This window comes from Melampsora larici-populina (genome assembly GCF_000204055.1).
Source record: "Melampsora larici-populina 98AG31 unplaced genomic scaffold MELLAscaffold_3, whole genome shotgun sequence".
Taxonomy (NCBI): Eukaryota; Fungi; Basidiomycota; class Pucciniomycetes; order Pucciniales; family Melampsoraceae; genus Melampsora; species Melampsora laricis-populina.
In genome coordinates this window covers 1,846,552-1,989,595 of record NW_006768767.1, presented here as the reverse complement: position 1 = coordinate 1,989,595, position 143,044 = coordinate 1,846,552, and the positions used below count along the sequence as shown (strand labels likewise).

General features: G+C 40.7%; 21 protein-coding genes across 21 annotated transcripts; 9 read left to right on the top strand and 12 right to left on the bottom strand.

Annotated features, from left to right (window-relative positions):
• Nucleotides 1-3,789: 3,789 nt before the first annotated feature.
• MELLADRAFT_102410 (uncharacterized protein) lies at nt 3,790-5,661 on the top strand (the record flags this gene model as incomplete). The annotated part of the gene is made up of 6 exons (XM_007405237.1): nt 3,790-3,982; nt 4,098-4,154; nt 4,418-4,528; nt 4,613-4,717; nt 4,804-4,836; nt 4,907-5,661. The coding sequence occupies 6 exons, from the start codon at nt 3,790-3,792 to the stop codon at nt 5,659-5,661; spliced, it is 1,254 nt and encodes a 417-aa protein (XP_007405299.1).
• Nucleotides 5,662-18,761: 13,100 nt separating this feature from the next.
• MELLADRAFT_90967 (uncharacterized protein) lies at nt 18,762-20,204 on the bottom strand (the record flags this gene model as incomplete). Its single annotated transcript, XM_007405017.1, has 1 exon — nt 18,762-20,204. The coding sequence occupies one exon, from the start codon at nt 20,202-20,204 to the stop codon at nt 18,762-18,764; it is 1,443 nt and encodes a 480-aa protein (XP_007405079.1).
• Nucleotides 20,205-20,228: 24 nt separating this feature from the next.
• Nucleotides 20,229-20,968, bottom strand: MELLADRAFT_59623 (uncharacterized protein; the record flags this gene model as incomplete). The annotated part of the gene is made up of 2 exons (XM_007405016.1): nt 20,229-20,350; nt 20,533-20,968. The coding sequence occupies 2 exons, from the start codon at nt 20,966-20,968 to the stop codon at nt 20,229-20,231; spliced, it is 558 nt and encodes a 185-aa protein (XP_007405078.1).
• Nucleotides 20,969-23,598: 2,630 nt separating this feature from the next.
• MELLADRAFT_90966 (uncharacterized protein) lies at nt 23,599-24,867 on the bottom strand (the record flags this gene model as incomplete). Its single annotated transcript, XM_007405015.1, has 2 exons — nt 23,599-24,013; nt 24,086-24,867. The coding sequence occupies 2 exons, from the start codon at nt 24,865-24,867 to the stop codon at nt 23,599-23,601; spliced, it is 1,197 nt and encodes a 398-aa protein (XP_007405077.1).
• Nucleotides 24,868-25,095: 228 nt separating this feature from the next.
• On the top strand, nt 25,096-26,964 carry MELLADRAFT_46825 (uncharacterized protein; the record flags this gene model as incomplete). Its single annotated transcript, XM_007405238.1, has 8 exons — nt 25,096-25,235; nt 25,316-25,332; nt 25,427-25,463; nt 25,564-25,663; nt 25,752-25,917; nt 26,032-26,129; nt 26,240-26,332; nt 26,433-26,964. The coding sequence occupies 8 exons, from the start codon at nt 25,194-25,196 to the stop codon at nt 26,570-26,572; spliced, it is 693 nt and encodes a 230-aa protein (XP_007405300.1).
• Nucleotides 26,965-28,279: 1,315 nt separating this feature from the next.
• On the top strand, nt 28,280-29,885 carry MlpSTE3.1 (STE3-like pheromone receptor; the record flags this gene model as incomplete). Its single annotated transcript, XM_007405239.1, has 6 exons — nt 28,280-28,444; nt 28,517-28,585; nt 28,670-28,979; nt 29,077-29,282; nt 29,375-29,640; nt 29,741-29,885. The coding sequence occupies 6 exons, from the start codon at nt 28,280-28,282 to the stop codon at nt 29,883-29,885; spliced, it is 1,161 nt and encodes a 386-aa protein (XP_007405301.1).
• A 599-nt stretch (nt 29,886-30,484) lies between these two features.
• MELLADRAFT_70812 (uncharacterized protein) lies at nt 30,485-33,451 on the top strand (the record flags this gene model as incomplete). The annotated part of the gene is made up of 12 exons (XM_007405240.1): nt 30,485-30,790; nt 30,879-31,056; nt 31,151-31,254; nt 31,342-31,394; nt 31,467-31,478; nt 31,597-31,605; nt 31,674-31,721; nt 31,826-32,177; nt 32,273-32,396; nt 32,506-32,602; nt 32,686-32,764; nt 32,846-33,451. 12 exons carry the CDS (start codon nt 30,707-30,709, stop codon nt 33,161-33,163), a joined length of 1,458 nt encoding a protein of 485 aa, XP_007405302.1.
• A 363-nt stretch (nt 33,452-33,814) lies between these two features.
• Nucleotides 33,815-35,488, bottom strand: MELLADRAFT_41920 (uncharacterized protein; the record flags this gene model as incomplete). The annotated part of the gene is made up of 7 exons (XM_007405014.1): nt 33,815-34,218; nt 34,289-34,345; nt 34,498-34,559; nt 34,646-34,897; nt 34,966-35,076; nt 35,138-35,196; nt 35,299-35,488. The coding sequence occupies 7 exons, from the start codon at nt 35,408-35,410 to the stop codon at nt 34,188-34,190; spliced, it is 684 nt and encodes a 227-aa protein (XP_007405076.1).
• Nucleotides 35,489-35,964: 476 nt separating this feature from the next.
• On the bottom strand, nt 35,965-37,234 carry MELLADRAFT_70810 (uncharacterized protein; the record flags this gene model as incomplete). Its single annotated transcript, XM_007405013.1, has 5 exons — nt 35,965-36,335; nt 36,410-36,522; nt 36,587-36,682; nt 36,744-36,824; nt 36,906-37,234. The coding sequence occupies 5 exons, from the start codon at nt 36,951-36,953 to the stop codon at nt 36,134-36,136; spliced, it is 540 nt and encodes a 179-aa protein (XP_007405075.1).
• A 212-nt stretch (nt 37,235-37,446) lies between these two features.
• On the bottom strand, nt 37,447-38,286 carry MELLADRAFT_54869 (uncharacterized protein; the record flags this gene model as incomplete). The annotated part of the gene is given in 4 exon segments (XM_007405012.1): nt 37,447-37,580; nt 37,642-37,816; nt 37,829-38,211; nt 38,233-38,286. Coding segments are annotated over 2 exon segments (270 nt in total), but the record flags the coding sequence as incomplete, so codon positions are not given.
• Nucleotides 38,287-40,780: 2,494 nt separating this feature from the next.
• On the bottom strand, nt 40,781-44,254 carry MELLADRAFT_102402 (uncharacterized protein; the record flags this gene model as incomplete). Its single annotated transcript, XM_007405011.1, has 5 exons — nt 40,781-40,816; nt 40,857-40,966; nt 41,037-41,159; nt 43,700-44,161; nt 44,224-44,254. The coding sequence occupies 5 exons, from the start codon at nt 44,252-44,254 to the stop codon at nt 40,781-40,783; spliced, it is 762 nt and encodes a 253-aa protein (XP_007405073.1).
• A 13,747-nt stretch (nt 44,255-58,001) lies between these two features.
• MELLADRAFT_59617 (uncharacterized protein) lies at nt 58,002-58,420 on the bottom strand (the record flags this gene model as incomplete). The annotated part of the gene is made up of 2 exons (XM_007405010.1): nt 58,002-58,054; nt 58,084-58,420. The coding sequence occupies 2 exons, from the start codon at nt 58,418-58,420 to the stop codon at nt 58,002-58,004; spliced, it is 390 nt and encodes a 129-aa protein (XP_007405072.1).
• Nucleotides 58,421-64,721: 6,301 nt separating this feature from the next.
• On the top strand, nt 64,722-66,790 carry MELLADRAFT_90958 (uncharacterized protein; the record flags this gene model as incomplete). Its single annotated transcript, XM_007405241.1, has 5 exons — nt 64,722-65,295; nt 65,368-65,472; nt 65,552-65,928; nt 66,001-66,316; nt 66,393-66,790. The coding sequence occupies 5 exons, from the start codon at nt 64,722-64,724 to the stop codon at nt 66,788-66,790; spliced, it is 1,770 nt and encodes a 589-aa protein (XP_007405303.1).
• A 14,047-nt stretch (nt 66,791-80,837) lies between these two features.
• Nucleotides 80,838-82,923, bottom strand: MELLADRAFT_102400 (uncharacterized protein; the record flags this gene model as incomplete). Its single annotated transcript, XM_007405009.1, has 3 exons — nt 80,838-81,246; nt 81,442-82,090; nt 82,548-82,923. The coding sequence occupies 3 exons, from the start codon at nt 82,921-82,923 to the stop codon at nt 80,838-80,840; spliced, it is 1,434 nt and encodes a 477-aa protein (XP_007405071.1).
• Nucleotides 82,924-88,292: 5,369 nt separating this feature from the next.
• MELLADRAFT_90956 (multi-copper-oxidase laccase-like protein) lies at nt 88,293-91,755 on the top strand (the record flags this gene model as incomplete). The annotated part of the gene is made up of 19 exons (XM_007405242.1): nt 88,293-88,308; nt 88,384-88,577; nt 88,646-88,729; nt 88,879-88,889; nt 88,975-88,994; nt 89,071-89,134; nt 89,209-89,222; nt 89,306-89,312; nt 89,380-89,511; nt 89,590-89,885; nt 89,962-90,088; nt 90,153-90,715; nt 90,796-90,878; nt 90,953-91,024; nt 91,093-91,190; nt 91,259-91,334; nt 91,417-91,439; nt 91,538-91,545; nt 91,610-91,755. 19 exons carry the CDS (start codon nt 88,293-88,295, stop codon nt 91,753-91,755), a joined length of 2,034 nt encoding a protein of 677 aa, XP_007405304.1.
• A 1,869-nt stretch (nt 91,756-93,624) lies between these two features.
• On the top strand, nt 93,625-97,603 carry MELLADRAFT_124650 (multicopper-oxidase laccase-like protein; the record flags this gene model as incomplete). The annotated part of the gene is made up of 18 exons (XM_007405243.1): nt 93,625-94,108; nt 94,181-94,264; nt 94,414-94,424; nt 94,556-94,575; nt 94,644-94,707; nt 94,775-94,788; nt 94,890-94,896; nt 94,981-95,112; nt 95,178-95,473; nt 95,539-95,665; nt 95,746-96,257; nt 96,356-96,438; nt 96,537-96,608; nt 96,679-96,776; nt 96,847-96,922; nt 97,000-97,022; nt 97,129-97,136; nt 97,234-97,603. 18 exons carry the CDS (start codon nt 93,872-93,874, stop codon nt 97,359-97,361), a joined length of 1,992 nt encoding a protein of 663 aa, XP_007405305.1.
• Nucleotides 97,604-100,600: 2,997 nt separating this feature from the next.
• Nucleotides 100,601-101,184, bottom strand: MELLADRAFT_59613 (uncharacterized protein; the record flags this gene model as incomplete). Its single annotated transcript, XM_007405008.1, has 3 exons — nt 100,601-100,899; nt 100,968-101,033; nt 101,100-101,184. The coding sequence occupies 3 exons, from the start codon at nt 101,182-101,184 to the stop codon at nt 100,601-100,603; spliced, it is 450 nt and encodes a 149-aa protein (XP_007405070.1).
• Nucleotides 101,185-103,773: 2,589 nt separating this feature from the next.
• Nucleotides 103,774-105,843, bottom strand: MELLADRAFT_90953 (uncharacterized protein; the record flags this gene model as incomplete). The annotated part of the gene is made up of 5 exons (XM_007405007.1): nt 103,774-104,052; nt 104,139-104,649; nt 104,736-104,833; nt 105,009-105,268; nt 105,486-105,843. The coding sequence occupies 5 exons, from the start codon at nt 105,841-105,843 to the stop codon at nt 103,774-103,776; spliced, it is 1,506 nt and encodes a 501-aa protein (XP_007405069.1).
• Nucleotides 105,844-116,361: 10,518 nt separating this feature from the next.
• MELLADRAFT_124656 (multi-copper oxidase laccase-like protein) lies at nt 116,362-119,765 on the top strand (the record flags this gene model as incomplete). Its single annotated transcript, XM_007405244.1, has 18 exons — nt 116,362-116,625; nt 116,697-116,780; nt 116,934-116,944; nt 117,029-117,048; nt 117,119-117,185; nt 117,253-117,266; nt 117,373-117,379; nt 117,449-117,580; nt 117,640-117,929; nt 118,007-118,133; nt 118,234-118,688; nt 118,766-118,848; nt 118,921-118,992; nt 119,075-119,172; nt 119,241-119,316; nt 119,410-119,432; nt 119,554-119,561; nt 119,659-119,765. The coding sequence occupies 18 exons, from the start codon at nt 116,362-116,364 to the stop codon at nt 119,763-119,765; spliced, it is 1,938 nt and encodes a 645-aa protein (XP_007405306.1).
• A 7,730-nt stretch (nt 119,766-127,495) lies between these two features.
• Nucleotides 127,496-129,516, top strand: MELLADRAFT_41913 (uncharacterized protein; the record flags this gene model as incomplete). Its single annotated transcript, XM_007405245.1, has 7 exons — nt 127,496-127,737; nt 127,875-128,012; nt 128,109-128,189; nt 128,285-128,407; nt 128,502-128,590; nt 128,667-129,003; nt 129,094-129,516. The coding sequence occupies 7 exons, from the start codon at nt 127,612-127,614 to the stop codon at nt 129,310-129,312; spliced, it is 1,113 nt and encodes a 370-aa protein (XP_007405307.1).
• Nucleotides 129,517-137,026: 7,510 nt separating this feature from the next.
• Nucleotides 137,027-138,817, bottom strand: MELLADRAFT_102394 (uncharacterized protein; the record flags this gene model as incomplete). Its single annotated transcript, XM_007405006.1, has 3 exons — nt 137,027-138,019; nt 138,086-138,571; nt 138,665-138,817. The coding sequence occupies 3 exons, from the start codon at nt 138,815-138,817 to the stop codon at nt 137,027-137,029; spliced, it is 1,632 nt and encodes a 543-aa protein (XP_007405068.1).
• Nucleotides 138,818-143,044: the final 4,227 nt, after the last annotated feature.

Genomic DNA, 143,044 nt, shown 5'->3' with positions numbered 1-143,044 from the left:
GGCAATGAGATTTTTGAGGAACCTTGAAATATGAATGTCGAGTTCGGCTAAGTATGTCTTCATGTCGGGGATTTCAGTCTGAAAAATATAAGAGCTCAGAAGGCAGAGAGATGTCCACATTTCACGCTTTTGGTCGTCAAGATGTTCAAACAACACAAAAGGAACAGTCTGTAACACAGTCCGGAATTCTTTACCCACTAAGCTCTGATAGTAGGTGATCATTGTGTTTGGTTGAATAGGTGGCATATTTAACCCTCTGGTGTTGAAAGCTCTCCATTGGCCAGAGAGATTGTTGTACATTTTGGAACCGAGTTTGATATTTCCAAGTTTGTTCATTTCGTGTTTGAATAAATACTTTGTAATACCCAGCAATTGAACATGGAGCACCTCCACTGGAGTATCCTTGTGACCATCAAAGCCTACACAAACAATATTCCTCAGTCTAATATCAATATCAAAGACAAAGGTGAAGATTTCAGACCTTGTAGTCTCAACATGGGATTGAAGATGTGTTCACCGTATTGAGCATTTACTTCTGTACATAGTTTCTCGACCTCTGCAGGAGGCAGAGTCTCGTGAGCAAGTTGAACATTTTTCTGAAAAGCATCATTCATAGGATCTCGAACTCCAAAGGTTCGGGCCATTGCTTCAACTCGGGTTTTGCTGTTGCGTTTTTGAGATGTGGACCACATCTCCTTGGTCCACCGTCTAGTTTGGTCCCAATCGCGGGCAGGTAGTAGGGACTATATAAATCAATCCAGCTTGTAAGTTCCTATATTCCAAAGCAAAAAGAAAGAAAGTGGCAATTTGAACACTACCTTCTCTCCATCCTCGTCTATGCCAAGAAAATCTCTGACAAAGTTCTCTGATTGTTTGTCGGCCTGCTTTTTCACATGTAAATCACACATACGACAAGGAGTAAGCGTGTTTGCTGGGTTGAGGGTATTTGATATCTCCGCGTGCATCGGTGAATCACCCAGATGAAAAAGAGACACCGCCATGACCATTGCTTCCTCGCCAAGGTTCTCATCGTAAGCAAAGAAGCCATTGGTTCCATAATCACTACGGATAGACACCCCGAGTCAATACAAAATTTAGCAAACAGATAAATTATAATATTACTGCACTTTAGATCATCAACAACCTGATCAAATAGCTCTAGAGCTGTAGCACAATTTGAAGTTGCCAGGAAGTGGATGTTGAATTCTTGGTTGGATAGATTGGGGGGTAAGCCAGCCAGAGTGAAGTAGATACTCATGTGTTTGTTCCACTTTTTGGACACGTTTCCGGAAGTGTCGTCGGAATATAGAGCTAGAGGAATATGTCGGATTACTTTTCCTTGTGCCTTCGCTCGCCATGGGTTCGAAATTGGATGACAAGGTTCAGTGGCATTGACCAAATCTTCAATTCATTTGTCAGCACGGCAAACGGACCACAAGGATGCAAAATGAGACTTACTATACATATAATCGCCACACCAGTTTTTCAGAAGTACTTCATGCTCCAACTCCACATGATCAAAAGTTCGCCAGAAGTCATTGCAAGGAATGTTTAAAAGTATCTCTGAATCAAAATCTTGATTTTCAGGTATTATTACTCGAAAATTTGACTGGTGATGAGGGTCGGGTTTGACCACTGCTGGCAGACACCTAGCCATAAGCGCACGGTCTTGTTGGAAGAAGAAAACAGGTACTACCAGCTGCTCAGTGTGCAGTTGGACTGGTTCGTAGATGTAGTAGTGGGTATTGTTAGATGATATCATTTGAACTCGTAAATGTGGCGGATAATCTTCACGCCACTTTGCGCATTGTGACAGATGGTTGATTGGCCCATCAATGGTGAGCTCAGGCACGTAAACCAAATAGGGGCTGACTAAGGGGTTCGCCAACTCCTAAAGACAAATTTAATTAGCTTTATACCTGAGAAGGACACGACTTGTGAAACAAGAGGGCTAACATTAATTATGATTGTCTTGATATCTAATCCAAATAGTGGATTACCACATGGACTAATCCTCTCACGTATCTTGAGACCCAACTGGAGTTTCAACCTTTTGACCAGTCTCCTCAAAGTACCCCATTCCGGGAGAGTGACACCAAGCAGTCAAAGGAGCGACCGAATGCGGTGGTATTGAGGCCGTGAGAGGAGGTTTCGGTTTGACCCAATCATAAGCAAAGCCACCACATGCTAATACCATTTGAACGATTGCTATTAGTAGCCAGTCAGTGAAACAATATGTGAACAAAGCTTACCTCTTTCTTTTTGAATGGGTACCAATCACCAGTGTCTTCAATACCTCCAACGTCAGAATCCAGCTCTTCGTTGAACACAGCTTCATCTTTGTCTTCAGGATCATCATCACCAGATTCAAGTGCCAGAAACGCTTCACGAAGCGTGTCGTAATCGAGCTCACTGGCCAAGTCATCATCTGTGTATTCGTGATCTTCGGTGAATGACCGGAGCAAAGTGAGGGGTGAAGGTGGAATGGAAGGTGGCTGCGAAGATTGTTCGTCGGAATCAAAGAAGTGGTTCAGATTCAGGTTAAGGATATCAACAGGTGGAGATGGGGTTCTGTCCAGCTGAATTTCTTGTTGGGATGCTAGGTCTGATACTTGTCTTGTCAAGAATTTTTCCACCGCAGCTCTGTGTGTGGTTGTTTGCACGTGAGGACCATAGTTTAGCATAGTCCGGCTGTGTGGGCAGACATGACATTGATATCTGATGGGGACCCCAGTGAGTTCGACGATGTCTGGTTATTGACAGATTGGAAATCAGTGGCTGACCATGACCATAACCACCATGTGACTTACGTGGTGGCAGTGAGCTATGAAGGGTTGCATTACTCATGATGATGAATTGGATGTGGAGATGATGGGTGGACGGTGCGGTGGAATGGGCGGCGGAGAGGCTCTGACAATGGTGTGTTGGCGGATGATTGTGGTGGTCGAGTGGAGAACAGCAGGTGGCCAGTTCAACGCGATAAGCCGAACGGATTTGGCAGGTTAGCCGAAAGGTGGACTGCTGCCGGGCTGTTGATGGCCAGAGGGCGATCTGCCGATCGGATTTGGCAGGCTCGCCAAGAGCCAGGCATCAGGCCGCCTGAGGGCGGCCAGGAGGGCGATCTACACGCCGCCTTGAGGCCTACTGGCAGGCCGCATTCGGCCACCTATGCGGGCGATCTGCGGCCCGACAGCTGCCGGTCTGCTGGCCTATTGCAGACAGGTTTTAGATCGAACTGATCAAATATGGGTGATTGGCTGAAATGCCGCCTCCCGCCGTCATTCAGAGTGCCTCCGTGGTGTATATAATTACCAAGAAATTGTTACAAGTTAGTCGCAATCATATCAAACATTTGTTCAGGAATTCTAAACCAATCTTCTACATAAGATTGTGTCAGATCTCCATTCAATCGATAGCTTCCTAAACCCAAAAAGTGAATGCCCCTCTTTAGAGGGTCACTGAAATCACTTATAGGCCGATTTTTCCTTTGCTTGCTATACAAAGAGTGATAACATAGCCTATTTGTATTGTGCTAAGATGCGATACAAGTACCAACTCGCAATCACGGACCATTAAGACCGTTCGGAGTTCGAAGCTAATCCTACAGGCTACAAGTAAAGAAAAAGATGGATTCTTCTTCTCCACCATTTCCTGGCGCGCCAAGCACTTCAGAATCGGCAGCTTATAATCCATAGATGTCTACAGATCTGACCCCCAACGATTTCCCCTTGAGGTTTGATCCTTTAAAATTTCACATATACTCAAACGAAGAAAATCATCTACTCGAGAATGGTCCAAGGAAATCTCAGGCAAAAGAGTTTACCTCAATCGTTACGGATCAAGACATGGCTCTTATCCGTGGGGATGTCATTCTCTTCATTCCTTTTCGTTGGTGGTGCGATGGAACAGGCAGATGGCGCTCTTCATGCGGCTTTGAGCTTTAGAAGCTTTTCTACTTCAGGATATGAACGGGGCGGAATGTGTATGTATTCGAATCATATCAAAAGCAATTAGCTTGATCTTACGTATCATTCAAAAGATTTAGGTGACAAGTAAACTGAGAGGGTTTCTTTGCAATATCATGTATCTCCTCACAGATACCCGCCTTGAGCCGTCTGCTTCTACAACGGACCGCGTGCTCAGAGAAAAATCGCGTAAGTTTTTGCATCAAGTTCGCAATGTTGTTGTATAATTCAAGGTTTCATCAGACTTCATCAAAGCTGAATCCTGTTGGGCCGATTTGTTTTTGATAGGCTTGGGTTGGAAGACACGGAGACCTCCCGCCATATTTACAAAAGGTGGGATTTCCTACTCGCTGAGTGACATCCAAGGCCACAAAAATGCTCAATCGATGGCAATACTCTGTTTCAGTCGCTTGACTTTTGCTGACTGGATTCCACGTTCCGCTAATTAACAGAAACATCCGGCGATTTTCAATTTGGACCGGTCTCGGACCCTCTGGAAAAGAAACCAGCAAGGGTTTGGACCCCGAAGCACTCTCCTAGGAGGTTAGGCCAAAGAATGAAAAGTACGAGTTTACCTTTTGGAAAAGTGAGAATCTTGAAACATGATCATTAAACAGAACATTGAACATAACTCCGTCAATCTCTAGTTGCCTTTCAAGATGCGGTTTCCCTAATCGCAAAGCCACGGTCTTGGGGGGGTAAAAGCCCAGTCAGTCCACACCCAAGCTGGGTGCCAGTCATGGTGATTGACAGTGAGTAGTTTTATAATATTTTGGTCATGAACAAAGTGACGGTGTTTGAATCATGAATGTTTTTGCACCTTCTCTGGTAATTCAAGGTCCCGAAACCGCCCAGAGATATGTCAAAAACTGTAAGCTCTCAATCATTCACCCTGATGAGACTAGATCTGATATCAGCACTTTTTCTTACGTGATTAACAGTCGATCCGGAAATGTTCACAGAGTATATAAAGCAACAAACATTAAACAGTCCAAGCTTTGATCCTATGTATCAGTTGGCCAAAGCTAATGAGAAGAGTTATACCATAGGAGAGATCCATACAAGAATTCTTTTACTACAGCCTTTCGAGGCTGGTGATCATGCATTCTCCCTTGCAAGTAGCCGAGCTCGACAAGCCGCTCACCCAGGATTCGAATACTTTGACAATACTCTGGAGGGGAAAAGAATTCAAAAAATCCTGATCGATCTAATCCCATCTTATCTTAGAACACGTCCCGATGAATCTAAATCTCACGAAAAGGAATGGAAATTTTATCAAGACCTGGAGAAGCGCCTAGAGGACTCTGAAATGATTAAATATGATCACATGGCCATTTACTCATTTGTTCACGAACTATATCAAAGAGTCAGACCTGAGACAGTATGGCTGGACCGCTTAACAAATGATCATGTCGAACAGTCGATTCCCGTGATACTAGCGGCCCGTCTACACCGACCTTATCAAAAAAGCGATTTATTAATAGACGACAATCTGTACATCAGACAAGTTCTCGGATCACTGCATACCTTCATCCTAAAGCATCCAGGATCTAAGCGGCCCGAAATTTCTCGAGCGATCAAAGAGTTTTATCACATCACATCCCTTAGACATTCTAATTCACCTGATATAGTATGGTTGGTGAAGAACCTGAAAGACCATTATGCTTCGCTGTCCTCCCCAAATGTGCTGGCTTGAGCTCGATACAATATCCTGTCTGAGGTTGATTTGTAAAGTATCTTAGTTGACTCATCTTTTCATTGATTTAATTCTCTCTCGCGGTGACTGGTTCCGATGTTGTTTGTGACTTGCAATTGGTTATCTTCTTGTGGATCTATTTATTATTTCTTGAAATTTATCATGGATGCATTTTTACTATAGATATAGCATTTACTACACCTTCTCATCATAAGATTGTGTCTTTTTATATTTTGTCCCTAGTGTTGCACACTGTGTGGATGTTATGTGTGACTTTTGTATTTCTAAACCTCCGTCTCTGTCAGCCGGTACCTTCCAGAACAATGCCAAAGCATGAAACAAGAAGGAGAACACGGACGCGTGATAGAAATTAAATTGAACACTTCGACAATCCAAAATGAGAACATTGGGTAAACACGCGCATAAGTTCTTTTTTCCACACTGCCATCAAGTAGTGGGAACCAGTGTAACCTGCACTCACATTCTGACTGATGATATTTACTTCAAAAAGTCTTTCTTCTTTGTCATTTCTTGATCATATGATACGTACATGATGAAAGACAAATTCAAACTTGATTGAAACCTGATATGATGAATCACAACCCAACTTGTTAAGAAAACATATTTATTTCTGTGAAAGTTGGTATGTACAGCTATTTTGTTATATCCTGGACATTGAGAAAGAATGAAAGTGTTCAAATTTCAGTTTTGAACACAGCGAAGACTGTATTTTTGGGTTCTCAGTTCCAGTGATAAACTTTGAAGTTTAATCTTCAGGTAGTAAAAACCTTCATTATTTTTTTCTGAGGCCCAACAGATAATAAATTAGTAGTAATAGTTACACCATAAGATATTTACTGAAAACTCAAGTTATCTGTGTGACCAAAATAGGGACTATGACTGTAGATTTTTCTAAAAATCTCACCTGAACAAGGGGATTGTCCACAGACTATATGGTATACCTCCACAGGTAAATTTATGGCTCCTGCTTTTGTTTTGATGTTTTCTGGCACAGTTTTCTAAATTTATAGAAGATGTGATGATGAAAAAATACTGTAACCTAAGCTTTGAAATTCAATGATGAAAAGGAAGCTATGATGTTATTAGTGGATGATGTGACATTATGATGTGTGTCAGTGAGGAATGAGTTGTATATATGAACTCAGTACTTTTCTTTCACTTTATTGCCCATCAAAGTTTGGTCTTCATTGAAGAAACAGCTCACAAAGCATATTGGATCTGTGAATATAGCCCAGATTGGACTGGTTTTTTGAGGCCGGGTCCAAGCCTTGGCTGTGATGAATTGTCTCCAGAAATAGCTATAAGTCAAGTATTTCTGAGAGCATACTGTTATGAACAGGACCTGGGCATGCCCTGCATGAACATACACTGTAAAAATCATAAAATTTCTCCCAGTGGGAAGGGGAAATGAAACAATCCATCATTGTACACCTTAGCCAGAACACCCACACTACATATGTGCAGCAGGCTAAGTAGATAGTTCCCTATCATGTACATATAGGGCTGCACATTTGGGTGCTCATCTGGAACAATAAATCACATGTGATACATCATGTCACTTTCTTGACTTTGACATCTCAACCTAGGGCTATGACCTGGCCCCGGCCCTGCCCAGCCAAGTCTGCCCAAGAGTTTTTTGGGCTAGGTTGAGGCCAAGCCCGGGGCCTTGAGTCCAGCCTGGAAACAATGCCTGAAGCGTCCCGCCGCAAAAAGCGAGAGGGGAGCGGCAGGGGAGCGGGACGCTCCGCCTGCGCTTCCCCGGGTCCGTTGTAGCGGGGTTTTTCGCCCCGTCCGCGCTTCCCGGGGTTTTTCTTTGTTGTAGTGGAGCACGGCATTAGTGGGGCGGTTAGAAACTCTCGCCCCGCTCCATTATGCAGGCTGTCAGATCTAACATGTAGCGGTTTTGAGGTATACTTCAAGATATCAGCCAACCGATTCCTTTCCGACTGATCCTTTGCCGCCATACGTTGATTCCTTTAAGATATCGTATGATATCGTATATCCGCAGATATACGATATCTGATCTGACCTTCAAAAAGAGTCTAATCCCAGCCACAATCAAATGTTCATCTCATAAAAGATACCGCCAACCACCAAAAATCGTACGTTCTTCTCTTCACTCGACCATTTTTGACTCTTTTCTTGCCTCCACTGACATCTTGATTATCTCACATCAATACCTGAATCGACACTTAGGTCCTTCAAGAATCAACGTGACACCAGCACTGTTTACGGTGGGGCTGGCTGTCTCAAAATGGGGGCCATGGGTCACTCGATGACGCTGAAAGAAATCTTCATCCTGGATCCGACTTATAAGGTATGTCGACTCTTGTTCAGTTCATATTCAGTCTCGCCAATCTTCCCATTTCAAGAATTCTGCTAAGATTGTACCCAAAAAATTCTAATATTTTATATATTTAATTTTCCTGTTTTAGACTTTCCAACCGTTCGAATTTTTTGTTCAATCACTAAACAACTCGATCATGCGCCCTCCATCCTCCTCGCTTGCTCCTCCTGCTGCTACTAGTATGGCTCCCACTAGTACGGGCCCCACCCTTCGTCCAAGAACCCCTACTCAACCTAGACCTGGATTTGTTCCCCAATCACCTGATCTACGAGTCTCTTCTGTTTGCCCGTCTCCAGTACCTGAAACGGCCGAGTCCGACAATCAAGATATCTATGAAGTTTCTAGTGGCCAATCTGACACCAGCGATGGGATTGGTAGTCAAGAAGTCATTGAGATTGAATCTGACGAGTCTGACACAAGGTCCTTACCGGATCCTTCCTCACGAAAGAAGACCACCCGTAAGTTTCGACCAAAGGTTCATGTGGTCAAAAGTCGAGGCCGTCCACGTGGTTCTGGTGCCTCAATCACCTTAACTCGCCCCCCTTCCAAGAAGTCCAGGAAAGGACGACTTCAGGTAAGCTTAATCACATTTTCCTCGCAGCTCCAATCACTGACGCTAATCTTTGATTGAATGTAGGCCACAGTTCCTGATGTGATCGATGTGGATCAAGACTCAGACGTTGAGATCGTCCAGTCGCCCGGTGTTTGACGTGCTCAGCTCAAACGTGTCAGCAACTTGTTGGGGTATTACCATCCCCCAACTCATGTCAAAGGCGAGGTAAGCCGTCCTTTTCACTCATCCATTCCCTTTCCTCACTTTTCTCTTGTGTTTATTCTTTTCTATTACTTCTTCATTGTAGAAAGGAGACGACCCTCGAAGCTACAAATGCCAAATGTGTGCCGGAGTCTACATCCGTGGAGCTCGTAGTCACTACAATTTGTACGCACATCGTGACGGAGCCAAAGGTCGAGCGGCGTGTCCCCGAAGAGCTCGTGCCATTCAAGCTGGCTTCGAGTTGCCAAAGACTTGGGCTGAAGAACAAGCTGATAACGCTCAAGACCTGAACGAAGCCAACGGACAATCGACTCTAGATGTTTTTCTGTCTCAACCCACCTTCAATGTTGACATGTGCAACATTGTACTTGTTATCTGGATTTTATGGCATGCACTGCCATTCAATCGGTTCTATGATGGTCCTTTAAGAGCCGCATTCAAGCTAGCTAATCGACGAGCGGATTTGAGGACCCCAACCTGGGCTGCAGGTATTGCAAAGGATCTGTATCTCAACCTGAGCTCGGCTGCTATAGATTTAGTATTGGTAAGCTTCACCTTCATTTCGCTTTACTTATTCCAATTGTTCCATTTCTTTATACTCTTTCATACAACTGATTTACTGACATGTGCATTTACATCTGTTCATAGGTTAATGCAGGAAAGTTCTCTCTCGTCCATGATGTCTGGACTACGAAAGGTAATAGATATGCATTTATTGGAGTATCAGCCAATTTCATCGATGAGAATTGGAAATACCGATCGGTTCACCTCACTCTCAAAATGGCTGCTTGGAACAAGATGGGATTCTTGCTTGCTCGACCAGTTGGTCGATTCTTGATCAACAACGGCCTTCACGCTAAGATAAGTACTGTTTTTGTACCTCTTACATCATACAAGTAACTAATTCAAAGATTGAACCCTTACATGCTAGCTCAAACAACCGACTCGGGATCCAACAATAACACGATGGCTAAAGAGATGGAGCATATGTTTGCTGAATCCAATGAGAAAGTCGAATGGGATTCTTCTAAGAATCACGTCCGATGCTATGCTCATAAGCTCGGACTTGTGGTTAAGCATGGTTTGAATTCAATCGGTTTAGCTGCAGATCACATCAAACCAACTACTCCTCCCAACACCACCATCCCAATCCCCTCGATCGTCCTCAACAAAGACATGACCGAATTGGTTGGGTCTGATGATTCAGACAATGATTTTTATGTTTCACCCTCATCGAATCCTCATGTTGACTCCACTTCAGATGTCGAAGATGGTCCCGACTATGATTACGTCTCTTCTAGCCCGTGTGTTGTGGTTCAGGGAGCCACCAAGGTATGTGGTTTTTCAATCGATTTTCTTCACCTTGATCTCATTCAAAGCTGACTGATTGATTGACCTAAACACCAGCTCAAAGATATCAATGCCCTTTTAACTCGAAGCAATGCCCGGCGTGGAGAATTCGCAGCTCGGGCGGCACAGATGGGATATGAAGGTCCTGCTCCGATTGCAGGATGGGGTGTAAGGTGGAACATTGACCTAGCAATGTTCTCAAACTTGGTCGCTGGTCGTGATGTGAGTCTCTCTGCTCAATCTTTTTTTGATCATTTCATTAATTTTTTGTTTAAATTTTTCGCCTTATAGGTGATTGATTCGATCCTCATCGCCGATCGAAAGACCAGGTACTATCAAGGTGCCATGATTTCTATGGAGGAATGGGATGCCGTCGATGAGTTGTGCAAAATTTTAAAAGTAAGTGTTCCATCTCTGGTATTAAGAACAAGAAACCAATTGCTAAACTAACCCATCTCCTATATGGCTATGTGTAGATATTCCACTTCTCCACCAAACGGATGGAGGGTGACTTTTCATCTGGATCAGTCCTTCTGGCTGAGTACCTGCGTGTTACCGAAGTCCTTCACGAATTACGTGATGCCTCCAACTTCCCGAGCTTGATCAACATGATTGATACCATGCTGGTCAAGCTGGCTGTTTATCAAGAGGAGGCTGCCTCGTCGGACGTAATTGTACTGGCTACCGTTATGAACCCAAAGTATCGACTTAAATTCTTTGATCTCCACTATCCCGAACACTCCGAGACCGCAAGAGAACTCATAGAAAGTAAATTTCAAGACTCATTGGCCGGTTGGCCTGTCACCCCTCCTTCAACGCCTCCTCCCGTTCCCGCCACCGGCAATCCCTTTGATCACTTTGACATCTTCACCTCCTCTGCTACCCATCAATCTTCTGAATCAATCCGATCGGCTGAGCTCAAGGTTTATCTACAAGGGACTGTTCCGATCACTCCAGGCCAATCCGAGCTCACTTGGTGGAAGGTGAGATTGGTATTACTTCTCGTTTCCTTAATTTTCTATATTAATTCTTTGTTTCCCTCTCTCAGGACAATGCCGAACGATTCCCTGTTTTAGCAAGCCTGGCCCAGGATTATCTTTCGATATCAGCTACCTCGTGCTGTGTGGAACGTACATTCTCTTCAGCAGCCGACATCGCCGTACCTGCACGTGGATCTTTAAAACCTAAGACCATATCTCGTGCTGTAGGGTGCAGACAATGGCTGCAAGCTCACATCCCCGTGATCGGCCGATTTGCCGATGCAATTGCTTATGTTACTTCCTTTGCAGCTAACATGAAGAAGAAAAAGAAGGACTTATAGATTTATTCTTGTATATTATACAATTTAAACCACTCATTGGTAATTCTTGATATCACTTTCTATTGTTTCTCTTCTCATCTTATTTTAGTTTTATGTTAGGTTCTATTCCTCTTCTGTTCAGCCAGCTGTGGCTTATGCTCGAGTGCCCTCAAGTTTATGTTTGCTTTTTCCCTTCCTATTTTGTTTGTCTGGTTATGTGTCTGTACTTACACACGTTTAATTAAAGTCCTATTTTTGATTTGTGTCTGGCAAGATAAAAGGTTGTCTGTTTTGTTTTCTGCTTCTATCGCTGTTTGTGTATTTATTTCTTCTGTGTGCATATTAATATAAAAAAAAATTGTGAGTACATCCTGCCCGCTGTGAGGACCAGAAAAACAAAGTAGCGGGGCGCGAGCGGGTCTGGGAGTCGCGGCGCTGCATAGGTTATGAAGCGGGTCTTTTTTTAGAGCGGATCGAAAGCGATTGAGACTGTAGCGGGTCTTCGAACCGTTACAAAAAAAAAAGGAATTAGCGGATCGCAGCGGAGCGCTTCAGCTATTGCTGGAAATAGTGATAAAGGCCCCATTCCAGGGCTACTTGGAGCCGGGGCTGTCAAAAAAAATTGTGGAGGCATTGCTGAAGGCTTGTTGAGGCAATTTTCTGGAAAAATTGATGTCATCAAGCATCCATCCTAAGCTCTTGAACAGGATTGAAAAGGGCTGGCCCAATCCGGGGCCTGCCCGGTGTGTCCCGCAGCATAATTGAGGGTGTTGTGGCCAAGGCCGGGTCTGACCCGGACCCGTGGCCGGACCTGAAGCCTCAGGCCCGCGTCATACCTCATCTCAACCTGGCCCAAAAAATCACTACCTATACCTCCAGGACCATAGCTACTCAGGCAATATACTTGAAGCCATCTGTCAGCAACAGAAAGGGTGTTACATGAAGTTAAGTTGATGAACTTACACCAAAACCTTTCAGTCAATGTACATAGTCAATTTTTGGAATGCTTTTGTCAAGCTGAAAAAAGTTACAGCATTTATTACACATGATTCACTTATCCAGACAAACAAATACAGCTGTTCCAACAATTAACGGCAGAATTCTTTGATTGTGTGTTGCTCTCAAGGTTAAATCAAGAGAGGTCAAAACTGGATTAAACCCAGTTTTGCAAGCAAATGAACAAGGAGGCCTGGGAGACCTGTCACTTTGAGCCGGCTTTAACTAGTTTTTGACTTTTAGATTAAATTTGGATGCAACACACCAATGAAGATTTCTGCCCTTAATTGTTGGAACGGCTGTAACTGAGCAGACCAGGAACCCGGAATGCCCCTACAAAGGGTACTCACAAGAAAAAGTTCTTCTTGAGCTATATTCACAGGGGCCAAAATAGATACTCACATACATGTGAGCGTTGTAGACTTTTTGGAATTCTCCAAAAAAGATTCATTTTCTTTCAGATTGATTCAATTCACAATCTTGTTTGTGTTCAGGTGATCATCCTGTGGTTGTCATATTTTACTTGACATTTATTGAGAAGGCTCATTTCCATCTTGGATGAGCAATAACTGATTCCCGATGAGTACTCAGGATCAGCTCATGAGGCACTGAATACTCAGCAATTTGTTCAAAATGAAGATGAGCACATGAACTATACCTTCCTGAGGCTTCATTTTTCAGTGAAGAAGCCTGCCCAGGGGCGTCCCATTTGAGCTGCTCAGCAAATACTCAGTAGCATCCCCTGACTGGATCACTGATGGGCCGGACATTTCTCAGACTTCCTTGCTAAGGAATGAAGCCTGATAAAAGCGTCATCCCATCTGCTTATTGCTCAGCTAATCCTCAGTGATATCCCCGGATAAAGTTTTTCACACTGAGGGGCTGAGATCAACTGAGCAGCCCCTCAGCCAATACTCAGTGACATCCTTTGGATCCTTCTGATCCGGCCAGGAATGCCCCTGAGGACTAGCTGAGCAGGCCCTCATCCAATGAGCAGTGAAATCCTCCGGATCCTCCTGATCTCAGGGATGCCCCTGAGGAATAACTGAGCAGCTCAGTTGAACAAGCAGACGGGCCTCAGGCTTCATTCCGGAGCCATCAAGCTTGAGGCAAGCTTGGCGCTCTGTGATCCATCTGGGGGATACTTCAGAGACTTAGCTAAGGGAATACTCAGTTCAGCTCAGCCCCTAAGCAAGGCCGCCACAGATACGATACTAGTATCGGTATCGTGTGGCACCGTATCCGGTCACTTGGGTATTGTACCCTGAGTATCGTAGCCGGGCTACGGCTACGATACCCAAGATGATTTCTGGCGGTATTGCCGATCAGAGTACGGTATTTAGTATCGTACTCGGCCTCCGATACGATACCGGATACCCCGTTGTTGCAGTATCCGGACTGATTGGTAAGTCATCTATCCCCTTTCCAATCCAAATCTCCCTGCTTTGGATCATTCAAAGCCGATTTGGGCTTTTAATTCACCGGATTTTGGCTTCAATACGATGCCGTACCGTATTGTCAGCAAATTTGATGATACGGTATCGTACCGTATCGCTCTGTTTTGTGCGATACGGTACCCCACATACCTTGGAATGGTATCGTTAGAGACAATACGGTTCTGGGTATCGTATCCGGAGCCGTATACAATACCCAAAAGTCAAATATGTGGTATCGTGCAGCCGGCTACGGTACTGGTATCGCCGATACGATACCGGTACCGTATCTGTGGCGGCCTTGCCCTAAGCTATACATTGGTGGCATCCCTTGGAGCTTACTGAACCAGGGAATGCCGCTCAGGATCAGCTGAGCAGATGGATCAGCCCTTCCTCAGACTTCTTTGCTCAGGAATAAATGCTGAGGAAGGCTTAGTTTGTCTGCTCAGTTCCTGATGATCACGTAATCAGCTGACAAACAGAAAGAAAAGGGAAACAAATGGGAAACAAATGGGAAACAAATTGGAAACAAATGGGAACAAAACAGGAAAATTTCAACGCTCACATAGTTGTGAGCATCAATTTTTGCCCCTGTGATTGGGGCCCGGATTTCCTATCATAACCCATAATTCCAGTTAACTATCAAATAACATCTACAATCTCAAGACGTCTTGATTCAAAGCAAGAATCAATTAGGAAAACACTCAAGGGGTGCTTTGGCGAGCCACTAGCTGTTCCTCAGCATTGATGAGCTAGTTTCAAGTAGCCAAAGTGTCTTCAAAACTGGTGTTTGGCAATGGTCAAACAGATGAGAGGAGGACATTGAGCGGGCTAAAAACCAAATGAGGCATGTGTAAACCCATGCTGGAAAGCCCCGATAGAGCTCCAAAAGAACTTATTTTTGTGACTACACTTTGTAGGGGCATTCCAGGGTCCTAGCAGACCTGTATGTACAGCCGTTTCAAGAAAGGTTGACAACTTTTTTTGGAGAAAGTTGTCTCTGCAGCGGGTAAAACCACAGACAAAACTTGATTTACAGGTTTATTCTTTTCTGTATTCTTCCAATTAGCGGAGAGACAAAATTGGGTGAGGGACAAAACAGGACAAAACCCGGGTTTTGCACAGTTTTGCACATTGGCAAGATTTTCAAAAAAAAACAATCTTTGTTGAAACAGCTGTACATGATAAACACATATTCACTTATCCTACTGCACATATGTAGTGCGAGAATTATGGCTCAGGTATGCAATGATAGACCCTTTTATGACAAATTATACTTCTAATCATTTTCCCCTTCCCATTTGGGGAAGTTAAAATTTGATTGACTTGATGAGATTCTTAAATAAAAACTTTGTGGCCCATAAAATCATACAAAAAAAAGGTACAATCTCAAATCTGATTCTACATTTGTCCTACACAAAGTTCTCCTGGAACTTTTCCACAAAGGTTCCAGAATGATTTTCCACGAAGCCAGAAAAGAAAATTTTGGCTGTGTTCTGGCTTCGTGGACTTGTGAAAAAAAAACTACAGCTACTAAATATATAAAAGGCATAATCGGCGCCTGGCCTCCTAGGGCTCACCCCCAACGCAGAGCACGCCTTTCCCACCGCCTTGAACTGAATAATTAGAGTTTCACGGCTGACTTCGCTGTATCACTGTTGTACTTATTTCAATAAGGTTTCACTGTATTTGTACATCCAGTGTCGATCGTGTCTTTACAGCTACCACGCCTTCAAGCTGTGGTTCTTTCATCCAAAGCCTCTAACATCTTTATTGCACTTTCTAGTTCTTCCTCCGTATATGCTTTAAAGTATCTCAAATACGTCAATGACTTCCATCGCCCTTGCCTCGCTATCACTGCGACTGGTGTTCCTAAGTTATACCGTAGGGACGCCCCCCCTACCCTGAACGAATGCCCTGACCAAGTGCTGACGCCTGATTTCCCCCACACCGTTTCTGCTACCTTTACGAATCTGCTTTTGCTCAACGGGGTAACTCCACCTGGACCGGAAAACGAGAACAGGAATTCGTCTTTATCCGCCGCTGCGTTGTTCAACAGTATCCGCTCGATTGCCGCCACGGGGTCCAGCACGTTGAACTGTTGCTGTAAATGGATGGTTTGAACTTCCCCTGCTTTGGCTGTCTTTGCTTTCCGTAAGTGTAGCTTGACGAATCTGACTCCTTTCTTTTCACCGAATTCCACTTGATTTCGTAAGATAGCACCGTCCTGTTTTCTCGTACGCAACAGCTCTCCTAACCTTGTCATCCCCCAGAAAGCGACCAATGCCACTGAGCCTACCAGTATTTCTTCGTTTGACTTTCCGTATGTCTCCTTGAATAGTTTGAATAGCTGATGAATCAGTACTGGTTTCTTCTGCGTCACTAAGTCTTTTTCTTCCTCGTTTCTCTTGGTTGCATTCAGCAGCAAGGATATCACCTCTTTATCAGCAGTCGGTCTTGAGGTGTGCCGCACTATGTGCCACGCTCTTATTCCGTCCAAGTACTTTTTAATTGTCACCGCTGCGATCACTTTCTTAGGTCCGTCAACTTTCTCTACTTTTGATTCGCCCGCCCAAGCTATGAATTCATATATGTCTTCGTTGGTTATAGGCTGATCCTCCACAAATACGCCACTTGTCTTTTCTTTGAACTCGATGAACTTCGACATGCCGCTTGAGTATCCTCCCAGGGTTCCTGTTGCCCAACCGCTTGATGTGGCGTGTTTTCCTGCGCCTGTCGCCTTCTCTTTTGCTGTCTCGAAATGTTTCGGGAGCTGTGTTTTCACCGCAAGTCTATTCCTTTGTTCCTTAAGCGGCATCTTACTGACAGTGTTTGTGTTAGACAGAGTGGTGAACGAATTATTGAAGTTTTATTGTGGTTTGCGATGTGTGGATCAATATGAGTGGGAATGGTTCTCGGTGGTATGGAAGGGATGGTTCTCAGTGATATGGGAGGACTGGTTCTCAGGTTATGCATTTGACTCATTCTTGAATTACGAATGGAATCAGATCGGACGGAACTCTAACTAATACAACTTTTGATTCGTGTTTCGATGAAACAAACCCTCTCGACAACAAATCCGCCGCATTGTCTTCCGATCTCACTCGCTTTTGTCTTATACAACAATTTCTGCGGATCATCTCGTCCTGGATTTTCATCCACTCCCTGTTGACCCACCTATTCTTCGATTTGCCATTTCTAATAGCTCCTTCCGTGACTGTGTTGTCAGTCAGGCACAAGATCTCTCTACCTTCGACCGACATTAACGAAGTGACCATTAACAAGCCGAGGCGGACCGCCACCGTCTCGGCCCACGCAATGTCTCGCACTGAGCCGTCTTTCTCTAGTGAGTCGCGGTCCCACCCGTCTCTCAGCCTAAATCTTGCCCAATGCTTACCTACAATTATGCCTATCCCGTAGCTTGTCGATGCGTCACCCACCCAACCAATGTTTGCCACCTCCGGCCATGGTATCATTCGTCTAGGGTCTGCCGTCCTCAGGACTCGTCGCCAAATCGCCATGTCTTCGAAAACCTCCTCTGGTATCTCACGTGTTGCAAACCGGTGAACCCACTCAGACATCCACCGATAGAGGGCCATGCAGTGGCATTGGAGTTGAGGATAGACCAGCGACGCATGCATGAGCCGGCCGACCATCTTCTCAGTCTCCTTGTAAGTTGCCTTTCCCTCTTTCACGAACTCCTCAATTTGGTCTAGCCTGGTCTTCAACTTTTCTTTGGGGATTCTAACTGTCTTCTCTTTACCGTCCCAAATCAGGCCTAAATACCTTTGCTCGTGTTTGAATTCACTCCACTTTTTCTCATTTGTGACCACCCCCATCTGTTCACTCGCGTCGGCAACGTCTTTCATCGTGGCTGAGTTTGAGCCGTCGTCGCTCTTGATGAAAAGGGTGTCATCTACCCACCTGAAGCCGGCATCGAAACCGAATTTGGACAGCATTATCAACTTCCATGCGTCGGCTGCTTGCCCGAAAGTGCCGCACCCGGCTACCCCCCCAAACGTCACCCTCGTGTCCAGTAGGACATTCCCGTCGAGGTCGAGGACCATTAGGTATGGCCATTGGGACTGTTTTGTGGGGATTTGACGGTAGGCTTTCGCCCAGTCGAAAATGCCTAGCAACAGCGTTCCTTTACTGTTTATCATGAATCTCGCCACCCTCGCAAAGTCGTCCCACGACGTTTTGAAGTCGTCTTTGTCCACTAAGGCGTTTACCGAGTTGATGTAAGTGTCTCGTCTCGGAAATGAAAGGTCGTTAATAGGCCTCACGGAACCATCTCCATTGACTACCGCTCCCAATGGATTAGTTCGAAAGAACCCGAGCTTTCGGAACACCTCTTCCTTTGAGAAGGGGCCAAACATCCTCCCGCTTTCCAGTTCTCGTGCTAAGTTCTCTCTGACTTCTGTCTCTGCCTCCTTTACTGACTCGTGGTTCTTTGGGCAGAAATACCGTCTACCATGGATCGGCTCTTCGGGTATTCCCTGGTCGAAGCCATGTTTGAAGCCTTCCAGGACGAACGCGTGCGTCTCTAGCAAATCTGCGTGTTTCAACTCTCTCCTCCACAAGTCAAGTCGCATCTCGCATGTTACTCCTGTAGGCCATCTCTTTCGATTTATTTTTATCTCGAGACTTTTTACTCGCTGTTCCTTGGGTCTCTGGGGCAAGAGCGACTCATGGGTTGGTAGGGAATGGTAGGAGGGAATTGGGGAGTGGCTACAGGAGGGTCAGAATCATCATGTCAGGAACCGGCAAGGAACTCTCAAGGTTAACTCATAGTCGTCTAATTCGTGTGTTTCATTTCAAATTTGCTTCACACCTCAGACAGGACTGCCACACTTGTGGGCTTGGACAGTATACTCACTAGTGTCTTGGACGACCACCTCTACCGTTAGATCGCCTGTTATCGTAGCGATTTGGACTTCTACTACGGCTTCTGCCTCGCTTCGAGTCTCTTCTATCACTACCTCTACCGCGGTCGTAGTCTCCTGATCTTCTACTGCTTGACTGTTCCTTCTTGTCTATCCACTTCCCCTCGGCCCTCAACTTGGCTTCCCACTGGTCGTTTGGTAGCCACGACTTCTTCTTACCCAGCGAAGATCCCTCTTCCACCCTCATCCCAGTTTTCTTCGATTGACCCGCGAATGGCCTCACTTTTGGTAAACCGGACTCCGGATCGAGGTGCTCTTTCGTGCCTCCCGGCGCATATGGGTTTGAGCGGATAGCTCTTTCACCGAAATTACTACACACTAATTTTACTTCGTCCAGGATCGTTCGCTGGATCTCTGATACGTTCACTATCTCGCCTCCAACCGTCGTTCTCATGACTCCTTCTCGCACTCGCTTACAGTAGCGGAGTGCCACCATCCAGCCCATCGTGTCTCTCAACTCCACCACTATTTCCTTATGGACCTTCAGGTTTTCAGCTAACGTTATCCAGCCTGCATCATGAATGTATCTCGAGAACAGGGTAAAGCAGTCTAGCCACTGCTCATACTGCATTGTGAGTTCATCCATAGGCGGATCACCACCATACATCCTTAAATTTGAGCCGCCTTTGTTCAACTTTGACTCAGAAGGTGGTTCCGTTCCTTCTCTTGCTTGTTGATCACGGATTAACCAGAGCTTGTCGAAGACGGGTAAAGGGATGTATGCCTTGAAGGTTCGGAGGTAGTGTGCTAACACTGGGCTGAGGGAAGGTAAGGATTTCTCTAACTGTTTGGTCTTGTCTTTTAACATCAATCTTCCATTCTCGATTACATCTCCGTTTGCTAACACCATCCGGCCTCTCCCTGATTCTAGCATAGCTTTCGCTCTGACGGCTTCATCTCCAACGGCTGGTTCAACTGCCGGCGATTGTCTTGCCGTTGCGACCTCTGCTATGGTTGAAGGAGATCGACCCTGTGTGTTGCCGTTATAGTTCCAACCTGAGGCGGGTTCGGCTCTAGACAGCAAGGTTTGTCGATTCCCGTCGACCGGCCGTGGGACTTCTCTGGGTTCCTGTCTGGTGCTCGAGGAGAAGTCAGAAAGGTTCTCTTGAATCAGTCGGTGTGGAGTGATTCGTCTCCCATGCGGTTGGTGAGGCCTGTCCGGAATTGGGGCCTGGTCTCGTACGCTAGGGGCGTAGTTGCTAGCCGGTTCGCTGGCAATCATCTCCGTAAGTTTTGCCAGAAGTGATGCTCCTAGTGTGATGTTCCCCTTCACGTAGGCGTCATCCACCTGAGCTTGTAATAAAAGAATCCGGTCTCCTTGTGCTGTTACAGTCGAACAATCAACACAGCATCGTAAGCAACTGCTAACTCGCATTCTCGAACTTGGACACGCTCTTGGCTATAACCGCCTCGTAGCAACACCGATTAGCAGCTGGTACAGCTTGCCCATGTCACTCGACAGGGTCTCACGTGGACTTAATGTACTGCCACACACATCCTTCTGATGCCACGTCTCTCGTGCTAGTATCTTGACACACCAGGACGTTTGTCGATATGTAGACCGCCTTTCGCTCTAGAACGAGGGTTGTGTGCTCGTGTGTGCAATAACGAGAAGCAGGGGGGGTAGTGCAGCCAAGAAATTGTGTGTGGGACGGTATGTGGGGAAAAAAGAATTCAAACATGGGACTAGGTGAGTGACTTACACAGATTCATATCATCATCTTTCATGCTCTCCTCCTCCTCGGAGGGAGAATCCTCTCGTTTCTCTTTCCCCTTGTTGACCTGGTCGTTTGGTTGCCAGGTACTGTCCTCCGTTTCCGATCTTAGGTCTAGTTCGAGTATTGCAACTCCGTCGAGGTTCTCCTCATCTTCTTCTGCGCTCCCTCTGGGCCGATCCGTTGTTAGTGCTAGGGAGGCTCCTCCTGTCGTCTGCGCTCCTGCCTTCGTCCTCTTAGGGTTCAGAGGCTCCTCTTCTATCGAATCTAGCAGTCCGGTTTGATTGGACCCCGTTGGTGCGTTGGATGGTCCTGCTAGTCCGGATGCCGTGGCGGCCGCGTTCGCTGCTGTTGACATAGCCCGCGTCACTCTCGCCAGATTCTCCTCCGCCCGTGCCAATCTTTCTTCCATTGACTTGTCCATCGTATTCCTCTCGTGTTCCGAAATTTGAATTTACTTGTGGTTTAGAGATTTGTGAAAAAACTTGGAGATTTATTGTAAAAACTTGATGGAATCAATGAGTTGATTTTAGTGATTTAGACAAGATTTGACAAGAAGTCAATTGGACTTAGTTTGATTGATGAGTGATCAATCGAGCGTGAGGGGTTGAGTGAGTTCGTTGGCGGTGAAAATTTCTGCGTAGGAAATTTCACATTCCTTCAGTGTGTGGCCGCCTACCCGAACCACTCAGGGCTACCCTCAGCTCCACTAAGTCCCCCTGGGCTTGCGAACCAAGTCGTGCCTCCAGGGTTCTTCCAAAGATGATTGTTAAAAAGTTGAATTAGTTGATTAATAGTGATTCGGATTTCTTCAGATGAATCTTGGGGTTGAATGAAGTAATTTGAGAAAAGTTGTTGGATTGTTTTGTGGTTGATAAATTTACTTGAAGGGGTACTTGAGGTGAAGCTTGTCAGGCATGCTGTGATGGTGGATGTCCCAAAGTCCAGAAAGCCAGAACGTATTCTGGATTTCTGGCTTCGTGGAAAAGTTGTTCTGGAACCTTCGTGGAAAAGTTCCAGAAGAACTTTGTGTAGTATACAGTAGTTAACGTCTACTTTGTACTACCTTCCGACCAGCCAAATGAAATCTTGTTTTTGAGATCGAAAATGACTACCTCAATGACTACCTTTTAAGTTGATAACTAGACAAGTACATTCAGGAGAGTAAGTGTAATCTATCTATATCTCCTTGGGACCATCTGAGGCATTGATAGATTTTTTTTTCACTAGATGGTCAACATTTGGGCCCAAGCATAAGCTGGGCACTTAAGCCCCTTAGGGCAGGTACATAAGGTCTTAAGCCAAGTACTTAAGGTCTTGAGCCAAGTACTTACGGTCTTAAGCCAAGTACTTACGGTCTTAAGTCAAGTACTTAAGGTCTTAAGTCAAGTACTTAAGGTCTTAAGCTAGGTACTTATAGTCTTAAGTGTCCGTGACAATGTGGACTTACACAGACCGGGGCCAGCTATGTGTCAGTGGTCCTGTGGTAGACCCAACGGGCTTACCAGCAGGGTAGATTGTAGGGAGAAGTGTTTGACCCAGGTGTGATGCAAGCTTTGCATATCTATCACAAGTTGCCTTGGGAAGCTTTTTAATACTCTGATGGTAGTGTATAACATCATTTCTTTGTTAATCTTCAATAACCCAACCATGTTCTCAAACCATATTGGTTTGCCCTCACTTTTAATCTCTCAACCTCCAATGATGTATATTTGGGCTATTGTTCACTTTCAAGAATTCCTACACAATCATGAACCTCATTTTGCAAGTTCACACTCATTCACAAGGTCATTCTAACAAAAGCCAAGACAAAAACAAGTAGAGAAAAAAAATAAAGTAAACAAAAGGAGCAAGAAGAATTTTTAAGGAAATGACAAGAAAAAGAGGAGGAAACAATGTAACAAAGTTACATCACGTATAGCGGGTGTGGAAAGTTTCCAACCACTACTTGACCCTTGTACATGGTTTTTTTTCAAATCCATGCCAAAAAAAATAAAAATCAGAAATGCCTGACAATTGGGCCCGGGGCCAGCCCCGGGGCCGCCCGTAGTCAGGTGTAGCACAGAGTAGACTTTAACTACTGTAATTGTTTTAAATAACAAATTTTGGTCAAGAACGTGATCAGTTCATAAGGAAGTTTCTATGAACTCTTCATCCTTTTACTTTTTTTGCCCTACCTATATCATATACATACATGATTCAAAAAGACAAGCAAAGTGATCAATATAGAGTACAACATACATGTATCCTTGGAACTTGTAGAATCTTCAAATTCTTATGTTGTTTTATATTTCTCATCATTTAACTTGTTTTACTCTCTGCCCCCAAAAAATGGTTCTAATCCTTGATGAGATCTGATTAAATGATCCATCATTGGTAGAAAAGAATAAAAATGTCAATACAAAACCATCAGACATTATGAAGATTTGTGTTGTAATAGATTTGACCACTTATAACATTTGAAACCTAAAAGGACCAAACCATTTATATCTAAATCAAAAGACTCTCCATGTTTTTTCTTTCTTTCTCAATCAACTTATATACTTCAACCTTTAATTATTCATTTACTTTTTTGAATTCAAATAATCCTCACTCTATCAATTCAAACATCAACCAAAAATTTCAAAATTCTTTTCCTTATCTTTACAAACCAAATTCAAAAAATAAATTGATAATTTCCTAACCAAATCAAACCAAATCAAAAAAATATACTATATACTACCAAATGAAAGAAAAGTTTGAATATTTGAGGTTTATGAAATCTAAGATATACGATGATTTTTTGAAAATTGATGATGAATGTTTTTTTTTCTAAAGGTGTATTGTATAGATTATATGATCAAAGTAATCAAATCAAATCTAAGAAATCTCAAACCTAATCTAACTAAAGAAAAGATATCCATTTATTTAATTTCTGCTTTTTCCTCCAAAGGATCGAAAAAGAACCATTCTTTAGGTTTACAAATATCAATCTTCTTAAAAAGGATGACCAAAACCCTAATCAAAGCCTTCATAAGATCCTTGACTTTTCTTCTTCGGTACTCAAACCTAATTTTAAGCTTTTTTCTTCTTCTTTTTCTTTGGACTTTGATTTGATGAATCATCAATCCCTGACCTTTTAAGTTGATTAGATCTAGAATCAACCAGCATAGTTTTTCTACCTAAACTACCATTCACAGAAGAACTTCCATCATCTTTAGATTTCGATTTTTTCTTTCGATGACTAGAAGAAGTCACCGAAGGAGGATTCCTTCTAGTTTGGTGATCATCTTGGTTTTCAATGTTCATGGTGGTTATCGAATCTACTGTTGGTAAATCATCTTCGTCTGATGAGTTTGATGAATTAGATGCTTGGCTTGGGGAAATCGGTCGGCTTGGTCTGGTGGATTGGTATCCATTTGCAGGTACTGAGAACGGGTCTGAGAGTAATGAACCAGTAACTGAAATCATATCGTTTGTAATCGTAAGACTAAATTCAAGAAACATAATCATATTGGTGAACGGTTTGGTTTTGGAATTGGATGAAATTTCAAAAACATACCTAATAGCAGTAAAGCTCATGACTCCAGCTTCACCACCCACCACGACTCCATTCGAATCAACCCAACAACCACGTTCATGAATCTCAAGATCATCACCATCATTCTCATACCCCGATTGATTAGCTTGATGAAGATTTGTGGTTTGATCTTTTCCATTAAATTTCCAACTAGAAGGAATCTCCACATTAGGATCATATCTGTACCCAGCACCTAACATATGGTTTGCAGGAATGAATGCATTAAAGGTTTGGTATAAGATTAAAGAAAGATGTGAAGGAGATGACATCGTGGGTTTTCCGATCAATCGATCACCAATCTTGGGTCTCCAACCTAACAAATTCAATTTAACTTTAATGATCGACCAACCTGATCCGACGATTGTTTGAAATGGTAAGTTTTGATTAAGATTATTTGAGGTTTGAGTGTATTCTTTTCCATTTTGATCTTTAAAGATAAACATAGGTGGTGAAAGATAAGATAATAAAACACAACCTAAGTTTGGAATATATTTCATTAAGAGAGTAGATAAGATTTGATTGACTGCTTCGACGGCTCCACCTGAATTATCTATTCGATTTGAAAAATCTTTTGTAGGTTCTAATTGGATTGAGATTTCTTCTTCTTCTTCTTCTTTTTCAGTCTTTGTTTCTTCATGTTTTGGTTTGTAATTTCTAATTCTAGTTGGTCTTGGTAAGAAAACAGGTGCTAATGGTAAACTGAATTTAGCTTTGAGATGATGAAAGTCAGATGGAATGACTGATGATAAATCTTGATTTGACATGTTCTTGAATCGAATTCCAGTCTTCGTGGTTGGTTGGTTGGTTGGTTGATGGCTAAACAGCACCGGGTCAAAATTTTCAGAAAACTTAAATTACACAACTCAGTCTGATATGTAACTGATTACATGTGCGGTATATGTAACCAGACCTAACAATAACATCATTCTGACGTCGGACTGGATCTGCTTCCAACTATTATCCAGCAAGATATCTCGATTCCCAATACAAACCAATCCGAAGAACATTCCCTCAAAGATTGTCACCATCAGCTCAGCTTGGAAATCTCCGAAAAGTTAATCAAACTTGATCAAAGACAAAGATAAACAAAATGATCACCAATTCAATCAACTTTATCAAAACTGGTAAGAAAGTAAATCGGTTCCAACCATCAATCAATCCATCATCCAACCATAAACCAAAAGCTAATCTGTTTTATTCGATTGAAATTAGATCATCGGAATCGGAAGGTATGACCATTTCCTCGCCAATCCAGTAAAATCAGCATCCATGCATTCAAATTGATTCGACCGTACAACCATCAATCCGAAAAACGCACAAAAGAAATTATCTGGATCATGTTAAAGAACTAAACAACAAAGTAAATCATCCCAAGCTCTACTTCTCAAACCAAATCCTACAAACACATGTGATACGAAATCCAAAAAGATTGACATCATTTCCATACTTTTTTAAATTAGGTACCAAGCCATCCCTTCTATTTCTTAAAACCTACCACAAGTTATCTTCAAAACGGCCAACCTATCCAAATTCCTAAAGGCATCTTATGTCATCACGAAGGTAGGTCATCATTACCCAATCTGAAACCTAAACAAGAATAATTAAACTTCATGTAAAACCAAAACCAAAATTTGTTATGTTTTGATAGTTGAATTAGGAGTCATTATCGGTTCGAGAACTCGTTCGATTCAAGCAAAAGATGTTATGAAATCCATTTCAGGGTATACCTTAGGAATCGATTTGACGGCAAGAAATTTACAAGAAGAAGTTAAAAAGAAATCGTTACCTTGGAGTGTAGTTAAAGGATTTGATACGTTTGTTAATTTCTTATATATCTTCTTCTTTAGGTTTCGATCTTGATCTGCAATGTTTTAAATTGTTTTTGGTTTTGGTTTTGGTTTTGGTTTTGGTTTTGGTGGGATGAATAGGTTTTGTCCGGTTGGAAAGTTTATTCCTTCGAATGAAATTAAAGATCCACATGATTTGAACTTATGGTTAAAAGTTAATGGTCAAGTAAAACAATCAGGTAAAGAAAACTTTATATTCCAACCTATCCAAAAAAACGGATCACCATCTAAATTAGATTTAAGTTGATTTATAAAGTTTGGAAATCGGTTTTGGGGATCTGTCTTGTAGGTTCAACCAACCAAATGATTTTCAAAATCCCAGAATTGATTGAGTACTGTAGTAGTATCATGACATTAGAAGAAGGAGATTTGATCTTAACAGGTATTTCTTCCCATCCATCCGATTTTTTTTTTACCTTCATTAAACCGCTTGAGCAAAATTTCAGACATTCTTTTTTGTTTCGGTCATGCTTTTTCTTTAGGTACACCAGCAGGAGTTGGACCGATTCAACCTGGTGATCTTTTAGAAGCAGGATTAGTTCAATCTGATCAATTAATTGATGAATTGAAACATCAAGTCACTCAAAGAGCTGATGGATTTATCTATGAACCGAAAGACTGAATCAAATTCATTCAAAAACGATGGGATCACAATATAGACACCTCCCCCATTTTGGTCCACACACGGTCGCCCACTTACAGGCCTAAGTGGTTTTAACAGACTTTGGCCTTGTTTTTATAAAACCTGCCATGTGTGGGATACATCCATTTTGGTTAATCCTTAGAAGATTCAAATCTCTCATGATGATTGTTCATATTCTTGCAATCAAAAAAATTAAAACTTGGAATGATTTACATGAAAGATGTAGCAAGAGAAAATTTGTAATGATAAGATTTTGGTTTTCAATTGATTGATTGTATCGATTGTAAATAACTTTGAGATCATGATCATTGAGCTAGAATATGTAGCTTAGTCATCATGTTTTCTAAGCAAAATTAATTCCATTCGAAACCAACTTCAAGACTTTATTTAAAACTAAGATTTCTAGACAATTTTTTCTCTAGGCAAATGATCAGATCAAGATCCAAGTTTTCAATCTTTTTACGAGTCAAATAAAAATAAATCACCCACCGTGAAACTGATCCTTTGTTAAATCAGTTTATTTTTTTGGTGGATCTGATGGCCGCCTTCAACGTTAGAGGCTTGATGTCATATTAAAGCTTGTATTTTACAAAAGCTCTTATATACCTTTTTGCTATGTCTTCTTGCTGTCCTTTACGATGATGGTCTTTCCCGCTCAGCATTCTTCGTCAGTGCCTAATGGACCTTCACTCTACAAATTTGATGCATTGCACACATCGCAACTTCAAGGGCGCGAACGCGGCCGCGCAAGGGGCCTCGTTGAAGCACATCGCGCGTTCCATAAAAAGCTTACAGTAGACTTGAATCTTTTTGAAGCCACTTAGGGTCTGTAATGGGATAGACTGGGATCCAAAAGATAATTCGAGGTTCTGAAAATTATCTTTTGGATTCAGTCATCATGAGTAAATTTAAGTAGTAGATCATTTTTTTGTTTTAAATTTACCTGATTTATAGATATCAAATTAGATTTCTTATTCATTAAATCAAATCATTCGAATCTTCTTGAAATCTTTTCAGTAAGTCTTGCTTTTTTTATTGGAGCTTAGATATCATGTTTTGATAATTTGACTATTGTAACCCACACAACCATTCCATTCAAAGAAATTTTTACCAATTTTTGTCCGCACAAAGAAAGGAAGAGGTAATTAGGGAGAAATTTGTGATGAGGTTTTTTGAATTGGTTCATCGAAGAAATGTAAAGTGTTGATCAGTTCTTTCACAATTTTATGTGACTTTGACGCGTAAAGTTGAACAAAGTTTTGAAAGTTTTGTTCAAGTTTTTTTCGATTCAATCATTAAGGTTTGTAAGATTATCTGATGCATTGGAAAGATGTTGAGTTCTGAGCCAGAGTTGGAAAAAACGGCTTCAGGATGAATAACCGGTATGAGTTCATGAAGCTTAGGATGAAGAAAATCCTGAAGAAGTGATGAATTTGATGAGGTTTTCTTATAACTAAGCATCTTTGGGCGTGTTTGCTGATGAACATCTAAAATGAACTCTTCAACTTTGCTTAGTTTGGGATGAATCTTAGCTGAGTCAAGAAATAAGTTTGTAACCTCATCGAATCGATTCGAAAAAGAAAGAAATTCTATAAATTCCTCATATTGATCCTTCATCCAAGTTTTTCCTCAATTTGGATCAACTCTTTCGAAAAGTTCAAGATTTCTAGTGATATTTTTGAAAACATGAATTCTTGTCAACTTTCACACTTGATCACTTCTCTTTATATCACATCTTCTTTCATGATTGCTTTCCTTTCTGCTCTACCTACGATTTGGTTTATTTTTCACCATCAATCTTCAATTGGTTCATTAGGTATCTGGGTCACTTTATCTAATTTGATTCATGCTGTAAGTTTTCTTAAAAATATTTTTTCTAGATTCACTTTTTAAACTTATGACTTCTTTTTTTTACTTTGATAGATCAATTCAACTGTTTGGAGGAAAGATGTGATTAATCGTGCTCCAATCTGGTGTGATTTAAGTTCTAAAGTAAGTCTTTCATCATTTATCACTTCACACCATGTTCCCTTCAAGTTCTAATCAAAATGAATTGTACGTTTCGAAAAAAAAAAGATCATCTTAATCTATTCAACAGGTTCGATTTGTTCATGTTTATGTATGGCAAGATTCTTAGCATACGCAATGTCACCAAACCCAATCAACTTAAATCATCAAACTAAAAAACTTATCAATTTAAGAAATTGGTTCTTCTCTTTAGGTTTTCCAATCTTTTTAATCCCTTTTAGTTATCTTTATTCTCCTTTTAGATTTAGTTTAGTTAGTTCGATTGGTTGTGAAACTTCTTATCAAATCACTTGGCCTACTTTCTTTTTCTTTATTATTTGGAGTCCTATCTTTTCTACTATTGCCTCTATCTATACTTGTAAGTTTGATGTCTTCTTTAACCTTTTCCTTTTTTTTCCTTTTTCTTCAGAAACATAAACTTACTCTTAACTTATCTTGTTTGATTATTTTTTTAGCTTATGTTGCTGTAAGGCTTTGGAAAACAAGAAAAGTCTCCAATGATAATCCCAAGAATCATGGCTCAAAAGTTCCATTAAGAAGATTAGCATGGCTCTGTTTGATGTATACTATTGTTGCATTTCCTTTATCAATTTATTACGCTTATCTTTTAGTCTTCAGAGGAACTTATGTTCCGTATCAAATTCACGCCTTTGAAAGTACAGTTAAGTTTCAAGTTCTTCTTTCGTGATATAATCCCATTGATTTTTTGACTCGAGCAATTCAACTGACTACCTTTTTTTTCGAATCCTTTAGTCTGGTGAAATTCAGTATATCAGTAATAAACGATACCCTGATTTTAATGACTCATTATCTATCATTGGTGGTTTAGTCTTTGTTGGATTCTTTACATTTTCAAAAGAAATGAAAGTAGTTTATAAAAGAATGTTTGACATTATGATTGAACATTTTCTATTTATCTCAGAAAGATTTCAAGATTGGATGAAAGATTTAAGAAATAGAATTATATTCAAATCTGGTTCGATTTCAGATGATTTAGAATTATCTATACTTTCAAAAAGGTATGTATGCATCTAAACCTCTTTCACTCTTTTAATGTCTTTTCTATTCTATTAGACAAAATGCTTATCTTTGTATTCTTTTGTTTTTGGGAACCTTTAGACATGGATCAATTCAAATTTCTTCAATTACTTCAATTAGAACAGATTCAATTGAAGAAAGTATACTAGTTTCAAATGATGAAGAAGATCATAATAAACCTACTTTTTTTAAAGCTTTTCGTGAACTTCATCATCAAATCAATTAAGAAATATATTGAGTTTTGAAAATTGGTTTTTTTTTGTTTTCGGTTTTGTCTTTCTTTTTTTTTTCGGACGAAAATTTGTTTTACGCGTTTACGAAGCTTTGTCATGTTTTGTTTATAATCTTTGGATTGAGAAAAATTGACTGAAAAGTTGCTGTGAGAATTATTTAATGAAAGAAATCAAGGTTCATATTTCGAGAGGTATTTGAAAGAAATTCATCAATGTGAGGCTAACTTAAGACAAGTCCATTCTCACAGGGCTCTTCGAGCCTTCGCGAGCTCGCAGACACCCAAGCTCGCGCGGATCGAGTGTTTGACTGAGGGATTTGGTTAAGTTAGAACGTGAGGCCATCGTCATTGTAAGTTAACCTCGTATGATCTTCATGCTGAGCTTCAAATCAATCCGGGACTGTTGGATATGAATTCATCCAGTTACTAATCGATTTCAAATAAATCCTTAAATCGTCGTTAATTTCCAAGGTGAAGGTTTTGACCAATTAAGAGAACATTACAAATACAAAGATAACCCAGTGATTTGATTTTTCAAACTTTTCTTGAGAAAACGGTCATCAAACTTGGGCGAAATCAAACCACCTTCAACTGTCTTTCATATGATATATAAAGGATATATATATATCTTTCTATCTCATCCTGCAAACACCTATTCAGAATCACATGCATTGAATTTTGATCTTCTTCCTTTCATTTCTTTTATTAAAACCTTTATATGTGATTTACTTCTGCTTCTTCCTCTTCTTCACTTTCTTTCCGGACTATCCCTCAATTTTTTGCTTCTTTGAACTCTCACACAAAGTATCCTATCAATGTCTTCATCAGTTTCAGATATCAATCGTTTGATAAACCCATCACCAGAGAATGATCCGTTTTTAGCTTTAATGATTGATACTGTAAGTTCATTCGATTTGGCTTTCTCATAAACAACTCATATCTAATCTTGATTTTAATTAATTAATTCCTTCTTCTTTGATAATTTAGAGAAAAATAATAAATCCATCATTTCCACAATGGGCTTTGAATTGTTTAATAACTTTTACAATCATGAGAATTTTATTAATCTTAAGTTGTTTGATTATAATCATTACTCCATTTTTTAGAGGTCCGATTAGTAGAAAGAAAAATTTATTTTTGTTCAACAAAATTTATTCACAATCAGGTTTGAATTTTCGAAACATTTCTTTCATTTTATCAATTCTTGTTTTTTGTTTCCTGACTTTTTTTTGGTTTGGGTTCGTTTGGTTTTTTGGCAGGAAATGGAATTCCTTACTTCGTTCCGAATAGATGTTTGATCATTTCAGTTTGTGAATTATTTTCAAGTGTGTTATACGTATTTTCAGCTGTAGGAAACTATAGAGTGCGCCATGTTTTCTCTACATTACAAATTCTCATCAAATCAGATTAGATTACTGTATTGATTCTCACTTACTGTTGGGTATCTTAGCTTTATTCAGGAAGTGAACCTGTTCATGGTCCTATTGGGTATATTTGCACTTGGTAAATTGAGAACGCTAATCCAACTTACACTCTTGAACTTTTACTTATCCTTGATGTTTTTTACTTTGTTAGGTTTGGTCTAGAGTGAGATAGAACTTTGTCTCTTCATCTCTTCAGAATCATACCATCATACTCACCATTATTTCAATCATCTTCCTTTTCCTCATTTCTAAATGTTGAATTCAATCAATTTATCACAAAGATGGCTCCCGTTGGTTTCTTTCTATATCTATTACTTCCTAGACAAATGAATATTAACCTTTTACATCAATTTTTTAGTGCTTTTCTTGGAATATGGCTCTCATCTTGGAGTTTAGTCCATGCATGGTATGTTTCTATGCCACGATCAGTCTTTCGATTAAACCATTCACTGATCAATTAAAAATTCCTTCTTTTTCCTTCAATCAATTTCATTTCAATTAACCTTTCAGCCTTTGTGATGTAAAAGGTGATAATCAAAATCAAAGGTTTTCTAAACTTTTAACTCCATTACTTTACAATTCGATTTGGTTAACCGTCTCATTAGTAGTGATTATGTTAACTACTTACTGGGCACTGCGTACCACTCAAATCTTGATCATCATTTCACCTGTTAAAGAACATTTATTTGATTTATTACAAACTTCAATTAAATCTTGGAGTATCAATCATGATTTAAAACAAATACCAACTGTTGAATTATTTAGTGAAGGAGATTTTTTACATCAATATCTTGAGAAATTATCTCCAATCATTGTTGCTTGGGCTCAAACTTGGTTAGCATTTGCCATCGTCTTAACAGCTGTGAGTCAAATTTCCTCATCATCAAGAATGCTTTTACTTCAGAATATCATTATCTCACACTTAATTAATTGAATGCATTTTTTTTCTTTTGATAGTTTTACCTTTTCATCGTTTCTGTTTTATTACGTATGTTAAGACAAGTTCTACATATACGTGATTCAGAAGCTATGAGTATACAAGCACAGTCTTCAATTTGGAAAGAATTAGAAGACGAGTTTTGTAAGTCTATTTATCACTCAATCAATCTCCAAGGCAGCTTATTTTTCAAGCTCTCTGATAATATATCATTGGGATTTTGATTTCAATTGTTTGTTTTTCTTTCATAAAGGGTTTCTTTCAAGATCTTCTGTGATTGTTGCTTTATCATTAGGAACTCAAATCTTAGTCATGGTATTTCAATCAATAAGTTCTACACATCCACAAGAGTGAGTTTAGATTTGTTCAGTTATCCAAGCCCAACAATATTCAAGTTAATATCCTCTCTGATCTTTGTATTTTTTCATCTTAGTATTGACTGGAGAATGGGATCAGCTATAGTTTGTCAAATACCAGGAGTGTTTATGGTCCCAGCACAACTTTTACAATCAGTAAGAGTCAATTTTCATCTTACTCTCTATAAAGAATTCTTTCAAACTTACATATAATTATTATTTTTTGGTTGAAATTAGCGTCGAATCCTTTTTGAAAAGATTGCAATAGATGATTCAAAATTTAATACGGTCCCATTAGATTTCCAAACCAATCCGATTCCAAAATTAACTTCACAATTATTAGGTTGGGATACAACAATTTGTAGGGCTAAAGAACCTAGTATGGATTCACTTAATTTTCCTGGTTTACTTGAAATCAAATCAGATCCAATTAATGATGATAAGGAGATCTCAAATCTTGAAAGTGTGGAATCAACTTGTACTTCAGATTTCAAAGATCCAGTAGAAATTGAGATTAAAGTGGTTAGATCAACTACTACGGTCACTCAAGAATGATGTACATAAAATGTGATACTTTTCCCTTTCTTGTATTTAGTTACATTTTGTGGTAAATACTTTTTTTCCATTTATCTGAATAAACTTGTAGTTTATTCCTTCTGTTCATATCTGAGTCTTAGATAGACGTTTTTCTTCCATCTCTTTTCGTATATCTTGTATCTATCTTGTATGATGTTTTATATTTTGAACTGTAGAATCTTATAAACAAACGTTGTACACTCATTCAAAACACCCAGTCATTTTTATTCAGCAAAATGCAAAAAAGCCTTTTATAAAATGATCTGTTAGAATCAAGTGGTTGATATCTAGGCATAAAAAGATATTTTGGAAAGAACCATCAGAGAAGAATTTTCATCAAGAATGAGTTTGGAGGATTGATCTTGGTTGTTTTTCTTGCTCACATTGCTTTGAGCTCATGCCCAGGTCCATCAAGGGAAAAGACTGATCCCAGATGACCTGTTGATTTGATTCTTGTGTCCACATTTTGAGTTGAGTGATCAGTACGATAAAACAGAACTGAAAGACTAGGTGACCCATATCAAGTTAGCCATTCCCAAAAACAAAAGATGCATACGTCAAAATCAAGCTTCTTGATCAAATCTTGATAAATGAGCTTCAACCATTTGGAACTTCATCATATCTCATTTTGAAAGCTTCATGTGACCGTTTCTAATCTTTCAATCCTTTGTTACAAAGACTCATGACCATGTATGTACTGTACAAGGGTTTCATCAGAGTGATCATCAAAGCAGTTGTTGTTCTCGACAGCCCTAACTTCTTCATATTTGACAGAAATCCAAATGAATCGTGTTACATGATGCACTGCATTCAAAATTTAAACAAATGCTATGTTCTTGTAACTACGAAAACCTCAACAAACTTATACATCAGATCAGAGAAAAAACCAAAAACTGAACAAAAAATCATAGAAAGATGTATCATGAAGTTATAAAACAAAAGTCCTTAGGAACTCAAAACAAAGCAGTAAAAAGAGATATCAAAAATGGCTTAAAAAGTGGTATCAACGAAATTTGGAATACAAGATGAATAAACTACAAAAGGAAGAAGAAAGATCCAGTTCAGTGACTCGATAGATCAAATTCAGTATAGAAAAAGACTGACATAAGCAGGACGAGCACGGTGATAATGACTCCGGTGATGATACGTTGACGATACATACTGTAAAAAGGATATCAGATCGAAAGGAGACAAGGTCAGCCAAACCATTTGAATCTGAAATTTCGACATAGATCGTGAGCAAGAAGTGCTAAGAGCTCGGGAAGAGACTCGGGATGAATGATGTAGAGAAGATTGAAAAAAGATTGACTGACGTCCTGATCATCTGGTTAAGAGTGTTACTGGCTTTATCGATATGACCATCGGCTTCTCTCAACTAAAACGAAGATGGAAAAGATGAAATTGTAAACGTCAAGATAACTCCGAGATCTCAGTGGATATAAATCCTAAGAATCTACTCACAGTATCTCGAGTCCCTTCAATTTGTTCACGTTGACTTCTTAAATCTCTCAAGATTCCAGTTCCAAGATCTTCAGTTTCTAAAGCGATTCGATGACTTGAATCTAATCGATTCGAACTAGATTCTAAAAGATAATTTGATTTTAATAATCTTTCACGTTGTGCTTGAGATTGTGAGAAATCGGTTTGATCATCATCAAAATTTGAAGTGCCAGGACCAGATCCAACTAAGTTTGAACTTGCTTGTGCTTGTTTCTTCGAACCAAATAATCATCAGCCTCTTGAAAGATGAAAAAGTCATGAGATGGGAATGAAGCACATACGGTTTGAGATTTGAAGGCTGTGAGCTCATTCCGGAATGACTTTAGTTTAGCATTGATGCTCGGTTTTAGTGCTCGGTCGAGTGTTTGGACTTCCACTTCCATTTGAGATACCTAATTTCGTTTCAAAATCAGATATGCACCTTTGTAAATCATCGCGGTTTTGGTCACTAACGATTTCTTCTGCCTCTTCTGTATCTCGTTCGACTCGTCTTAAAACCGCTTTTCGTTGTTCTGATAAGAAACCCAAACCACAAAAACAATCAAACACATTTCAGGAAGAAGAACGTCTGAAGGGTTTGATGTATCTTGAGGGACTTTGGAATGGAAGCGTACCACCAACAAGGTTCTTAGCTTCAACATTGAGAGCATTTCGAATGCTGATGACTAAATCGTTAAATTCTTGTTCGTATGAGTTGAATAATTCAAGACCTGGTATGGTGTCCATGTTGAATGAGTTTTCTTAGTTCTTGATAAGAGTATTTCTGATTGGTTTGTGAGGGTAGAGTTGAAGTGTAGTTGAGAGTTGAAGTGGTTCGACTGAAACTGAACTTGAAAGTGAACTTGAGGGGATTGAAACTCAGTAAAAGGCTATTCACTTCATGTAAAAGCATATTACACTTCATCAAGCGGCGCCGACTGCTGCGGTCAATCTGCTGCACAGTCGACCTTATTTATGATTACACCACGGAGTGGTCCGGCCCATCTGCAGACGGGGACGGAGGCCGTCTGCAGACGGGCCTTTTTTTATATAGTCACGGACCGTCTGCAGGTAGGCGCTGGTCCCACCGTATGCAGACGGCCTTTCAAATACCACCTGCAGCCTGCCTGCGAGTCGACTGCAGACGAGATGCAACGGGCAGACTACAGGCAGTATTTGAAAGGCCGTCTGCATACGGTCTCAAAATGGAGTGAGGAGGGTCAAAAAACCGTCTGAGACGTTTTCATGACCACTCGTAGACAGGGTGACGACTCAGAAAAGGGCCAATGAGGTGGCTCACGGGCGTGAAACTCTTGTTTTAATTTGTATCATGCCATTCAAATGATCCAAATACATTGACATCAACGAAATCTTGATCAAAAGATACAAAAAAGAGATGAAATGATACAAAATTGAAATATAGTGTAATGATAAAACTTATGTATAATGAAAGATTGGAAGATAAAGTCATTATTTTTTGTTCATTGGCTTCTTGCTTGGATTTTTGTTTGCCTTTTTATTTGGTCTGTGTGATTGTAAATTAGGTATCTCAGCCTGGACTTCGTCGTCTGAGGGCAGCTTGAATGATCGTTCAGCTATTGGGATGTCATCATACATCACTGATCCACTGTCGAATTTCTTGCGGTCTTGTTGATAGATCAGATTATAAAAGCTAATGTAATTTCGTAAATTAATAATCTTCATTAAATCTGATTTACTACTAAGACAATATAAAAAAAAACTCACCAAGTTGTATATGGGCGCCCTTTTGAAAGTAAGTAGCTCAATTGATTGTCTACTACTATCCATATCGTGGAAGTAGCTTTATCTGGAAAGTATAGTCGCAGGCATTCACGCCGCTGTAAGTTAAAGATGAAAGATGTGAGTGTCATAACAACTTAAGCCTACAAATAAAAAACTTACAAGATAGGCGAAACGGGTGCGCGATAGCATGTCAGTGTCTTTCCAGATGTCACCTTCTAATTTTGACTTGATTTCCTCCTTACCGAGTTGAATGATCTGAAATTGAATGAAGTCAGTGTTTTCTTTCTTGTGTTTATAATGATACAAATATCCTGACCAAGCCAACAAGAGTTTGAAGGTCTGGTATTGATCTGGTACATTCCTGACAGCCACGATCAGGTTTAATACCTGTCAATAGCTGTCCAAGGTCATTGATTTCAAAACAAATGAGCAACATTCAATTCGATGAAAGATGGAAAGGATGAGGAAAATCACTCACTACAGTGTGTAAGTTTTCTCGGGCATGCTTTGCCTTTTCCTTGATCATAGTTACCAAAGTCTGAGTGGTGGCTGTGAGAGTAAGTCCATTAGGCTTCGGTGGAAGTTGTTTGTTACACCACGGAAGCCCTTGTTGAAAGAGTGACTTCTGTATTGGGAAAAAAGATATAATCAGTAAAATTTTGCAAAGAAAGCTTCAGAACTCACCTTGATCTTTCTAAAAAGAGAGTTCTCAATGGTTGTCTTGTTCGGCTTCCTGACAAGAGCGGTGTAAGCTTCGATATTTGATTTGATTACATGTTGACAGGCAAATTGATAGGTTAATTTCTGTTTGATGGAAATAAAACGAAAAAGTCAGTGGATAAGATTGCAACAGTTTAAGAGTGTGTAATAAATGAGAAAAACTTTCCTTGAGTGGCTCGTTGGGTTTCCAAGGCAAACTCAAGTTTGAGCCAGACACACGATGAGAATGAGAAGTTGCTGAGTCAGTTGGTACCTCACCAGAGGTCAACTGTTCTTGAACCTTTTCAATAACCTCGTTTGAAATCTCATCTTTGATTGAGTCGATTCGATCCAAGAGTTCGTTACGGATACTGATTTGACCATCAAGGATATCTTGATGTAATTTGGAGAGAAACAAGCCATTATGGATCGCATGTTGATTTGTATCACCAATCTGTATATTGGAAGAAATCAATCATCAAAACCTATAATCAAATCGATAAAAAAGAACTCACATATGACAAAGCTCTTGCCATGTCAATGTGGCTTTGATCGATTCCAGGCATGCTATCAGCTGCCTGGGTGAATGCGCTGGCTGATTGATCACGTTGATGTGATCTCGAAATGTCATTCTCATCATCATTATCTTCAAAAGTCTTTTCAATGTATTCTAAGTCTTCATTATTTTCAATGTATTCTAAGTCTTCTTCGTTTTCATCTTCTTCGTTTTCATCTTCTTCGTTTACATCTTCTTCATTTTCATCTTCTTCGTTTTCATTCTTGTTTTTGACTTCATTGTTTTCATCATCACAATACAAAAGCGATTGAGATCTAGATCGAGATTCTGTTTGAGATCGAGATCGTTTTTGAGGTTTGCTGATAGGATTTGATTTGAATTTGATAGTGTCTTTTGAATGGATGTTGTCGAGGGCTGCTGTGTGAGAAATCAAAGGCTTGTTGATGGTTTCAAGGGACCTTTGGGTCAGGCTAGGATCAGATTGCAAAGCGGTTTTGGTTGATTTCGAAGCGGTTTTGGTTGATTTCGAAGGGTTTTCAGTTAATTGGGAAGGGTTTTCAGTTAATTGGGAAGGTTTTTGGGTTAATTGGGAAGATGTTCTTGTGTTTGGCGTTTTGTGATGAGGAGGCATGTTGAATCAAAGTGGAAGAGTTTGGGAAAACAGCTCCAGAAATCGTGAATTCTGAGAGCATCCACTATCGTCTCTGTAAATGGCCTTGGTACGGTAAATTTTGCTGAAATTTACCATACCGAGCCTCAAAATCCCCAATCGTGTCCAACATACAGATCTGTACCTACAGAATCACTCGAAAATCGGTAGAGGTCAAGCAAATTTGCTGGACCTCTACCGAATCGGTATCTGCAAAAGCACTGGACTTTTACCGAGCCGCACACCACACCATCACTCCCAAAATTCAAAGTCCGACTACACTTCACTTTTTATGCTCTCGATCCGCATACACACACCAAACTTCTCATTCTGACTCTCAACATGAGCATTGGAGAACCTCTTTCCTTGCATACCTATCATATCTTGTTACTGCTCATCATCAGTTCTATGAAGTCCCCCTGTTTTCAAATCATGTGTTTTCAAGTCTTTCTGTCAAATCGTTTGTTTTCAAATCGATTGCTTTCCAATCGATCATTTTCCAATCTTGAGGTTTTTTCAATCAATTGTTCTCAAATTGACAATTCTCCAATCGATTATTTTGGAGCAATCACTATGAAAACGATGCTTTTGAAACTCAACCCATACTGAGCAACAACTATGTAAATGTCAAAACTCGATGTTTTGAGTTGAGATTTGCAGACTGTTCACAGAGCACACGATAGTGGAACAGAGTCCATTCTGTACAGTACGTACTGTACAGAATATATATACTGCAACGATAGTGGAATTGTGCGTTTCTGTACGTACGGACTAGGGGTATGACCCGGCCCTGAAGTGTCAGGGCCGGCCCCGGGGCCGATTCAGGCCCGGCCTCGGCCACGCAATACTCAAGGATGCTGCCGGGCAGCACCGGGCAGGCCCTGGCTCGGACCATCCCCTTGAAAGCGTGTTTGAGAGCTCGGGAAGGATGCTTGATGACGTCAATTTTTCCAAAAGATTGCCTCCATAAAGATTTTTTGCGACGGCCCCGGCCCCGAGTAGCCCTGTACCGGGGCCTTTTTTGCTATTCCCAGGCTGGACTTGAGGCCCCGGGCTCGGCCTCGACCTCACCTAGAAAACGCTCGGGCACACTCGGCCGGTCAGGGCCAGGGCCGGGTCATAGCCCTAGTACGGACACTGTACTTTACAGACACGTACAGTAAATTTACTGAAAATTTACTGCAACGATAGTGGATGCTCTGAAGCTGTTTTATTTGCCCCGGTCGAGGCCATTTGGAAGCCCTCCTCATGGCCTTGACTTGACCCGGCCATACTCAACTTATGATATGATCACTTGAGTTTGAAAGGCACTCCACTTGAGATCAAACATCAGATCACATGTGATGTTCTTCATTCACAATGATATGATGATAAAAAAAAGACTTCAGGAAATAACATTGCAAAAGAAGACAAATAAGCCAGTCAATTGAGATCAAAACTGCCTTGCTTTGATCAATACATTTTTGTGAAAATTGGTAAAAAGCACCCAACCAAGACTGCTTTTGCGCCTATGTGGTTTTTGGTGCTATCCTAAAGGCACATGTTTGAAGTTTCAGCTTTGCCAACATCCTATCACAACTAAAAAGTCATCAAGGCACGACGAAGCAACCCTGATAGCCAAGACTACGGTGATGTAATGTCCCACATTTGGAAGCCATCTCCAGTTATCTCTGCCCACAACAGGGTTTGAACCTACAACCAGTACCAGTAGTGGGCAGACGAGCTGACCAGCTAACCACTAGGTTATAAACTGTTGAAGTGCAGAAGCATTGCAAAAAGTCTTGTTCAGAAGTAAAGTTACAACAGCCAGCATCTTTGGCTTGGGGCAAAAATCCGAGGCGTCCTCAGATTTTGGTAAATAACAAATGATTCTACACCGCCAACTCATGCATGATCAATTTTTTTAAGATTGTCAGTTGGTTTAAGTTGTGGTTTTTTTCTTCCTGCTTTTGGCGGGTGGAGCGGGAGCAGATTTCCAAACTTCCAAGCCCTTCTGAATGGCCTCTTTCCACTGTTCCGGAGTCACCTGTGAGATGGTAAGTGCGGACGCCTTTCGATGGGCTTTGGCTGAGTATAACGCACCTGCATTGATGATATAAGAATTGAGTTGATTATGATTGATATAGTAGTTTGATTGTGAAACCAGGATTCTCTCGACTCTTTTCTGGTGGCTATCAGTCACCGAACATGAAGCCTCGTGGCAGTTGTGTTGTACGTTGAGAATACAATCAATATCCTGGATAGTGTATAAAGACGGAGAAATATCAGCTGCGTGTATTGAAGACTAAATGAAAAAGAGCTTACCGCTGCTTTGATCCATACCAGATCTTCTTTAATGACAATTTCTCTCATTCCGTAGAATGGGATAACTCGATTTCGGCTGCACTTTTTGACCAAGAATAAACTTTTCGAAGCCGCTTGGTTTTCCGGTTTCCAAATCGATTGAACTCGGCCAATATTTAGACTATTCTTGATCTATATTTTAATCTCAGTTCAGATCATAAAGCTGTACATCTTCAATAGTCTATGGAAGAACGTACCAGGACAAAGTCACTCTGTTCAACTTTTTGTTTGTTGAGTAAAGTCAGACTTTCAATTTCTTGCCACAAGTGTTTGGTTTGTAAGTTTGATAAATAAGATGGAATAGAAGCGGTGGAGTTGTGTTGCACTTTATCTGATTACAGATTGTTATGTCAGTCCGGGTAAAGAAATCCATTGATTTAGAATATGAGATATAGACTCACTACCAGCAATGAAATCTAAACGGTGATTCAAGGTTACATCCCGCCCCAGTGCGTGTTGAACCTCAGAGTGATCGGGAAATATTGAATTCAACGCCGTTCCCGCAGTGACCAACTCATCAAGATCTCGATCATAAAACGGGCTTCTTGATGTCAAAGTTTTCAATAGTTCCCAGTTGTTGAAAGTATTGGCTATATCATTTCCAGGACTTTGATGATTAGAATGAATTGAAGCATATTGTAGAACTCCATTGAAAGATTCGAATTTTTGGGTTGCAAATAAAGGTGCGGCTCCAAGACGTTGAATTGATCCAGGTAAGTGCGTCAGCATGTGAAATTTTGGTTTGTTCACCCATTGTGCGGTAATTCTGATCAATTTATGTAGAAAAATATCGATATGAGATTGTAATTCGTCAAGATACGAGGCCATATTGGTGATTTTTGCTTGAAATACGTAAGACGAAAGAAGGCAAAGTGATGTCCAAAGATGTTGTTTTTGCGGAGAAAGATGGCCGAACAAGACAAAAGGAACAGTCTGTAAAACAGTCTGAAATTCTTTACCCACAAGACTTTGAGAATACTGGATCAATGTGTTAGGTTGGATCGGAGGGATATTGAGACCTTTAGTGTTGAAAGCATTCCAGCGTGCTGAGAATTCGTTATATTTTGCGGAACCAGGCTTCATCGCACCTAACTCTTTCATTGTATCACCAAACAGGTATTTTGCAATTCCAAGTAAAACCACATGAAGGATCTCAACTGGGGTATCAGCATGACCGTCAAAACCTGTCCGTCCAATTGAATTTTAGTGTGGTTATCAAAAATATTGAAGAATGAATGAAAATTGTACTTACCTTTGAGACGAAGCATCGGATTAAAAAGGTGATCTCCAAGTTCTTCATCGAGTTTCCGGCATATTTCCTCAACCTCATGACAAGGTTTTGATTGATAAGCTACTTGAACTTGTTTTATGAAATGATCACATGTTGAATCACGAATACCAAACTTCCGACCCATCTGTTCCACAGTCGTCTTTGAGTTTGGCTTTTGCGCAGCTTTCCAGATCTGAACAGTTCTTGACCGTGTCTCATCCCAGTCACGCTTGGGAGAAACACTCTGCAAACATCAAATCAAAGACACAAAAATCAGATTCAATTATTCACAAATAAGATCTGAGCCCACTCACATGTTCAAAATTTGAATCCAGTCCAACAAATTGACATATAAATTCTACTGTCTTCTTTTCTACCATGGTATCAACTTGAAGCGGACAAATTCGACATGGTGTGAGAGTGATTGCTGGGTTCGTAGTATTACAGATTTCCGCATGCATAGGCGAGTCTCCTAGATGACAAAGAACTACAACCATAGCTATCACCTCCTTCCCGGATGCGTAGTCAAAGGCGTCAAATCCGACTTCACTAAGATGGCTATAAATCACAAAGTCAGCTTTTGAATTTTACAAATCACTTAGAGAACTTACTTCAATTCATCCACCACATTATCAAAAAGTTCGAGTGCACTTGCCCTATTTGAAGCCGCTAAAAAATGAATATTATATTCTTGATTTGTCATTTCCGGCGGTAAACCCGACAAAGTGAAAAATAAGCTCATATGTTTATTCCATTTCTTTGATACATTTCCGGACGTATCATCGGAGTATAAAGTAAGTGGAATATGTTTGATTATCTTCCCATTGGCTTTAGATCGCCAAGGGTTGATTAAGGGCAGGGTAATAAAGTTTTCGCCTTTGGACTCTGTCAATGTGAAAAGACTGTGTTAGCAAAAAGGATCTAAATCAATGATAAACGTATTATACTGACGTATGAATTTATCTTTAAGAAAATCTTTTAGTAAACCTAATCCTTCTATCACGATCTTATCAGAGCGTTTTGATAATAAACTTATGTCAATGGTGTGTAATAAAGGTGAATCAAAATCAGGCTCCTCGGGAATATGAACTGCAACCTCATTGAAATTATTGTCTCGAGGAATTATCTTGGCTTGAAGACATTTAGCAAAGAGTTTTCCGTCTTGTTGAAAGAAGTGAGTTGGAACCACCAAATGCGCAGATTCTAGCTGATAAATTTCATAGATGTAAATATGACCAATCGGAGATTCAACCATTTGAGCTCGAATTTCCCGGTTGAATTCTTTAAGCCACTTGGATGATTGGGAGAGACGTGTGATTGGAATACTAGTGCCAGTGGTCTGTTCGGGTATGGTGACAATATGCGGGCTGATAAACGGGTTTGCCAAATCCTGAAAAGAATGATATTCTTGAATTAGTTTGTAATGAATTTACAAATGATTATAAAAGAAACTCACTCGTCTGATTATATCTTCAATTTTAAGTCCAAAGAGCGGAGTACCCAACGGACTTCGGCGCTGAACAACTGATAAACCAAATCTTTCTTTCAAACATTTTTTCAAGGCTCGAAGCACCCCCCATTCGGGGAGGTAGACAGAGCAAATTTTCAAAATTGAACAAATGCGGTGATACTGTGACCGGGGGACAATAGGTTTCGTGTTGTTCCAATGATAAGAATTGCAATGAAATGCTGGAATGAAAAGCGGAAAAAAATTAGATAGAAAAACTAATAGTTTTTGGAGAAAGAAATTAAGTTCACTTACCTCTTTCTTTTTGAAAGGAAACCAACCTTTACCCTCTTCTTTCTTTGCATTGGCTAGCTCAGCATCAAGCATTGCTTCATAATCAGTGTCATCATCATCTCCGTCCAAGTCTTCTTTATCCAACATCTCAAGCGCTTGAAATAATAACTGTCTTTGTTCAGTTTCGGACCCAGAGTTTGAGGAATCGTCATCATCGGACAGGATCGGTCCTAAAAGGTCTAAAACGTCTAAAATTGAATCACCAAGCTGATCTGATTTGTCATCCGTGTCCATAGCATCTTCAGGCCATTGGTTGTTTGAAGAAGACAGAGCTGGTGCACGTGAAAGTGGAGCAAGTAGTTCTTCATTATCATCCTCTTCGGCTACTAATCTCTCAACATTTCTTTTATGTGGTAAAGAATTGGAATGCCGTTCATAATTGACTATATTTCGGCTGCGACATGCATTACACTTGTAGAGTGGTACAGCTGGATTTGTGGATATTGATTCAAAAACTACAATATGGATTCATAATCAGTGATGGGTTGATGGAAATGAGAAAGTTCAAATAACTTACAACGTGGTAGCTGCTGATTATTTCCAGCCATTGCTTTACAACAAATAACCAGCTTTATCAACAAATTCCAAATTCTATGAATAAATTACTCTCTTCTTGGATGATGTATTTTATTCTATCTTATCTTGAATCTCACATTAACTTATTGAGTCTTTGATTTTCAGTTTTTCAAATGTAACAATCTTTGATTCTGATTTATCTTTTTCCAATTTTGAAAATACACTTTTTCTTTTATTCAGGAAATATAATTTGATATAGAATATTAATACTATTGTAATATAAGTCTTTATTAAATTTGACACTACAATCTATCTAACCCTTCTTCAGATTATATAATTTGATTTGAAAGATTGTAATATAAGATTAATATTTATCAAAAGAAACAGCCCATTAAAGTTAGCAAAGCTTTTGATGCTTTAACAAACAAAGAAGGAAGAAAGAACTGACAAGATTCCTCTATTTGTTAGCCAAAAACAAACTGATGTTTGATTTGGAACTATTGATGAATCCAATTGTTAGATAATAAACAATTGATTAATGCAATTGTATTGATTTGACGTCGAAATCGATGTTGATTGTTGAATTCCGCGGCCGTGCGATCGAAAACAGAAGTGGTAATATCGATTTGTGGTGGCGGATTTGGTTAAAGCCGGACCGGCGATCAAATCGCCAGCTCGACTGATGCTCGCCTGCGGGCGGAATCAAGGCGGTTTCAAGGCGGACGGCAGCCACCTAACAGACGCTCGCCTTTTGCAAATTAACTACGCAGACCGGCTGCAGTCCGACTACCAGCGGTACTCAATCGGACTGTAGCCGGTATGTAGCCCGCTCTCACCGACCATTTTCAGGCCTTTTACCGGCCATTTTCAGGCGATTCTCCGGCCATTTCACGACCCCGACGACGCTCAGACTCCACCGACGATATTTCTGCTCAGAAACCACTCCGTGGTGTAGATGGAGGTTCTGATGAATTTGATCAAATCAAGTGAGGAACAAATATTTACAACTTGAAGCTTTCCTTCTCAGATACTATGGAGATTGCCACAAGGTCAATATCCAGTTTATCTGAAGTTTGACTTGACCTTCTTTGGTACACCACGGAGTGGTCCGGCCCATCTGCAGACTGGGACGGAGGCCGTCTGCAGACGGGCCTTTTTTTATATAGTCACAGACCGTCTGCAGGTAGGCGCTGGTCCCACCGTATGCAGACGGCCTTTCAAATACCACCTGCAGCCTGCCTGCGAGTCGACTGCAGACGAGATGCAGAGGGTCAATCACTGGTCTGGGTCCTGGGTTCTGCTCCACACCAATTCTCAATAATAGACCAGTGAGACAACTGCTAGCCTTGAAATTTGGCTAGCAGGCAGCTAATTCAAAGAATCAAAATAATATCTATTTATCAATGCATTAAAGATTTTCTCAGACATAGGAAGTTGATAACAATGAGTATATCATAAGAAGATACAAGTTTTTTTCTATTGAAACTAAATAAATGTGTTGAATCATAACTTGAACATCAATCTTTGGTTGAAAAAAGAGAACAATCAGGGTTTTGATTCTGCTTCAAAAATTTCCAGTTAAAATATAATTTTCTAATCGATTCTTTGTGGGTTTGATTTGTAGTCGATTTAATATCAATAGATTGGAGAAATGAATCTATCATTGTAGAAATGGTATCAATTTCTGTTACTGATTGAGTTCCACCAGCTCTGGTTATAATTGTTCAAAAAAATAACAAAGTCAGTGATTTGAACCAGTTTTCCTCGATTTAATGAAAAGCAATTGACCACTTTTTAAAATCACCCGATTCTTAATTTATGATTTTTGGTCGAATAGATTGAATTTGAGGTTATCGTTACCCATGAAGGTCAATGAGACAGATACAAAATCTGATTTAATCGGCACACTTACCTCATTAAGCTCAAAGATTACTAATCGATCACCTTTATCACCTGTAGCAAGATAATTCCTTGTGTGATCGACATCAACAGTTGAGATGATATCCACGATCAATATCAACAGCTGAGATGATATCTGATTTGATGATATCTTCGACTTCCGTTTTCTCGGCTTTATGATTGAATAGATTGGTAATTAGCAAGATCGATCAAGAGTAGATGATCAAAAAGCATTCAGGATAAGATTGAAAGACAAACCAAAAAAATGAGCAAATCTCCAACCAGATGAGTAACTATCTAAATCTGTTCCCGGAGCTGTAGCTATTGATGAAAAAGAAGATATCAAAGTAGTGATGATAAGAAAAAAGATGATGAATATCAGTCAAAAGCATGTTTTGTCAAAAGTCTGAATGATTGTGAGATCTCAAAGGGATGTTTTCAGATGATAAGTTTTCTTGAATGATTTGAATGAAGTTGGGATTTGATTTGTTTGATGAGATTGTTTTGATTTGATTTGATGATGATGATATAGTTATATGAAGTTGATGATGATGAGTTGAGATGGATTCGATGAAGTTGAAGTTATTGAGAATGGTTTTGAGGAATTGATCGGTGGTTGTTTGGTTTGTTGAGTGATGTCATGATTTCAAGTTGAGGTTAAGTTCGGTTAAAGCTTTCTTAAATTTGACCTTATGAAAAAATTTATTAAAAGGAAGAATAGTCTGGCAGACGTCTGACAGGCGCCTGCCAGCCTTTTTTCAGACTTGATCACGCACACCGGCTGCAGTCCGACTATGTACGGTACTCAATCGGATTGCAGCCGGTATGTAGCCTGCTCTCACCAACCATTTTCAGGCCTGTGAAAGGCCACTTTCAGGCCATTTCCCGGCCATTTCACGACCCCGACGACGCTCAGACCTCACCGACGCTTTTTCTGCTCAAGAACCACTCCGTGGTGTAGTTGACAAGGATTTGATCTCAAAGATCCTCTTCAACTCGAGCATCCGTCATCGTAAGAATGGTCGAATTTTTAAATAAAACAATCACAATTCTAACAAATCACCTGGTAGTTTTCTACAATCTGAACAGATGGTCCTGCGACATGCTCTTCCGATTGATCTCTCTTTAGGTCACTTTACCATCCACACATCTTGCAGCGTACGCTCATGATTTTTTGTGAGCATATCAAACAAACCAATTGAGGTAAGGCGGATCATCAGATTTCCATGATTTGTGACTGTGATGCTATGCATGCTTGAAAATCTTTGTCGAGGTCACGAGGCTACCCGGTCAACTTTTATTTGGTTCGGCGACGTTGGACACAGCCAGTTTCACAATATGCCCATGTGTATGTACAGCCGCTTCAAGATACCCGTTTGCTCAGACACAGTGTATTGTACGATTTTTTGAATTCATCCCATCGGCCACAGTCTTGACGTTAAAGGATCTATTGGCGTGGACAAAAGTGAAAGGAATTTCTGATCCACTTGCTCTCGAAGCTTCCTTCTGAGAGGAAGGGAAGGGAAGCTCGTGAATTGAATTCACGGGGTGTGTTTTACGCTTAGGTAGCAAAACACCTCTCCATCACACTAGGATGGTAGTGCCCATGCAAGACTTGCCTTAAGGAAATCCTTAAGGTGAGGCTTGCTGGCTGCGGGTGAAAACCCTAGCGCCTCGGCAACCTCCGCAGGTAAAACTCTTTGCTTTGATTTCATCAAACGCAAATTGGTTTCCCTGGTAAGAAGGAGGATGCCCAGTCAGACGTCTGACTGTAGGAGGCGGGACAGAGAGAGGGGAGAGAGCTCATCAGACCCGAGGGTGGGAGGGAGAGCTTTCAGCGAATAGAGGGGTCTGAAAAAGCAAACGGAGCGCTGAGAGAGAGAAAAAGAGGCGAGAAAGCAAAGGATGAGAATCTCCACTAGAAGAGACAAGAAGCGCTTACGGTCTTCTTTCCAAGATGGGAAGAGGAACGGAAGACGAGAGATCTTACCTAGATATCTCTTCCAAAGCGTGGTCTCTAGTGAGATTATCTCATCCTTAGGTGGTGCCTGGAATGACGTCAGTGCCTGAAGCTGGTCTTAGCAGGTCAGAGCACAGGAAGTCGTCCTGTGTCCGTCATCAGGGCTGCTAGAGGCTCTTCTAAATCTAGCTAGGTTTCTCTCTCAAGCTCCTGGCTCGTGGACGGATGTTATTCCTCGTTCCTCCTCAAAACAGAGCATCCACTTGCTCTTGAAGCTTCCTTTTGAGAGGAAGGGAAGGGAAGCTCGTGAATTGAATTCACGGGGTGTGTTTTACGCTTAGGTAGCAAAACACCTCTCCATCACACTAGGATGGTAGTGCCCATGCAAGACTTGCCTTAAGGAAATCCTTAAGGTGAGGCTTGCTGGCTGCGGGTGAAAACCCTAGCGCCTCGGCAACCTCCGCAGGTAAAACTCTTTGCTTTGATTTCATCAAACGCAAATTGGTTTCCCTGGTAAGAAGGAGGATGCCCAGTCAGACGTCTGACTGTAGGAGGCGGGACAGAGAGAGGGGAGAGAGCTCATCAGACCCATCTTCAGGGGATAAGTTCTCGAGCTGAGATCCTGAACAGGAGCTCTCACCCCACTCTCGGGCACGTTCCACTGGCGCTACATCTTCCAAGAAGGCCAGCATTCGATTAAGAGATCAATAAGATGCCTAGTACACTTGGAAAAATCGTTAAAGGCTAATACAACTCAGTGCGCAACTTCCTAGCAAACGCTTTCGTTTCTCTCGCTAAGGAAGGTGAATAACCATGAACATAAAGCTTATAAGCAGAAGACTTCCATCTTACCGTAGCCTTCAATCTTCTCGTACTATCACCCCAATGCGCTCGCAAAGACGCACCGCCGATTTGCAAGCTATGGCCGGTCCACACTTCGTCACATTTCCTACCCTCCGCTCTCAATACAACCGAGACTGCCGATCGACTGATAGGTATATGATACTGCTTGCTTGGAAACAGGGGATCGTTAGGACCTCCTGGAAAGACAGCCAGGAGGAAAGCGAGTGCTTTGATAGGATCTAAGATGTTGGGTTGTGATCGTAGAGTAAGGTATTGAACTTCCCCTACGCCAGCAGTTTTACACAACCTCATCGCTATCGTCGCCTTACTACCATCACTGTTTATGACCAGGTCCCTTCTCCTAATGAAAATGGACGGGTGATTGTTGTTCAAGACTAGTTCTCCCAAACGGGCCAATCCCCAAAAGCCTACTAGTAACACTGCTCGTACGACTGTATCCGCTTTCGATCTAGAAGCAAGAGAATTGCATATGGTATGGAGGTTTTTTCAAGAGAGTCCAGATCATTTTGGTTTCGCTGGGCACCGGTGAACTTGTACTTTCTTTGCTGCCAACAGTAGTAGGCGGATTCGGTTTAGATCGACTTTTGGGAATTTTACGTCGTGGAGCAGATGCCACATTTGTAAACCAGTGAGGTATCGCTTTGTTGTGGTGCTTACCACCATGTGGTTTCCTTGAACGTCGCCACACCAGAATATGAATTTATACAGAATGTCCGACGTGGTTGGGAAGAAATAGATTACTCCTTCGACGGCGGTGAAATGGAAGAATTTATTTACAGCTGCTGCGTATTGTTTGATTGTAGCCGGCTGCCAAGCGTTGTTTAGAATAAAATCACTCGGTTCATCAAGAACTCGAGTGGTAACAGGAGAAGATTTACATAATGTTGCTTTTGCTGAATCTAACGTCATAACTAGATATTGGTTTTTGGGGTATTTGGTTTCGTTTGGAATAAAAGGGGGATAAGGTCTTCAGGTAAGTCGATGTCCACTCTTTTATTCTGAGGTTTCTTGGTGTCCAACCCCCTTGATAATTTATCAGCATCGTTGTCAGCTGATACGACCCTGACTAGATTCACATCGCAGTCTAAACGTAACAACAACTTTTGAATGTACTTCCATTCATCATTAACCCAGAAATCGTTAGATTTGTCGTTTCTTGCCACGGCTTCTGTGGTAGTGTTGTCGGTCAAACACGATAGGGTCCATCCTGCAACGGGCATGATCTTTTCTGCCATCAAAAGGCCCGGTCGAACGGCAACTGTCTCCGCCCAGGCGATAGATCATGTAATCTTGCCTTCTGCAACTCTCCAACCTTCTTTCCACTTGAATTGTGCCCAATGGCGACCTATTATTATCCCAATACCGTAGTCCGTTGAGGCATTGCCTACCCAGGCGATATTTTTGACGACGTAACTTGGAATCAAACGTGTCGGGTTCAGATCGTTCAAACAGAGCTTCCACATTTCCATGTCATTCAAAACATCCTCCGGAAGTCTTCTATTCCTAAAGGTTTTCCATGAAGCCAACAACTTGTAGCTTGACGGCATATAACATCTCATCTGCGGTAATATTAAAGTCAAATGTCCGATTTTTCCACTAAACTTTTCCCATTCTTTCTTTGACCAAGATGTTTTGACCCATACTTGCTGTAGTTCGATCCTTCTTTGCTCAAGTTTCTTGACTGGAAGACGTACAGTTTTTTCATTCATATTCCATATGAAACCAATGAATTTCTGTTCTACTGCAAATTCAGCATATTTCGTACTATTTGTTTTTACACCTAATTGTTCGCTTTCCTTTACAACCTCAATCATAGAAAGTTGATGTTCTTTGTACTTTATAAGCAAATTATCATCAACCCAACGGAATATTTTTACCAGCTCAAACTTTTTCTCCATGATTTCCTTCCACCCATCAGCTGGGCCACCGAAGGATCCACACCCAGCGACTCCTCCAAATGAGATAAACAAGTCGATAAAAATATAACCATAAAAATCCATTATCGCCAAGAATGGCCATTGAGTAGGATGTGTCGGAATTTGTCGATAGGCGCTTTCCCAATCGTAAAGACCACATTGTAACTTTCTTTTAGCGTCTCTAATAAAAGTTGCTACTAGCTTAAAATCATCCCATGTTGTTTCAAAATCCGTTTTATCTACAAAGGAATTCACCGATGGGACGTCCTCTCCGAATTTTGGGTATGATAGATCATTAATTGGTCTAAAAGAACCGTCGCCGTTTATCACAGCTCCTAAAGGGCTCGTTCTAAAGAAACCTAATCTTTCATAAACCTGTTCATGCGTGAAAGGACCATACATTCGACCCTTGGTGACTTCTTTCTTTATGTTATCTTCAATCTTTTGACGTGCTTCTAAAGCCAAAGAGTGATTTGGTGGCGTCAAGGCTGCCACTATACTATACTATACTATACTGTGACTATACTTGGTATAGTATAGTTCAACTATACAGTACTTAAACTATACTCGGTATAGTATAGTGCAACTATACTCATCTATACTATACTATACTGTGCAGTATAGTTGAACATGCTGATGGAAAACTTGTGTAACCCTTGTCCATGTGTAGTTGATCAATTGATACTATACTGAGTATAGTTAAGAAAAGTATAGTTTCAACTATACTATACTGAGTATAGTATAGTACAATTTAAACTATACTATACCCAACTATACTCATACCAGTATAGTATAGTGGCACCCTTGGTGGCGTGTACCATTGATCATTTCTTACCACATGTGGCGGTATACCTTGATGAAAACCAAGTCTGAACCCGTCTAATAAGAACCCGTACTTTTTCAATAAACCAAAATCTTCTAATTCTAGTTTCCATTGAGGGATATTCATATCACATTTTACCGGTGCAGGCCAAGGATTCTTCTTCCATGATTCAAAATCAAATGATTTCACCATTTGTTCACTATGTGTCTCATTAATAACTTCCGGGTTCAAAGGTTCACAAGATTCATTATTGTACGAAATATTTTTCAACTTCATTTCGTTCAAATTTCTATTACTAATTTACACAAACAATTGACAAAATCACACAAATTAGATCATCTCCAAAAAACAAAACCATTACAACGATTTATTAAAATCATAGAGGTTACAAAGATCTAGGAAATATAGTTTGAAACTTGGTAGCACCCTCTAATCTAGATTAGTGACTAAGCTTACTCTTTATCTTTACTCGCATTAGTCTTTCCTTTCTCTACCCAGTTTGAAGTTGAAGCAATCCCTGACGCGCAGCGCAGTACCCTGCGCTAAAACTGCGCTGCGATGTGCGCCACCGCACCGGGATTGTCCGAAAACCCCACTGCGCCCTTTAGCACCGCCGGGGCATGGGCGTTTTAGAACCACTGCGCATATCCCCACCGCAGCAAAGCACAGTGTGCGCAAACTGCGCGGCCCTGCGCTGACCCGCGAGGATACCGTAAATTCGATTTTCCATCAGGGTTACTCTGCCTCCACTCAACCAAAGCAAGGGTCAGGGTGGCCTTCCTTCCCCTTGCACACACGCCTAACCGATATGGCGTTCACACCACCAGTGGCACCACGATCGGCTGCCGTCATTCGCGCTCCTCGACTCGATTGCAAGTTCATCATTAACACCATGGACTTGCCATTAGTTTATGATCGTGATCGTCTTCGCCTATCCCTTGTGTCAAAAACCTTCGCCATAGTCTTTCAAGTTCCAAATTATCCGATTTCCTTATTACTCAGTCACCACCGGGACCTATCTGGCACTTCTGAATCTCACTATATTCAACTTTATTACTTTTTACCATTCGACCTGTCTGATTTTCAATTTTACAACAATCGTGCTTATCAAAAATTTTATTACATTTACTTATCAATCAAACTTTCTCCGCTTTCTTATTCATACAAGATGCCAAAAAACACAGCCAAAAGTAGCTCTTCTAAGTCCCAGTCTAAAGTTTCAAAACCATCTAAAACCACGTCTTCAGTCGTGGCGTCCTCCACCCGTAATGCTGCTACTAAGGCGAAGCCAAAGACGGTTATAGCAATCGACACTGATCCAGATGATCAAGATCAAGATTCTAACTTTGTCCCGGAAGATGAAGACGCAGAAGACGATGAGAATGATGCTCACGGACCAGACGACGATAACTCATTTGAAAGTACGGTTACTCCTGCCGATGTGAAGCGTACTCGCAAAGTGCCAGTCAAATCGTTGGATCCTAAGAAATCCGGTGGATCTAAGTGTAAGAAGCAGGTAAATGCAACTCTTCAATCGATTTGCTTTGGTTTTTTTGCCATTCTGATTGTTTCTTTTTCCAATTCTCCCATTCTCCTAAGTCAAAGAACTACAAATTGCCTGATAACATCAACCCTGATCAAGACTCGGATATTGAAGAAATCCAACCTCCTTCGGAAAAACCCAAAGCGGTCTACGACGCCTTTAATCTATACTATTCTCCTGCACATCACGGAAAGGATGCAGACGGGAATCTGAAATCTCCGGTAAAGTCAATTCCTTATGTTTAGAATGACATTTACAGTCAATTAAAACAACTATTGATTCAAATCATTTGTAGAAACCCGGCGAAAAACTATTGTATCACACATGCCTATGGTGTGACCAGGAGTACAAGGTCAATGCACGAAGCAAGTTCAACTTGAGGGGACACCGTGACGGCGACGTTGGGCGGAAACCTTGCGACGGGCGAGACGAAGCAATTGCAGCCGGTGCTAATCTTCCTCCAACTTATCAAGAAGAAGAGGCTCAAAGAATGGCTGCAGCAAATGCTCAGAAGCATCATCAAGAAAAGACATCACTCGCCAACTTCTTAAATTTACCTAAGTTTTCTGTTTCCTTATTGAATATGATTCTTGTTCTTTGGCTGTTAAGAAACTGTATTCCATGGATTCGTATGGAAGACCCTTACCTTCAAGCTGCGTTTTCATTATGCAATCCAAATGCAACTCTTTGGTCGGCATCATGGTCAGCTCGGCGCGCAATGGAGTACTTTGAGGATTTTCGTACCAACTTGGTAAAAACGCTTCAGGTTAGTTCATTCCTTCTCTTTCTTTTGATCTTTTGCTTTGATGACTTGATAACTTACTGCCTAACTTCGCCATCACATTCATAGGCTCTCGACTCAAAAATCTGTGTCATACACGACGTATGGACCACGAAAGGTGGTAAACGCGCCTTCATTGGTGTTGCGGTTTCCTACATAGATGATGACTGGGAGTTTCATGTCACTCACTTGACATTGAAACTAATAGCATGGAATCATTACAGTGCTTTATTAGCTCGTCCAGTAGGCAAATTCTTGATCCGCCATGGGCTTCACAAAAAGATAGGTCCCTTTTCTATTTGGTTTTCAATCTTTTACCTTATTTTCATTCATCTTTTGCTAATTATCTTCCAATGATACATGATAGCGCAGACAACGGACTCTGGCTCAAGCAATCCGATATTGGCAACTGAACTTGAAAAGATGTTCATGGACTGTAACGACCCAATCTTTTGGAACTCTTCTCGGAATCAGATACGATGCTACTGTCATAAGCTAGCTTTGACGGTTAAATCTGGACTCGAGGTGATTGGATTAGGCAATCACGGCCGCATCAAGCCTACTGTCCCTTCTGGAAAACGCCTACGACTCCTCCTACCCGACAATCATCTTCCTCCACCCAAGATTGTGATGGCTGACGGGCAAGTTGTTGATGAAGATGGATTAGCGGACGGCCACTGTGATTCAGATAGCGAAGAGGTCACGCAAGACGGTCTAGCAGGAAATGATGTGGAGGCCAGCGACGACTCAGAGGATGAGGAGAAAGCATCCGACTACAGAACTCAGAAGCCAGATGCTTTGCTGTTACCTCGAGCGGTAACCAAGGTAATTTGTAAATGGGAGAAGTTAAATATGTAATTATACTGATGCTGAGTTTGTATGTTTTCAAAGGTACGAAGAATCAATAAACTGATTACTTCAAGCGCACCACGACTTAATCATTTCAAGGAATGTGCGACTCAACTTGGTTTTGTGGGTGGCGGACTGATTGCTGCTCATGGTCAGCGATGGAATATATGGCTAGATGCTCAAACCCGATTGTGCAAAGCTAAGTCCGTGAGTAAATGTTTTTCTTCTGTCAAATGTGAAACATTTTCAAAATTCTCACTCGTGTTCATACTTAGGTCATTAACTTCATGATCAACGAAGATCAAGAGGGTTTTTATGAAGGTATAACAATAGCTCCAGACAAATGGAAGGCAATTGGGGCCTTGAATGATGTCCTTGGGGTACGTTTATATCAATCATTAATATAAATGTTTCAATATTGATGTTCTAATCATCAACTTTTCTTCAGCACTTTCTACGATCCACAAAGAAGATGGAAGGGGACGGGCCTACTGGTGCCTCTGTCCTCTTTCAATATTCTGGATTGATTTCGGTATTGGCCGATATTAAACAGACCACACAACATCAAGGCCTATCAGAAATGCTCACTCGGATGATCACCCAACTCCGAGATTATCAGACCGAGGCTCTCCACTGCGATCCACTCGTCATGGCAGCGGTTCTTAATCCAAGGCTCCGACTCGAGTACTTCAAGACCAAATATCCTGACTATGCAATCCGAGCTGAGGAACTATTTCGCCTTGCGTTTTCTGAGTATAAAAATAAATGTCCTGATGACGCTTTGAAGCAAACTTCTTTGGCTGATACTGAAGCAGAAAAATTTGACCCACTAGATGAGTCTAATGTATTTGGTGGCTCTGCTGCCAAAAGTCTTACAAGTGATGAAGAGCTCGATCAATATCTTTCAGGAATGCGTCCATGCGAGCGTGACATGGACATCCTTCAATGGTGGCGTGTAAGTAGCCTTTGTTTCTCTTCTCTTTGAACACAATCTTATTTACTGACATATATCAATCAGATTAATCAGAAGCAATTCCCCAAACTCGCCAAGATGGCTCGTGATTTCCTTTGTTGTGTTGGGTCATCCTGCGCCGTCGAGAGGACTTTCTCAACGGCGGCAATTGTGTGTTCTAACCGGAGAGGGGGCCTCACTTCAAGATCAATTGAAAGAGCTGTTGGCATCTGCCAATGGCTCAAGCAAAAGTTTGTACCAGGCGGAGAGCTAGGACGGGCGGTGGCAGCTGTGGAACAGCTTGTGGCGGGTTTGGCCAAGAAGAAAAAGGTGGCTAAGGATTAACCTTTCTTTCTCTTTCTCGAAATCATTTTTATTCGCTTCTTTTCTCTGAAACCTTTAGCTTTATAGCTTTTGAACTGTTATCTATGACTGTATCATCTCTGTTTGTCTCAATGTACATAGCAATGGTCATTTTCTTTCTTTTTTTTTCACAATCCATTTACTATTATACGCGCTACCACTGCGGCCCTGCGGTGCAACACACTGCGCTATGCATCATCGCAGGGCCAATCGCCTTGAGGTTACACTGCGCGACCTACGCACCGCACCGACGCGCAAGGGTCTAATTTCGCAGTGCACCGCAGTATTCGGCCAAACTGCGGTGCACTGCGGTGACGTCGGGGGTTGGTTGAAGCAATCGGTTCGCCTTTATCTTCACTTCTTTGGTAAGGTGACTTAGATCTTCTGCCTCTGAAAGAGCTGCCTCTAGCACCTCTAAACGATCCTCTAGCATTTCTTTCATCCTTGAAGAAATTCGCCCTCTTGTGACTATTCTTTTCATGTTTTTCTTCTTCATCGGTATCATTTGAATCTAATTCACCGTTATCGTGATTTTTCTTCATGCTAGTATACATCTTTCCAGTCCAAGGGCTATATCTTTCACGGATTCCACCTTTGGCATATGCTGAAATTATATGAACAAATTTACGGAATGATTTGGTTAGTTTTACATTATCAACCAATTATTACGACCTTATTAATTGAGTCTTACGATTTCCATGTTGTTCATAATAAACGTCTTTCATCGTCTCAGTTTTGTTCTTTGCTAACTCCAAGAGTTTTGGTCTTTTTACCGATGGGTCTCCAGGACTACCATTAATATGTTGACCAAAACATACCTTCCTTACTAATAAGTCATATCTAAAGGCAGTTACCCAACAAAACTGGTCGTCTATCTCTTTTACATAGTCGAAATGTCTTCTTAAACTAAAGTGAAGATTTATCATATCAGACTATGTTCTTCGTGTGTAAGTAGTTTACTTGGAAGGGACTTACGCCTTTGCAAATTCTCCTTGATCGTACAACTCGGATAAGTATCTTATGAAAAGATCACCACACTTGATCCATTCGTAACATCCTAACCACCATTCGTCCTTCGGTTTTAAACCGGGTGGACCTATAGTTTTCTTTGATGTTGAATTATTTCCTAAATATGAGTGATCTCTATTAATCCAATTTTCAGTAAATATGGTTAAAGGGAAATGAACATCTAAAGCATATATGTGTTTAACCCAATATTCGGTCAAAGGCATCAATTCTGAGTCACTGTTCGATCCTTCTTTGAATACCGCTTTCTTGTAATTGTTCACCACTATTTGAGGGATTACTGGCTTTAACATATTTTCGCTTAGTTCAAATTTATTAAAAATATCTTTTGCTACATCTGCTTTTCCAGCGAACACTGCCGCCTTCATTTCTTCATACCAGGCCGGTTTCGAAGCTATCCAATTGGTAGCATAATGAAAAATCATCAGTCATTTTAACTTTCAAGAAAAGAGGTTAAAAAAGGATGATAGGAGGAGTGGACATTTTATAAAAGAATACAGCATTCTAGTTTCTCGCTATTTATTATGAAATTGATTAAATATAGCACTGAATGTCTCGCTATATTTAGCGGAAATATATTACTCATATTGTTATGTAGGATGCGTAGCCTAATCCGAAAATGAGTTATATAGATATTAATTTTAGCATGTAGGTGCCTCGTTTTAAAGTACGGAAACTGTTTGATCTAATATGAGATCGAGTATTGATTGATACCTCGTCTTATAGTGACGGAACCTCATCATATATGATGGAGTGTTTCATGGAAAGTAGATAAAACAAAACACCACCAAATAGTTGATATATTAACTATCAATGAGCTTGATATTCGGATGATCGAATGAAACAGGTAGAAGTACTAAGGTATAGACTTTAAGCAAAACAAACCTTCATTCTTTAATAACAAAACATCGTTCGTGAAGTCCGAAGATGCAGATGAGTCTGCTTTGTCGACTGAAAGTTGGTCGTCTGATCCTAAATTTACATCTTTTTCTTTTCCCTTTGGGTCTCCAGTTTCAGTTTCTTCCTCAATAATTTTGTCTTCTTCAACAATTTCTATTTGTTTGGTCGATGATTGTTCAGATTTCTTGTCGTTTTTCTTAAAAGTAGGTAATTTGGATTTATTCGTTCTCAATCTAGTTTTTGGAGCTGATACATCTTCTTCTAAGTTTTGGGAAGTCGGATTGATTAGGTTATTGACAGCGATATCCTCCGTGTTTGACATTCTAGTAAAAAAGGGGTCTGAAAAAGCAAACGGAGCGCTGAGAGAGAGAAAAAGAGGTGAGAAAGCAAAGGATGAGAATCTCCACTAGAAGAGACAAGAAGCGCTTACGGTCTTCTTTCCAAGATGGGAAGAGGAACGGAAGACAAGAGATCTTACCTAGATATCTCTTCCAAAGCGTGGTCTCTAGTGAGATTATCTCATCCTTAGGTGGTGCCTGGAATGACGTCTGTGCCTGAAGCTGGTCTTAGCAGGTCAGAGCACAGGAAGTCGTCCTGTGTCCATCATCAGGGCTGCTAGAGGCTCTTCTAAACCTAGCTAGGTTTCTCTCTCAAGCTCCTGGCTCGTGGACGGATGTTATTCCTCGTTCCTCCTCAAAACAGAGCATTAGAATCAACAGAAGACGCTCAGAGCTCTCCAGTTTTTAACGTCATGAATTGGTTTGCAGAGCTATCCATCTTCTGACTTCTCCTTGTTCAGCTTTTAGTTTACTCATCTTTAATTGATGCTCTCACTCTCGCTTAAGTGTTGTTCTCATCAATTTGTTTGTTTGTTTACTTTATTAACACTCATGGTTCTCATTTTTATGTATCTCTCTTTTTGTATTTTGTTGGGTAATCTTTTTTGTCAACCTACCTTCCTAAGACGAACAGTCTTTATTTAGGTCTTTGCCTTGATCAGGCTCTGACCTGGTGTGGGGGGGGGCGTGAGCCCGGGGACTGCCTGTCCGAGAAGGGGTTTTCTACCTCCCGATCTCTGGACAATTGGCGTCCTGAGCCCGTCAAAAACCCATCTACGACAACAGTCCAGATAAAGTTTCCGCTTGCTTGGCGATCGTACTGTATGTTATCACATGGATCTGCAATTGAAATCTCCACTAAACTTAATATTTACTGTACGCCCCAAACACTTGTATAAACCCCCAACACCCTTTCCAAGACTCTCTCGTTTTACCCTTTTGCCCTCTCTCCCATCGCTTTCTCCCATTCGCTCTTTTAAACTTGACCTGGAGAGGGATCCGTTAGCTCCGTCTCATTCTCTTCTCTTGGTCCAACTACTCACTTTCGTTTCACTTCTTCTGTTCTTCATCAAATGCCAACACATCCCACAGTTCTTTTGCTTCTTTCTTCTCCTCCTTGCTGTACTTCCTCAGATAAAGCTGATACGCTTTTGACTGCCACCTTCCTATCGTTACAATTTCTTCTAAAGGCCTCTTTTCGTTCCATCTGAAGGTCGCCCCTCCAACTCGAAAAGAGTGGCCTGATAGCACCTGTGCCTACCCGACGGGTCGGGTCTAAGTCGATAGGAAACGTGTCTTTCCTATCGACTATTAGCCGAAACGCCCCTTTCCGACGCGCCGACTCCCCGACGCGTCGGACGCAAAGCCATTTTTGAGTTCTCCTTCCATCACTAGATGAGCTAGGAACACCTAAAACATCATCTACGCCCATGTACTGGCATATGGTCAAGGTCCACGTGTACCCGTGGGTGACGCTGGAAATCAGAATCACACTGACGTGAATCTGATTCACATGAGTGTGAAACCCATTCACATAAGTGTGAAACCCCATTCACATAAGTGTGATTCAGACACAAAGATCGTGTCACACATCCAAATCACACATATGTGATTGACGGTAACATTCACACACCCTGTTTGCCAGTATTAGTAACAGAATCACATACGTGTGGTTGAGATTCACATCTATGTGAATCCCATCCAATGTTATTCACATAGATGTGAATTGACTCCGACACCTCAAGACGCATCAAAGATCTCCATCACACATATGTGATGGAGGGTAATTCAAAATCACACAATCCCAGATATAACTGCCGGATGAGAATACCAAACAGAATCACAGTAGTGTGATTGGGATTCACATCCACGTGAATCCCACCCAATGTCATTCACATGGAGGTGATTCCCCATCACACATATGTGAATCTGACCCGTAAAGACTGAACACCATCTGTGAATATAGGTAGATACACGCTATTCCCATATGTGACAACCAACACTTATGAAATCACCTATATGTGAATGAAAATCACCTATAAGTGAATGAAAATCACCTATAGGTGAATGAAAATCACCTTTATGTGAATGAAAATCACCTATAGGTGAATGAAAATCACCTGAAGGTGAATGAAAATCACCTGTACGTGAATCACATCACATACTACATATCACCCGGTCACCTATAGGTGAATGCCAATCACCTATATGTGAATACACATTTAGGTGAATACAGATGAAAATAATGTGAAGTGTAAGATCCACTGGCATAGAACATGATTGATGACACAATACCAAGAGATTGATGATATCAAAACAAATAACACAAACAAAACCACTAATACCCAATATTAATCATATATACCATCCATCCCACTTTCACCCCAAACATCATCCTCCTCAGTTGTTTCATCCATGATGTACAGCTGATCCACCTGCTGATGAAGCTCTTCCACGTCATCCTCCCCATTCAGAATATTCTGCTCCAAAATTTCCAGTTCATCCACAGCAGTTGATTCTAGACTTTCAGCATTTACAATACGCTCCCAGGTTGACTTACCCCTAGCAACCAACCCTTCCCAGCGCTGGATCAAAGATTCAACTTCCTCAGCTGACATCCTCGTATAACCATAGGACCTCTGTAGTAATTCCACAATATTTGAATTCCAATTCATCCATGTTCTGCAGTGTTTTTGACGAAGATTGTCGTGCAGGGATCCCAATACTTCCACATTTACATCCCAAACATCCTTTGCAATACGCTGACCGGGCTGCACTAAATCAATTAGATCTCTTCCACCATTCTCAGCATCGTAATCTAGAATATTGTTAAGTCCATAATAATGTTAGAAAACATAAGACAAAAACCATCAAAATAGAAAAACTCGCCACTGCTACACAATGCCAGTAAGCCATCTAGCTTGCTTTCGGTCTTCAAAGCCTCAAGTACCATCTGCTGAGTCTCTCGGCCAATTCTTCGGAGTTCTTCACTACAAGACCTGTGTTGTAAAAATGCCTGGATACCTTCAATTGTGCCTGGATCTACAGCCCACTTCTCTGTAGGATGAGCCAGCGCGCCAACATTCCAGAAAATATCCTCAAAAGGTAGCCTTTTTGCTTCATCCAGTGATGGACATACCATACGGCTGACCGGCCGAATGCTGTTGAATTGGGACACTTGATCTTCATACGAAGTCCACTTTTTCTTAAAGATTAACTGTTTCTTGTTCATTAGAATCTTGAGGCCCTTTTGTGCCTTCGTACCTAAGGTAAAGAATAACTAACATCATTTTACGCTTCAGAGTATTACAAAAAAAAAACTTGCCTTGACCCTCCTTGTCCCACTTTTTCTGCGCTTCAGATATACCCACCTTGGCTTCATATAGCCTCATCTTAGCCAGACGTACCCGTATGAGTGCTTCGGCTTTGGGACCTTTTAATTTTCAAGATGTTAGTGAAGATACATTACTTTTTCTGAGCTTCAGATCACCCACCTGTGGCCTCTCGCAGTCGAGTGAATTCAGGGCTTCCCAACTCTTCTCTCACTTCCTCCACCACCATCTCAAGTTCCACAATTGATGCCGGCAATGTGAGGAAGAGTGCCATCTCTTCCTCACTTCGAGTTCCCCTCCGCTTTCTTCGCAGACGAGAGAGCTCATTCCTGATAAATTCATCCATGTCACATCCACCGGAAGTCAGCCCAAGCCATTCACGATATTGTCAAAACAACTCCACTCACTGCGCATCCTTCACCTGCTCTTCCAAGTCGAGAAGCTCAATCAAACGTTGCTCCAGCTTCTCTTGTGCACCACTTTCATCCATTGCAGCCAGCTGAGTGGCCTTCTGCCGTTCCCACTGCCTGGAAAAATAACCATACGTGAAATTAGGATCTTGAGACTGAAGCCTTTGGAGCGTATCCGAAGCCGCCTTGATTTTTCCTTCTGCCGTATTTAATTTCACCTCCGTTGAACGTGCTGTTAACAAATCATCTTTCAGTTCCCACAAACATCTTTGTGTTCAGAAAAATTCTAGATACCTGCGTTGTTGCATCTGGTTTCATTTCCATGACTAGACTTCAAGTCTATCGCATCCACCCTGTGTTGTTTGGTAGCACATCGATTTGGTGCTATCAGTGGATCATTATCAGACCAGATCCTCTCATTTCCTTCCCCGTCGGTCAATCCATGGCCCTTATTCAGCCGGGGATTATATTTCAACTGACAAGTCCATCTATGTGCATAAGCATGGAAAGCACTAGTTGCAAATTTGAGATCACCACGCTGGTGTTGCTCCTCGAAATACCCGTTCTGTAAAATCAAGGACTTCCTCAGTTATTGCACAGTTCAATACAAATATACAAATAGCAGCAGAACTCCACCTTCTGAACACTTTTTTCTAGTGTACAACCAATGTCGTAAAAAACTGTATGGCTTTTTTTCGGCTTCCCTGCCTCCGCTGTATCCTGAAATAACTGATCAAGCAATGCCAGTACAAAATACTGACTAATTCCATCAAATATCACCACCATTAATCAAACTGAATCATTCACACACGCTTCACATCTTGTTAGATTAAGAGGACAACTCACCGCTCTCCACTCTGGACCACATTGACGAAATTCAAGACGTGATCATGACGACAAGCCAATCCAATCAGGCCAGTTTCATCACACCCCTTCCAAGTAGATTTTCCCCGGATGTCTGAAGCAGCGGTGTGTGATGCTGCACAAGAGTCCTAAGTTAAGGGAAGAAAATATTATCAGACATCTTATTAACTGAACTCAGCAAAAAAGTTGGCCTTCACCACATGTGAATGCAATTCACACCGTGTGAATCTCATTCACCTCATGTGAAAGACATTCACACGTGTGTGAATGTCTTTCACACAGTGTGAATCTCCTGATCCATCGTACATCCGCAGAATTTGATTTCTATTTGTCGACGCTCTGAAAAAGAAATTTTTTAACATTCCCTTCCTAATTATTGTAATTAAATATGGTAGGTAACTCACCCAAGATGTCCACAATGTCAACCTTACGCGTCCTTATGTCACCTGCGCCACAACAACATGGTTCGTTGTGATCTTGATTCCAGGTCAAAGGATTTCCCCACTGTGACGTCGTGTGTGCAAGTTTCATGTAGGATATAAACATCTGAGGTATAACCTTCTTCCAGTTCTTATTTTCCATGATTCTTTTGCTTTTGTAATCTGAACCGGGGACATAGGTAGAATTATTGTGGATTAAATCCGGTACCTCTTCAGGTTCCAGAGGTGCCGGAAGACAATTGTCGATGTAGTTGTCCTGAAGCTGAGCGTGGTCATCGTGGTAATCCTCGTGGGTAATTACTTCTCCAAGAGGTCCTTCTACTTGCATTGGATTGCCATGGCCTGCTTCAACCAGTGCTTGTTCAATCTCTTTGATGCGGTTATTGACGTATTGAGCATCACTAGCTTCAACTTGCCCAGCAACTATTGCTGATCCTTGAGGCTCTGGCTGAGTACGCCTCTTCTTCTTTGATCCACCCCCCAGTGGGCATTCAATCTTCTTGCCTTTGCCCATAGCTGCTTTTGTCCGATACTAATTTTGATGAAATTGCTTCAAGTGTTTGAAGTAAGTAGGAGTTGTTGAAAATGATCGATGAGATTCCACAAAAAAAGGTACGATGAAGGTAGTAGGAGGCCTCAACAAATAACGACGAGATTCCAAAAAAAAATGTAAAGGGAACAACAGTAGAGTTGTTACCAAAAAGGGAACAACGTTATGATTTGATTTTACCCCATCTTTATACTTATAATATACCCCAATCGGGCAGTGGTCTATCCCCCTGTCTACGAAAATTTCAAGTTGAGGTGTCCCAATATGGAACATCAACTCTCTGTGGTATGAGCCAAGCCACAGAGATGGGATGTTCCATATCATTAATTCATCTTCATACCTATTTGGTGTGAATGGTGCGTGAAGGAGAATGGTCCGTGATGGATACAGATTACATTGCTTTTTTGCACCCTGAATATTGTATACAATACAAATACAGTCAGGAACTTTGAATTGGTGTCCCACCTACCTGTCATTCCTCGGTACTTAGGCTGTGACACCTCCCGCCTTTTGAACTAACGCTCTTTCACATCAATCACGCATCTTCATCTCTTTATTATTTGACACAGACACACATCACCACGAAGTCATCAACTCGAAAGCTTTGGTTAAACAGAATACCCAACAACTACAAAATCAATCAACCTTATTCGGCCATCCACTGATTCTCATCTACTGCTCACCTCATAATGCGTAACACCAGATCGAATGCTGTTACAACCTCCTCTGTAGCCCATCCGACCGACACATCGCCCAAGAAGTCCACCCGTTCCAAACGCAGAGTGTCCATGGAGTCGACCAATACCATTTCCGTTGGTAATCGTAAACGGGTTAACATCAATCGTCGTCCTGCCTCTCGACCGGTCTCCTCAACAAACGAAAACTTTGAGGAAGAGGATGATGAAGAAGATTCGGAATCTGAGGAAGATGAAGAAGATGAAGAAGAGGAAGATGATGAGAGCGATTCAGAGGAGATATTCAATAGGCTGGCCACTCGCATCAATACCACTCGACAAGGAGGTCCAATCAACCAAACCAACAACCCTTCTCCCTCTGAAGACGATGTTGATGAGACTAATTTACCTAGCATCAAAGAATACAAGAATGAACTTGATCATTGGCCACCTGCTCGAATTGCGGTGGTAGCTCGTGCTCATAAGAAAAAAGGAACAGCCGTTCCACCACTTATTCTGACTGAAGCCAAAGCGATTCGCAAGATTTACAAACATCAGAAAGCGATGTTGAGTATTATGGGAAATATTAGTAAGTTTACGCTTGATAAAGCTCTGTAAGTTATAAAGATCTTCAGTTTTCTACTGTCTTCATCAATATAAGTCACTAACATCGAACTTGTTCACAGAGGTGAGCTTGGAGGCCGCCGAAAACCAGGATGCTATCAAATTTGGTTAAAGTATAGCTTAGAAAGACAAAAACATAAGAGTAACTTTTTCTTCATATTATTATTTCCAAAAATATATAGATGTTTCCGTACTTACTATCACTTCTCCTTTCATAACAGTGCCACTGAAAGGAGGTCAGAAAGGTATATTGGCAAGCCGCAATCGAAAGCTCGGAAAGATCTGGAAAGCTTTACCGGATGAGCACCAAGAGGTTTTTCATCCTGCGGTTTTTTACACTCTATCCGGCCTGAGTCCACCATCCAGTGATTCCGATCTTGATGAAGATGATGATAATATCGAATCAAATAAACCGATACATCGAATAGATCTTGAGCCGGCGCACCGTGAGGAATTGCAAGCTCTGTATGATAAATTAGTTTGTAAGCACAAGGTCGCTAAAGAGTATGCCAAAGTGGCCGCCGGAATTGGACAAGGTCCAAGCCTCCCAGATTACAATAGACAATCTCTGAAGTCTATCGAACGAATTCACACTCAGGTAATGTAGTTTGCTGTTGGTTATACTTTTATCTATGGTTCATTTAGATTGACAATTGCATTTTGTATTTAGATTGAAAACGAAGCAAACAACATGGACTTTTCGTATTATCTCCTCGCTTGCAGCACTCATGCATCTACCGAGGCTTCCTCAGCTTTACCTGGTTGGTGTAGGGAGTTTACGTCGCATGAGGAGATGGCGTTATATGTGAATACCAAGAGTAACTTTGCCAGAGTGTTTGCAGCCCGTGCTCAAGGGCTGTCCGTGGCTGAAGTAGTAGCCCAAACTATTGGAGCCAATGTGATGACAAATACCGAAAACGCACGAAAAACCGATCCTGGGGATGTTGTCAAGGCTGATTTGGCCGCATTATTGCGATCCCAATTTTGTAAGAATGTTTTCATTTTTGGATATCATGATTGCAGTGTGATTGAAGCGATGACGATTTCTTTCTTATACCGTAGCTGCTTTGATTGGAAAAGAACAAGGATTTCCTCGTGCTGCTGACCCAGTATCTATACTACGCGATGACTATAATCTCAAGATTATACAAATCCCGGGTTCAAAACTTCCTAGCTCAGTCTTGAAGCTAGGATTCAATAAAATGAATAGTCGACGAAGTCTTTGGCTTGAAGATTTAATGGCTAACAAGTTTAAGATGGAAAAGATCAACACGACACCTGAAGAAGACATCCAAGGTGATGAGCCTGGAGGTGAAATAGAAGATCAAGTTACAATGACCCAGGATAATCATGAAAATGCGGATGTGATGGGGGATAATTTTGAAGATGATATGGAGGATCTAGAAGAGGAAGAAGAGGAAGAGTGGAATGGTTTTGGAGATGAGGATGATTCTGAATAAATATTAGTAATTTGAATTTTCACAAATCTTAAAATTATGGAATGTTCGATATTTTGAATCCCATTCACCTATGCGTGATTCATATAATAGCGCAGAACTACATCTATGTGAGAAAGTGTGATTTCCATTCACCTATGTGTGATTCTGAACATAGCCCCAAACTATGCCTATGAGACACTGCTTCCCACAAATGTGATGCTGTTTGAACCCCCAACAAGTCTTATATTTTGGATATAAGACTTGTTATTGCCATTCACCTATGTGTGAACGAGTGTGAATCACATTCAACAAAGTTCATTGGTGTAAATACCGCAGGACTATATGTTTGTAACGCAGTGTCACTCATATGTGAAACTGTTGAAGGTCAGGTGAATTGAAATTAATTATTATATTCAATCCACGTATAGGTTGAATGAAATTCACCTATACGTGGATTGAATATCTCATCCACCTATACGTGAATTTCATTCAACCTATACGTGGATTGAATATCTCAGTTGCTTAGACCTGGGTAACTTATGGTTTTTAAAGACAACTTGGTTATAGTTGTCTTTAAAAACCATAGTGTGTGCGTGATTCTCATCTGGCTGCTGCTTTTGATTTGATGCGGGTACTCAAAAAGTGAAATCATTTATACTTGAATGTTTCTACCTGTGATGATTAATGATTTCACGTAGATGAGGGATGAATAAAGGTATCCAGTATAATGGAATACATTGCTTGATAGATGATTTAACCAGATATATATCTGATATCTCTTTCGTGATCATATGTAATTCTGCTTTAGACTTTTAACCAGATTTACATATCATCTATTTCGTGCAGTCATTTTGAGATCTCTGCTGTGTTTTAAATACAACTGTTGCTCAAACAGTGGAATTGATCATAGTTGATGCGTTTTTACATAAAGCATCTACCTGTTAAAACTCAACTAGTTCATATCCACTAGTTTATAAATTCATAGGTAGCTTATATCTTATCAGGTTAAAAGACATTTAGATAGATTGGCTCTGTTGCTTTTCAATTCAGGTACATGATACAATTAAGAATCAATCTTTTACAAAGCAATACATGAATTAAGGAATACGTAACATATATCATCAGGGTAAGGGGATTGAATCCCTTTCATGCTTTTATGTGGCCGTAACTCGAGCTATTAAGTAAAATAACCAAATCCATTTTACTCAAATCTTCTACCTGTGATTAAGCGTCACAGGTAGATGAGTTAAGTAAAATAACTTATAAAGTATTTTACTTAACTCATCTGAATTAAATATATATATCTTATATATCTCATCAGGAATTGTATATCTAAAAGAGATTTAGATATACAATTCCACAAATGAATAACTTATAAAGTATTCAACTGCTTAATGTGAATTAAATATATATATCTTATATATCTCATCAGGAATTGTATATCATCCATTTTACTCAAATCTTCTACCTGTGATTAAGCTTCACAGGTAGATGAGTTAAGTAAAATAACTTATAAAGTATTCAACTGCTTGATGTGAATTAAATATATATCTCTTATATATCTCATCAGGAATTGTATATCTAAAAGAGATTTAGATATACAATTCCACAAATGAATAACTCATAAAGTATTCAACTGCTTAATGTGAATTAAATATATATATATCTTATATATGTCATCAGGAATTGTATATCTAAAAGAGATTTAGATATACAATTCCACAAATGTGCAGAGAATGTGATTAACAATTAGAATGTCCATTGGAATAATGCAAAGAAGTTCTTGCTCTGGCCGTGTAAGAAAATGAATATATTACATTTACCTCCAGGTGCAGGGTTAAAAGACACGTACAATGCAAGTGTCGTGGTTATTGTAAAATCACTCATGGGAGTTCCAAAGTGAAATGGCCTTTGCTTCACTTTGGAACCCCCATGAGTGAATTCATTACCCACAGAAGTACTTCCACATATAGGTGATTCAAATCACCTATATGTGATCTGAAATCACCTATATGTGATGTCAGTGCACATCTAAAAAAAATTACGATTTCACATAAATACATATCAGCAGATGGTTCACATCTATGTGAAATGAGTTCACATATATTTGATTTCATTATTCCACCGCTTCACATAAAAATTTCCGATTTCACATACATTGAACTGAGTTCACATCGTTGTGAAATCATTTCACATTGATGTGATTTCATTTCACATTAATGTGATTTCAGTTTACATAGAGTTCAGGAATAATCTTCATATAATATGAAGATTATTCCTTCCGTAGATAATGATCTTATTGGGAAACTCACTCAGCACTATTTCCCAGCACAACATCTCTCAAGAAACAGCTCAGGTACTGAAAGTATCAATTATATTTCAAGTCAAAAAATTCAAGGAACAAAATATGAATATTTAGGGGTTTCTTTCGGACTCTACACCCTTCTTCAACTTCAAATTGAATTTTTTAGTAGCCTTCTCCACCTTATCATCAAACATCTGCTCATAAGTCTTGACCCGCTGGTCACAGTGATTTTTCCACTGTGAATCGGTCATTCCTTCTTTCTTGTCACCTAGTAACTTAATTCGATTGACCAATGCCTCAGATATCTGGCAAGACGATCCATACAATGTTACCTTGGATTTTTTGTGCTCGATCGGGGTACCTTGCCCGTCATATGCAATCGAGGAAGTTGTATAATGGGGAATCTACAAGAAAAGCAATTTATCAGTATGAGAAGATCTAGTTAATAATAATGATGTTAACCCACTGTAGTATCCCAAAGGACATCATTGATTCCGTTACAACCACCCAAATCCACTTCGATTCCAAAGCTATCAATACAAAATCTTGCTCCTCTAACATCTCCAAGCTTCACACCTTCCTTTTTTCCAATTTTGATGCCTTTCTCCTTATCGTATGGCTCTCCAGTACTACGTATAATCAATCCCCACATTCCAAAGGCATACCTGGTATGATCTTTGTCGGTATGTGAATGATTGTGGAAACCATCACAGGTTACCACCAAATTCGAAGCAAATACCAACCCATTCTGTGTTAATTGCCATTTCAACTCATGGAAACCGGGAACTTTGGCTTTCAAAGCAAGAGCAACATTTGTTTTGAATACTTTCAAAGAACAAGTAGAAAAACGGTCGGCCCAGAAATCTCGGATCTGATGGAACTCTTCCATCCGTTCTTTATCCGTCTGAATTCTTCCTATATTCGCTGATGTGAAAGAGTTTAAAGAATAGGGACCTATTCAAATCGAAGCATTGAAATCAATACGGGAAGTCTCGGTAACAGAAAGATGATAAAGAAAATAATACAGATACCTGCTGATTTATCTTTCTCGCATCCACCTCGCCAACCAGTACATCCCATCCACCCACACAGAGGCTCTTCTTCCTCTTCACCTTCTTCTAAAGGCCCCTTTTGCAAAGAGCTATGTATCTTACACTGGTTTCTCGCTCGGGCATGAAGAAAAGTTGTTGATAATGAGTGATCGTATTTCTTCCTGAGTTCCATATCCATATTTTGAAAAGGAGTACATCGCACTATCAATACTATGGAGAGATCTTTTTTATTGATAACCACAACAGTACCAGAGTCGATTAAAATCTTAGCAGGCCGTTCTAAAGGTCTATCAATAATACTATAACGGAAGATGAATTTAGTATCGATTGGTAAACCTAGTTCTTCGACGAGTTGTCTTTTGAGTTTTGTTCGCTTCGCGTGATGACGGCAATATGGTTTTCCGATTGTTTTCTCTTTGCGATATTTTTCTCTTGATTTGTAATAGCTCGGCGATGATCTTGACTTGAAACCTGGAACATGTATGCCAGCTTTCTTCTTTCGAAGTTTCGTTCTTTGTCGGCTCATGCTGGATTCGTAGAGTAGATATGGCTTCGAACTAAATCAAGAAATCGAACCTAAAAATCGTCGGGTATGATATATTGATCAGATTAATATATAAAACCATTACTCTGATTACTACGCACAGAGAATCGATACTCACCCAAAGGATATAGAGATCGGTGGAGGTGATAAACTATCAAACGGACAGGTTACGATCGAACCTACATCGATCGTGTGATGTGAGTTTCATTACCACCGTTTTCGAAATGCATATTAGTTCGGGTCAGCAAAAACAACTACAAGTGAATGTTCGAAAATCAACTAACCAAGTTGGAAATAGACTCACCTATTGCACTGGGATCTATCAATATATCGCTTCTTCAGGTTGATTTGAAGTGAAGATAATAAAAGAAGTATAACGATCGCTTCTTCAGGTTGATTTGTAGTGAAGATAATAAAAGAAGTATAACGATCCAAAGCTAAGAGGTATAGCGATTATAGAGATGAAAGAACCAGATCTTTGACCCTGAACAGATGGCCGAATTCTCCCGGTTCGTAGCACGGAGTCCGACAACGAAGGAGAAATCAGCTGCAAACTGGGGGTGGAGGGAAATGGGACTTTGATCAATATCGAAGTACTATAGCATCGAAGAGCGGCTAACCCACTTGGATCGAAATCTGAAAACCATGGGGTATGTATGGGAACCATGGGGTATGTATGGGATATGAAAGACCAATATATATGTGGGTTAGGGTTGTCAAAATGAGTTATTTGAGTTAGGTCTGAGAAATCGAACCAATATCTGATCCGAGGTCTTTCATCCATAGCTTATCACCCTTCCCGGCTACAAACATAAGATCTTCACACCCTTTGAAATGAATCAGCTCGACTCCACCTTCACCTTTGGCCGTTGGATCCCTTTGAAATACGATATTTCCAGGATACATCATCATTCCTACCGAGGCAAGACCATCAGTATCGATGGTGAGACGATGGAAAGATTTTGGGCAAATTTCGACCCAACCCAGGATCAATATGATAAAGTCAGTTATGAAGTAATTCACCGATTATGAAGATCTTGGACTGACCTTGCGGATTTTCTAGTATATCATTTGTACCCCTGAAATACCAAACTCCCGGTGGACTAACTCTGTAGCAAATGTAGGTATTCGAACAAATAATATGGGAGCTGATTATGATAATGTAAGAGATTTGACCTGTCAAACCCGTCTTGATAGGTCAACATGCTGACCTTGCTGATTGTCTACTAGGCTATCCAATTTAAATATTAGAGTCCTTGAACAGAAAGATTTATAAAGAAACGTTTTTTTTTATTTTGGAAATTGAAAAGAGAGAATGTAAATGACATATTTACATTAATTCGTGATTTAGAAAACCATATATGAGCGTAGGGAATATAAATATGTGAAAGTGACTCACATAGATGTCAAAGCTATTCACATCTATGTGAATGATAGTGAGTTTCATTCACATAACGTGATGACCTGTCATGTATATGTGAATGAAGTTTATACTCATGCAAAGAACAGTCACATATATGTGACTCTCAAACACATAGGCGTGATTGAGACTCACATATATATAACATTCAGTCACCTATGTGTGATTGTGCCGGGTAGAAGAAAAATGTCTTTGTGAGACTTTGAATGACAAATACATACGTGTGAATGGAATTCACCCATATGTGATTCATTCACATATGGGTGAATGGCATTCACACGTATGTGATTAACTATGGGTGAATGGAATTCACCCATATGTGAAAGAAAATACAGTTAATCACATATGGGTGAATGCCATTCACCCATATGTGAAAGAAAATACATATGGGTGAATGGAATTCACCCATATTCCATTCTCCCATATTCCATTCACCCATATGTGAAAGAATTTTCATTCACATATGGGTGAATGGAATATGAGGAAATGAAAATCACCAATTAAAATGTTATTTTAGGGAATCACCCGTATGTGAAATGAAATACATATGGTGACCCATATGTGAATGAATCACATATGGGTGAATGGAATTGACCCATATGTGAATGAATCACATATGGGTGAATGGCATTCACCCATCCCATATTCCAATCACCCATATGTATTTTCATTCACATATAGGTGAATGGAATATGAGGAAATGAAAATCACCAAATAAAATGTTATTTTAGGGATTCACCCATATGTGAAATAAAATACATATGGGTGAATTCCATAAGTGATGAAATTTCACATATTGAATGCGAAAGCTCACATACTTTCATTCACCCATATGTGAATAATGATCACATATGGGTGATATTTTATTTCACATATAGGTGAATGGAACATGGGTGAAAGGAATTCACCCATATGTAATATGTAATTCACATATATGTGAATTACATTTGTGAAACATATTCACATATATGTGACCTTTCACATATTAAATGTGAGCAATCACATACGGGTGATTGGTTTGTCTAAGTATGTGAATTTCGTTCACATTTATGTGATCTGATTACATATTTTGATCTATTTCACATGTGAGAATCACATATGTGTGAAATGTAGGGTAGATTCCTTCAAACCGCTGGGGTGAAAACTCAGACCTATTCACACCCACGAATCATCCTCATCAAAAACAACACCTCACCTCGACTCATCCCTCATCACAACATGGACCCAAGTGAATCACCAGCTGTGGATGTCACCACAAAGGATCCAAGCTTGCGAACTACGAACGAACCCGCCGAGGATATTACTACTTCTGCCGAAACACCAAATGCCGAAATTCCGTCACCTCCAGCTGGAGGTTCTTACCCGAGCCGCGCTGCCGCCGAGATCTTTCTCAAGGAATTTGCCAGTGCGAATCAATATGCCTTATCATCCCTCGATTCAAAACCAAGGATGATCAAGTGGAAATGTATTCTTGGCCCGAATCAAAAGCAGACCCTGGCTGCTTCGAAAGATCCTTCGATTACGATTCCGACCTGTCCGTTTCGAGTATCAGCCAAGTATATCTCAAGTGATGCAAGTTGGACCATCATTCTCAATCATGACAGTCATGACCATGGGCCCATTCCCAACCTTAAACCACCTAAGCTCCCTTCTCTCACATCGGTGCCCCCTAAGAAACGAAAACAAAGAAGCGATGCCATACTCCTCGACCTAACTATGGAATCTGACAATGACAACACCGAGAACCATGATCGAGATCCTTTGGACAATTACGACACTCTGATCAAGGAGATGAAGAAGCTGGACGTCGATTCACGTCGATCGCTCATGCAACGATTTTTGAGGGATTGTGAAGCTGCCAGGGGTCTTTGCGAGACATCAAAACACGACAAAGTCGAATCAAAGAAGGAGAAGGTGTGTTATATGTCGTTCCTTCGTGTTGTATTTCTTTTTCATGTTCAAGACTTAGACAGGAGTTCGCTGACAATTGAACCTTTTTTTGCTTGGTGATTGTTTCAGGTAAAAACGAAGAAATTGAAGAAGACTGAATCTCCAACAGCAGCAGCAGTTGAAGATAAAACCAAGGTTGGTATAGGATCTTCTATGATCAAGCTTTTTAACATGTTCTGAAGTTTTATTTGCCTTTTATAGGGAAAAGGGAAGGTTAAGAGGACAACTAAATCTCCAACACCACAAAATGTTGAAGATAAAAGCGAGGTTGGTGTATCAAACTTTATGATCATGCTTTTCATCGTGTTCTGAATCCATATCCGTGTGTGATATACCTTTTATAGGGAAATGCGAGAGAACAAATACCGGAAGATCTTATACCATCCAAAGATAATCGAACCAATTCCGTCAACTGCGAAGAAGATCACACCGCCTGCGATGATACTCATCAAGAAGAAGAAACTGAAGTTTCTAGCAGGAAGAAGCATGATAATGATGATACCGAACCAGCTGATGTTCGACTTGATTCGCCTCTCACCTCTCAAGGCGACCCTTCTTCGCCGGTTACCACTCGTAATTCACAGGTGGCTCGTGTGGAGAAGGCCACCCGCTCTGATAATATCAATGAGTTAGCACGTGTACCGAAGACTCGTAAATCCGTACGAGTTAATTCAATTACTTCTGAGAAAGTAAGTGAATCACGCATTGCGAGGACTTCATCATCTTGCTGACACTTACTTTCGCGGGTTAGGATCAGCCAGCAAGCAAGAGGGCCAAACGGGCAGAACCTGTAAGTCATTGTATTATAATGATAATGCATCTGTCAACATGAATTATTATTTAAGATTGATGGGATTAATCAGTTTTCCCTACAAAACATCACCTCTGCAGCAAAAGAACATACCAAAAACCAAAAAAAAACCAAAGAAGAACTCCTCTTGAATGCCACACCAGAGGAGCGAGCATTGATTGTAAGTGTCTTACAATCTCAGAATAGGCATTATACTTACTGACTGACGTCGAACAGAAATGGTCTTTTCTAAAAACACTTCCTACGATACTGTACCCCTTTGTGAAATTCGCAACCAATGTGAAAGGTAATGGGCTTTGTGCGTTTGCTTCAGTCGCGGTTTCACTTGGACGGCCGGAAATCGATGCTGTGGAGGTGCGAGCTGCGATGGCTACCGAGGTACGGAGGAACTACGAGTGGTATGAAAAGGCCTTACCGATGCTCAGCGAGGAGGACCTCAATATCTCCCATATGATCAAGATTCTTGAAAACCCCCTTAAACACGCTCCCCGGAAGTTGTGGTATCCAATGCCAGCAGCTTGTTGTATCATAGCAAATACATTCAAAAGAACAGTTATCTCATACTCGGCCAACATCCCTTCTTCTTGCACGATACCGCCATTTTTATCAGCCCCACTACTAGGAAATACCCGGCCGATCATTCTGGGTGTCATCCACGGGACTCATTGCATATCGCTTGATCTAGAGTTTGCTCCAAACCTACCCATTCCATACATTCATCCAGAATGGCGTAATTTGAGTTCTCCTCAAGCCAGGGAGTGGGGGTGTTACTTTGCTGACAATATCAAAGTTTACAGAGATTGGCGCAAAGAATGCAACTCAATCACCGGGCCAAATGTTGAAAGGGATGTGATCTCCAGTGATGATTGATGACCTGCTTGTATTATGAAGAATGTTTCTTGTCCAGTTAGCTAAAAAAGAAAAAAGAAAACGTAAAAGTTAGGATCTGTTTGGATACAAATTTTTAATTGTTTTAGGATTCTGTTATATATTTCTTTTTGTCTTGTTATTCAAACTTCTTAATATCTTAAGTTCTGAAGATTTATGATCAGCGTCAGGCGGAGGAAATGTGACCCAAAGATGAGAGTGATGTGAAAAGTATTGGATCAACCTGATTTGATCGATTCACCTCTGGGTGATTGCTTTCACAAGTGGGTGAATTATATTCACCCATATGACTACATATGGGTGAATTCCATTCATCCATATGTATTTTATTTCACACGTGGGTGAATGGAATTCACCCATATGTGATCACCTCTGGGTGATTGCTTTCACAAGTGGGTGAATTATATTCACCCATATGATTACATATGGGTGAATTCCATTCACCCATATGTATTTTATTTCACACGTGGGTGAATGGAATTCACCCATATGTGATCACATGTGGGTGAATGGAGTTCACCCATATGTGATCACTTTCACATTTGGGTGAGACATTCACGCAGCTGTGGACTTGAAAATGAGAGTGATGTGAAAGGTATGGTATCAACCTGTTTTGATGGATTCACCTCTGGGTGATTGCTTTCACAAGTGGCTGAATTATATTCACCCAGGTGACTTACATATGGCTGAATTCCATTCATCCATATGTATTTTATTTCACACGTGGGTGGAATGGAATTCACCCATATGGTGATCACCTCTGGGTGATTGCTTTCACAAGTGGGTGAATTATATTCACCCATATGATTACATATGGGTGAATTCCATTCACCCATATGTATTTTATTTCACACGTGGGTGAATGGAATTCACCCATATGTGATCACCTCTGGGTGATTGCTTTCAAAAGTGGGTGAATTATATTCACCCATATGATTACATATGGGTGAATGGAATTCACCCATATGTATTGTATTTCACACGTGGGTGAATGGAATTCACCCATATGTGATCACCTCTGGGTGATTGCTTTCACAAGTGGGTGAATTATATTCACCCATATGATTACATATGGGTGAATGGAATTCACCCATATGTATTTTCTTTCACACGTGGGTGCTCCATTCCCCCATATTTTCACACATGGGTGAATTCCATTCACCCACGTGTGAAAATATGTATTTTATTTCACACATGGGTGTTCCATTCACCCATATTTTCACACATGGGTGAATGGAATTCACCCATATGTAATCACGTATGGGTGAAGGGAATTTCCATAAGTAAACATTTTCACATTTAAGTGAAACATTCACGCAGATGTGAAGTTGTGGGTTGAACATTTACCCGGTGAAAATGATGAAATATATGATGTTCACCCTTGGTGGGTTAATTTCGGATTCACGCGTATGTAGGGGTTTTTACATGCATTTGTAACGTACTTTTCCGGGGTTGTTATATGACTCTGATAGTGATAGTAAGTTAAATTCTAGAATGAAACTTATGTGGGAGGTACATGTGAAATGCTCATGTGGGATTTTGATCCGTGGATTAGTCTCTGTGCCAGATTCACATGTGTGTGATTGGCATTCACATAGATGTGAATGTGACGTAAGTGTGATTCTCTCTTAAATGTAGGAGGTATATGTGAATTTCACATGTGTGATTCAGGGACCCTCCATCACATACTGATGATTTTGATCCATGGGTTATTCTTTATGTGTCAGAATCACATGGGTGTGATTGGGATTCACATGGATGTGAATGTCAGATTGGTGTAATTCTGATCTAAATGTGGAAGTTATATGTGAAATTCATTGATTTGGGGGCGCTCCATCCCATATGTGTGATTTGGACCTGTGGTCTGTCTTGATGTCTTGGAATCACATAGGTGTGAATGGGTTTCACACTCATGTGAATCAGATTCACGTCAGTGTGATTCTGATTTCCAGCGTCACCCACGGGTACACGTGGACCTTGACCATATGCCAGTTCATGGGCGTAGATGATGTTTTAGGTGCTCCTAGCTCATCTAGTGATGGAAGGAGAACTCAAAAATGGCTTTGCGTCCGACGCGTCGGGGAGTCGGCGCGTCGGAAAGGGGCGTTTCGGCTAATAGTCGATAGGAAAGACACGTTTCCTATCGACTTAGACCCGACCCGTCGGGTAGGCACAGGTGCCTGATAGCTTTGAACCTTCTTCGCTTGATTTCCAAATTCTCTTATAGATCCCTATCAACTTTGCTTTTGATATGACACTCCTTTGTCCATTTTCTAAATAGGAAAATAGAGGGTCCTTCGGACCCGTTTGATTATCGCTTACCATCCTCCACAACGCTGACGTAGCGTCAAGATACAATTGTTGCTCTTTTAATTTGATGTATTGTATCTGGCCTGGTTGTGCCGTCTTTGCGTTATGTAAGGCGATTGTGACCTTCTTTCCTTGTCCTGTTACCTGTAAGTCCCTGAATTGAATCAACTTCTTTCCTTTATCGTCTGACACTAACTCTCCCAAACGTGCCATTCCCCAGAAAGCTACCAGCGCTACCGTCAGCGCAACTTGATCTCTCTTACTTCCATTTGACAGTTTCCTCAGCAGCTGGAGGAGGTGCCTCAACATAACCGGCTGTTTCCTTTCCTTTTCCGACGCTCTAATCACCGCCTCTGCCATCTTTGACGATTTTAACAAGATCGAAAGCTTCAAGGGGTCGTACTTAGGATACTCCTCATCGTGAAATAGGTGCCAACACTTTATTCCTGTAAGATACTTTTTCAATGTCTCCACCTCAATCGTCGTGTCCTGATTGCTCTTTCCTGTCTTCCCGTCTCCTTCTAGCTTCTTTCCTGCCCAAACTACGAACTCATATAATACACTTAGCGACATCGGTAACAATCGTTTCCTGTCATATTCTTTTTCTTGCGCGAATTTTAATAATTTTGATACACCGCTATTATAATTGATAAGCGTCGATTCCGCCCATCCTCCTGATAACATGTGAGTTTGAATACAATTTTCTCTCCACTTAATTTCTCCTCTTGCGTTTTGTAAAAATAACTTGATCTTCTGTTCCGTCTTCGCTGAAATCATGCTTCCACTAATAATAATTTTAGATCGTCTGGTAATTCTATCTTCACCCTCTCTCCGACTTGGTCTTCCTCTTCCAGGCCTCTCGATAAACCGTCCGCCTCGTTGTCTCCGGATTCAACTCTTTCTTCCGTTATATCACACTGTAGGCGTAAGAGTAAGGACTGAATCTTCTTCCACTCTTCATTCACCTGCTCACTTTTTGACCTTCGTTTATTGATTGTAGACTCTGTGGTTGTGTTATCGGTCTTTACCCAGAAATTTCGTCCTCTCGTATCGGTCGAAACTTCCAACAACAGCAAACCTAATCTTATTGCTGCCGTTTCGGCCCATGCAATGTCACGACGTGTCTCATCGTCTTTCAATCCGATCGTCGGCCAACCTTCTTTCAATTTGAATCTCACCCAACCAAGGTCTGTTACAACTCCTAAACCGAATCCGCTTGCATCACCTACCCATCCTATCCTCTCTGGTTCCACCGCAGGGATGATTCGCCTAGGTTCAAATGTTTCCAACACTTCCTTCCAACTCTGTAAATCACACCTCGCCGCTCTCGGCAAGAACCGTTTGGCGTTCGTTTTCTGCCACGGGTTGAGCCACGCATACAAACCTCTCATGTACGGCTTCATATGGGGTACAATGTACATTAGATGCGCGATCTTCCCGATAACCGAATCTGCTTCCTTCAATCCCCAAGGTCCTTCACCTAACATTTTCTCTACCGCTTCCAATCTTTCCGCTAATTTCTCCTCCGGCAACCGCACCGTCTTATCGCGTCTGTTGAAGATAAACCCCAAATACTTTTGCTCATCAATAAATTCTCTCAGTTTCTCCTGGTTTGTCTTCACGCCCATCTCCGTGCTCAATCTTACTACGTCCTCGATCATCAGCTTATCACCCTTGACTTTCACAATCATATTGTCGTCAACCCATCTGAATATTCGGTCTATTTTCAATTTCCTCTGAACTATCAACCTCCACGCGTCCGCCACCTTTCCGAACGTTCCGCATCCCGCTACACCATCAAATGGCACAGCTATGTCCATCCATATTCTGTTGTAAAAGTCCTTTATCATTAGGTAACGCCACTCTTCTTCCTTTGTGCAGGCTTGTCTGTAAGCTTTCTCCCAGTCATATATTGCCATCAATAGGACTTCGTGGAAATGTTCTCTGAAGTATCTAATTACCGCATAAAAGTCGTCCCATGATGTGTCGAATTCATGCTTGTCTACCATCGAATTGACTGAAGGTATTTCTTCATCTCCTACCGGATAAGATAAATCATTTATCATCCGTAGGGAGCCGTTGTTGTTAACCACACTCCCCATCGGGTTTGTCCTAAAGAAACCCCACCTCTTATATACCTCTTCATGTGAAAAAGGACCAAATACTCTTCCCGCGTTTTTCTCTTTCTGTAAGTTCCTCATTATCTTTTCTTTCACCGCTAGGGCTGAGCTATGGTTGTCCGGTGTCCACCACCTTTTCTTCCCCAGATAGTGCTCCGGGATTCCTTGCGTGAACCCTTCTATCAAGCCTTCTATCACTCCTCCTACTTCTCTTTCGACTCCACACTCTCTAGCCAACTCTCTCCACCTCTTGATGTCCATCTCACACCTTGCTCTCACCGGCCATTTCGTCAAGTTCCGACATCCGACTTCAGTAGCTCGATTCCTTGTCCGTTCACCATCTCTTTCCTGCGCCTCCTCTCTTGACAACAAGGCTGGCTGTGCCTTCTCGCTGAGGATCTCCTCTATCCTCTCAGGTTGATCTTTTATCGTCGCGCTCGACTGGTTTGTCAACGTTCTCACTCGTGACGACCTGGAACGCGATCAATGGCAAATTCAGGTGTGTCTCAGCAACATTCTTGGTTTCTCACAATTTGCGCTCATCTCATCTAACAAGGAGACTCATGACATGGGGGCATATTTTTCCATTTCATAGCTGACATTTGCAACTTCTCTCATTCTCTTTCACTAACACAGAGAACGAAAAGGTGATATAATGATGTTCCTACTCACTGTGTTCCTGCGCTATTCCCACTTACTCCGGCTTGCTTCGCCGCTTTAACCGCTTCAAACGCTCCTGGACCGAACTTTGGTACCGTTACCCCGTTCACTACAGTCGTAGGGCCTGAGGGCGCGCCACCTCGCGTACCTCCTCCTCTATTTCCGTTTCCTCTGTTAAAACCTCTGCCGCGCTTCCCTCTTCCTCTACTACCCTGATGAAAATTCACACCTCCTGCTCCTTCTACTGACTCGTGCTGGTGATTGCCATAATGCCCATTCACTTCACCGAAGAACTGACCGGTCGGAGCGTGCGATTGATTTCTCCCGCTTGGCGCTAAATGGGAGAACATCCTTCCACCAGTCACTGCTGTGATTTGTTCATCTCCGTTCGATATCATATCCCAACCAACTTGAAACCTGCCCGTTGCCGGGTTCACATTTTCCATCACACCACCTATGATATACGGGTTGTCAAAATACCGGTGATCTTTGTTCGCTTTTGAATCTATTATAGCTTGTTCTACTAGCTCTTCATTCCTAGTTCCGACATCCGATAAAGAACCATCTTCAAGTGTGTGGCTGAACACGTTCGTTCGGTGAGTTATGTCGTACCTCAGTGCAGGAGCAAACGCGTCATGGTTTTTTGCCTTTATATCTAACACAATTTTATAATGCTCTTCCAGCCTGCAAGCAATCTCTTCTTGTTGATATTTCATCCTCCAATATTGAACATACAAATGAAACAAAGTTGACCACATCAAGAAACTCTGTCTCCATTCACTCGGCACTCTTAGTCCTACATACGCCACCACGTCTGAGCAAGAAGAACTTTGTTTTTGCCAATTCGACATGTGATTCTTGTCTGCCAGAAGCCACGCCGGTACGAAGATTGTAAGTGGTACGTAACCAAAGCAGGCTTTCATCCTATTATCCCAGTAAGGGGCTAGGTCTATCAATCGGTGTGTTAACACCTTCCCGTGATTCATCTTCTTAGCTATCTTCGACGACTTCTCGGTACCGCACTCCTTCGCCTTCCTTTTCCCAGCACCTGACTCTACATCTTCCTCTTCTTCACTCGACGCATCTAACATTTTGATACCTCTCGGATCAGTTCCTATTCTTTTGCACCATTTGGTGTAAGCTTTGTCAAGGATGTCATATCTGCCGGTGTTCCCCTTTCGATAGAGTCTCGTTAGCTCCGCTAGGTATTGTTCATGTTCTCTATCAATATGTGCGTTCTCGGCAACAAACTCTGCTTTGTCTTTTGCCACCACCAAATTACACAACAGAAAAACACGACTACGTTAGCTATCTTGTAGCGTTATCACTCTCGACACGGTTTATTTCATCACACGGCTTATCATCACAACACGTCGTCTCACACCTTTGCTCTAACCACATCTTATCTTTGATCTTATATCAAGATATTCAAGCCAGGGTTACATCTCCCTATTCAAGCCAGAGCCATTTGCTCTATTCAAGCTGAAGAATATACACATCTTATCTAGCCAGAGATATTTCTCTATTCAAGCTTTTTTAACTTCAATATCTATTGTAGGTCTTTCTCTCTTTCTACATCTAGCCACGTTTTCTGAGATCTGTTCCACCCGTGTGGTTGCAGTCTTTTCTCTTGATTGATGATTTTCTGATGAAGGAGTGAAAGGATGTGTGGAGGATATATGAAAAGTGGGTGTCTGATATTATTCTTTGGAACTTACCTAATGAAATGATGTCCTCATCTCCCTCATTCTCTTCTATCTCCTTCTCTTCCACCTCTCTATCTTCCTCCTTCTCCTCCATCTTTCCTACACTCACAATATCTGACAACTCGCTTCCTTCCTCATTATCTTCCTCTTCTAGCTCTTCTCTCGGCTCTCTTATTTTTCCTTTCGTTATACTTCTTGTTTTCCTAGTTGTTGCTGTTCCTCCTCTTCCTCTTCTGCTTCCTCTACCTCTTCCTCTAGTTGCTTTGCTTGTTCCTCTGCCGCGTTGACCTCCTTCTTCAATTTTTCCTTTTTCTTTTTCATGTTGAATCAGAATATTGTTCACGTCTTTGTTGAATGCTTGTGTTGATCCTTGATCTTGGCCGTCCATGTCTTCTTTGTTTTGAAAATGAAAAACTTTGTTATTTCTATTTTGGAAGTCTTAGCGCTTTAAGAATCGTAAATTCTAGCTGAGGTGTATGAGCGTTGAGAGGTATACCAAATTGTGAAATTGAAAATTTTCCGGATTTGTATTATCTCTCTGCTTAGTGGGCCCGGGTATTTCCCGGCCCTGTGTTTAGCTCATACACCGCGTCGTCTGTCCCAATGGACCTCACAGATGATGTTGTGCCTTTGGCCACCAGTGGCAATCATAAATCAAGTTCGGATTTCTCATTCATTTTGATCAATCAAGTATTTTACTGGGATCATCATGATTCGCAACCTTAAACCCATTCACAACCGGGAACACTAAAGGTCACCCGGTGTCATGTAAGGAAGTCAGCGCAAATCGGTTACAATTAGGGGATACAAAGTTGAAATCCGGCCGAAAATCCGGCCGCGTGGCCAGAAATCCAGATCCCTTTTTTTTCTGGCCACGAGTTGAAATTTGGCAAAAAAAAAAATCAACAGATCACTGGCCAGTTCCCAGGCCGTAATCATCTCAATTCAATTAATCTCAATTCACTCCTCAATAAAGCCACTTAATTATCATATCATGACTAATTCTGATACCCTTCAATCGGATTCCACCAACCCTTCTTCCGAAGGGGATGTCGAAGTTCTCTCCGGTTCTCATTTGACACCAGGCACTCTACAAATCAACCCTTCCACTCTCAGTCAAGTGCTGACTGGAGCAATCCAACTTGCTCAGTCAGGCAATTCTAAAACAACCAACTCTTCTCAGAAGATGCGCTCAAAAGAACCTACGGCAAAAGCGCGTGCTAAACGAACTCCAGCAAAAGCTTCTCCTACTCCTACTCCTAAGTCAAAACCTCCAGCTAAAGCCAAATCTCGTAACTCAAAGTCGAATAAGTCGAAGAAGACCAAGAAGACTGAACACGATAACGATAATTCGACGTCTTCTGACGAAAATGCTGACGAAGATCACAAAACTACGATTCATTGGGAAAACGATGATAATGGCGAAGGAAAATCTTCGATGTACTTACTTATCAATTGGCTCACGGACGATGACAACTTTACTAGATACAAAACTAACAAAACAGAAAAGAGAGGTTCAGCTGAAGAGATCGAGAAGTACTTGATCAAGAATGGCATCTTATGGCGAGATGCAACTTCAATTAAAAAGAAGGTACTTTTGTTATTTGTATTTGATTCTTCATGACTTTGAAACTTTCTCAACACCTTTGAATTTGTATTCACTTGCAGATCGCACGTTTAGAGAAAGCTTGGCGTGATGCTAACAATGTACGTAACCAAACTGGATCTGGAAGTTGGAACACAGCCACTGAAATGAAGGCGAATGAGGGTTTGGCGGATGATGATCCGAAATGGCTCAGTATGGAAAAGGCTGCTCTCGGTAAGCATCGATTTTCATGAGCATGAGGCATTGAGTTTGGTTTTCTGAGTCCAATCGCTCTCGTATATATAGCACCCATCTTGAAAAAATGCAAGTATTATTTCGAGCTGGAGCCTGTGTTTGAGACACGACACGGTAACATGAGGCTTGCCGCCGCTCACAGTTTACTTGATGACGGCAAAGAAACCTTCACTCAAAGCGAGCGTCTTTCACGGGAGCATTCAGTAAACTCGAATTTAGCTCATCAAGAAATTCATAACAATGATTATCACTTGGAGTGTGACCCTTTCGAACAATCTCCGAACTCCAACTTAGCTCATGAAGCTCGTTGTTTACCTCATGAAAATCTCCTTGGTGACTCCGAAGATGATATTCCCCAAATGTTCAAAAACGATATTGATGACTTTGAAGATATAATCGACTCAAATCCTATCACACCTTCTTGACCATCGCAAACCCAATATCAACGACCGATTTCATCCACTTCATTGAAACATACATCATCGAAGACTTCTTTAGGAACAGCGAGTCAAGTTCCCCCAACGAAACATGCCCCAAATAGAAAGTCAGGCTCGGCTGATTCCATTCAGGATCTCATTAAAAATAACCCATTAGATGCACAGTTAGATACTATTCAAGGGCCCATCTCACAACAGGCCAGTCAAGCATTAAATCATTTATCACGTTTAGCAGATAATGTGGCTGTCACTATGTTGCCCGATAGACCTACATTGAACGAAGAAGACTGTAAGCGAAAGGCCAAAATCGAACTTGATATGGCTGATGTTCAACTATCGAGCGAAAGGAAGAAACTTGAAGAACATTCATTCAACTTATCCTCAAAGAAAGAAAAGCATTTGCTTGAAATGCAAAACTACAAAGCCGAGGTCGAACATCTACAAATTACTCGGAATGCTCAACTCATCAGCATGTTGATGAGGGAGAACAACATGACTCTTCAGGACGCTATGCTTGCAGCCCAAGCAGCGCAAACGATGCAGAAACCTTCCGGAAGTTGATGATCACAATGTGAGCTATTGGAGTATTTCTCTCAAAATATTCTCATCACCAATCTGATGATCTTTGTTCGTTTAAAGGTGATTTTCTCAGTCTGGAATATTTAACATCCTTCAAATAAAAATCTATAAAATACACGATTAGTTCTAAAAATTTAAAGTTGCGAGTTTCAAAACGTTTCGAAAAACATACATGATATCGAAAAGAGTAATGCTGGACACGTAATACTCCTCTATAAATTAACAAAAGCTTAAAAAAAGAAAATTGTGTACATGAGTTCTTGATATCTTTCATTATCTTGAAGATAAAATTAGTTGAAGTGGAATGCTTGTCTTTTGTCAAAAAAAAAGTTGAGAAAATTAAAGGAATGTATATAGGCACTTGAAGTCTTTTGAAAATGAAAATTGTTAAGTTTGTTATTTAAAAGTGGTCTAAGAAAGCAACCGATGACCACTTTTAGGTCTCACAAATGCCAAATGCTCACATAAGACTCTCAGTGGCACATCACAAAACTGATTCGTTCTAGAATCGAAAATCATTATTATCATAAACTTGATCAGTTTCACAAACGAGTTGTGAAAATAATTATATATAACTAACTAATTACAGTCTGACTACCATCAATCTATCTCTCTTGACGCTATAAATTCAGCAAAAAGGTGGTTCCTTCTGTTCTCATCTCTACCCGACATAGCTAGCCATTGGTCATCTTCTAAATTAGGTGGGTTGGCAGGTGGGTCTTGACGTTGAGCTTCGTTTTGTAGTCCATCAGATATACTACCCAAAACGCCTGACCACTCCTTGTTAATTGAAATGAGGAAGTTGTGTAAGATCAAGCATGCGCGAATCCACTGATTCGCCCGCACAGCCGAAGCTGCATCACTGATAACCAATCGAAGTTCTTTCAACAATTGAAAACGGCCTTTGACCATTCCGTTGCAATGTTCAATAATGACTCGCACCATACTTATTTCTTTGTTGAAGGCGTCTTCATCACCGCGCAGACTGTGACCTCGACACCGTTTGAGGCATGGAATGATGATTTGTGATACTGTATATCCCGAATCAGCCAAAAGATATTCTCCAGGGGAGAAGAACCGTTCTGGAGATTCGAAGAGCTTTGGGGAGAACAAATAAGCCATTGATGAATGAGTAGGATCAAGACAAAGACAAGGTGAAATTGAGTTGAGATAGATCAATGTATGTACTCACTTGCGAAGAACGGAAAACACGTTGGTCGTGTACACTACCACACCACCCCAATTCATAATATATCACCCGACGATGTATATCACAAACCAGCATGGTGTTGAGGGCATAAAACATCTTCCTGGTCCAATAATCCTCGGGTGTTTCATGTGGAGCTGTTGCAAGAGGAATCAGAGTTCCATCGACAAACCCCACACAGTCTTTGAAGAACGATTTCGTCCTGATTTCTTCTTTTAAAGCTGCTCGATGTTGAGTTGAAGGCCACCGGAGATATCTTGGTTCTAAATCAAGGACTGCAGTAATTAGTCGATCGGTCCAATTTCGAATACTCCCTTCTGTGAAGAGACATTTAAAAAATTAAAATTTGTTGAATCAAATTGTACATATACAGCAACCATCTCACCAGAGCAATTGAACATTCGTGCGAGATGATAATGGTCTCCACCATTTCCCGAAGTTCCTAAATTTGTCAGCCCGACCAAAGCCTGCCACCACACGGGTGCTTGCTTCATTTGCGAGTTGTTATGGAAGATCGGATTGTCTTCAATTGCATCAACAAGCTGATTGAATGCAGACTTGGACATTCGTGCCTGTCAATGAAAATTACAAATAAGTATTTGATTAAACTCGTGCATCATGATACCACTTACTAGCTTTATGAAGCCATCGCCACCTTCCTCCAACACTTGCAAAAACCAAGCATTTCGTAACTCCTTACGACCTCGTGAGATGCGGGTGAGAACAAAGCGTTTTTGATTTAGAATTCTGAGGGCGGTGTCGAGAACTTCAAGCTCTGTAATTGCACGTCTCCGGAGTTGGCGTCCGAAGTGAAGAAGTTGGTTGCTCTGATCGATAGCAGGTATTAACTCGATAAGACCAACTAGATACAAAAAAGCTGCCTTCTTTCGATTCTTGTCGGTAACAGCAAGTTGGTGACTTTTTAAAGCTTGAATCATCCGGAAGAAAAACTGAAGCCCGGCGAGATTGAGTTGAAAAGAGGCAAGTGATTCTAAATTGTTCTGAACATATGCTTTTCTTGCATGTCGTGCTTTTTGAATAGATCTCTTGAGGGCTACTTTGCGAGTAAAACGTGGCATCGATTTGTTGCTAAGTGAAGTGGTGGCAAGTTGAGTGGATATGTGAGGCGGGTGTGGTGGAAAGTGGTGATGGGATCTGGCCTTCGGGGGGTTCAAAGTTGAGAGAATCCGGCCGCGTGGCCAGATTTCAAATTACCGCAAAAAATGAAATTTGGATTTCTGGCCACGCGGCCGGATTTTCGGCCGGATTTCAACTTTGTGTCCCCTAAATGCTCGTCAAAACCGAGCTTAAATACCTCGATTATCGTATACAAGACTCGGTCTCCTACTTTGACTTCACGACCAAACAAGTATGATCTTCTATCAGGCTCAAATCCTAGTTTGATAACGAAGGACTTCGAGAAGGCGATGAAAACTTCGAATGTTTTGTTGACAATTTTATTGCAAATCCCCCCCAAAAATGACGCACGAGTGATTTCTCTTTCTTATCACGGTTACCATTTATCGATTCTGTTTATATACATTCGAATGACTTAAAACAGGTATTTAATCACCCTTTACATCTCTCAAATTCTTTTTTGCTCTCATCCAACTTTGTAAAAAGATCTTTCATACACTTTTATCCTATTAGATAACCTATATCAAGGTTTCAGTCTTTTAAATTCATCCATATACATGATGATCTCAAATTGTAAAAATTCCTCACCCAAAAGATTGTATAAATCTATCGTCCTATTCCTAGGATTTTCTTATTTCTTTCTTGAAGTGGTCAATTGTGGTACAAAATGGTCAGCAGATGCACCAAAGAGTCAATATCAACTCAGTCCTGATTTCAAGATTTGTTCAGACAAAGTCACTCGAAAGTATGAATTTGTGATCACAAACACAACGGCTGCACCAGACGGATTCCTAAGGACCGTCTTGGCTATCAATAATCAAATTCCAGGTCCTTTAATTGAGGTCAGTTTTTTTTGGTTCTTGTTTAATCGTTATCAAAAAATTGACTGCTGAGTTCTTTGATCACGTAGGTCAACGAAGGAGATTCACTAGAAGTCACTGTCGTGAATCACTCTGGAGGACCACTGACTATACATTGGCATGGTCTTTATCAGGTATGTTGATTGACCTATTTGGTTTTGCTATAAAACAGCCTAATGGAAAAATGCTAACGAACTTGAATCCTTCTCGACATTTCGTCATCACATTTTTTGTGGATGGAATTCAAACCAAACTCATTCAACGTTGTTTGACATGATTTTAGAATGGTACAAAGTGAGTCTTTGCATCTTTTCTCCAAAAGTTTTCACATCAATTTTCGGGAATTGGGGTTACTCACCCCATAAATTCTATTTTATAGTTGGGAAGATGGACCTACAGGTAAATACATTCTTCATAGCTAGAGATAAATCCAAATTAATTTGCTTGAACTATTTTTATGAATTTTCGTTACAAGGTATTACTCAATGTCCAATTGCAGCTGGTATATCCTATACCTACAAGTTTACTGTTGACAACCAGTGAGCAAATTCATGTCCATATCTTTCTTGTGTTCCTTCGAATGGTCAAATCTGACTTTGTTTGATCGTCACAGGTTCGGAACATTTTGTAAGATCTTAAATAAACGTATTTGCTTGATGACCACTTTGACTAACGCTCGAAAAAATCGAAATCTGAACGGACTGATATAGGGTATCAGTGAGTGATCAGCCTTACTTTGAAATCTGATCGTAACAACTAATCAAAGTTCTGTCTCCTTTATCAGCGCACACGCTCTAAATACAATGGCAGATGGAATCCATGGACCACTTATTGTTCATTCCACAAGAGATCCATTAGTGCGAGGTATTGATTTTGATGAAGAGGCAGTTCTAGTCTTGGCAGATTGGTACCACAAGTAAGGAAACTGCTTCATTTTACCTGAAAATGTTGCAAAAAACTGATGAATGATTTCCTTTCTTTTGATGAATTATAGTACTTCAGCCCAAATCATTCACGATATGTTTTACACCGATAAAGGTTACTTTGGTACACCTGGTACACCTAGTCCCAATTCAGTTGTCATGAATGGGGTAGGTGAATGGGATTGTAAATATGCGACTACGCAACAATTTTGCAAACCGACCACAGTCTTACCCGAGTTCAGTGTGGCAGCTGGAAATAAAATTAGATTTAGACTTATCAATTCTGGATCTCATTCTATGCTCTTCTTTTCGGCTGATGAACATGCACTTAATGTGACTGAAGCTGATGCTACTCCCGTACATGGTCGTAAGTGATGTGATTTTGATCATGATCGTTTCAATGAATAACGAGTTTTGATCAGATGATTGGAATTTCTTTGTAGCTTCAAAGGTTCATCGTCTTAAGTTTCATAACGGGCAAAGATATTCTGTTATTGTCACCATTGATTCAAAAGAAGCTGGTAACAGCTTTTACATACGTGCTTCAGCCGATACAGATTGTTGGGCATGGTGTGTCATTTCTACAATCAATTTGAGAATTTACTCGTACTAACTACTCTTCGTAAATCAACAGGGTATCAGCAGATTTACAAACCACAGCTAGAGGTATTGTTAGAGTCGCTAAACCTGGTAAAACATTATCGTCGAAAGACAAGCAAGTTAGACCAAATTCAAAGGATTGGTCAGATCCTGCCAACGGACCTTGTGTTGATCTTGATCCAGATTTGCTATCTCCAATCATACCTCAAGAAGTACCTACCACTGTTGCTGGATCTGGCCAATTTGCGAATGCCTTTGGTTTTGTCTCAGTTCTCGAAGGCGAAAAAGTGGCTAATCCACCACCACCACCATCACCACCTAGCGGTACCGGAAACCCTCGAAACACTGGAATCACTAGAAACACTACAGGAGCATCCAAGGCACTCGGTTCTGATTCTGAAATATCTTTAGGGGCATCTTTATCGACTTCTGATATACCTATCATTCTTAAACGACAAATCTCAACTGGTGTGGATAGTGCTTCCATTCCAGCTGGCACTGCTGCTTTGCCACCCAACTTCACTGTCATTCCTGGTCTTCCTACTATTCCACGTGAAGCAAGAGGTGCTTTCTTTGTGAACAATGTCACTTGGGCAAGTAAGTAACCTGATCTCTGATAAAGGGTTACTGATTGATGATGAGCTGACCAGATAAATGGTGAATATGTAACCTTTTAGCATATCCTTATCAACCTATCATGCATGATCTTGCACCAGGAGGTGTAGGAAAGGTTAACAGTGACAGAGTGGCAAATGTAGTAGTGAGTGATATTCTAATCACCCAATTCACCTTTCTGAACTTTGGCTCATGGGCTTGCCTTGTTTGGGTACGCAGTATCCTACTGAAGATTGGTATGATTTATATCTTGTCAACATGGATCCAGCTTTGGCCCATGCTTATCACTTGGTGAGTTATGAGATGCTACAGAAATTCAAAATGATTACTAATCTGATAAAAAAACAATAATTTGTTAGCATGGAATGGATATGCATATAGTTGCAATTGGACAAGGTCAACCTACACCAGAAAGCTTGGCTAAATTAGATTATAATACTAAGAATCCATTAAGAAGGTAAATCAATCACTCAAACCTGATGAAAAATTAAATCTAGACTCAAGTTTCTTTTGATGAACTCCCAGGGATACTATTGCAATTGCAGCTGGTACATTTGTGGTAGCTAGATTATTCACTGATCTTCCTGGAGTTTGGGCTATGGTAAGTTTTCTTTTTGAGTTCTAGTTGTTGTATGTAGTTTGAGACAATTGATTGATCATGTTTTGTGTTGATTCAAATTTAGCATTGTCATTTTGGGTGGCATTTGTAAGTTCTGGTTGAACTGATCATCAAAAGAGTTGAGGATCTGACTGGCATTTTTTATTTCTCATTTGGTTTCCTACCTATCAAATTCAAATATAAAGGGCCATTGGTAAGTGATCATCTGAATCTGTCTGTTTTTTGTGTATGGTCATTAATTTGTCTTTCTTAAATAGGATTTGCTGGAGTTGTGGTAGTACAACCTGATAAAATTGCAAAATTCAAAATACCAGATGAAAATTTAGCACTTTGTTCTCATGGTCAAGCAAATGAACGTGAACCTGGTCGTCGTAAAAGATCAATCATCACAGAATTCAGATGAAAAATCTTCAATAAAACTGATGAAATGTTTTTCCTCTTAGTGAAAGGTGAGTCTTTCATCCTACAATAAGATAAACTTTTTTATTTTATTTTGAATCACTAAAACCTTTTGTATCATCTTTTCTTTGAAATCATTGCATTTTTGATTTTCTAGGATTACCACATTTTGTAAATATATAGTGTTCAACTTCTACACATGGACAGATTTTAATGATATCCCTTTTTTCTCTCTTTTAAGAGTTGTAAAAACACAGATAAAACTTGTACATATATTTGATAGAGCCAACTTCTGTACTTTGGTCTCAAAAAGACCACACATCCTTTTCTCAAGACATTGATACACACGAATGAACATTATGGTTCAGAACAAAGATAATTCTGCTTGAGCTGTGGACAAATAACGCCCGCCACTTCTAATACACTCAGTGATTCACGGGTAGAGCAAGATCTAAAGGGTAATGAAGAAAATCTGTCTTAGGGATTCATCGAGACCTTGACGTGTAAGCAAACTCGACCATATCGAACTTGCAAGTGGTACCCAAAATGTGATGCTCTCGCATCGGCAACTGTACCTTGAAAGTTTCTTGGTATATAACTCTTTGGTCACCATAGAAGATGACGTCAACGAAGGATACACACATACACACTCCGTTGTAAGAACGTCTCAAGGAGTCCGTATGGCTTCGTTGAGCTCAAGCTGAGGCTCTGTTCAAACCGAGTTGTATGGATGACTTATAAGCCAGCCGGGTTCGCACTGGGCAGGGCATGAATCGCACAACTGGCGCGTGACGGATGCACGATGAGCTTCTGGAATCTGGAGGAGCAATCAAAAGATTCGGGAAGGATGTACCGCTGTGCTTTGCCTATCGGCGGGTACAAGCCCTCGTCCGGGACCCATGGTGGATCAAAAGCTTCTTGCAATTGTTCGATCGAGTTCTTTTATCAATTCTTGAACTGCTTTTGATTACCTTTATTAACTTAAAGATGAAAGATGATACGATCTTATCCATTCCACTGGTGCTTGATCACTTGAAAGGTGTTTGGGAATGGACGATTGGTTTGAATCAGTGCCATCGCATCATCTCGGTTGATGACTAGAATTGGATCGACATCCTTTCATATCAGATTCTCAGTTCTATTTGACCACAGCCAAACCTCATTTTGATTCAGATACAGTCGTTTGCAAAAAGCTTGTCCAAATTTGCCCGCAAAACTCGAGCGATTTGGGATCATTTGGCAGTGAATTTGTGACAAGCTTTTTGAAAACGACTGTATTTCCATTGATATGATCCAGACTCTTTGACTAAAACCATTCAGTCTGTTCTCGGTCCAACAACTTGATGGTCGTATCTCCCTTCCTCAACTAAAGACTAGAGCTTCATCCATGTCGGTGAAGGCGGTTTCCTCCGGGTATCCTCATCATCTTCATTATCGGTTCACCACGGTAAACAAGAACCTGACCTGCAAACAGTCCTAACAGCTGAAAGGAATCAAGGATAGTTATGATCTTCAGGGTGTAAAGAAAATTTGCGGGATACAAAGTAGAATCCGGGTGCCGGATTCTACTTTGTATCCCGTAATTGATCCACTTTCCCTCCACAGCGATCATGACATCAGTCAGCCCTCGCTGTTTGTCTTTTCCTCAATCGTAACCTGTTTGTACAAATTGATGCTGTTCCTGTACATTTACCTTTTTTTAGCTTATGAAACGCAATGGTAAAAGGGTTTCTTGGCTACTCATAATGAGTATAATGAGTTCTAACCAAACCCACAGAGCTTCTATCCTCACGCCGCGCTCATACCTCATTGAAACTCGATTTCATATCACCTGCCTTTCTGCATCTTTAAAACATATAATTCTGATCCCATAAAAGGGTCGATCATCATTCTTCAGCGTTTGAACTCGTGAATGCCATCCACTTGTGAATTTCACCAATTTCATTCTTACCTCGCCAATAGTATATACTCAGTAGCTTCATAGAAATTCAAGCTTTGAATTTCATTTTCACAGAAGACTTTTTTAACGTATCTGGTGTTCATATTTATAAAACTTCAACCTCTTTAGTATACGAACTGAATAGGCGGAAATTAATTGAGAGGCCCAAGTATCAAGTATCATGCACTTTCAGAACATTTTACTTTTCTTCATCGGATTTGTCTATATCGGAACATGTTTTCCTCAGAAGAAATTGGCACAACCTAGTACTGAATACATCCTAGGCGATTTCGATATCAATTCTGGGGCCGTTACAAGGAAATTCGAGTTTGTATGCACCAATACTACAGCTTCACCAGATGGATTCTTGCGCGGTGTTTTAGCGATCAACAATCAAATTCCAGGACCATTGATAGAGGTTAATTGTCATTTTTAAACCTCGATTCACAAAGTTTTCGAGATAATAAAGATTCCATGTTTTGGATTACAGGCGAATGAAGGGGATCATCTTGATATCACTGTGATCAACAATTTAGATAGCGCTTTGACTATTCATTGGCACGGGCTCTATCAGGTGATTAATTTTTCTCCCACTTCTCACTTCCCCACTGTTTCATATCTCAATTCATATGAGAGAGCTCTGACGAGATCATCTCCAAAACTGACCAATTCTCGCCTCTGACAATTTTGCTCACGCCTTTTCATCGATGAAAATGATTCCAGAATGGCACAAAGTGAGTCGATCCTATGCATACCATAGTCTTATCTCGTGTTTCCCTGGTTTATTTCTATATATATTGAACCTATGATGTAAAATCACTGACTATTCGCATCAAACTACACCTTGTGATGACTGATCTCTCAGTTCAGAAGATGGGGTAACAGGTAAGGACCTTTATTGCGATGTCTGTAGAGAGGGTTTGGAGAATCAAGACCTTTGTGTCCATCACTAGGCATCACGCAATGTCCCATTCCATCAGGCGGAAGGTACACCTATAAATTTCAATTGAATGGCCAGTGAGCAACGAGCTTTTATAGATTCTCCCAAAAAAGGTGATAAGCTCACTATTTATGAATCTTTTAGGTTTGGTACATTTTGTGAGCCTTCAGAACCAGAGAATTCTCATGCGGACTGACCAACTAACATTATCAAAAATTGAATGTCACTCGTCTGACAATTGATTTTGACATCTACGTAGGGTACCAGTGAGCTTTTGCACCCTTTTCCAAGAAATTATTTGAGTGAAGACGCTAATACTGTGTCTTTATTTTGGATCTTCTGTCTGGCAGTGCACATCATCAAAATCTTCTGGCAGATGGACTCTATGGTCCTCTTATCATTCATTCGCCACGAGATCCGTTGAAAAGAGGAATAGACTTTGACGAAGATGTGGTGCTGATGATAGCAGATTGGTATCACAAGTATGCTTTGAAAAACTGTCATACGAAAAAACTCTCACTGAAACCTCTTGTTGTTCATTCAACAGTACTTCTTCAGAAATTGTTAAACACATGTTATCTGAACCAGGTTATTTCGGTACTCCAGCAGCTCCTAGTCCCAATTCTGTCATTATGAACGGAATTGGAGATTGGGATTGTAATCGATTTGCAACAATTCATCAAAGATGCGAAAAAACGAATTCTTTACCAGTCTTTAATGTAGTAGGAGGAAAAAGGATTCGATTTCGAATCATCAATGCAGGTTCTCATGCTATGATTTATTTCTCTGGTGACGAACATTCACTTAATGTTACAGAAGCGGATTCAACCCCTGTCTATGGACGTAAGTTTTTCACACTACTTTTGATCTTAAAAAGTTCAAACAAATTGATCATATGATGATGTCAGCTTCTAATGTACATAGAATCAAGTTTCATAATGGACAGCGTTACTCTGTAATTATCAATACTCAAGAAAAAGAAGTAGGAAGTAGCTTTTATTTGCGAGGAACGATGGATACTGATTGCTTTGCTTGGTTAGTGAATTAACTCCAACCCATCATCGTTTCTTGAAACTCGACTTGGAGGAGAGCTAAATGATTTTGAAATGTATCAGGGTGGCGGGTGATATACAGAAGACAGGTTTGGCTATTGTCCGCGTTATAAAACCTGATGAAGATATGAAATCATTAAAAGAATTTACGATACCTAATACTAAAGATTGGTCTGATGAAAAAGCTGGATCGTGTGTAGATCTCGATCCAGAATTACTAAATCCAATCATTCCAATCGATGTCCCTGAAACAGTAGCTGGATCTGGTACTCTAGCAAACGCATTTGGATTTCAAGTGATTTCTACTGGAGTTTCTATTCCTCGTGATCAAGCTTCTAAATTATCTTCCGAACCTAGATCTATTTCATCATCATCATCATCATCATCATCACCATCATCATATAGTTCGCCAATCTCACGGATCAAGCAAAGACAACTGAAACTCGATAGTACAAGGAAAGTTTTACCTCTAGGAACTGCCACTTCATCAGCTCCAGAGAAAAATCAAGATGGACCTCCACCCACTCCCGCAGGCGCACGAGGAGTGTTCTTTGTCAATGATGCCAACTGGAAGAGTTAGTAGTCTCATCTAAAACCTGGATTGGTCGATGAGATATGAACACTGACATATTCTACAACTTATTTTCTTGCTTTTGGTTCGGATAAATAACAGCATATCCATACCATCCTGTTCTTCATGATATGTTACCAGGTGGCCCGGGTTCTTTAGATAATGCAGAAATAGCAAATGTTGTAGTAAGTCCGGATCAGCTCTTCATTTATATTCATCAAGCCAAATGAACTACTAAGTCTAATATTGTTTGATTGCCTCGCTTTCTTTTTGGAATACGCAGTACCCAAACGCTGAATGGTATGACCTTTATCTCGTCAACCTGGATCCAGCTATAAGTCATTCCTATCACTTAGTAAGTAACACTTCTTTCACCCTGTTTCTGAAAGAGGTATCTTAAAGCTATATATTTTTGTGGTTTATAGCACGCTATGGATATGCATCTGGTGGCATTTGGAAAAGGGAAACCAACACCTGAGAACTTGAGCAAACTAAAATATCGTACAAAGAATCCACTGAGAAGGTAAGAAAGATTTTTATCTTTTTATTGTAAAATGAAGTTGACATTGATTGTATGTTTTTTTGGGAAATAGGGATACTATAGTTATTGACGCAGCTTCATATGCTGTTGTGAGGGTTTTGGCTGATATACCTGGAGTTTGGATCATGGTACGTATGAAATTATTTTTTGATTTAATTACTTTCTTTGTGTGAACCTGATCATCTGTTTATGATTGTCTACTTAGCACTGTCATATAGGTTGGCATTTGTACGTGATTTTATCTGTTTATAAGAATCTTTTGATGGGTGTTCCGATACGTCTCATATATTGACCTTTCAATGATCCTTTTTCATCTGAATGAACCGCCTAACAGGGCTGGAGGTAAGTCAAACAGAATTTATAATCAAATGCTTTTATAGAGTGACTCCCGCAATTTTTTTGGACCTGATTTGTTTTTTTGGTCTTTTTCTTTTTGTAGGATTTGCAGGTGTAGTAATTGTACAACCTAATAAAATTAAACAACTTAAAATTCCTAATGAAAACAAATCATTATGTAAAAACAGAAAAAGTCCTTTAAATCAATATCAACCAGGTAAACGTCGTTAAAAATGTTTGAAATGTTTTCTTTTTTTCTTCTTTTCTTTCTTGAAGCATCATTTATTGAAATCTCTAATGATGCATTATTATTAAATTTTATTTATTTGAATTATTTTATTGTTTTCCAACCATTTTTATCATTGTTTGTAGAAATCTTTGATGTGATTTATTTGAATAAATGTAAGTTCGGTTGATTGAATATTTGTATTATGTTTGAAGCAAAGAGACGATTATGTTACGTTATGTTATGTATGTACGTCCATTCCTCGTTCATCAGGGAAGCAAGTAGTGTGAGGTGAATCATAAGGAGTTTGTGAAACTCTGGACTTTTACCATCTGAGTTCAACCTCCGGGTAGAGTTTGCTTGAAACTCCCCAAGCCTATCCTTCCACCTATGATCCTAGTCTTTGCCTAAGACTCAATAATCATTGCGTGGTGTGGGGATGGCCCCAAAGGGTGATGGTGCTCGGAAAGGAGCCTGAATAGACTCGTCTTCGAGAAACACCACCTGTGGGGCGAGAACAGACCTGAGAAGGTTCTACTTCTCAACCCGGGAGGAGGGTGGGTTTTTTTCTAAAATTTTCTATAAGGAGAGTTCTTAGAAAAGAATGCTACTTGCTGAGGAAGTGCAGGTGCGGCTAGGAAGAAATCCAGAAGATGGAAGTGGGAAAAAAAAAAATATTTCACATCTTCTATTTCTTCCAAATCAGTCGAGGTCTGATGTCAACCAAACGGGCGTGACATCTCCGACCCGTGATTCCTTCCTGCACCCGAAGTCCCTTCCCTTCTTCCTGGAATGGACCTCAGTGTACAACCGCAGGCTATAGAACACTAACAATTAATTTATAGGGAAAATTTCAACTCAACCAAGTTCCTTGTGCAGAGGTCTAACATATCAAGTGATGCCCAAGGCACAAGGGACTTATATGAAATATGGATTTTGGCACAGAAGGTATTGCAATTTAGTAGAGGAAATCTTAGATTTCCAGCTCATCAAATTTCAAATTTCATTTTTTTTTAAAAGTGGTCAGGGAGAGCACCTGCTTCTCAGCAAGAGATCCCTTGGTTCAAAATTTTCAAAAAAAACTAAGGGCATGTTCACTTGAGGAATTTCTGACCAGAAATCACATTCTGTAAATTTTTTAACACAAAAATGAAAAATGCACAACCAAATAGACACTTGAAATTTTGCAGAATGTGATTTCTCACCAGAAATTGCTTAAGTGAACACACCCTAAAAGTTTCCCTTACACGGTCAACACAGTCCCACATAGATTCAATGGATGACTGCAGACCACTGGTAGCACAGCCAACAAATTTACCTCAGATTTTTCAATACAAAGTATCATTGGACTTAAATTCTTTGACAAGATCTGTCTGGGGATTTGCATCCAATGATGCCTTGGATTCCGTGTCCTGAGGTATCTATGTTGGTGGTGTAGTGTAAGCCTGAATTTTGATTCACCTGTGGTAATAGATATACATAGATGTATATTTAGCCATTGTTAATAACTATATTGGTCATCAGATCTTTTGAATATCTTTGAGTGTCCATCCTCAACAATCAAGTGACACCCAGTGTCATCTGGAGTCATGAAGCTTTGAAATCAAAACAGTCCCATCAACTTACAAATACACCACAAACAATATATCAATGACTGAACCAATGCTGCCTTCCCTTCTTGTGAACGGCATGTCAAATTCTCAAAAGAAAATTGGGAATTTCCTTTAAATGATATAGTAATGGAACCACCAATAGATTTAAAAAGACTCTTTAAAGAAAGGACCTAATGAATTTAAAAAATACCAATTTCTAATGCACAACAAATACTGGAGAAGAAAGAGAGAAAGCTATTAAAAGATATAGAGAATTGCAATTTGAAAGAAGAAAGATCAAGTGGTCAAATTAATGAGTCTTGAAAAGTTGTATGTGTTTTTTGTTTTTGATACATCCAATGTGTGAGATTTGTTTACTGTCTTTCTGGAAAAGCTAACAAATTATTGAGCTGATCTCAACATTTTTGACCCGGCAAAATACCTCCACCTGTGTCTTGCCCCACCCCAGATCAATATTGTCTTCTGGTCTCAAGGAACCTGACTGGGATCTGACTCTCAAGTCCAACTGGTCTGCCATATGCACCAGTGATTGACAACACGGCTTGCATAATCCCATCTGATGCTTGATCACACAGAGTCACCCAAACCTGCTTACCACCTCACCCACCCCTCAGTGCAATACAAATTTGACTTGACCACCACCTTTCCTTTCCTTTTAACTTGCTTTTCAAATTGTACCAATTGTATTACTCACCTGGCATGTTCATGTCAGCAACAAGTAGCAAAACAGGCCAGAAATTTTGAAGCAATCATCTGACTAATCTTTGCTTGTAGTATCAACTTGGCTCTATCAATTCAAGACTACACAATTCCTTTTCTACCTTACCTTTAGTGTAGAGGCAGCCAAACAGAATCTGACTCCTCACATTTGACCTCTGCACAGGGGGCTTAGTTAAGCGGTTAAGAGAATTTTACACTCAACGATTTACACTCAATATGGAGTGTAAAATCGCATGAGTGTAAAATTCTACATATGTGGGCGCATTTACAGTTTTGCACTCAATCTCGCCGAATTTTTGGGGTGCAAAAATTTGCGTGTAAAATTTTGAGTGTAAAATTCCACCTTGACATGCGCTATTTACAAATTGCGCGCGAACTTTTTACACACAATATGATGTGTAAAAGACATGTGTGCAAATTTGTATTTTTACCGCGTAAACCTTAATTTTGCCCTCCATCCTCTTACACACAATAAGGAGTGCAAACACCCGGAATGTAAATAAGCAATAATCCACCCCCCAAATGTGATTTTACACTTTAACTTTGTGTGTAAAATATTTGAAACTTATAGGAGGAAAAGTGAGGAGGAAATAACTTTTCCTCCTATAAGTGTTTTATTTTTGAGATTTCCTTTTGGAGATCTCCTTCCAGGCACATAACTCACTCTCATCTCACTTTTCTCACTTTGCTCACTTTTCTCATCAACACAATTCCACCACTTAATTGGCCAAGTTACATTCCATCAACAAGGCCCGCCATTTAAACACACAAGACAAAACAAAGGAAGAAAGAAACACAACTCCCGCGCTTACCATTGCGATCCTAGCCAAGTAGACATTTGGTTGGTACATATAAATACATGTATCACGACAAAGAAAGATGTACTAAAACAAGATATCAAGCAATCAAAACTATTTTACCTTCCTCCCCTTAGGCTTAGCTGAAGCTTTTGGCTTCTTGACCACCCCATCCCCATCATTTCCCTGAACTTGAACTACTTGAGGGGTAGCACGTTTCTTTGAGTTGGTTGCTTTCTTGGGTGCCGTGCCAACTTTGGAAGCAGAAGGAGCCGAAGGGTTGACGGGCCTATCTGGTGGTGGTACAGGTTGCTTGACACGGATGTGCAGCGCTCCAGTGTCAGTACCGCTAGGTTCCAAGGTAGGTGGTGAGTCTTCAACACTTTCGGGCACATTGCTCATATAGTTTGACACTGCGAAACCAATTCCAAATGGTCAGTGGGATAAGACTTACGATAAATCATTAGGCAGTGTGACTTACTTTGATTTGGCGCAGGCGCAATTGTGCATACGTCATCAGTCCCTTCAGTCTTCACTTGGGTGACAGCTAGAGGGAACAGAAATATGTTAGGAATAAATGTAAATAAAAGCAAAACTTTCAGATGAAACTTACCAAGTGTTTTGAAAGCATCCTTGGCCTTGTTGCTGCCAACACGCACGGATGCAGCTGAAGGAGCAGAGTGTTCTACTTCTAACATTTGCTCCTCAAGACCCTCCAAGTCCTTGGTTGAAACAAACGGAACATCGCCTGGTGCATCCGGGTTTTTGTTGGCTATTTTAGCTACGCCGCGCTCAATGATTGTGCGTTCTTCGGTTGTAGGCTGGCGTGAGTATACTAACCAACTGGTATGGGGTTGGGCCCCCGAGATCAACCCTAGATCCCTACCGAGAAGTTGGGATTGACCATCATCTTTACGATCATTGAAATACCATACCCCACGTGCACCATCAAGGTATCTGACGAGCTTGCACCAATAATGATGGGAAGCCCAAAACCCTTGCGAAACTATCTCATACTTGATGTTGTTGAGAACAAAACATTCAGGCCAGTCCATATCCCCCATGAAGCTGTCACGTTCATCTCCTGCTAATCCTGCCACGTTTCCAAGGTGGAAATAAACGTTCATAGGCTTCTTAGTGAAATCCAAAATGTTCCGTTCGAACAATCGAGGTACATTGGCAGTGGGATCGACAGATAGTACTTGAACATCGTCGTGGATCTGAGAAGCTGCATTTGGAATAGACAAGTTACCTTGCTGCTGATGGTGGGTGGTGAGACACGTGGGGCAACAACGTGGGTTTGTAGAAAAAAGACCCTCAGTCTGCCAGATGGACACCAGTTTCGTGACGTCCGAGTAGGGCAAGTTGGCCTCTTGGAAGAGATCCGTGGTTAGCATAACAGTCGTTCAAACACTGATTTCAGAGTGTTGATGGCCGTCGAATTGTGTACATTGATAGTCACGAGTGAGGTTATAAGCGAAGAACTGTCCAATCAAAGAAGGAGAGTTGCATTCAGAGGCATTCAGGAAGTGCTCAATGAAACCATCGGCGCAGCAAAAAGAATCGGTGATGAATGAATTGGGTGCTAAAAGTTGGACGGCTGATTGAAGTGACTTGAGACCTCGTGTTAAGACCGATTTGATGTGAATACCACCGTGCATCTCTGCTGTAAGCCTGGCTGAGTAATGCCGGATGAGTTTGGCAGTTATGTCCTTACTCTTTCCCTTCAAGCCTTTGATCCACATTGGCGAAAAAGTTGGGAAGAGTGATTCCATGACAGCGGTTTCCCAGCATTGGTTGAGATTGCCGGGACTGGTGCTCGCTGAATACGACTGATAAGATGAGTGGGGATCTTGATTGATGTTGGCGGATCCTGCTGGGCGTCCAGCCTTCTTGGGGCCAAGAAGGGCATCAGTTGTGTTGGGTGGACGACCATCGTTGACATCTGGTTGGCGTCGGGTCCGCTCCTTGGACCAGCCCAAGGTTTCAACCACGGACGTCCAATTTGCACCGTACTTGACTGGGATGCCTTGTCATAGTTGATCATAGTCCCTTTTCAGAGATTCGACAAAGAGTAGAAGTTGAACAAAACCTTCAATGAGGGTACTGTGAGGGTTGGGTACTCTTTGAGAGTGCTCTATGCTCACTAAAGTTGGAAAATGGGTAGTGTAGTAATGAAATTTGATTCTTTATTTCAAATGTGTAGTATTTACAAAATGAAATAAAGAAAAGAAAGAAAGTAAAAGAGACTGATAGTCTGTTTGGATAAGTCCAGACAGACTACAGTTACATGACTCCTTGAAAGGAGGTTTGATTTATAATTAATAATTATTATAAAGTACAAAGGCTGGATCCAAGGCCCTCCTTTAATCTTTAAAGTAACAGATTAAAGAGTGAGGTGAAGGTCACTAGTCTGGTTGTTACAAAGTCACCAACTTATGGTTATTCAGAAGGTACACCAACCTGAGAGTTGATATAGGTCACTAACCTACGGTTGTTCAGAAGGTACATCAACCTGTGAGTTGATATAGGTCACTATCCTGTAGTTGTTCAAGAGGTAACTAACCTTGAATTTAATTGGAAGGTCACTAACCTAGAAATGTTCTACTTAGGGAAAGTAGAGGATCCAGAAAGGGGAAGAAAGAGATTACTTTATCTTTTAGTCAGGAAGCTGCTTTAAAGATATGAAGTGAATCACTAGTCTTATTATTATAAGACTTTTGATTATGTACTTCAATTGAACTTTAAAGGGTTCTTTAAAAGATGTGTGTAATAAATTGCTTGGGGGATTTTCTTGAATGCTGAGAGAGGAGGGGATTATATACTCTCCTCTCTAAACCTAACTGTAGTGGTATTTGTTTGTATCACAACATTGGTTTAGGGTTTGTTGTTAATGATTGTTATGATCATTATTAATTATGCTTAATTACATATACACACTAAGTATATTATGTAGTATAAGCATTTGAAACCAAAGCATTTTAACTCTTGACACTGAGTTATGAGGTGTTAATGATGTTTTATAACATACTACATGTGGTTTTAAGTGTAGATGTATATGTAATTAATATTGTTATGTGTTTTATTACATGTTACATACTGTCTATTGGCCGTATGTATATGTAATTAGGTTTGTATATGATAATTCTTTATTGCAAGTTAGTTTTGGGTACATGTATATGTACTCAGGGCTGACAGGTACAGTGGCCAGAACTGGACCCATATCGGTGATTAGTGAGATGTGTGTAAGATGCCATCTGAATTCATATTGCTACGAAAATCATGACCTACGTTAAGATGTAGTACTGTCGATGCATCGACTCTTGGCCGTTGGTGGTGTCAGGGAGATTGCCTTCAAATTCATGTCCAGGGAGTGGAGGGTCGTCCAACGGGAGACGTGGGCGCGCACAGAACAACATTGCATGGATGTCGGCTGTGTTCCACCAATCAAGCCAAGGATTCGATTTGGGAAAGAGTCGGGCAAGTTGATCAAATTTATCACCCAAGCACATTCCATTCGGTTGGTCTGGTTCAAGGAGGTCCAGAGCCAAGAATTTGAAGTTTTTCTATGCAAAAGAGATAGAGACGACTGTTAGTTTTAAGAAGTTTTGAGTTCAATTGGAAAAGGAAAGAAATCAAAACAAGACTTCACCACTTGACTGGCATCCACCACGTTGCGGTTTTTGGTGATACGAGTAATTGACTGGCAATAGTGCTCGTGGCACCCCTTCAACTTGTCCAGCGCTTTAGCAGGATCATTTTTGTTGAATACTTCCATGTACGCGGTGACAAAACCTTTCTTTTGAGCAACAGAGAAATCGACAACTTGTTGGACCAGTAGTTCGCGTTTGTGATGAGTCAGATCAGCTTCCTTGATTTGCTTGAGGAGGGTAGAGAAGTGAGCCCGATAATGGTTCACTTCTTGTCCCCATATCCAGGTCAGTTGGATCGGGATCCAGCAGTGCATAATCTCGTTGTACATCGAAGTCGTGAGGAGATACCCGTTGTGGAAAAAGCGGTACGTGACATCCAAAAGGAGACCTCCCGAGTATACCTTTCTGTTTTGGTCTCGACGAACCAGCTGCTCAGCTATCCACTCGGTTTGGAAGGTGATGTGGACGTCGGCGCCTAGGAGTGAGGTCGATATCAAGCGGAGGCCGTTCCTAGAAGACAAACGGCCAAAAAAAGTGAAAGAAATAAGTCAATGTCAAAAAGAGCAAGGAGAAGGACGGAAATAGGGAAAACTCACCGGCCCCAGTGCATTAGGTCTAAAATGAGTCGGTCACCTCCGCCCTTGGATTCTTTTTCAGGCATGAGGCCCTTTGCAACAAGTACTTTGCGTCGTAACTAGCCTAGTCGGCCAGCATTGCCAAAAGCTGGGTGTATCTCGGTGACTGGTGGGGTTACAGTGGCCCCAGCCCCAGCTCCAGCCTGACCGACCGAAAAGGATAAGTCAAGGTGCAAGTTAGCTTGGACCTTGAGGCGATATGGATAAAAGATCAGAGACATTGTTTGTACTCACTTTTAGAACCAACGGGCCTGCTTTTGGGTTCTTGACTAACTGTGCTTTGAGCGCTAACATCGCCAAAGGATCCGCTTTCTTCGAACTCGGCCACACATGCATATGGGTTCCTGAATGACAAAGTACTCCCCAGCCAGATTCCTTCTCAATGTCGATCCGACAGCTGGTTCCCGGGCATTGAGTCCAAACATGTCGTCCACTACATTTGACAGCTGGGCAAACGGGGAACCTGGACGTAGTAAGGTTTGACAAGGGAATCACTATCAGGACAAGAACCAAAAGATCATGCTTATCAGAAAGAAATAACTTAATCTTCAATCAATTCAGCGGCTTTTCCTTCTCCAGTGGGCGGTGGGGCAGCATATTCGCACACGTCATCATCACAGTGTAAAACCCCCAAGCAAGTAAACCAAATGGTCTTCCAAGGTCCAGACTTGGAGCCGCGGTTCTTTTGGGTGTGAGGATACAAGACGTGACCGAAGTTGGTGATCTGATCCTTTGCCTCACGAACAAATACCGTATCACCATTGGGATAGATGGGGTACCCTTGAGTGTCACAGGTGGTGCCATGGTCTATGTACGTCTTCAGTTTGCCGCTAGATGGAACAGGTTGCTTGAATTTCTTGCCAGTCTTCTTAGGACGGTTTCGCTTCTTCTTTTTTGTCTCAGAGGTTGTGTTGTTTGGATCTGGCAAGGGTGTGATATCGTCAAACAGGGTGGGATCGGGCTGCGCCGTGATCTGGTCAGCTACAACAGGATTGGTTGAGAAGTTTCCATCCGTCTGGGTGGGATGAGAGAGGGCAGGTTCCGAGTCGCCAGAATCATATCCCGACATGGCCAGACAAATCAGTCGCAACGTTAAGATGAATTGGTAGAATGGGAGCGATGGGTAAGAGCAATGTCGGGCCGTTGCGCTACATTACGTTATTCGGGCCATTTTGGGTAACGTATTGCTCAAATGCAGAAGCCGCACGGCCAGGATGCTAACGCAACACACAATTCACATATTTCAATTTCAGTGCAACGATACATTCTTTGGACGGCCGGAAACAAAAAAAAACGCAACGGAATCAGTGCAGAAAAAGCAACAACGCAACGTTTTTTTGGCTGTGCCACTACAAGATCAGCTAAAGTAGAATAAAAAAGAAACTTTGTCTTTGCTCAACAACAAAGAAGTTAACAGCGTTTATTTGAAATTTTATAGAGACTGAGTAAGAATTTTTTTAAGAAGCAAAGCAAAGTCATATCAAAAATTTGGAAAGGAAAACTTAAAGTTATCAAGTATTATTAATTTGAAGGAGGCGAAGGCTAAGTAGGAGCCTTCTCTTTTCCTTTAGATCGCTTCTTGACAGATTCCTCCCAAGCCTCAATCACCAAGCCCACTTCTTCAAAATCGTCAGTAATCGGCACCCCCTCACGTAGCCACAAGCGACTCCCTACGCACATCTCGATGGTGCGAGGCTTCAAACGTCCTCGCACGGCAGTTGCCACATCGGCAGCCGCCGAAAAGGTCCGCTCGGCTGCAGCTGAAGAACCTGGAACCGAAAGGTAGTCCCATGCTAATGATGCCAGGACAGGATACTTATGTTCATGTTCCTGGATATGGGGCAATTACATCTGTGATCAGTGAAACGCACAATATGTAAATAGTGAAGTAAACTACATACCTTCCACCATTGAAGAACAGGCTTAGGACTGTTCTCCATACCAGGTGAAATCAAGGGGTCCTCACCCTTCAAATACAGCTCAAGCTCATTAGCTACCAAAGGTGTTGCAGTCTCATAAAGTTGATATATATCGGGCACACTAGCTTCCGGGGCTTCACTTCGAGGACTTTGCGGTGAATTGGAGGGAATATTGAGTGCCGACTTGCGTTTCGAAAACTCGGTGTGAAGGTAATCGGTGGCGTGGAAGGTTCGCTCATGCTCCGGTCCAAGGGCGTGTTCAAAAAATCGTAAGCGAAGGGCAGGGTGACAAATTGCCGCCATGAGAAGGGTGTTACAGCCAAGAGCTTCCTCATAGTACACCTTTGTATGTTCGATACAAGCTTGAAAAAACGGTTGCATGCGGTCATCAGGTGGAATAGCTGCCGATCGAGCTCTCAAAGAGGTGAGTAGAGTTTGATATTCGGCAAGGACCATACACCCAGTGGGTGCATTGGCCTCCATTCGCTTAGTCAAAGTTTTGATGTGAAACGTACCTATTTCACATAACATACCTGTCACAAGTATGTTACACTACACAAAATGTCATCTTTACCGGGCGGTAAAGAAAACTACTGACATAGAAAAGTCCTGAGGCAACAGGAAGAGAGCTAAAAATCTGAAAAAATATGCACCTTGTTCCTAGATGTTGGGGCGTCATGACGAGTATTTTTTTGTATTTTACACACAGATATTGGTTAATGTACTAACAATAAAGGCTGAGAATCATCAAAAACCCACCTGTAACAATACCTGAAATTTGGCCCTTGACTTTGAAGACAGGATTTTGGAATCTTCAAACATCAATAACTTTTGCATTTCTGAATCAAATCACTCGATTTGAAGTGCATTAAAAAGTTGAGCCTTTCCTCTACATTTTTCATTGAGACATCACATCTGTAGCTGGTCTAAAAAAGATCCTACAGAGCTATTCATGCAGAACTGTTTGAACATATGTAGAGTGTTTAAATGACTAGATAGCACCTTACTAACATTATGAAGTGTGAAGGAGAATGGTTCAGCTTTTGAATGAACCAAAAATCGAGTTATTTGGAGCAGAATTGCAAAAGTTATTGAAGTTTTTAGACCACAAAATATTGTCTTCATACTCATGACCCAAATTTCAGGTATTGTTACATGTGAGTTTTTGTTGATTTTCAGTGTTTATTGTTAGTACATAAACCAATATCTGCGTGTAAAATACAAAAAAATACTCATCATGACGCCCCAACATCTAGGAACAAGGTGCATATTTTTCCAGATTTTTAGCTCTCTTCCTGTTCCCTCAGGACTTTTCTATGTCAGTAGTTTTCTTTACCGCCCGGTAAAGATGACATTTGGTGTAGTGTTAGCATATCTACTCCGAAATAAAATTTGTGACATAAAATGATAACGCACCGGTATGTAGGATTTAAAAATCGGCCCCGACCAATAGCGTAACCACGTTACGGTGCAGTGCGATAACGGCGGAAGGTAGCGTAACCGGCCCGACGTTGGTAAGAGGATTTGATGTGGTCGAGTTGACAATTTTGATAAAAGTTGTAAAATTGGATTAAAGGGTACAATTGGCAGTAGTACGTCAATTGGTGGGGAAAGAAGGGAAGGAGGACCACGGTTTCTTCAATGTGAGAATGAGGAATAGGGGACTTTGATTTGGATCGTATTGTTTCAATCCTCTTCAGTTGGAAACCGGATCCATTGGGGTGTGGTGGTGGACGCAAGATCCATGTCATCTTGCTTAGTGCGAGTTCGTTTGTTTGAATATTGGTCAGTATTGATATTCCGGAAGCTTGAGATGTGGTTCCAAATAGGTCATTTGAACCTGCCGAAGATCACATCTAGGATGAGGTGAGCTTAGTCCCGTGAGCTTTGACCTTTGAGCGTTCGAGGGGGTTGTACGACAGTTGAAATCGATGAGGGAGTGGTGAACTCCTTGATATGAGTGGAGTTTGTCAATAGAGGTGCAGGTATGAGGATTCAGCATGGGCTTGCAGAGCTGGGAATTCCGATTGGAATGCCCGGTTAATCCGGGATTAGCCATAGCCGAGCGGTTGGGGTTGATGATGCGTGTGTAAATTTCCATTTCTGGGGTAGCCTTTTAAAAAAAAACATTCGAGGGGTTTACCCCCGTTTTGGAGTGTAAACGCGATTGAAGGGCAAAATTAGGGATTTGGTGGTGAAATTAGATATTTACACCCTTATTTTTTTACACATCATATTGTGTGTAAAAAGTCACGTGCAAATTTGTAAATGGCGTATGTCACGGTGGACTTTGACACTCAAAATTTTGCACCCAAATTTTTGCACACCAAAAATTTGGCGAGATTGAGTGCAAAACTGCAAATGCGCCCACGTATGTAGAATTTTACACTCATGTGATTTTACACTCCATATTGAGTGTAAATTGTTGAGTGTAAAATTTTATCGACCCTTAGTTAAGTTACAGCCGTTGTGAGAACTAACAGTAACTTTTTTTTATTTTGTGTTGTGTTGAGATTTAATCCAAAACTGGCAAAAACTAAAAAAAACTCCTTTTTGACCATGAGTACCGTGGGATACAGGCATATTGCAGGAGCCAAAACAAGGTTTAGGCCTGTGAGATAAAAAAAAACTGAGTTTTGGACCAAAGATTAAACTCTAGTTAAAACTCGGCGACACCCATCACCTCAAAACTTACCAATAGTTCTCACAACGGCTGTAATGACACCGCGGGAATCAATGGGTATGAAACCCGATTGAAGAAAGTTGCGGTGACAGAGTCCGCAACTTTCTCGAATCACGGGTCTCGTTTGCAATACGTTCACATTACGTTCGCTGGCCGCCCTCTACAGCACACCCTGACTCATCATTCAACATCCGGCATTCACCACCACTTCGATTATCATCGACCCATCTCAATTCTTCTCGATAACGAACATCAACCACCTCGGTCTATGAAACCATATACGAGATTTAACACTTAACCTGCATCACATCTGTTTGATAAAGTTTGATATCTTCATTGTGTTTGTTCATACGTGATTTTTTTGGTTAAAGCTACTGATTATCTTCCGATGTGCGCATTACTCTTGTTGGAGAAAGTGTATAACCCCAATGTAGTGTTTTTCCATCATGTAAGAGAAAATCACAATCAATTTGAGTGAAGTAGAGTGAATTTCAAATGTTTCCACCTCCACATCGCACTCACAATCATGAAGAAAAACCAGACTCAAGTCAGCAATTCTTCTTGACCACATTCCTGGTTTATCTCCATACAACATTCTTTTTTGTCAACCATTCCTCACTGATCATTCACAGTCTCATTTGTATTATCATGTTTCTACTTTTGCTTTACCCTTCCTCTATATGCCACATTTGGCATCATGAAGTTGTCTCATTGAAGATGTTTATTTGGACTCCGGATGTTTATTTGGACTCCCTCAAATAAAAGTTTTGGAAGGTTGTCAAAAGCGATGTAGCTCCATGCCGATTTGGTGTAAGAGACTTGTGCTTGGTATAATACGTTCAACCCAAAGAATCAAAAGATGAAAAGATCACTTTGTGGTTTGATCAAATTTGATAGCAAATGTGTTAAACGAAAGGGCCTAATCTCAAAGGGCCATGATTTTCTCTTGAGGCAATATATTGTGAAACATCAGATTATTGATTGTTATTTAGAAGAATTGATGTTCGTTATCGAGAAGAATTGAGGTGAGTTGATGATAATCAAAGTGGTGGTGAATGCCTGATGTTGAATGATGAATCAGGGTGTACTAGAGGGCCGCCCGCGAACGTAATGCGAACGTAATGCAAACGAGACCCGTGATTCGAGAAAGTTGCGGACTCTGTCACCGCAACTTTCTTCAATCGGGTTTCATACCCATTGATTCCCGCGGTGTGAAAAGCTATGATTGTTTTCATGTCCATAGTATCCATGATTTTTTTTTTGGATTTTATTTCCAGCTTAACTTCAACAATTCTGGTTATATGCATGCATCTTCCTGTATACCAATTGATGGTTTTCAAGGCTGAATGACAAAGTTTTTTTAACCTCATCTTTCATATGAATGGGCTATATATTCAGTTTCCACAATGACTTTTTCAGAAGGATAGATTTCTCCTTGTTTCTTTTACTCAGTGTCGCACTTCTTTGCTACAAGTATGCAAATCCATAATAAACCTATCTCACTGGATTTTGCGGGTGGATTGTCGTTTAAGGGACTGATTGTTTGCCTTTCTGTCTACCATTTTATTCCTTCCACGGACTCTCGCACGTTGAGTAGGGCAAAGTAAATTTGTTCAATTTGGTCATATACTTTTGTTTCTCGTCACGCAAGCAGCAATATTTTTGTTTATGGACTCTTATCATTTCTCACCAACAATTTGTGCGCATGTAGGCCTTTGCGTATGAGTCCTGCTCATCCATCAAGAGCGCTGCCTAGAATGCTGACAATGTCTTGCCCCTCTGACCATTTCTCATGGGTACAATACAAAATAAGCTTGTTATTATCCCCGTTTCATATGCTACAATGACTATTCTATCAACGAAGTGTTATCATTTCCGGCCGATGCCTTCTCCAAGTTTGGCTGGCGGTGCCAATGTTCATTTCAAGCAGAGGGGATCTGTGTAAGCTTAACTAAGACCCTCTTCCGAGAGAGGCTTAGTTAAGCTTAGGATCTGTGGGTCTAACTTAACTAAGGCCTTCGCTACCGAGGGTTTTTATGCTACACAATCAACACCGGAATCGCTCCGCAGCGCAACAGAAATTCGGCCAATTCTGTTGTGATGCGGAGCACCCGCTATGAACCACAGCACACTTGATCCGCTATTCGCTATGTAAAGAATCTCACAGAGTATCGGAGCGGCGAATTCGCTCCAATATTCGCTATAAAGAGCGCGCTATATAGCGCACTAAACCGCTACGATAGCGCATCATGGGGCCAAACCAAAGATAACAAAATTGTAATTTAAATCTATGTGTACTCGTCCAAGCCTAAAAGGCTGGAGCAAGTAGGAGAGTAGATGTAGCGTCTGTAGAAAAGAAAAAACAAGATAAAGGTGAAATGAAAAGAAAACATAACAGAAAGAATCGGGAGATAGAAAAAAACCCATCCGAAACAATATAACTAGCTGGTTTTCTTAACCACCTTTTCCATATAGAATTGAAGAGCTGTTGCAGCTGGTTCAAAAGCGCCTTCAGGTATCACTCCCGCCTTCAACCACGCTTGACATCCAACAAGACGCTCCATTGTTTTAGGAAGCATACTGCCTCGCGACGGGGTACATATGTCAGCAGCGGCAGAAAAAGTCCGCTCACATGCACATGATGTGGCGGAGATAGACAAATAGTCACGGGCAAGTTTTGCAAGTCGGGGGAATCAATGTTGATGCTCCTGTAAATAAAAGAACATGAAAAGGTTAGCCACATCAGATTCACATAAGAATCACCAGTAAATAGTAGACCTGTGAAAACCAAAACATACCTTCCACCAATTGAGAGGTGTTTGATCTTTTTTGATGGGAAGTCGACCTTGCAAGAAATCATTGAGCTCCGATGTCATAGACTTGCTGGGACCACCAATTGAATCTCCAAACACATCGAAAATGTCGGGCTCGGGGGAGATGGTGTTGTCGTTATCTTCAGGTGGTGGTGGTGGTGTGGCCTCAGCCTCAGGCTCTTGCAAGATGTCTTCAAAAGCAGTCTCAATCAGGGCTTGAGATGTTATTTCGTGCTCGGGGTAGTGGAGCAAAAAAAATTTGACTCGGAATCGGGGGTTGAGAATCGTGGCAAGAACTATTGCATCGCAGTTGACAGCCTCATCTTGATATTCTTGAAGCCATTTGATCATGATGGTTATGGCGTTGTTGAGACTAGGAAAGATGCCTGATTCAGCTTGATGTTCTTTGAGCTCGTTAATCACTCTCTTGTATTCAGCCAAGATGATACAGCCCGTGGGACTGTCCCCTTCAACTCGAGAGGTGCCATCGACAAAAGTCTATGAAATAAAACTGGTCGTCAGTAACCTGAACTCAATCAATCACAATAAAGAAAACACACCTTTAATACTTTATTAACTGTCTCAACAGCATGCCATTCGGAGGGTGAAATTGTAATACCCTTAAAGAAGCATGCCTTGCGATCTGCTGCGATCATGGAATTGATCACCTACAAAGCAAAATCATGATACAATATTTGTATCAGAAGATAAGATGAAATTGGAAGATATAATGAAATTACGTACCTCCTGGGCCTCACAAGCTACCTTACGACATTCGTAATGGCTGTTCCATCGGGTTTTGCAAGGCCTTCTAAGCATTCGGCCGGTGTAACCCATGCGAGTAGCACACGACTTGAAATCGTTACGTCGAGCAGCACTGCTAGAGATCTGCCCAGAGACAGAGTTGACCTATATCAAAATTAAGAAATTAATGAGATAACAAAGTTAGCAACCAAATCCAGCGATTTGATCAATTATTGGATAGAACTGACCTTAGCAAGTGCAACAGCTACTACATCATCTTTATCACAACCGATAACATCTCGACGTCGATTTTCGTGTTCATCTTCGTCGTCCACACCATCAGGATCATCAGGTAAGCCAATTTCATCTTCGGATTCTGAGTCCGATTCATTGTACTCAATTGCATCCTCGCCATCGTTTACCTCAAGCCCAGGGATTGGAAGGGCAAATCCGTAAGGTGTTGATGGCTTTGCATTACCTACATTCTGACCAATTGCCTTGAGGCCGTGCCCGACAACCAGATTGAGCTTGTGCGCGTAACATCGAACGTGATGTGTTGAGCTGTCCCAGCTGGCCACGTCTTCAGAGCTTGCAAACATCGCCTGAAGCTCAGTAGCCATCGGGCGATTGTTCCCTCCGCTGTCGGTGGTCTGAGCTACCATGTAAGGAGGACAATAAAAAAAGGACAGAAAGATAAATAAAGAGAAATATAAATAACGAGAAAAAAAGGAGGCTTATCTTTTTATGAAGACCATGCCGAATCAAAAAACGGCCAATTGGTCTGGCCAGGAGAGCTCCAAAGTGTCTCCACCCCACCATCTTCAGTGTGAGATGGGTGGATTGATACTGCCAAGAGTCGTTGATATAGTTGGCCGATGCGCCAACAAAAGCGTACCGGTTCCCTTTAGTTGTCCACACATCATGTATCAAGCAGAATTTCCCTTGATTTACCTATGAAGATCAAAAGTCAATCAGTAATCAATATATAATCTGAGGATATCAAAAAGTTAAACAGGTAAAACTTACTTTCAATGTGTTAATCGCCTTGTCATGCAAGGCCCCAAAAAGCTGCACCGACTGCTGGGCCGCCCAGGTGGAAGATCGAACGACAGCACCACGATTGACTGAGTAGAAGGCGGTACGGAGGGCTGGGTCTTCAAATCGAGCCCATGGGAGAGCGTGCCGAATGATCCATAATACCAATATCATGTTCAAAAGCTCGACCGTGAAAGTAGGTCCAGTGACAAAGGAAGTTAAAGTGGAATCTTGACTTTTCTTGTTCTGTTCATGATAGGTAGGTGGAAGTTTGCGACCGGATTCAATTGCTCGATGCCGATTCTTGCAAGCAGGGCGATTGGCACTGCCATCGCGATGGCCCCACAAGTTCCAGTATGATTGACGACCATTCTTGAAGATCTTATTGCACCAACGACACTGATATTTGAGACCCTGAGTAATAAACATTCATGTTAGCATAACAAAGAAAAGATAAAAATAAACTAAATGTCTATACAAGAAGTTGATGGACACGTACATCAGGAGGGTGAAAGAACTCAAGGAGTTCGTTCACGCGAGCGCTACGAGCTTCATTATAAGTGGGTCCATTAGTTCCAACAAACTCGATATCAGAATCTTGAGATAAATCAACATCATTGGGAACTTCAAAGGGCTGCTTGTGACAAATCAGCAAAGTTTGTTGAAGCTCGGATGTGATATGGATCACTTACATCCATATTTGCTCGCTTGGTTGGTCGGGGCGAAGGACTTTTTGATCTCGCTGATGATGATCTAACACGTTTGCTGGTTGATGATCGAGGCTGGACATGATAGGCCATTGTTAGTTAACAGCCAAATCTTTGAATACATAAGAAAGGCAAATAGATAACAACAAACCTTTCCCTTGTCAGTTGGTTTGACTTTTGTTTGAGCGGTGACTGAGAGTCTCTTCTTGGTGGTAACTTTTTTGATGGGTCGAGGTGATGGAAGTCGATGAGCAAGACTCAGAGTACCTGGCTGATCATCCTCGGAGTTCGCTGAACTTGAAATGGTGATACTGAGAGAGGTTCGAGAGTCTTTGGGAGGTACTACAAATCCAGGCTGGGAGCGAGCTGGGCTAGGAGGTCGAAGAGTTCTAGAGCTGGACTTACTGGGAACCTGGAGAGTCGAGGAGCTTTGCGATGATGATTTGGAAATGGGCATTGTAATAAAAGTATTAAAGTATTAGCGTCACTGATGATCGAATCAAACAAGCTTCTCAATTTCTACTTGAGAAAAAGACGTACCACAACTTGAAATACCAATTGCAGACCCACATTTCAGCCGAATTTGAAGACAACCTATCTTCAAGTTCGACCACAAGCCAGCCAGATTCGAAGTCAATACATCCAAGGGTTGTGTGGTGTCGTTAGTTGATGAGAGGAATGAATGAGTTGTTCGGTAAAGAGATCCAGTGGCGCTGGTATGTAGTAGTACAGCCTGGGTACCCTGGACCCAGCTTGTATTGCCGCTATATAGTGGAAAACCCGAGGCCGGTCGGGTTGCGCTGCGCTTGACCCGCTATTGGGAAAACTGGCCCGGGGCTGTGGTGCGCAGCCCCCGCTACATATGGCGCATGTTATAGTGATGGTAAAAACCGCTGCGCAACCACTCCGCAACCGCTATTGGATGCGGAGTGGTTCTGGTATTGACACAATCATGCGCGGAACTATGTACATAGTCCGTGACTGGAGGTGTTCAACAAACTTAACAAAGTCCCTTGCCAAAGGCCCGAGCCCCAGTGTTCGACGTCGTCAAGGTTCATGAAAGCTATTTCGGTAGTCTTGTGACTTCGACAAGGTCGAAATATCTTCTAGCCCAGCCATTTTCAATTGTCAATCTTGTTCGGGGGGATCGGAGTCACAATCCAGCTTGAAAGCCTGGAGCAAAAGAATTATAGCACTGCTTCAGGGATCCGCTCCACTGGCTCGTACAAGTCGGTTGGCAAAAACAGCTCTTGATCGGGGAGAGCATTCAGCTGATTTCAATCGAACTCGTCGCATAAATCAGTGTGAACGACATCGCAGTTACTATTACTCAACGTTTTGCTGGCCTTCCATCCCGCAAGCTAAACGATGCTTTCCCGCTTCTCCGCTGGGGCACGGCGGGGGAAAGCAAGCCTTGAAGTCGATAAATACCTTGGACGGTGTTATGGCATAAATATCTCATTCGCATGACCGCATTATATAATTTTATTTTATTACCTTTCTCCACACTACGGACAGTGATATCTATATAACCATATTGAAGAACTTATTTGTCTTATTTCTTTCGCTCCCTTCGTTGTAGAAGCACAGGTTAGAAGTCTGAACAACATCTAGTTCAGGCCCCTTATCAAATATCATTTGTAAAGTCCTTTTTACTCTCAAAAACTCAACAAAAAATCGGCAAGGATGGACCGTCTTGCATATTTCTTCTTATTCTCATTTATACTGCGATTCACCATCCAACATCCTGGATTGTTAGCAACGCAACATAGAGGATTGTCACTAAATACTCCAAAGCCTGAATACCAGCTAGATCCAAATTTCGAAATCAATTCCAAAGGCATCACACGTAAATTTGTGTTAGAGGTAACAAACATCACAGCTTCCCCAGACGGGTTCTTGCGCCGTGTTTTAGTGATCAATAAGCATATGCCCGGGCCATTGATAGAAGTATGTGCACATGTTCTCTCATTAAGTTATTTTACAGCCATCTAACGTAAGCTTAAATTTTGCATTTGTAGGCTAATGATGGTGATAATCTCGAAATAACCGTCATCAATCAACTTGATAGTCCTTTGAGTTTTCATTGGCATGGACTTCACCAGGTGAGGTTATAACAAACCCCTTTACCCAATACTGGACTTCTCTCGTCAAAAACAAGAAAGTCTATGGAACTGTGCAACATATTGAATCGTGTTCTTTTTAAAACTCTCGCATATTGAACTTTTCATCGACACAACAACAATGTGCAACTCCAGAATGGAACAAAGTGAGTAGATCATGTAACCAAGAAACTTCATATCTGACGGTCATACATTCTGAATCTCACTGACATTCGTGGTTGCATTTGCAGCTGGGAGGACGGAATCACAGGTACATTCATAAATCTTGAAAGCCCCATAAGCTTTGCACGAACTCATCTGATCCTTCACTTGGTGGTTAGCTGTCACGCAGTGCCCAATTCCAGCCTCAGGTGGCCGATACACTTATAAATTTCAATTGAGAAAACAGTAGGTGGTGTTATAAAGTCTCAGCCTGTTTCAATAAGTAACTGACTCATTTTAATCTTCATGGCAGATACGGCACATTTTGTAAGAAAAAGAAGCTCAAATCACATCATGCCTTGAAAGATTGCTTATATCAGACGTCCGCCTTTCACCTATATTCTCCAACTGTATCGTTGCAACTAAAATGAAGGGTACCAGTAAGCGATCTTTTACATCTAGCTTGATTTAACATACACTGAGATTTTTATTTCCATTCAAATTTCCAGTGCTCATCACCAAAACCTCAAAGCTGATGGAATCTTGGGACCGCTGATTATTCATTCACCTGAGGACCCTTTGAAGCGCGGCGTCGACTTTGACCAAGAGATTGTCTTGATCTTGACAGATTGGTATCATACGTAAGATCTCACAAATAATTTTGCCCTGCTCCATATTGATTTGCTTTCTTTCTTTGTAGGATGTCTTCCGAAATTGTTCGACAGATGCGTTCGCCCAAAGGTTATATGGGTAGTGCAGCAGCTCCTAGTCCTAACTCAGCATTGATGAATGGTGTAGGAGAATACAACTGTCGATTTGCGACTAAATCAGAAAGATGCAAAACTACCTCACCACCAGAATTCTCTGTGGTAGCAGGTAATAAAGTTCGCTTTCGGATCATTGGTGGTGGATCTCTGGCAATGTTCTACTTTTCAGCAGATCAACATGTGTTGAATGTGACAGAAGCTGATGCAACGCCTGTTCATGGGCGTAAGTACCACTCTGAACTATTCTCTACCGTTTCAAACTAATCTGAGGGTGAGTTTTTCTAACGATTTTCTCAACAGCCACCGGAATCCATAGGGTCAAACTCCACAATGGTCAGAGATACTCAGCAATTGTGACTATTGGAGAAAAGGAGGCAGGAAGTAGCTTCTATATAAGAGGAACTATGGAGTCTGATTGCTGGTCATGGTCAGTGTGAAGTTATCTCAATTTTTAAAGCTTTTCCATGCTATACTTTATGTACTCCACTATCATACTAAATCCATTTTGGTCTGATTCGTTCTCAAAGGGTCAACAATGATGTTCAACTGACTGCGTATGGCATAGTAAGAGTGAGCGCAAGCAACGGCTACATAGATCCTCGATCCTCCCAGGAACGCCCAGTTTCAAGAGATTGGAAAGAGCAACCCGACGGATCCTGTGTAGATTTAAATCCAAATGAACTCTCACCTATCATTCCCGTCTCGCCACCCAAAAAAGTTGCTGGCACTGGACAATTTACAAGTGCATTTGGCTTTCGATCCATTTTCAACAGCTCTCAAATCGCGCCAGATGCTGCACCTCCTACTCCTGGTACAGTAATTCCAGGAATGAAAAAAAGACAAGTACAAATTACTACAGCAGATGGTTCTGCTCCTCGTGGAAATGCACCACTTCCGGCACCCATCACTCTAAACGCAGGTCCGCCTCCTATTCCTAAGAACGGAGTAGCTCGTTGGTTTGTCAACAATGTGACATGGGAAGGTGCTTTCAAAATTCTCTGAATTCAAAGCCTTTCATTTATTTTTCTCAATAGAACTCACATGAACATCATTTTTCAGCTTTTACATATCAACCTATCCTTTTTGATCTGACACCTGGTGGTGTAGGACGCGTGAATGAAACTAGAGTAACGAGTGTGACGGTGGGTTCTTATATTGTTCCGATAGATTTTGAAGATATTCTGAAGTTTTTGGGGTTCTTTGCAAACGCTTAGTTTCCAACCGCAGAGTGGTATGACTTATATCTAGTTAATACAGACGCAGGTTTAAATCACCCTTTCCATTTGGTAAGTCTAAAATCATTTACTAAAAATGTCATTTGGTCTCCAAGAGATCTTAAACAATGGTCTATGATGTCTCTTTTTACAGCACGGAATGGACATGCACCTTGTGGCATTTGGTACAGGATTACCTACACCTGATGTGTTGAGCAAGCTGCAATACCGAACTGATAATCCACTCAGAAGGTATTTTTACATCTCTTCTGGTGTTCTTTTCCAACAGCTCATCATAAACTTCCTCCCAAAATTATCAGGGATACTGTCATGGTTGAAGGGGGTTCATTTGTTGTAGCTAGAGTAAGAGCAGATCTGGTCGGTGTTTGGATGATGGTGAGTTATTACATCCATCCTAAAAACTTGTTGATTGAGTCATCATGATTTTACTAAGATCTTCAATTTGTGTTTCTCAATGGTGATTTTCAGCATTGTCATATGGGATGGCATTTGTGAGTTTTTCACGTTTTTTTCATGCTTTAGTTGTCCAGATCAAAAAAAGATAAATCTAATCATACTGATAAATGAATTTAAATGTGTTATTGAAACTCTTCCTTGACAACGTCGACATAGATCTGGAGGTAAGACTTTGTCTATAACTTGAGTTACCTCATCGTTGAACTACTACTCTACTTCAAACTTCTATCTCCCCTACTCTAAGATGTGTGGGGGTGGTAGTTGTACACCCTGATGATATTAAAAAGATGAAAATCCCAGAGCGAAGTCGAGCTATGTGTAATGTGCCAGGTGGTGGTTCACGTGATCAAACTCAGCCTGGTCGTTAAAAACATCAATGGTTAGATACAAACCTCACTTTTCACTTCTCAATACCCAACTGAAAAAAATTCTCTTCAAGTTCATCATCTAATGATTTCAGGTTGAAGACAATCAAAAGACCATAGAATAAAAGATACTTTTCTCTTACTAAAATCTCATCCATTGGATTAAATAGCCTTGTTTTATTTTGAAGAAACTCTCAAAGACATTATTTATCCCAATTCTTAAATTATGATCATCTGGTTCCAAGATTTGGTTATTGGTTCTTCTTAAAAGACACTTTCTTAGAAAGTCATAAATATTTATTCATTGGTGATGAACATTTACAAACATTTTTTTTATTCCTCATATGTACTGGTTTTGTATATATGTATGTAAGGGACTTCGTGGTTTGAAATGAAGAAAAATTAAACAAAAAATCATTCAAAAGAAAAAACAGGCATTCTACATTAGCTTAACAAAGCCCCGTCCGCGTGGCCGTGTCCACACCCTTGCAAATTCACAGCCCCCAGCTAATAGTCACTGGAAAGCCAGAGACTACCATGACTTCAATAGGAATTCAATACAATTTCAAAACCATTTCATACATTTTTCCCCTCATACCACAAGAATTGCAACACCGTGATATGAATCATCAGTCTGTTCACACCTGCTCCTGTATTCACAGATCAAGAATATATAGTCTATTAACCTTTATCATGTAAATTGCCTGAGTTATTGAGGTTTGCAAAAATCACAGGTAAAAAAATACTGTTTTTGTACTATAATTAAGACTTGGATCTTGGATATCTTCAATCTTTATCAATATACATACACATCGGATTTAAAATTGCTTTCTGCAATATGCCTCTCTAGATTTTTGTTCCTTGCAGCCTTCCTGTACAAGGCATTTTTGCATAGGTATTTGTGGATTGTACATGAGCAGTCAAATTTCACCTTGATTTTTTGATTCTAGGAAGAATGTGAAAAGATTAATGGCAGAAGCTTCTGAAGATTACTATTTACATGCATATCAATCAAATTGAGCGTGATTTTTGCCCTATGTTCCATCACAATTGCCTTGAGGTCAATGAACGTCATAAAATTGAACTTCCATATCAAATAAATATGTTTTGCTGAAGAAGCACATAGCAAATTAGTAATACATGGATCATAAAATTATACCAGGTGGTTTTTGAGGTATTTTGTTGAAAAGAAGTGGTTTTTGAGAGCCATTGACCGGATTTGAAGTTGTAAAGGATGTTATATACTATTGAGATGAGGATTTTGGTATGTTTTCCCTGTTTTATTTATCTTTCATAAAATTATCATCTTTTCATCATTATAAACTTATTTTGATAGTATCAGGTCACTTAAATACAGCCTTTACTACAATTACAAAGAGAAATCTAGTTTAATTGTTAAAGTTTATGGAGTTATGAAGTCATTTGGGAATAATATCTAATGGATATTGAGCTTTTCTTTTGTTATCCAATTGGAGTAACACTAAAACTTGTTGAGAATAATTAAAAAGCAGATACTTTTCACTTTTTTCATCAGCTTTCCAAATATATCATGGGTTGAAAACTCGTGCTCTCTGGTGGCTCTCTGTCCTTTGAAAGAATTCAAAAGATATTTTTTCTCTTGGACTTATCAGTACTCAATTAATCCAGGACCTTACTGACTGTCTTGTTTTAGAAGGGCAGTACATAGACAATTTATATCAAGTTCCCTTTACTTGTAGATTGTACCCTTCCAGATCTGTATAACCCTTGTTGGGTTACAAGTTCTACAGCAGATAAGTTGAAAAAAGTACTTAATGGTACTAATTAATTTCTGGAGCTCTCCTTGCAAAAAACACAAGTCCGTTTTCAGTCCCTCTTCAAGAGTGTGGCAAAGGTGTAAGAGGGGCTTAGTTAAGCTTCTTGTTAAGCTAATGTTCTACCACAGATCAATTATTTCTCATTTTTATGTATGTATGACAAAATGATCTCAGAGATAAAAAAATCAATGAACAGGAAACCTAACAAATATTGATGCATTCAAAGATACCTTGTACTCTCCTGTTTATGGAAATGGTAAGACCCAGGAAATCTCCTGTTGAGGTTGGTGTTGAGAGAAGTTGGCATTTGACCTCAAACATGAGTTATGATGGCTTCAAAAATGGTTGGAATTAGGCAGATTCTGAGAATATTTGAGGCAGCATTTCCACCTTTTTGATGTGAATGGTTGGTCTAAGTTTAGAGTTAGATCTGCTTATGTGGAAGCAAAGTGTGAAAGAGAGGAAAAACCTTTCCCTTTGAGATGTCAGAAGAAACTCAAAACAGCAGCATCAGAGTGTTTCCCAAATTTTTCTCTGTTACAGTTGCTGCCCAATATAAGAAGAATCATAAATGCACCAAATATGATACTTACAAGGTTCAATAGACCACTTTGAAATAAGCATGTTAGCATATCTGGGGAGAAAGTGAACCTAATGCTTATTTTGGCAATCAAAAACTGCATTTGAGATACAGCCGTTTCAAGAAAGATTGACAACTTTTTTTGAATAAAGTCGTCTCCACAGCCGGTAAAATCAGAGAAAAAACTTGATTACATGCTTATTATTTTTTGTATTCTTCCAATTAGCAGAGGGACAAAACACGGGTTTTGCACATTGACAAGATTTTCAAAAAAAGAGATCTTTGTTGAAACAGCTGTAATGTATCTTAATAAACTATGGTGTTTAGACATTTCTGCCAATATTTGTGAGCATATTAGGCTGATCTAGGTATAATTATATTTATAAAACCCATCAAATTCACCCCTTGTAAGCATATTTTCACAAAAAGATGTTCTTAGCCTATATGCTAAAGCAACCAAATGAGCCCCCCACATTTCTGCTTCATCAATATTCAACCTCCATACCAAAATAAGCTTACTTGATGTGTAGTTGAGCAGCAACTGCACAGGACTATCAACTTTTTGTAGAGGATTCCTCATTTTTCACTTTCATTGTATATGATTGTTTTTACCCTTGTCTACATCCAGGAAGACTTGTGTTTTATTCTTGTTATATGCATCATTTTTTTCATCTTTTTTCAAGTACTTCAACTGAGCTCTTCCTCAATCCCATGCTTGCTGTACTTATTTTTGCCTGTCCACTGTATTGATTATGACACTAAATATACAAGGTAGGATAAGAAAGAGACCAGGTTACCTTGGGAGGACGGCCATCTAGGTTGAGCAGGGAATTTTGTTGTATTCTTGGCTTTTGAATTTCCTATACACTGTTTTTTGTCATTAATAATACAGTCACCTTTGAGATATCTTGTGATGTGGTGTGCATCCCTCCTTATGGATATGGGATGGCATCAGATGTTGGGCAAACAAATAATTTAAAATTTCAAATATTCTCAAAATCACCTTACAACACCCAAACCCTTTCTAAGTGGATTGACAAGTTTTGTTATGACACCTTAATCAGTGATAGATTGTGTTTGCCCTTAATGACAACTTCCTTGCTCTGCAGCTGTTCCCCTTCATCTAGCTCCTGTAGATAAGAATGGAAGTGCACAAAGTGTTGAGTTTCTGATATTTATTCAGCTAAGAGAGGAAAAACTTTTGGAGTATCCAGTTCTTTGGCAATGTAGTTCCAATTCAGTCTAACACCATCCTCTGAAAGTCTCATTCTCATTTTGTTCCTTGCCTTTGAGAGATGCTTGCAATAAAGTAAAAAACAGTGAGTGTTTTTGGAAAGTCCACATGATTCACATTTGGGAGTGTTGGATAATTTCCTCTTGTAGAGTTGTCCATTGATCAGAGGGCTGTAACCTGCTCTGAGTTGAGAAATTGCTTCTGTGCTACCATTTTCAAGGTATGCTAGCTACTTAGCAATAAGTTTTGGTTTTGTCAAGAAATTGCTTTTGCCTGGTTTGAAAAGTAATTTTTCAATGTCAAAGGTTTCATTAGTATGTTTCTTTAAGGTACTCATACTTTTGGGTAGATTCATTGCAGCCACTTGTGCTTTGGGGGATTTTCCAGCCAACTGGTTTGCAACTCCATTTGGTTCTACTGCTTTGTGACATAGTGTCCAAAAAAGTCTTATGTTGATATCTTCCAGGAGTTGTTTTGAGGTGGTGTGAATTTGTATCAATAAATCTTGACCTGAGGCTGGTTTTGGGATGTTGTGTATGAGGAGTAAGACTCATTTTTTGTTGCCAAGGATGGATATTGTTGTCAGGTGAGGGTGAAGATGTTTGTCAGTGTTGACTGCTAACTCTGTTGCTAACAGTAACCCTAAGAGTTTGGTTTTTTGGTTGGAATAATTATTGTTGCATATAACACCGCGGGAATTATTAAGTGCAAACCCCAATTGAGCAGAATTGCGGTGTCCGAGTCCGCAACTTGTCTCAATTGCGGATCTAGTTCACATTACGTTCACAATACGTTCACAAGTTTCCCTTGAGTTTTTCTGATAACCCTTTGTCATGAGACATACAAAGGCCCCTTTCCGACCAACAAGTGTCTGTCATAGTACATTCCCTGTCCTCGCTATTTACGCTTGCCATAGACATGCCTTCAAGAATGTTTGGCAAATCCAGATTTGATGACTGTGGCATCCTTAAATCCAATGGAGTCAGGATGGCAAAGGAGCCTGACCCGTCCTTGGCCCGTCAGGCCACGTGATTACAGCTCGAGGGCAACTTGTGAACGTATTGTGAACATAATGTGAACTAGATCCGCAATTGAGACAAGTTGTGGACTCGGACACCGCAATTCTGCTCAATTGGGGTTTGCACTTAATAATTCCCGCGGTGTAACTTCCTGTGTTCTGCCAATGTTGTTTGATACCAAGCCATTGATAAAGATGATTGACATGCGTATTTTGGTTTCTCCCTCTTTGATTTGGTTTGGTAATTTCTTTCTTCTCTTCTTTGATCTGAGTTGAAAAATTCTCCTATACCTCTTGCCCATGGCCCTATTGGGAAAGAGTACACTTAGGGGATACAAAGTTAAAACTGGGAGTTTTTTCCCAGTTTCCCAGTTTCCCAAATACCGCCAAAAACGCAAACTGAGAAACTGGGAGAATGTGGGAAAGTTCCAAACACAGCCAAAAACAAAAACTGGGAAACTGGGAAAAAAATCCCAATTTTAACTTTGTATCCCACAACTGTCTCCACTTTTTCACTGGCTAGAGCTTTCATTTGTTGCACTTTGATTACATCTTGAATAGGTCCGCCACATATTCCAGAGGCATGCAAAGGTTTGTGGGTAATGAAGTTTTGTGTGGGGTGGAAGTCCACTTGTGATGCTTTTGTGCCATCCATTACAATTTATAACATCTAGTATTTTTTACAAAAGAGTTAAATCTTTCTTTCCCTTGCCTAGCTTGTGCATAGGTGAGGGAAAGCAGTACAGCGGGAGTTGAGTTCCGCTGTCAAGGATAGTCCTCACTACTCTGGAACTCTCCTCTCTGCAGGACTCAGTATTGGAGGAGGCTCTCAAAGGCGTCTCTTGTAGAGACTTCTGCGATGGCTAAACCTCTCTGTTCAGGAGAGGTTTTGCTGATTGTAGACCCTTGATTGCCTCCAACTTTCCGCCTTGCCTCGCAAGGTTAACCTGTTGGGTGGGCAGGGGAAGAAAAAATTAGTTAGTAAAGGTTTATAGATAAGTTATAATTATACTTGTAAATAATAATTGTAACTATGGATAGAGTAAGGTTAAAGGAAAATTCAAGAGATAAATGAGATGAACTGGAAAGGAAATGGGAAGACGGGAAAGAGATATCTCTTGACCATTTCCCTCGAACTCCTGTGTATCTATTTAGACGTTTCTTCCCATTCGGATCTCCATGGGATCCTTCTTGGGGTTTTATTTCATCTACATATCTCTCCTTTGGTGTATGTTTTTCTATGAAGTTACTCTATCCATGGACAAATCTAGCTCAGCGTGCCTCAAGCAAGAGGCTATCATCCATGAGAATGGGGGTAGAAAAAAATCATGACTCATCATATTTTTTGAGGTACCTTTGAAAGCACCTATTGCAATCCCATTTGCTCTGTTTTAGATCTTGTCTAGTATCTTTGTTGCCTTTGTTGCCTTTGTGTTTGGTTTTTGCATTAGCCATCCTATGCCTTCATATAGAATCCTGGGAATCATAATTGTTATAATTGGCTTCTTAGCTTATTTTTTTGCAAGGCCAGAATATCACTTGTTGATCCTGTGGAGCTTTTGTAGTGTGATTTGGTGTTTTTCTGCATGTGCTGAATGTGGCTGTTGAATTTGTGTTTTGGGTGCAACCATAACCCTAGCCATTTGACCTTGATTTTTGGTTTGAGAACGGTTTCACCAAAAGTGAAAGGGGGGTTGGGTTTTGTTTGATGGTTAGATGTGATAGTTGAGCTTTCTTCCTATCCAAAATTTCTCTGTGTTTCCAGGCCCATTCAAGCAAGTGGTTGGCACGTATATTAAGTATAATTCAGTTTTCTTCAAAAATTCTAGAGGCTACCAGATGGACTATCTCATCTATTAATCCTAAAGATAAGTGGTTCAAAACAGGTCTGGGTGCTTATCACTATGTCCTTGTGGCAGTTGCCTGACAAGAAGCGCACACGGACTGCCTTTGAGGCACAAAGGCAACTTGTGTGCGCTCGTCAACAAGCAAACACCCATGGTGTATGGCCCAGTATCTCAGAATTGTACAGTTCATGTATCAGATGATGGTAGTGGAGAGCCTTGTGGTAGGCCATTGTCTTTAAAGTCTTCCAACAGGTAATCCTGCAGTTGCAAGTTGGTTGATCTCTCCATCAAAAAGCCTTGGATGAGTTGTAAAAGGTACATGGGGCAATTGTATTCATGTATAATCTATCATGGTTGTGTTCCATGTACCAAGGGGTATGTATGCTGATTCGAGGTCCAGGAAGTCAAGACAACCTGTTTATTTTACCATTTTTGCTTGTCCCAGGACATCAGGATTAACAGGCTGTTGTCTGTGCTATTTTGATTTCTGCCTCCCATATGATTGGGTGATATTAGTTTTGTACTTGAAATGAGCTCTTCTTCAATTCCATGCTTACTGTGCTTCTGAGAGCTGGCAATCAGGGCTGTTTGTATGCCAGCCCCATCCGTACGCTATCGCCGTGACTTTGCGGGCTCGGCGCCGGGTCCTTTGAGGTGGTGGACGTCGGAATCTGGATTTTTTTTTGGAGATCTGACGTTGACCAGCGTTGCGGCTCTGAAAGCCGGCATTTTCCACGCCAACCCCCACAGGGGCTTTCCTGTCACTGTGTAGTCAAAGCGGTCCTTGGCAGCTTGCTCCGCCAATACCGGCATATTCCCCCCAAAGCAAAACTCACTTTCCGGTACGGGGTCGAACCATATATATGTACATGGTTGAAGGAAATGAGGGGGATATTTCCAAAGGATGTTACGTACACATGCATTCTCTTTCCTTGTTGAATTAAAAGGAAAAGAAAAGATCCTTATCGATAAGCTATAAGGTGTTTAAAATTATAAAAAAACGAAGTAAAACCTCGAGAGGAAAGTTGATTTGAAGGTAGAAGAAGAGAGCATTTTGAAGAAGGCTTGGAGGAAATTGTTCATATGTTGATATGATGAGTTTTATGTAAAAGAAAGGACTGAGTTGAAATGGCGATAAACTCAGTTCAATCATCAAGTCAAAGTGAGACATGTAATGATTTTACGGGTCCGATTGAAATTGAGAAAGTTGAAACTCCTGATCGAGAAACCACTTGACTTGAATCTCTTCACCGGTTTTGGTAATTGACTCATCATCACAGTCTCTTTCTGATTTCTATTTCTACTTACCTTCTTCCTCATTCCTCATCCTATCAAACCATTCATTCACTTCAGATAAAACTTCTCAAACATACAATGACTACAACACGTCAATCTACTCGGGATCGATTCTTAGAAGTTTGGCCAAAGATTAAAGAGGTTTTATTAGATCAAGCAAAACAAGAAAAATTACCATCAGAAGCATTTGATTGGTTTGAAAGAGTAAGTTTTTTTTGGTTAAAAATCTCATTTAGAACTCCTTACTTCAAAACTCCTGCGTTCATGTCACAAACTATTACATACAATTTTCATCGATTCTGAATCTTTCTGAATCTAATGCTTTTTTTTTTCTTCCATAGAATTTAGATTATAATACACCTGGTGGTAAATTAAATAGAGGAACTGCTGTAGTTGATACTTTTAGAATTTTAAAAGGAGAAGAATTAACTTCAGATGAATTTTTCAGTTCTGCTGCTTTAGGATGGTGTGTAGAATTAGTAAGTCATGATTCATTAATCTTGATTTTGACACTTTATAATCATTTCAATCCTTCAAAGAAATCTGACTCTGCTTTTCTCGTGACTTTGTTCTAGCTTCAAGCTTATTTCCTTGTAGCAGATGATATGATGGACCAAAGTGTCACAAGGAGAGGTCAACCATGTTATTATCGTTTGGTGAATAATTCTTGATCTTATTACGATTCATAATTCGATCTAAAAATTATTACATTTTACTTCTCTGGATGATTCGAAAAAAAAACACTCTTTAGCCAGAAGTCGGTAATATAGCTATCAATGATTCCTTCATGTTAGAAGGTACTATCTATATCATCTTGAAGAAATTTTTCCGACAACATCCTTCTTACGTCAATCTACTTGAATTATTCCATGATGTAAGCCCTCTGTTTTCTTTTGATTCATGCTTCATTTCCATATAGTCATCTTTATTATTTTGAAGTTAATCCCATCTGTGTTCTTCTTTCCTAGGTAACTTTTCAAACTGAATTAGGACAATTGATCGATTTGCTCGCTGCACCTGAAGACCATGTAGACCTGAACAAGTTTTCATTAGAAAAGTTCGTTTTATTATACTATCTTCTTCACACACACACATTTCACAAATTGACCATGACTCCAATCGATTGAACTTAGGCATCAATTGATTGTTTTATACAAAACTGCATTTTACTCTTTTTACCTACCAGTGGCTTTGGCAATGCGATTGTATGGAATGACTTCACCAAATGACCCTGGTCAAAGTGAAAGTAACGAATGTAAGAATGGTACAAAGACTGATTGTTATCGTCAAGCCATGGATATCCTTTTGCCACTAGGAGTTTATTTTCAAGTTCAAGATGATTATTTGGATTGTTATGGTGATCCAACTGTGATTGGAAAGGTTGGAACAGATATAGTGGATAATAAGTGTTCTTGGAACATTAATACTGCTTTGAAGTACTGTACACCTGAGCAAAGACAAGTGCTTGATGTGAGTGTTCTTGATCTATATAATCAGCTCGTAAGATTTTTTGTGATCTTTCCTTGTACTTTGCTGATTTACTACTCTACAAACTTATAGGATCACTATGGTAAAAAAAATCCGGAATCTGAAAAGAAAGTTAAAGAGATCTTTTCAGCTGAAAATATTGATCTTTCAAAAAGGTATCAAGAATATGAATCAGAATCTTATCAAAAGTTGAATGGATTGATATCCGAAATTGATGATTCCATTCAAGGAGGTCTCAAACAAGATGTATTCAAAAACTTTCTAGCCAAAATTTATCAAAGAAGTAAATAAATTAGTTTGAAAGTCGATAAATATAAACCATATATATCATGGAATACATGTGAGCCGAAAAACTTATTTCTTAAAAAAACACATTTTGCATAAACATATCGTAAACATCTTCAGCTTCACAAACCATTTCCGTCATGCAATTCATTCAAATTCTCATCGTTTGGTTCTTCAAAAAAGTTTGTATTTGAAAAGATTTACATAGTTCGTCTTTCCAACAGAGCTATGTACATACATGCCTCTTGATCATCTCCCGATAGTGCCCACAAAAAAATGCCCAGAAATGTACTTTTAACAAGTTACAGATGAGAAAGGCTATGTATATCATATTCACTTCCTTGGGGTCAGACCTGTTAATATCGGGGTCGGGTCAATTGTTGTTATTTTACCTAGTGGTAAAATGACATCCTGTTTTCCTTCCGATCCATCTTACCATTTTGATTCCTCGTTACCTGATTTCATCTAGATTTCCAATCAAGAATTTTTTTTTAAATTCTCATCAAGTTCAGCAAGAAGTATTTTTCGAAGCTTTATTGATATTTTTACAGTAAAAGTGGAGTTTCATCATCTTTGTGGTTTTCTGGACTCGACTTGATTTGGTCAATATTCCCAGTTTTGCGCTAGTAGGAGCCTTTTTCAACCAACCCATTTTGTCGCCTCTTGATTAAGGTTCCAAATGCAATAGAAAAAAGTGAAGCATAAGATCATCCCTGGACACACCATAACTCTGTGATATCCAGAGGTTTGTACAGGTTGTTTAGGGTAGTGACACAGTGTTTGAGGTATGAAAAGAAACTTGTGGACAGCTGTGATTCCCTACAGTACAACTATGAGCATCCCTGGGTAGGTTTTTTATCAAGTTGTATTTTGGGCAGCATATTTTGGTGTACAGGTAGGGATGTAGATGCAGAAAGGGTGAGGTCCAAAATATAAAATCCTTGGCCTCTTTTGGCTTACACAAAGTGAATTCCAAAGCTAAGTATGCGCTTGAAGGTAAAACAGTGGATGAATTTGACAGGAACTTGGAATACTCCCCTTGATCTGTCTGACATAAAACCCAACATTTTTCTGGTTGCAAATTTCTTTTTGCCAAAACCTTGACATTTTTTGTCAGATACCTAAGATGGGAAGCTGGGTTTCTGAAAGTTTAGGATAACAACCTGACTTTTTTGGTCAGATACCTCCAAGTGCCAGGCCCAGAATAAAATCTCCAAGACCTGTGCAACAGCCTTGAGGCCCATGAGAAAGGTCCCAAGATTTCCCCAGGCGCTCCCACTGGGGCAGCCCTTGGCCAAACTGATGAATCTGATAAGTGCTGTCCACTGACTATCAGGGCCAAAGATTTTCTTTTTTGTATGTAAGTGTATATATCATGACCAAAGATACTTGTTGATTTAATTCACAAAGCTAATGTAAATAACATCTTTGATGATAATATAAAATATAGAAGAACAAAAACATTAAATCTCCTCTTCATTTTGGCAACCTGCAGTTTGGCAAAATGTCAAAAAAAGGCCATACATATAATTGTTTAAAGCTGCAGTTGCAAAATTTTGATTGATGAGAGAGAAAAAAATACTGTAGAACAACTGTTGATCAAAAAATCACAAAGTCCAATGATTGGGTGGTGAAATTCCTATAACACGCGAAACAAGGGACAATTTTCCCGCGGGAAAACCAAATGTATCTGACTCAGTTAATGAGCCAAAATGTATTATTTTGGTGTTATATCTGTGTTATTTGTACATTATGGCTCAGAAACTACATTATGTGTAATCGGTCTTCCCGCGGGAAAATTTTCTCTTGTTTCCTGTGTAAGGGTGTTGCTTTGTAAATTACAGTGGTGTTATGGGTTGAGTGAGGCATCACCAAGCCCACCAGGTGTAGGTGTTTGGCTGGGACCAAAGGTGAAAGACCCTGTCTGAACCTGAAATGTTTGGTCAGATACATGTCATTGAAGCACCAATTTCCTGACATTTGGGTCAGATACATTTATAGCCAATCAGGGCAAAGTCTGACTTTTTCAGTCAAATGGATAAGGGGCAACATTCCAGGGTCCTACATTACCCCAAATTTATGTATGTCCTGGTTTACAGCATGCAGTTTGAGGATTTTCCAAGATTCCAAATCTTGTATTCCAAAGTTAGCTCCCAGGCACCCAGCTGCCACAATACATTAGCATTAATATAGTGATGTACATATTGATGATTGGCCTTGTTTCCTCATATGTTCAATAACAAACTCCCCAGGATTCATTTCCATGATTCTGTGTTTTGTTTCACTTCACTTTGTCTGTTGCTTATTTTCCAAACCTCACACTGGCTTCAGGATGGGGGTGCAAAATAAAAAACGTTCCAGGGCACGCGCCACACGCCTACCAATCCCAAAAATCAGGTTGGTGCACCTAAAAAAGCTGTATGCCGCATAGTGAGAAATTGGGTCTTGCATTGTCTGATTTTTTTTGAACTCCACTTCAAGCTTTCTTCTCATCATCAACCTCATCATTCTAATCCCAAAAAGCAAAAAAAGAGTAAAAAGGCTCATCAAACAGCTCCGCAAACCAAAATGATTCTCCCCTCAAGTGGCTGTGGTGTTTGTTGGCCTGGATTTCTCATGGCCAAAGAACACAGTCAATCAGCTGGGCAAAAAGAGGCCAAATGCACCTATAACAACCTGGTGATGGATGGGGGACCTCATTTATTACGGAAGCATATCATCAGTCTTTGCCAATCAATTCCTGGTGACCAGAAATCAGCATATATCAACACTGGTCAGCCAGAATTTTCTGCTGAGTCCTCCAACTCAACTAGTGAAGCCCAGATGAAGTCACATTTGACTGAACTTCTTGTTCTCACTGGGTGTCTTATGCTGAAATACATTTTTTCCACTTTTTTCCATTTTTTTGCCCAAGCGCACCCTTTTTTCACAAAATGTGCCTAGGCCCGCCTTTTCTTTCAAGGGCTGCGCCAGGACCCCGGAATGCCCCTATACAGGGTAGTGATCTAAAAAAGTCCCTTTTTGACTTCCACAGATCCCCACCCCTGCCAAATGGCTAAGTCTGTTCCTGGCTTCACCCATATCTATAAGAGGGTCTTAAGTTTTCCTCAGACTTTCCTGAGACTGTCAAAGGCTGGCATGGATCACAAAAAGCAGTGGGCAGAAATGGGCAGAATCAAAGCGAGCTACATATAATCCCATAAATTTCAACTTTGCAGAAGTAAAAAGGGACTTTTTTAGATCACTACCCTTTATAGGGGCATTCCGGGGTCCTGCTGTGCCCCCATCCTGACCCTGGCTAATCATGTGCAATCACAGGCCCCAATCACTGGTCACTGGCAGGCCAGGACAACCAACTACATTAGAATTTTATGAGAATATTAGGAGAAAGTTATGAGAAATTTATGATGTGGATATCAAACAGGCATGACCCATTTATTGACAAGTTGTTGGGATACCACCAAAATTCCGATCATGTCATATGACATCATAAGAATGTCCAAAACCGCTCCTGTATTTCCCCACCAAGGATATACAGTCTATTACCCTTGATCACGTAAATTGACTGAGTTATTGAGGTTTGAAGAAAAATAACGGACAAAAAATACTATATTTGTACTATATGTATCACATGATTCCTGAATATCTTCCAGGTTTATAAATATACATACACATAAAATTTGATGTTCTTTTCCGCAACATGTGTCTCCACATCTTTCTCTCCTGCAGTCTTCCTGTATGAGCAGTATTTCCATGTGTAATTCTCCTGTATGAGCAGTATTTCCATATGTATTTCCTGATTGTGTGTGGAAGATTGATTTTCTACCCTTCAGGCAAATTGTGAGACAATACATGACCAAAATTGTTCTCCAATTGATTGATATACATGTAAACGGGATTTACCAAAGGTTCCTGCAATAAACTTTGCCATATTCTTCCCCCAATCAATGAATCAATAGGGGTTGGGCGAAAAACTGACCAACCGGTTTTGCGCCCTTGAGAATCAAGTCGAAAACAGCCGAAGATGGCCAAAATCGACTGGGTGCAGGTTTCACAGACTCGTCGCTGTGCCGGGTTACCCAAAGAGACCCAAAGTCAGTCTTTGGGTCTGTTTTTTCTCCTCCAGCCCCACCAATAGCTCAGCTTGAAGAACTGGGGTAAGTTTTTGCACCTTTCACGGATCTGTAAAAGGTGCAAAAAGGGCGTTTACGAGGCTTGTGGCACCGCAAATTGCTTTCGTTGTAAGAGCTTTTGAATGGTTAAAGCGTGGGCGTGATCACAAAACAAATCATACCGGTCAACATTTTTGGAAAGCAAAAAGACCAACAAAAATGTTGGTTGGTTTGTAGTGGCTTTGATATTAATTTTGAGCCATCTCGAAAGGATTCCCAAAAATTTGAACTTCGATTGAACGGTGTTTGGAAACTGGTTGGTCGGTTTTTCGCCCAACCCCTAATAAAAATTTTGGCTGCCCGTGTAAAATCCACAATTACATATAGAAATACTGCTCATACAGGTAGACTGTAGGGAAGAAAAATGTGGAGACACATGTTGCGGAAAAGAATAGCAGTTTTTATGTGTATGTATACTGATAAACTTGAACAATATTCAGGATTCTTGTCTTATGTATAGCACAGAAGTAGTATTTTTTGTTTGTGATTTTTTTTTCAAACCTCAATAACTCAGTCAATTTACGTGATTAGATAGACTATATATTCTTGGTGGGGAAATACAGGAGCAGTTTTGTACAGTTTTATGATGTCATATGACATCATCTCAATTTTGGTGGTATCCCAGCACCTGCCCAACAACTTTCCAATAGATGGCTGATAATTGTTTGATATCCATTTCATAAATTTCTGATAAATTGTTGATGTCAGTGGGTTGCACTGGCCTGCCAGTGACTCATGATTGGGGGCTGTGAATTGATACCACTTGCTAACTCAAGTTTGGGACCAATTACTATCCATCTCATTAGTTCTGTTCCTCTGAAAACTCCACTGTTTCCATGAAGAAGCCTACCCTGATCGTGTGAAAAATATGCAAAATGTTATGGCTGGCAACCATGTTAATTTCTGTGGGCTTTTACACCACGGGAGGGTTCTGTGTCTGCAGACCGCCTGCCACAAAGGCCGTCTGTAGTTGGACCACAGGGTGTCCTGAAATGGTCTTACGCCGTCTCAGAATGGTCTTCTTAGACCATTCTGTGACACCCTGGTCTGCAGACATAGAACCCTCTTGTGGTGTAGTTAACTATGCACATAAAATGAGATCATGGGTTGTCAAATTAACTCAACACTCTTGTATGTAGTCTGGACTTGTGTTGGACATTCCAGGCCCTTTGGTGGAATTTTGGACAAGACATGATTTTACAAGATTTCACTTTGCCGATAACCTGATCCCTCAAAGTGTTATTGGCTCCTGATATTATCAACATTCTACCCCACATCATCACCACATAGTAATTGAAAAATTTCTGGTCATTCTGTCTGCCTTGTTGTACGGATTTCAGAAATCAAAGTCATTCACATTCCCTCCATGCCACAGCATCCTTGCAGACCTGCGCTTCCAGTTTGACCACCCCTTCACATATCATCTACTTACATTTCTCATCCCATCACAACATTTGCAACCTGCACATTGTTTAGTTGCCACCTTTGTAATGAAACACCCTATGCACCGACTCTCATTATTCAATGGCCCATATTTCAAAACCTACTATGATGTGTTTGATTGATTTCATCACAAAATTTTGCCAACATTTTAAATAGAAACCTCAATCTTGATCATGATTTCCATGTTAAATGTCATGTATGTCCAGGAAACTCAGTCTCATCCCATTGTTTGTGTCTTACATACTCATCAGAAAAACCTGCAGGCATTTTTAGTTTTTTAGTCACAACGGCTTGAAAGTAAAACCTCTCAGCAGCTTGGCACTTCTACAGTGATTATTTTTAATAGCTCAAAACCAGAAAAATGATACAGCACAACCCTCAAAGTTTTAGGGATGATGTGTTGGATCTTCATCTGATATGACTGTCAAATAGGGGTGCTGTCTAAATTTCTTGGAGTGTGCATAACAAAAAATCATTGAATTCAGAGCTATCTGAAGAGAAACATACTGGGGCAAGGTAACTGTGTTTATCACATTGTATATGCTGGATGCTGAGGATTTGGAATGTGGGATATGAATGTGGTGATCAGGCTTGAAGTTGCAACCGTATTTTGCATGTACAGGGGTAGTGAAGCATGGAAAATAATTACCAACCTTTGCTTTCTAATGTTGTGACTTGGACCTGTATGTTTCCTGTCTCAAAATTATCTTCTGACTTTGCCAAAAGTATGGTGTCTGTTTCAGGCCTGTGTGCCACAAACTATTCTGGGTGTTAAAGTTGCTACTGGCACACTGTTAGTCATTGTCCACTGGAGTCCCACCAACTCATGGTCACATTATATACTATGACTGCAAAACCTCTTCCGCTCTATGAGTTCATCTTTTTTGTTTGACTCATATTAAAACTTATAAGAATTGATTCCTCCAAAACCAGATGATCAAATGTATCACTTTTGTGATCCAGAATACACAACTCACATAGACACAACTCTTTGCTCTTTGAATTTTTCATAATGTCAATTTGTCAATACTTTGATTGAAAAACTTTCACAATAAGATTCAATGATCTACTGGCTGAATTTCTGGGGAACATACAAAGCACTGTGGTTCTTGCCAGTATCTGTGACTTTTGTGACTGTTGTGGGGTTCATCAAATCTGTCAGAGTTTTATTGACTTGCTCAACACTCTAGTTCACTTTTGTATTTGTGTGAAGTCTCTCACATTGAATCACCTGATGAAAGAAGGGTTTAGAGACTGTCTTGAGCCAACCAGGATCACTCAGTGACAATGTACTTTGGTAGCATGGGGACAGCTCAAAGACACACTGGGGGCCCGGGCAGAGAACCAGCACCTCTCACATTGCTGTGACATGGAGTAGTCCAGTAGGAGTTATTGCCTGTGCAATTTGAGTTTGACACAAAAAACATCAATTCTTGTATCATTTGGGGAAGCTCTTCTAAATATCACAATGAAGAGTCAAAGTGATCAGGATGGCTTTTTGATTCTTTTCTTTTCACTGTGCTCAATCTCACTCAAAACACTATGAATTTCAAACTTCTAAATAATAATAAAATGAAGGTGATTCACATTGATGTGCAAGTTATTTATAAAACCGAATATCACTCCTTATCATACCCAATCAACACTCACTCCGTTCATCTCTCTGATCAATCAACTAACCACACGATGTACATTTATCTGTTTTTTTAATTCAAAGCCCAAGAGAAATATCAAGCCAAAAAACACCGAGTAGAGACAAGACCACAAAAAAATCATCCACAAAAGCTTTCGACACATGAATATCTAATAAGCAAGAAAAGATATAAGAGGCACAAAGACTGACACGACTACTTGCTGGTCAAAGAGAAACACCAAAAACACCAAAATGAAAATCCCACAATCAGAAAAGGATGACAAAGATTCTCGACACAGAACGCGACTAAAGTGCTTTAATTATTTATTCTTGTCTACTCTTTTGATTATTTTGCCTTGATAATCACAAACATACACACCTGCACAAAGGAACTTCGGAAATGAAATAACTGGAAAACACCAATGAAGTTATACTGTTGAGCTTGGGTGACCCAGTCAAATATATGCAATTCTCAAAAGATATAACCACTCGCGTTAGACAAGTTGGGAGCAAACGCATTTTCAGCCCAGCTTGAATTGGGATCATGATCGGGGATATTATGAGGGTTAGAATGAGCCTGAAAGAGATCGACGATCGATTCACCAAGTGAACCTCGCTCTGTAGGTGGAAGCGTTGCGAGATGATGAGATTGAAAACCGCTTGCTGGCATTGGGTGAGATGACTCAGTAGAGCCACTGTCAATCCGGGTTCCAAACATACTCAACGGGAACGACGCTTGAGCAGTATTTCCCAATACTCCGTCATTTGTGCCGGTGACCGATCCACTTGGGTTAGGATTAAACCCGCAGATATTTTGCTGAAGAGTACTCGCTCCGTCATTCTCGCCGCCCGGATGGCGAGGATTAGTAGGACTCGAGGTATCAGTCTCTTCGCTCCGGGTGCTTGGCTTAGAGTCAAATTCAGATTGAAAAGGCGTGAGCGCAGCAGGCCCAACCTGAGGAACATGTTGATGTTGTTCATAACTTAAACCGACTGTGTCATGAGCCACTTGATTGGGAGAAGTGACGAGCGGCAGGTGGGGAGCAAAGGTGGGATAGGAGTGAGTCCGTTGTTGCTGATGATCAAAAGGTGGGATCGCTTGATTGGTGGTATGTGTGTAAGTATCCTTGTGGGCAAAGTTGAAAGTCGGACTGATCGGTAGCGATGAAGGCTGCGAAAGTTTATCGACAGTCGGCTTTTCTATAGCGGTTTCATTCACGGATAAGGGAGCAGGTGCAGTTGGATGGCTACCGACATGTGGCACAGGTGAAGCGAGAGGAAGGCCGATCGGGTGATTCGACGGGAACATATTGGGTGTTCTGTAAGGGTGATATGCTTTGGGCTGCATGTGTACCGGATCCCCATAGTTGATTGGAGGTAGAGGGCTGAGTCGAAGCTGAGATCGCAGCTCATTGACCTGAGCTCGTAAATAGTTGTTCTCCCTGATCAAATGAAATTCGCGCATCTGGAATGCCCAATACGATCAGGATCGATCATACATGATGATGGGCTAAGAGAAATGGACTCTTACCTGTGATTCGGATATCCATTCCAAGCTCTTGTTGACAATCACACTCTTACTCGGGCGTTTTACGTTTCCCATGGTAGGTAACGCACGAGCCAGTTCAAGAAATCGGCCGTTAAGAGACTCTCTCCTGGCACGTTCAATAGCATTGTGAGTCGCACGACGCTCGGCCGTAGAATTTTTGAGTCTGCTAGCTTGAGAATTCATCTTTGAATCTTTCTTCTGAGCATGAGAATGAAAGGTAGGATAAATGTTTGAAGGCATTCCAACACTCTCAAAACTATCGTCCTCCAGGTCATCATCATCGGGGAAGATGTTATTGTTTGCGTGATCGGAAAGATTTGGGTGCTCGTGGTTGGCGAAGCTGGGCGGCGAGACCGAGACAGAATGATCGGATCCGCTGGTAGCCGATGGAGAATGATTGGGAACAAGGGAATGGAAGCCATTGTAGCCCGACATGTCTAAGAAGTCTTCTCTTAACCCGGTGTTGGGCTGTTGAGAATGGGTATGAGTAGATGAAACGGCCATTGATCTTTGTTGCAAGGGATGTCAAGAGTGAAACTTTGTCAGCCCATTTCTTCCTACCATTGCGGACAATTTCGTTGCAAGACGCTCCCTGTCCAGCAGGATGTGATCATGAGATATTTCAAACATACCGGTTCGGTCCTTCCTACCTAGTTCAAATGTTGAAAAGATGTTTGAAGCACCTGGGAAAACAAGACGTGTGTCTTGAGCCATGTTGACACAAGAGGGATTAAAGGATGTGTACGTACAATAAGAAAATGCCTGGAGATATACTGAATGAGGGGAAGCTATACGTATAATCTTTTAAATATATATAGGTATCACGTATATCTATGATATAAATCAAACACAAGTTGTGGTTGAATTCGAAAACAGACTGAAGAGGTCGACGGCCAGCACAATCTCTTCTATTCAAATTGAATAGGAAAGCAGCGTCCAGTCAGAGGGTATTCGAAGGGGATGAAGTTTGAATAGAATAAGGTCGGAGGTTGGATCGGCTAAAGTGATGATGATCGACTGCGGAAAGGCTTGCGGTAGCGAAAGTAGTGATTCGAGTGAAAAAGCTTTAAGGCGGGGAGGCGATTGAGATGATACCGCGGGTCGCGAGACTGGATGAGTGATGAGGGGAGAGTCATGAGGAAGATGAAGGTTGACGGAGAGACGGAAAGAAAAACGTAAACAAAGAACCCATGATCAGTGATCAGTGATTGAAGCACGGTGACAAAGAGGAAGACTGAATGCTGAATGCTGAATGCTGAATGCTGAATGAGGATGTGTGTGAATGTATTGAAATGATGGTGAATTTGGTAAATTAGAAATCTGAAGGAATTGATGATTTAACAAAATTGGATCATCAAAAGGAAAATCAACAATCACTTGAATTGATTGATCAGTTCTATTGTGCTTGAATAGCAATGGTGATGATTGCAAAATGGTAAGCAGGTCTATGTCTAGCATCATCAAGTGCTTTAAACCAGAAGCGCTACTTTCTATGGTCAGCTTGACTAAATCTGATTAAATCACATCGGAGAATTTATGAAAGAGATAGAGTGAGAGATAGAAATGAAGAGATGTAGTCAAAAGCATTGAAAGCTGGTCGATCAAGATGGTAAAGAGTACTAATCAGTCAATAATAGACCCGATCGATCGTTGACCAATCATCAAACCGTTCATCACTCATATCATTTGGTTTGATAAAAGACGGAAACTTGATGGTAAACCAGTCTTATCAAGGTGACTTTACCACACCTTTCATCAGTTAAGCATGATCACAAACATCATAGTGACGGTGCTCGCTAAGATAAAAGGCCAAGAAGAGAAAGCCGATCAAGGATGCCTAGAGCATTGTCTCCGTCCCTCGTGATCCGGCAACCAGATTGCTTTACGTGGTATATATTCAAAGACTTCATCAAGGATAAAGAATGAAAAGCGAAATACAAGGCGAATGAAAAGAAAGAATGATGAAGAGAATGTGAATTGTACTGACCGAATCTCAAGCGTGCCCAAACGGAGAGAAGAGGGGATTGATGGTCGCGAGACGAATCTCAAGCGTACCGAAAGGCGGAAGTGAGAGGAGGAGAAGGGAAAGGGAAAAAGATGATGAAGGAGTTGAAGTCAAGAGAAGAGAGAAAAAGAGGGAGAGAAGGAGTCGAAAGAGGGTGTATGATTTATGTAAATCATCTCGACAAAACTACAAAACCCTATCCTTTGCCTTGTACAAGCGCACCCACCAAGCCATTTGAAACTGAACAAAACTCAATTTGTATCAAAAGCCTGATATTCAAAGCTATTCAAAGTCTACTATCAATACACAACAACAATTGAATTTATCAAGTGGGATTAAATGATCTTTAGAATTTCAACTTTTTGACGCTAAAAAGGCTAAAATATGTAAACAGTTGATGAAGAAAGAAACCAAAGATATTCATTGGTTGGGACGAGCATCAACCGGGAGCCCCCCCTTATCTACGACGGCTGACTCGAACGGCATGAATTATTAGCAGCTTTGTCAAAGATTTTCCCTTGGAATTGTTATTAGGAATCTTTTGAGGAATTGAAAAAGGCTTTCTCGCTTGTCAACAGCTTCAAAAATCCTCAATGCGTTGGACCACCAAGCTTCACCGCATCTAGTGGATATTTCAGGAGGACGTGCTGTGCTCTGACGTACTTCAACTAGGAATGTTGAAAGATAGCACAACTCTTTCTATAACAGCTCTTCTATGGCAGAAATCTTGATGAAGTGCCCAAGAAATAGGTGCTACTTAAGCTCTTTTGAGGAATTTTTAGGAAATTTGACATCTTCTAGAGGATGGTTTCATGTTCTATATCCTTGCCAAACGGTCAGAATTTGGGTTTTAAGGGATCAAGAGTCGGAAAAAGCTCTGTTCAGAAGGAATGGAAATCATCAGGCTTTCTTCAAATCGTTCAATCCTTTAGGGCGCTCTCCGGTGTTGGGCAAGTATACTTTATCCGTTTGAAAGAAGAAGAAAAAAAGATTCCATTTGATTCTTTCATCTCCACTTCCTTCATCCACGGACTCGTAACAAAAGAAAGAAGATTTCATACCAAGAAAACTCCATGGTGCGATCATCTTATCTTGAGTGAAGTGAAAACGCCATCAGAAATTCACTTTTAAAAACCTTACATACAAACTATGAACACATCAAAAGGTAAGTCTATCACAAAGACAAACTGAGAACAATTTTTCCCGTACAATTAGTACACTTTGAAGTCTTTGTATCGATTTTAGGCTTCCTATGTACTTCACAGTTTTTGTGTTTCCTTCACATTTTCTTGCTATTTGATTTCTTCGTTGGTCACAGAGAAATGTAATTCAAAATTGCGCCAGGTAAGGTCTTTTTGATCTGATCTGCGAAAGCCAAAAAATCAGCTAGCCTCAGCCAAGCAAATCACAGACCAGGGTGGCGTCCGGGCAGAGGTATTATACTGGGGTAGGCTTTGTTTGTGGAGAGGGACTGAGAGGGACTCAATTTTGAAGAAATTGTATGTATTTCAACCAGATGAGGAGGTGAATAAATAAGGCGGGGATGTCTTGGCTTTCTTTATCATTTTTTTATCATCGTGATGAGTTTATTCACACATCAATACAAAAAAGGAGGGAGAGGCCGAAAGGATAAAGTAGGGGATAGTCACCAAAAGTGGATAAGGATTCGAAGTTTTCGTCATTCATATGATATATCAGATTGACTACGGAATTCGATCGCTTGCGGTTTACACAATTCGACCCTCCTCGCAAAAATCAACTTTCACGGTAACGCACTAAATCTGAATGCGGGACATCAGGCGGCTTAAGTGAAAAATTGAATCTTGTGCATGTCATTCATGTTGAATCATAGATTTTTACTCGGCTAGGGCTATGGTACTGGGGGTACGCACCCAAGAAGATACCACCAAGTTGGCGTTGAATTTGTTTATTCGAGAAAAGAATCATGGGATTTGTATTCTTATATGATGTCATCAACCATATGGCATGAAATACCTCTTGTGATCTTCATTATCATCATTTCTTTCTCTGGGGGGTAACTTCATGAGCATTTTTTTCAAAGGCTTTTAGCTACAAAAACCAAAGTTACCATCTCGAGTAGGACTCTATGTATACCAATATCAGAAATCTATGTTGTAAAAATCATCTCTGCATCTCCTATGTCTCTTATCTTTCAAGCTGATACATGAAGTTTGACGACCGGACCTGCATGAAAAGATCTCTATCTGGTGGTGTCACACTCTAGCATTGATTTCATCATTCCTGCAATGATATGACTGACAAGCCTTCCACGACTTGTGAGTTTCGAACTCTGACTGGTAAACTGCTGGGTTTTACCTCGAGCAAGCTTTACACTTCGTGTATCACTGCGCAAAGATTGTAGCAATCTCAGTTTCGGGTTGCTCATGATACTATGATACACACATCCTTTCGATGCAAGCACGAACCATTTGTGACGTCTTGGAAGTCGTGATGATGCATTCAATGTGTGATATCTATTATCTACTTGCGCATCGAACAAAAGGGTTCCCTTGGTTACAACCAATGATGATGGTTTGCTGGTCGAGAAGTGATCGAATTCACCTCGGATCGAGATCACATCCTTGTATAATTCAGTGGCACGAAAAAGATAAACTTTCGATCAATCTCAGTTTCTGGGATACGATCTGTGTGCAATCTCTGGGATGCAGTTGGTTAAAGGGTGGAAGTAATCAAGTATTTGATTTTAGAACTCACCCTCCTCTCTATGTAGTCAAAAATAAAATAACGAGCTATTGGTTGATGGTTCTGTCTGATTCTATGTAGAGATTCGATCCCAACGACCTCAAAGCCATGTAGATATGTAGATCGGGGCTTTGGAAGCACGCAAAAAAAGCCCCCCTCAAACTCTAGCCCATAAACTTAGCAAAAGTCCCTCTAGCCCAGACCATCTGGAT